The 144,179-nt window shown below is 44.8% G+C and overlaps 1 protein-coding gene across 1 annotated transcript; it reads right to left on the bottom strand.

The window, feature by feature from the left end:
- Positions 1-41,833: 41,833 nt before the first annotated feature.
- EXD2 (exonuclease 3'-5' domain containing 2) lies at positions 41,834-124,077 on the bottom strand. The gene is made up of 9 exons (XM_069208971.1): positions 123,906-124,077; positions 108,119-108,449; positions 100,611-100,867; positions 92,959-93,085; positions 87,743-88,059; positions 73,654-73,760; positions 65,443-65,578; positions 63,566-63,922; positions 41,834-44,554 (listed from the first exon to the last, which is right to left on the bottom strand). Exons 2-9 carry the CDS (start codon positions 108,431-108,433, stop codon positions 44,338-44,340), a joined length of 1,833 nt encoding a protein of 610 aa, XP_069065072.1. The 5' UTR covers positions 108,434-108,449; positions 123,906-124,077; the 3' UTR covers positions 41,834-44,337.
- Between the last annotated feature and the right edge of the window lie 20,102 nt (positions 124,078-144,179).

Below are 144,179 nucleotides of genomic sequence, written 5' to 3'. Positions count from 1 at the left end.
TCACAGGAATCACCCTTCACTCTCCCTGCTCACCCTGTACTCCCAAGGGCACTGCACTCACCCGGCACTCACAGGGATCACCCTTCACTCTCCCCGCTTACCCTGTACTCTCAAGGAGACTGCACTCACCCGTCACTCACAGAGATCACCCTTCACTCTCACCCCTTACCCTGTACTCCCAAGGGCACTGCACTCACCCGTCACTCACAGGGATCACCCTTCACTCTCACCGCTTACCCTGTACTCTCAAGGGCACTGCACTTACCCGTCACTCACAGGGATGACCCTTCACTCTCACCGCTTACACTCACAGAGATCACCCTTCACTCTCACCGCTTACCCTGTACTCTCAAGGGCACTGCACTCACCCGTCACTCACAGAGATCACCCTTCACTCTCACCACTCACGCTGCACACACAAGGGCACTGCACTCACCCGTCACTCACAGGGATCGCCCTTCACTCTCCCAGCTTACCCTGTACTCTCAAGGGCACTGCACTCACCCGTCACTCACAGGGATCACCCATCACTCTCCCCGCTTACCCTGTACTCTCAAGGGCACTGCACTCACACGTCACTCACAGGGCTCACCCTTCACTCTCACCGCTTACCCTGTACTCTCAAAGGCACTGCACTCACCCGTCACTCATACGGATCACCCTTCACTCTCACCGCTTACCCTGTACTCCCAAGGGCACTGCACTCACCCGTCACTCATAGGGATCACCCTTCACTCTCACCGCTTACCCTGTACTCCCAAGGGCACTGCACTCACCCGTCACTCATAGTTATCAACCTTCACTCTCACCGCTTACACTCACAGGGATCATCCTTCACTCTCCCCGCTTACCCTGTACTCTCAAGGGCACTGCACTCACCCGTCACTCATAGGGATCACCCTTCACTCTCACCGCTTACCCTGTACTCTCAAGGGCACTGCACTCACCTGTCACTCATAGGGATCAACCTTCACTCTCACCGCTTACACTTACAGGGATCATCCTTCACTCTCCCCGCTTACCCTGTACTCTCAAGGGCACTGCACTCACCCGTCACTCACAGGGATCACCCTTCACTCTCACCACTTACACTCACAGAGATCACCCTTCACTCTCACCGCTTACCCTGTACTCTCAAGGGCACTGCACTCACCTGTCACTCACAGAGATCACCCTTCACGCTGCACTCACAAGGGCACTGCACTCACCCGTCACTCACAGGGATCACCCTTCACTCTCCCCGCTTACCCTGTACTCTCAAGGGCACTGCACTCACCTGTCACTCACAGGGATCATCCTTCACTCTCACTGCTCATGCTGCACTCACAAGGGCACTGCACTCACCCGTCACTCACAGAGATCACCCTTCACTCTCACCGCTCATGCTGCACTCACAAGGGCACTGCACTCACCCTTCACTCACAGAGATCACCCTTCACTCCCACCACTCACGTTGCACTCACAAGGGCACTGCACTCACCCGTCACTCACAGGGATCACCCTTCACTCTCCCCGCTTACCCTGTACTCTCAAGGACACTACACTCACCTGTCACTCACAGGGATCGCCCTTCACTCTCACTGCTCATGCTTCCCTCACACACACACACACTCTTCACATGATCACACACCTTACCCTGCACTCGAAGGGGCATGTGGCTTACACTACTCACCCTGCACTCACAAGTGCACTGCACTCACCCCCTCACTCATACAGCTCACCTTTCTCACCGCTCACTCACAAGGGCACTGCACTAGCCCCCTCACTCACACAGCTCACCTTTCACTCTCACCTTGCACTCACAAGGGCACTGCATTCACCCGTCACTCACACAGCTCACCTTTCACTCTCACCTTACACTCACAAGGGCACTTCACTCACACCTCTCACCCTACACTCACAAGGGCACTGCACTCACTCATCACTCACGCAGCTCACCCTTCACTGTCACTGCTCACCCTGCACTCACATGGGCACAATGGTCAGTTGGAGTTCACAAGGACACATAGTTCACCCTGCACTCATACCGCTCACACTGTAAATTGTACCTCTCACACCTTGCACTCAAACTCAAATGGGCACATCGCTTACCCTGTCTTCACATCACTCACCTTGCAGTTATTCCTCTCACCTGCCCTCACAGGAGCACACTGGTCACACAGCTCACCTTGCACTCACTCCTCTCAACCTGCACTCACTCCTCTCAACCTGCACTCGTGAAACTTAACCTGAACTCACATAGAGCCACCTCTCACTCAGCACTCATGCAACTCAACCTGCGCTAACATAGGCCCATCTCTCAGTCTACATTCATGCAACTCAACCTGCACTCACATGGGCCCCCCTCTCACTCTGCATTCATGCAACCCAACCTGCACTCAAATGAGCCCACCTCTCACTCTGCACTCATGCAACTCAACCTGCACTAACATAGTCCCATCTCTCAGTCTACATTAATGCAACTCAACCTGCACTCACAAGGGCCCACCTCTCAGTCTGCACTCGTGCAACTCAACCTGCACTAACATAGGCCCACCTCTCACTCTGCACTCGTGCAACTCAACCTGCACCAACATAGGCCCATCTCTCACTCTGCATTCGTGCAACTCAAGCTGCACTCACATGGGCCCACCTCTCACTCTGCATTCGTGCAACTCAACCTACACTCATATAGGCCCACCTTTCACTCTGCAATCATGCAACTCAACATGCACTCACATGGGCCCACCTCTCACTCTTCACTCATGAAACTCAACCTGCACTCACATGGGTCCACCACTCTCTCTGCACTTGTGAAACTCAACCTGCACTAACATTGGCCCATCTCTCACTCTGCATTCATGCAACTCAAACTGCACTCACAAGGGCCCACCTCTCACTCTGCATTCATGCAACTCAACCTGCGCTAACATAGGCCCATCTCTCAGTCTACATTCATGCAACTCAACCTGCACTCACAAGGGCCCACCTCTCAGTCTGCACTCGTGCAACTCAACCTGCAATAACAGAGGCCCCCTCTCACTCTGCACTCGTGCAGCTCAACCTGCACCAACATAGGCCCATCTCTCACTCTGCATTCGTGCAACTCAACCTGAACTCACATAGGCCCACTTCTCACTCTGCACTCGTGCAACTCAACCTACACTCACATAGGCCCATCTCTCAGTCTGCATTCATGCAACTCAACCTGAACTCACATGGGCCCACCTCTCACTCTGCACTCATGCAACTCAACCTGCACTAACATAGGCCCATCTCTCACTCTGCATTCATGCAACTCAACCTACACTCGTATGGGCCCACCTCTCACTCTGCATTCATGCAACTCAACATGCACTCACATGGGCCCACCTCTCACTCTGCACTCATGAATCTCAACCTGCACTCACATGGGTCCACCTCTCACTCTGCACTCGTGAAACTCAACCTGCACTAACATTGGCCCATCTCTCACTCTGCATTCGTGCAACTCAACCTGCACTCACATGGGCCCACCTCTCACTCTGCACTCGTGCAACTCAACCTGCACTAACATTGGCCCATCTCTCACTCTGCATTCGTGCAACTCAACCTGCACTCACAAGGACCCACATCTCACTCTGCATTCATGCAACTCAACCTGCGCTAACATAGGCCCATCTCTCAGTCTACATTCATGCAACTCAACCTGCACTCACAAGGGCCCACCTCTCAGTCTGCACTCGTGCAACTCAACCTGCAATAACAGAGGCCCCCCTCTCACTCTGCACTCGTGCAACTCAACCTGCACCAACATAGGCCCATCTTTCACTCTGCATTCGTGCAACTCAACCTGCACTCACATAGGCCCACTTCTCACTCTGCACTCGTGCAACTCAACCTACACTCACATAGGCCCATCTCTCAGTCTGCATTCGTGCAACTCAACCTGCACTCACATGGGCCCACCTCTCACTCTGCACTCATGCAACTCAACCTGCACTAACATGGGCCCATCTCTCACTCTACATTCGTGCAACTCAACCTACACTCATATGGGCCCACCTCTCACTCTGCATTCATGCAACTCAACATGCACTCACATGGGCCCACCTCTCACTCTGCACTCATGCAACTCAACCTTCCCTCACATGGGTCCACCTCTCACTCTGCACTCGTGAAACTCAACCTGCACTCACATGGGCCCACCTCTCACTCTGCATTCGTGCAACTCAACCTACACCCATATAGGCCCACCTCTCACTCTGCAATCATGCAACTCAACATGCACTCACATGGGCCCACCTCTCACTCTGCACTCATGAAACTCAACCTGCACTCACATGGGTCCACCTCTCTCTCTGCACTCGTGAAACTCAACCTGCACTCACATAGGTCCACCTCTCACTCTGCACTCATTAAACTCAACCTGCACTAACATTGGCCCATCTCTCACTCTGCATTCGTGCAACTCAACCTGCACTCACAAGGACCCACATCTCACTGCATTCATGCAACTCAACCTGCGCTAACATAGGCCCATCTCTCAGTCTACATTCATGCAACTCAACCTGCACTCACAAGGGCCCACCTCTCAGTCTGCACTCGTGCAACTCAACCTGCAATAACAGAGGCCCCCCTCTCACTCTGCACTCGTGCAACTCAACCTGCACCAACATAGGCCCATCTCTCACTCTGCATTTGTGCAATTCAACCTGCACTCACATAGGCCCACTTCTCACTCTGCACTCGTGCAAATCAACCTACACTCACATAGGCCCATCTCTCAGTCTGCATTCGTGCAACTCAACCTGCACTCACATGGGCCCACCTCTCACTCTGCACTCTTGCAACTCAACCTGCACTAACATAGGCCCATCGCTCAGTCTGCGTTCGTGCAACTCAACCTGCACTCACATGGACCCACCTCTCACTCTGCACTCGTGCAACTCAACCTACACTCACACTGGCCCATCTCTCAGTCTGTATTTGTGCAACGCAACCTGCACTCACATGGGCCCAACTCTCACTCTGCACTTGTGCAACTCAACCTGCACTCACATGGGCCCATCTCTCAGTCTGCATTTGTGCAACTCAACCTACACTCACATGGGCCCACCTCTCACTCTGCACTCATGAAACTCAACCTGCACTCACATGAGTCCAACTCTCACTCTGCATTCATGCAACTCAACATGCACTCACATGGTCCCACCTCTCACTCTGCACTCATTAAACTCAACCTGCACTCACATGGGTCCACCTCTCACTCTGCACTCATGAAACTCAACCTGCACTCACATGGGTCCACCTCACACTCTGCATTCATGCAACTCAACATGCACTCACATGGGCCCACCTCTCACTCTGCACTCATTAAACTCAACCTGCACTCACATGGGTCCACCTCTCACTCTACATTTATGCAAATCAACATGCACTCACATGGGCCCACCTCTACTCTGCACTCATGAAACTCAACCTGCACTCACATGGGTCCACCTCTCACTCTGCATTTATGCAACTCAACATGCACTCACATGGGATCACCTCTCTCTCTGCACTCATGCAACTCAACCTGCACTCACATGGGCCCACCTCTCAATCTGCACTTGTTCAACCCAACCTGCACTCACATGGGTCCACCTCACACTCTGCACTCATGAAACTCAACATGCACTCACATAGGCCCATCTCTCACTCTCATTTATGCAACTCAACATGCACTCACATGGGCCCACCTCTCACTCTGCACTCATGAAACTCATCATGCACTCACATAGGCCCATCTCTCACTCTCATTTATGCAACTCAACATGCACTAGCATGGGCCCACCTCTCACTCTGCACTCATGAAACTCAACCTGCACTCACATGGGTCCACATCTCACTCTGCACTCGTGCAACTCAACCTGCACTCACATGGGTCCACCTCTCACTCTGCATTTATGCAACTCAACCTGCACTCATGCAACTCAACCTACACTCACATGGATCCACCTCTCACTCTGCATTCATGCAACTCAACCTACACTCATATAGGCCCACCTCTCACTCTGCAATCATGCAACTCAACATGCACTCACATGGGCCCACCTCTCACTCTGCACTCATGAAACTCAACCTGCACTCACATGGGTCCACCTCTCTCTCTGCACTCGTGAAACTCAACCTGCACTCACATAGGTCCACCTCTCACTCTGCACTCATTAAACTCAACCTGCACTAACATTGGCCCATCTCTCACTCTGCATTCGTGCAACTCAACCTGCACTCACAAGGACCCACATCTCACTGCATTCATGCAACTCAACCTGCGCTAACATAGGCCCATCTCTCAGTCTACATTCATGCAACTCAACCTGCACTCACAAGGGCCCACCTCTCAGTCTGCACTTGTGCAACTCAACCTGCAATAACAGAGGCCCCCCTCTCACTCTGCACTCGTGCAACTCAACCTGCACCAACATAGGCCCATCTCTCACTCTCCATTTGTGCAATTCAACCTGCACTCACATAGGCCCACTTCTCACTCTGCACTCGTGCAAATCAACCTACACTCACATAGGCCCATCTCTCAGTCTGCATTCGTGCAACTCAACCTGCACTCACATGGGCCCACCTCTCACTCTGCACTCTTGCAACTCAACCTGCACTAACATAGGCCCATCGCTCAGTCTGCGTTCGTGCAACTCAACCTGCACTCACATGGGCCCACCTCTCACTCTGCACTCGTGCAACTCAACCTACACTCACACTGGCCCATCTCTCAGTCTGCATTTGTGCAACTCAACCTACACTCACATGGGCCCACCTCTCACTCTGCACTCATGAAACTCAACCTACACACACATGAGTCCAACTCTCACTCTGCATTCATGCAACTCAACATGCACTCACATGGTCCCACCTCTCACTCTGCACTCATTAAACTCAACCTGCACTCACATGGGTCCACCTCTCACTCTGCACTCATGAAACTCAACCTGCACTCACATGGGTCCACCTCTCACTCTGCATTCATGCAACTCAACATGCACTCACATGGTCCCACCTCTCACTCTGCACTCATTAAACTCAACCTGCACTCACATGGGTCCACCTCTCACTCTGCACTCATGAAACTCAACCTGCACTCACATGGGTCCACCTCTCACTCTGCATTCATGCAACTCAACATGCACTCACATGGGCCCACCTCTCACTCTGCACTCATTAAACTCAACCTGCACTCACATGGGTCCACCTCTCACTCTGCATTTATGCAACTCAACATGCACTCACATGGGATCACCTCTCTCTCTGCACTCATGCAACTCAACCTGCACTCACATGGGCCCACCTCTCAATCTGCACTTGTTCAACCCAACCTGCACTCACATGGGTCCACCTCACACTCTGCACTCATGAAACTCAACATGCACTCACATAGGCCCATCTCTCACTCTCATTTATGCAAATCAACATGCACTCACATGGGCCCACCTCTCACTCTGCACTCATGAAACTCATCATGCACTCACATAGGCCCATCTCTCACTCTCATTTATGCAACTCAACATGCACTCGCATGGGCCCACCTCTCACTCTGCACTCATGAAACTCAACCTGCACTCACATGGGTCCACATCTCACTCTGCACTCGTGCAACTCAACCTGCACTCACATTGGTCCACCTCTCACTCTGCATTTATGCAACTCAACCTGCACTCATGCAACTCAACCTACACTCACATGGATCCACCTCTCACTCTGCACTCATGAAACTCAACCTGCACTCACATAGGTCCACCTCTCACTCTGCATTCATGAAACTCAACCTGCACTCACATGGGTCCACCTCTCACTCTGCACTCGTGCAACTCAAGCTACACTCACATGGGTCCACCTCTCACTCTGCATTCACGCAACTCAACCTACACTCACATGGGCCCACCTCTAACTCTGCACTCGTGCAACTCAACCTGCACTAACATAGGCCCACCTCTCACTTTGCACTTGTGCAACTCAACCTGCACTAAAAGAGGCCCACCTCTCACTCTGCATTCGTGAAACTCAACCTGCACTCACATGGGTCTACCTCTCACTCTGCACTCATACAACTCAACCTGCACTAACATTGGCCCCCCTCTCACTCTGCATTTATGCAACTCAACATACATTCACATGTGCCCAACTCTCACTCTGCACTCATGCAACTCAACCTGCACTCACATGGGATCACCTGTCACTCTGCATTTGTGGAACTCAACATACATTCACATGTGCCCAACTCTCACTCTGCACTCATGCTACTCAACCTGCACTCACATGGGCCCCCCTCTCACTCTGCATTTATGCAACTCAACATACATTCACATGTGCCCAACTCTCACTCTGCACTCATGCAACTCAACCTGCACTAACATTGGCCCAACTCTCACTCTGCACTCATGCAACTCAACCTGCACTCACATGGGATCACCTGTCACTCTGCATTTGTGGAACTCAACCTTTGTTCACATGGGCTCACTCTGCACTCACACCTCTCACTACTCACCATTACCCAGCACTTACATGGGCCCACCTCTCACTTTACACTTGTGCAACTCAACCTGCGCTCACACAGGCCCACCTCTCACTCTGCACTCATGAAACTCAACCTGCACTCACATGGGTACACCTCTCACTCTGCACTCGTGCAATTCAACCTGCACACACATGGGCCCACCTCTCACTCTGCACTCGTGCAATTCAACCTGCACTAACATTGGCCCATCCCTCAGTCTGCATTCATGCAACTCAACCTGCACTAACATAGGCCCATCTCTCAGTCTGCATTCATGCAACCCAACCTGCACACACATGGGCCCACCTCTCACTCTGCACTCATGCAACTCAACCTGCACACACATGGGCCCACCTCTCACTCTGCACTCATGCAACTCAACCTGCACACACACAGGCCCACCTCTCACTCTGCACTCATGCAACTCAAACAGCACTCACATGGGTCTACCTCTCACTCTGCACTCGTGCAATTCAACCTGCACTAACATTGGCCCATCCCTCAGTCTGCACTCATGCAACTCAACCTGCACACACACGGGCCCACCTCTCACTCTGCACTCATGCAACTCAAACAGCACTCACATGGGTCTACCTCTCACTCTGCACTCGTGCAATTCAACCTGCACTAACATAGGCCCATCTCTCAGTCTGCATTCATGCAACCCAACCTGCACTCACATGGGATCACCTGTCACTCTGCATTTGTGGAACTCAACCTTTGTTCACATGGGCTCACTCTGCACTCACACCTCTCACTACTCACCATTACCCAGCACTTACATGGGCCCACCTCTCACTCTGCACTCATGAAACTCAACCTGCACTCACATGGGTACACCTCTCACTCTGCACTCGTGCAATTCAACCTGCACTAACATTGGCCCATCCCTCAGTCTGCATTCATGCAACTCAACCTGCACTAACATAGGCCCACCTCTCACTCTGCATTCATGCAACTCAACATGCACACACATGGGCCCACCTCTCACTCTGCACTCATGCAACTCAACCTGCACTAACATAGGCCCACCTCTCACTCTGCATTCATGCAACTCAACATGCACACACATGGGCCCACCTCTCACTCTGCACTCATGAAACTCAACCTGCACTCACATGGGTCCACCTCTCACTCTGCACTCGTGAAACTCAACCTGCACTAACATAGGCCCATCTCTCAGTCTGCATTCATGCAACTCAACCTGCACTAACATAGGCCCATCTCTCACTCTGCATTCATGCAACTCAACCTACACTCGTATGGGCCCACCTCTCACTCTGCATTCATGCAACTCAACCTACACTCGTATGGGCCCACCTCTCACTCTGCATTCATGCAACTCAACCTGCACTCACATAGGCCCATCTCTCACTCTGCACTCGTGCAACTCAACCTGCACACACACGGGCCCACCTCTCACTCTGCACTCATGCAACTCAACCTGCACTCACATAGGCCCATCTCTCACTCTGCATTCATGCAACCCAACCTGCACACACATGGGCCCACCTCTCACTCTGCATTCATGCAACCCAACCTGCACACACATGGGCCCAGCTCTCACTCTGAATTCATGCACATGGCACACCTTTCATTCTGCACTCACACTTCTCACTACTCATTATCGCGCAGCACTTTCATGAGCGTTCTGCTTACACCGAACACACAAAATTAGTAAATACTTGTGAACATGTGCATATTTCTACAAAACTACAAATACCTGCTCTTTCCATATAATTAGATGCCTAGTCAGTTCCATCAGGAACTACGAAGCCGGTGCAAGAGGGGAAAGTGGACGAAAACTTTGGGATGGTGCTCGAAGGAAGCTCAGGCTGAGACTTTGGGATATGGTTCATGATTGGGAATAGGTCTGAGGGTGTGGGGATGAGCTGGAAGGGAGTGGTGAAGAGGAAGAGAAAGCAGGCAAGTGCGTTAGAAGAGAGAAGTAAGTGAAACTACTAAGGGTGAAGCAATGCAACTGAAGCTGTGGGCTGGTGTGGTGATTGATTTGGGACTACAGGCTAAGGGTGCAATGTGGGTGGGGAAGCAGGCACAAGGTTCAGAGGAACCTTTTAACCCTGTGCCTTGCCCTACACTAAGGCCTGCTGTTTCTGCTGCTACGGCAGCCAAGTCGTAGCTTAGGGCCCTATTAGCCTACATGGAGGTAGTGCTCTGCAGAGGGTGGTACATAATCAATCGCGGCTGGCAACTGGGCAAAGTGGGGGGGGGAATAAAACAAAAATAAGAAAAAATATATTTTTTAAAAACGTACCTGAACCTCACTGCCGCTCTCCGCTGCACTTCAGGCACAGGCTCCCAGCCTGCCCTGTGGCCAATCATGACGCTGCTCACAGCAGAGTTATGATTGGCTGTAACGCCCTGGCTGTGCACTCCAATGCAGACTAGGAGCCTGGGCCTGCTCACTCCAACTCGGCAACACAGCGCCGGGTTGAAGGGAGCCCTGTGCGCATGTGTGTTTGGCCAGCCCGAGAATGCCAGCCAAACATACATGCGCACTGAGGGGAGTGTTCTGTGCACTCCCCTCAGTGCTCGTCACCCCCACCCCTTTAAAAATAAAACGATAAGAAACATAGTTTATTATCGTTTTATTTTTAAAGGTTTGCAGCTCCTGCTGCTGGTGGGGGGGCGACGCTCCTGTACATAATGGACAACAGGCTGGGGATGTGTGCCAACTTGTGCTGGGCACTGGGACTCATGACCCAGCAAAATATTTCAGCTTTGGGGCTAGGGCTTGAGAAAGTCCACCACAGCCTAGGCTCGGCACACAGGTGCTCAGCAGTGTGCGGGATCAGAGGACGGGTGGGGTTTGCGGGTGTTGCCATGACACTGGCCTAAGAGTTCCTGAGGGCCATTACTGTGGTGGGTATTCATGTTTTCAGGAAGCTCCATTGTTTTAGGTGGCCTTAGTCAGGGCCACTGGAATTGTCTGATTGTACGGCTGCATAACTATTTCCCACATTTCCCACGTTTGCCACATAATCCATCATCTGCTGAATAATCTGCAGCTTTTAACAAAAAAATTGCTTCTAGCTCAGACGGTTCAAGAGTTACTAAAAGCACAGTGACAAGTGTAGCCGTGCAGTAGAAGGCCATTTGCAAAGGGTTACTGGTCACCTTTCTGTTACTTATTGCTATGTGTGGGTGCAGTCCCAAATATTTGGAATGAGGTCCAACCAATTCCCAGTGTTAACAAGGGTAAAAGTGACAAAATAATTAAGTAATATCACAAAATGTGCTGCATTATGCCACATAATTTGCCTTTTCTTGCTGCATAATGTAGTCAATACTGACACATTATTTGGCCGTCCCCTGCAGCATAATTCTAGTGACACTGGCCTTTGCGTACTGGAGGTAATTTCAGACATATGTGGTGATCCCATAGCAAAGTTAGAACAAAAGGCGGTCTCCGCCTGACACACCATGAAAGTACTGGGATAATTCATGAGAGTCCTTTCAAGGTCTGTGGCTTTTTAGCAAATTTATGTGAAAAAAACATGCTTTGAAGTGCACAGCCTGATTCCATATTTTTTATAAAACTATTTTAGAGATTTCATGTCTGTCTCACCCTGGACCACATTACATATTTGTTCTGACACAATCGACTAGAATTACAGAAATCCCACATATTCTCCATCAGGGCTACAAATACGATCATCATTTTATGTCTCCCTCTGCCCCGTGACTGCATCATCCAGTGACCTGTGCCTGTGTTCCTCTAATATCAGTGTAACTCCCCAGTATTGGGCCCAATCATTCTAGATTTTTTGTTTCTATGGGCACCTTCTTGCCTAGTAAATAGGTTTATCCAAACCTGTACACTTATCTAGATCTTTTTTCCAACCCCCTACAGAGAGAGCGTCTGCGTTCTTCCACTGTCAAGACATGTTCATCTTCGCAACAAGAAACCCCAACCACAAGTACCATTTTATATCTGTTCAAGAACAATTCTATGCTTACACGAAGGATGGTCATTTTGGGGTCAGTGAGCAAAACCCGTGATCCGATATTTAACAAATAAATTCTGGGAGAAATCTCAGGGGGGCCTTTACTCCTCCCAAAACCTTCTGGAAGAAGTCTGTTTATTGGTTTTGCTTGCTGGAATTCAGGGGATGTATGAGAGAGAGCAATGTCACAATACCTCAGCCGGTCATGCAGCTGCTGGCTTATGGAGCAATATTTATAAATACATTAGCATAACATAGTAGAAGAGCCCTCCCCTTACAAACTAACTGATCAATCTCTTTTTGTTAGGTGAGGGAACATACCTCAGGAGCCAACAGGAGAGCAGCAAGCACTATTTTGTGGTGGCAGCAGACAACTTCTGCCCAATTGAATGCTGTACTCAAAGTAACCAATATGTGGGTGGAGCCAAGGCCCCTCTCTCAGTTGTGCCTCTACACCTCTGTTGATCACATGGTCTGGCACCAACTGGGCTGTGAAGCCTGATTTAAAAAGTAAATCTCCAAATCTCAGAAGTTCCAAAACACATCCGTTAAGTAAGGTGCTTTAAAAAGCCCATCACAACAATATACAAGTACTTTAAATCTTCCAGGCTAACACATAGAGTTCTGTTATGTGTTGAGGTGTACTGGTGACTATCTAGGAGCACAAAAATGAATTTTATTCAAAATCACTTTGTTTCTATTACTTTCCTTTAATTCCTTTAGTGCCAATAATCTTGCACAATTCCTACCTGCAGAAAATGTCCCCTGATGTCCCATTGAAATCTAAGTATTTAGTGAATGACAGTGACGTTTTAGTAGAGAACATGTTTCTGCAACGTTATATTTTTCCTAAATAAATATGGCTTCTTTTGTGGTCTGTTCATTCCTTATATGTTTAGTCAACCCTAGTAAATGTGATATTCACGGATACTAAAAAAATTATTTTTATGTTTGAATTTATAACCATTAGTCTAAATATATATTATTTCCGATCATTGCCCACGTCTACACAGAGCACGCCTCCAGGGACCCAGCACTGTTCACCCTTTAAATGGTTAGCAGCAAGGATGTTTCATTTTCTTTTATTCTGAAGACAATCCCAGAGTAGGTAGTTGATGAGAGCCAGGAGACCTGATGCTTCAGGGAGACCTGCCCTATAACCTTGGAGAGCGCATCTGTGTCCTGAAGGGCCGTCCATTAGCCTGGAGAGTAGACCATGGTCAAGAGACCTGAACATGAATCAGGAGATCTGAACAGGGAGAGCTGATAAGGGGCCTCGAAATCACAAGCAACAGAAGAGTGCACAGGAACAAGAGTCATCCGACCAGAGCACCTGAAGTGGTACATCCTGGGACACCCTGATGCCTTGGCATGACCGCAGAAAGCTTCATCACTAGCTCTTGCTGTATGCGTGGCACTTCTGCGTCACGCCCAACCCTCTCTGGACAGTTTCAGACCCCCCTTCCCCTCTCCACTTCTCAGTTACAATTCTAGCAGCACAGCTCACTGGAAAATAAAACATGAACATAACCAATTACCTTTTACTTGTGACCACAAAAGACTGCACCAAGGCTGTTAAAGCTTGTAGGCCAGCATGATCTCTGCCAAACCCAGGTCCAGCGCATATATTCAGGAACATCCTCATGGATAAATAGCTTTGCAGCTATTCCAGTCAGAGCAATCGACAACTCCTTGAAGAAAGGTATCTTCCCAAAAGAACACCGTGGCCCATATTTATACCTTTTTAGCACCGCATTTGCGTCATTTATTTTTTTACGCAAAAGCGGCGCAAACTTACAAAATAAAATTTTATTTTTTAAGTTTGAGCCGCTTTTGCGTCAAAAAGCGGCGCAAATGCGGCGCAAAAAAAGTATAAATATGGGCCCAAATGTCTTAAATAAACCATCCTTAAAACAAACAGGCCTTGAACCATAGGCACATTCTAACGTTTGGCCGCTAACCAATGGTTTCGAGGCAAAACGATTGATTCCTCATTTATCTAAGAAAATAACTTTCTCACAGCATACCAAACAGATTCCGGTACAGCTGCGGCGCTGACCCCGCACCGGTTTCTACACGAGGGGCCATATGTACGAACACTTTTTCCCATAGACACAGAATGGGTAAAAACCTTTGCTACATCTGGCCCTAGATAATTTAAAAACTAACATGGACTTAAATGGAGTAACCACATGCCTGTCACGTGAAGTCTTGCATTCGGTTCTTTTAAACATTACCAACATCTGGGAGACTTGGAATTGGAAAAAATCTTTCTACAAAAAGATCTTTACAACATTCTAGGCCAGCTTCTCTGCTGATAATATCCCACACAAAGATATGTCAAAGCAAGTATTTTTTGCTGGTTCCTTAATGGCAGCCTGGCGCATTCCTGTCTGCATACGGCTCAACTATGCTAAAAATAAAGGATATGGGATATGTATATTGTGGAGTAGTGACAATAACTATTTCATTTTCTTTTAGTGTAGCACAGTTGTGCAGCAGTGCGACCACAGGCAGCAATATAATACCAACTATTGGCCCACATGCAGTCTTAGGAGGCGGGAACGGTGTTTCAGATATTGGGCCTGTGAGCTGCCAGTCACACAGCCTCAGCCTATCGTGGTAACACACTAAGCCTATTATTTGAACACCTCCACGTTAAGGCTGCCTCAAACAAGAATATTTTTCAGTGGCACTGTGGGTAGACTAAAATTGTGCCTTTAGTCAACAATGGGTCAGAAGCGTTTTCCTTGGCTTGCGCCTATATTTATTTCACAAGCAAATTGTCCTGCCACAGACTTAATCAGCTAATTGTCAAAAAGGGCTGTTCTTGAAGTAACTTTGCGAAAACTCATCGAATGTTTTTAGATTACAAAATATAAAAGCGTTTTTTAAGTTGTCAGTGCAGTCAATATACTTTTGAAAAATCACTGCCAATAGCCTACGAACAATCTCAAATCTATCAGGTTTGTCCAAGATGTTTGTTTTCACTTCTTTTTTTAAAAATTGGTTATGAGGATAGCTTCGCCCCATTGCTTGAAAAGCTTGCCTCATTGGTTGAAGTCTGTAACGTCCCTGGGACTGAGCGCGGGCACCCAGTACGGCGTGATGAGATTTGAAGAATGCATTTCTTTATCGCTTGCTGCCACCGCGTGGTACACTTCAGCACTGCGTGTCTGCTGCCTCTGCTCTCTTGTTTCAGTTTTTACCTACGCGCCACTAAAAACAAGCATTGGCAAATCCAGTAAGTCTCTCCTTTGAGTCCAACAGGCTTTGCCTATTGTGTTTTGTTTATGCCGATGATGTACAGCATGAAGAAATGACGTATGCGAGATGGGTTGGTAAATAAAAAGAAAAATGAAAACGAAGTGCTTCAAAAGCGCCTTTATGCATAAGGTGAAAGAGCCAGCAGCAATGTGCTGCAAACCCCCCCCCCCCCCCCCAAAAAAAAGGTAAAATTTAAAGAAATGGGACTTGGGGTGGAAAGAGTGGCACCAGAGCAGCGGGTTAGGGTACCGGGTGGGGGGAGGGTAGGGAAAAGAAGCACTTGAGGAAGGGAGGTACAAGGAGGGCATGGGAGAGAACACATGGGCGAGAGCAACAGGGCCTGGAGAGAAGCGCTCAAGGGAGAAAAGCACAAGGACACGAGCACAGCGGCGGCCCCTCCGTTAAGGCGGAGGAGCGTCGCCCCACTGCTTTGAGCAGTGCAGGAAAAGGAAAATGATAATAACGCAATGTTATTTTATTTTTCATCAAGAGACAGGTTAGGGAGGGACGGGGCTGGGTGTGTCACAGGGAAGAGAAGTATGTGCACAATAAGTGAGCATCACCTTGTTAGGCCGGTCAAGCAGACATGCGCACTTAGCATTTCTCCATCCGGCTGCATTACACAGCAGGGAGGACAATCTGCGCAGGCTCCCACTCCCTGTCTGAGCGCCAAACCAGGCCGGTCACACCAATCATGGTGCTGCTATCATGCTGGTAACAGCAGCATTGGGATTGGCATAGGGGAGTCTGGGAACCTGTGTGCTACCGGAAGTCAGGAAGAAGACAGAGACGAAAAAGGTAAGTGTTTTTTTTATTTTATTTTTTTCATCCCAAACCGCCCTGCCACCCCCATTCAGTAGCAGCCGCCACTACAAGAACATGCAGGGGAGAGCATGAGGGTGGAGAATAAACAAAGGAGACAGCTAGAAAACACATGCACTCACATGGAGTGCTTATTCAAAAAGGAAACATGGACAAGAGCATGCAGTAGAGAGCATAGGGTGGAGAAGCACACAAGATGAGGGAGGGATGAGGGAGGCAGCTAGAGAAAAAACATGCACTCTCATGGAGTGCTTCAGCAAAAAGTAGTTCCCTAAAGGTGAGCAGTGAAAAGACACAAGTATGCGGCTATGCTCCAGCAAGCCTCTGGCAAGGAGGAAGACATGATGGACAAGTCAAGCCATTGAATAAGAAGCAAGCAAATATGAGTGACAATAAAGCCAACCAATTCTAAGCACTGGGCGGGCTGCAAGCCCACTCCACTGTGAGTCTAATTAAGCTGATAATTGGTGTTTTGCTATCAGGCAGCTTGTGATATCTTGTAAGCTCCCCTTAAAAGAAAACCCAAAGAAAAATAGAAGCACAATAGTACAAGAATTTATAGCATAAGAAATGCAGTTATAAGACTCTTGTTATATTTCGTGTTTTACAGATTCCACAGGTGTTTATGTGTAGACGAGGTGCTATTCTGCATCCTTAAACAAGGCTGCCGTGGGACAGGATCCGAGGCTATGAGCTGCATGCACCCAAGGGAACAGGCATGAAAAGCTCCCAAGTTTGGAAAATTCTTAGAAGTAAAAGAAAATTAACATAGCTGATGGCATAGCAGGAAGTGATGTCCCATAAAAATTAACCCCGATAATAGCAAGAGAAGTGACGTGAGTGAAGTTATCTAAATATTTAAAATAAATAAAGCAACACAAAAAGTAGTTTCATGGCTTATAGAAGAAATGAAGCAGCACTTTGAGGTGTCCTAGGCGGCTCCTCCCATCAACTGAAGGGGTGTGGAGTGCTGCTTCCTCTGTGGTGGGGGGAGGGGTTGTTTCCTGAAGTGCCTGCACTGCTCACAGAACCACAATGAAACTAGTTATATTTAGAGTCCAAGACTTAGCCCTTTTCACCAAATTTGACCTTTAGACTTGTGTGAGTGAGTTTTTCACCACCACCAGCAACAGACCCCTCACCGCAGATTGAACAAGATCTCCAAGGACAAACTTATCTCCGCCCACGCCCCACCACCCAATACCAGCGACCCCAACACCGCCGCCCTCAACCTCAAACAATGGCTCGACGACTGTGCCAACACCCTCGCTCCACTTAGGAAATCTACCAACTCCCTGGTTCACCGCCGACCTTCAGACCTCCAAGCGGGAATGCCGAAAAGCCGAGAAGATCTGGCACCAAGAACAAACAGAGAGCAACCACACCGTCCTCAAGACTGCCATCCGCAAGCATCACCAGCTCATCCGGACCACCAAAAGATCATTCTACAAAGAACGAATTGACAACAACGCACACAACAGCAAGGAGCTCTTCTGCATCATCAAGGAACTCATCAACCCCAAGTCCTGCTCAGCCGACACCCCCCCGCTCGCAAGACCTCTGTGACTCCCTCGCCACCTTTTTTCACCGCAAGATCACGGACCTCCATGGCAGTTTCGCCCCGCCGATCCCCACGACCACCACTGCCAATGCAGACCCCAACGCACCCATTCGTACCAACCTCCTGAGTGCCTGGACCCCCATCAACGACGAGGAAACCACCAAGACCATGAGCACCATCCACTCCGGGTCACCCCCGACCCCTGCCCTCACCATGTCTTCAACAAAGACAGCCAAATCCTTGCTCCCCAGCTCCGTACCATCATCAATAGCTCCTTCGAAACCGCCACCTTCCCGGAGATCTGGAAACACGCCGAAGTCAATGCCCTGCTCGAAAAACACAAGGCCGACCCCAAAGACCTCAAGAATTACCGACCCATCTCCCTACTCCACTTCTCAGCGAAGGTCATCGAGAAGTTACTCTACAGCCAACTATCTCGCTTCCTGGAGGACAACAGCCTACTCAACATCTCCCAATCCGGCTTCCACAAGAACCACAGCACCGAGACCTACCAACGACATCAGGAGCAGGCTCGACAAAGGTGAAACCGTGGCCCTCATCCTCCTTGACCTTTCTGCAGCCTTCGACACTGTCTGTCACCACACACTTCACACATGCCTCCACGATGCCGGAATCTGCCACAAAGCCCTGGACTGGATCGCATCCTTCATCTCCGACAGAACTCAGAGAGTCCACCTCCCTCCGTTCTTGTCAAAAGCCACCAAGACCATCTGCTGAGGTCCCCAGGGATCCTCTCTCAGCCCCACCCTTTTCAATGTCTACAGGGCGCCACTCGCCAACATCGTCCGATCCCACGGCCTTAACATCGTCTCCTACGCGGACGACACACAACTGATCCTCTCACTCACAAAGGACCCCACCACCGCCAAGACCAACCTTCAAGCCATCGCCAACTGGACGGAGGCAAGCCGCCTCAAACTGAACTCGGATAAGACCGAGATCATCATCTTCAGCTCCAACAAATCAGCATGGGACGACTCCTGGTGGCCTGCCACTCTAGGAGCCGCTCCAACTCCCACCACCCACACACGCAAACTCAGCTTCATACTGGACTCATCGCTCACTATGACCTAGCAAGTTAACGCCATCTCATCCTCATGTTTTAACACCATCTGCATGCTTTGCAAGATCTTCAGATGGATCCCCATCGAAACCAGAAGAACGGTCACCCACGCCCTTGTTAGCAGTAGACTGGACTACGGCAACGCACTCTACACGGGAACATCGACCAAACTCCAGAGAAAATTTCAGCGCATTCAGAACGCCTCAGCACGACTCATCCTTAACCTCCCTCGAACACATTTTAGCCCACCTCAGAGACCTCTACTGGCTCCCCGTCAACAAAAGGATCATCTTCAAACTCCTGATCCACGCTCACAAGGCTCTCCACGACACCGGCCCTGCCTACCTCAACAGGCACCTCAACTTCCATGTCCCGACACGCCAGCTCCGCTCCGCCAACCTTGCCCTCGCCATCGTCCCCCGCGTCCACCGTACCACAGCCGGCGGCAGATCCTTCTCCCTCGCCGCCAAGACCTGGAACTCCCTCCCCATCAACCTATGTCTGATCCAGTACCTTCTGACCTTCAGGAAGCATCTCAAGACCTGGCTTTTCGAGGAGTAGCAACACCCCCCAGTGCCTTGAGACCCTACCGGGTGAGTAGCACGCATAAAAAATAACTGATTGATTGATTGAAAGATCTTACGATGCAGGGGCTCTGATTAGATACACACTCTATTAAGCACACCATCTTTGTTGGACATGTTCTAGTTTCACCGTTGGACCTGTCCTCGTCCACTCCAGAAATGAACCAACACAGTGAGGTATCAGGATTTAGCACAAATTACAAAATCAGAGGCCATGGAAATCACCATCTCTCTTGGTGCACTCAACCACTTTGAGTTTGGCTACTACTTCAATAAAATATCAAGACATAAATGCCCCCCTCAGTAGTAAGGATTTTGAAGCAATTTATCTACCACTGCTGAATGTAATCAAGACACTTAGAGTGGTGCCATCCCATGCGTCTCTGGCGACCAGGGCAAACAGCTTCAACCAAATTGTCCACCCTGCCAAAGATCGTGTTTCTCTTCAAAGTCTTACCAATCCAAATCCCTTGGCCATTTACAAAAGACTTGTCTTGAATTTGAAGGGGGGTGGTGAGGATGGGATTCAGGCAGGCCCTCCTTTCCCCAAAACAAGGCAGGCTGGACATCCTTGGTTTGATTTCCTAGTAGAGAGAGACTCAGATATTGTACATGGGGAATTGGTCGAGGGCAGAAACTGAGAAACAGTGCTGTTTCCTAGGTCGAGCGAAAAAAACCCGATGGATTTAGGACCAGATCCGAGACTAGGGGTGAATGTTTGACATTGTTCAGCATTCCGCCCATCATCTGTTCTTTTTGCATTTGTCGCCCTAAGTTGGAAGGGTGTGCCCAGACGTGGGTCCCGTGCTCACTGTGCCACTGGAATCAAGCTAGCCTGGCTGATGAGTGGTGATACCCTGAAACCGGTCCCAGGATGCTTGTTTCCGGTCCAGGAAGGAATTGGTCTGGCAGTTCAGGCTGGACTGTTCCCATCGGAAAAATTTGTCAAGACTCATTTGCATATGGCTGAGTCCCACATGGAATGGCATAGCCAGCAAAAAAAATAAAGGATTTAGGCCCAGATCTCGGACTCGGGTGAATATTTGACATTGTTCAGCATTCCAACCATGATCTGTTCTTTTTGCTGTTTACTAAGTCACCAACTCACAGGGCAGTCCCTGGGGATACTCCACTGGATCATGGAAGGCTATGGGGCCTAAACAATCGGGTTTGGGGGTCCACTCTGCTAGGGGCAACATTTAAGGTGGGCCATGATGAAGAGTAAGAAGGGGCGAACAAGTTCTGCGGCCACACTCATCCTCCTCTTCGGGAACTTGGACTTCCAACCAGGACTAGCTAAGATGCTTTTAGAAACTGGAATAACAAATGCATGAAGTTGGGAAGCCTTATTTAGCAAAGGCATTAAATATTTTTAGCAAATTAGACAGGATTTCAACCCGGAAGAATAAGATAGGTTGTACTATATACAGTTATACCACTGGGCTCTACATCGTACAATCAGACCCGGCGCGTCAGTGAACTCGCTTTCTTAGAGAAGTTCCCACAAACAGCTGACTCAGATAAACATCTGACATTGAGAATATACCAGGTATAAGTCAGTTGAGACCTTACCGAAATGGAGCTTTCAGAGCTTATGGAAGAAGAAATTGCACACCTCAATTTGAGTGATGATTGGACTGATGTTATGCCATTCTTTTAGGAGAGCTACAAGCATTGAATGGGTCAACACCAGATTGGAAGTACCATATGGATGGCACGAGACAACAGTAAGATTTCACATCTTTGATAAGAGGCAGCCCAACCCCATTGGAGGGAGTGTGGAGAATACAGCCCCTGGTCATGTATATTATGGACTGTCCTAAAATCTGCAGCTTCTGAATTGAAGGGACAGGCATGGGAAATCAATTGGGGTATGTCTAGGGGGCTTCTAAGAATGTAGTCATACTACTCCTGCTGTGAGCCATACAAACACGCCTAGATGGATGATGAGGCAGGCAGCTCCCCAGAAGTGTACGATTCATTGCACAGACTATGGCAAATTACGGTTGATGGACAAAAGTTTGCACAGTGTAGCGGGAACAGGTTCGGAACTATTTACCAAATGAGGCCAGATCGCTTACATGCTCCAGGACGTTGAGAGACCCTCAGATTCTACAACAGGAATTGGCACAATACAACAACTATTGCAACAAGCAGGGGCCTCAATAACTGAACTGAAGAAATGTGCATTTGATCGTGGTTATGACCTATGTACATTCCGATTACTGAGTAATGTGTCACTCAGGGCCACAACTGCAAGGTGACTCCATTGCCTTCCCTGGTGTGAGGTCACAGAGCCAAAATAGTGAGCATACATTAATACTACCTAGAATGGGGAGATGGGTGGGGTGGTAAGGAATTTGCATTAGATAGAGTACACACCAGAAGCATTGGTAGAAATCTGCAGATAAAATATACTCCAGAAACACTGGTAGAAATCTGCAGACAGACAGAGTACACACCAGAAACATTGGTAGGAAACCTGCAAGTAGATAGAGTGTAGACACTGTAATGGTCGGCTACTTGTGCACAAGAACACAAAGTAGGACCAATGCTTAACAGACCTCCAACAGGCCAATACGCTCCACACAAATCAATCAATCAATCAATATATATATATATATATATATATATCTCTCTCTCTCTCTCTCTCTCTCTCTCTCTCTCTCTCTCTCTCTCTCTCTCTCTCTCTCTCTCTCTCTCTCTCTCTCTCTCTCTCTCTCTCTCTCTCTCTCTCTCTCTCTCTCTCTCTCTCTCTGCTTCAGCTTCAGCTTCAGCTTCAGCTTCAGCTTCAGCTAAGCCACTGAAACATAAAGACCCCTAAAAGTTACAGGCTACGAAACATCAAACCCAGCGCCTTGAGACACTACGGGTGATTAGCCACGCTTTAGAAATTACTGATTGATTGAAACCCCCAACATGAGGTAATGACTGTGAACTGAAGATTTAGGTTGCTTTCTCTCAGCGCAGGGGCTGAACATTAGAAGGACGATGGATGGATCAGGCAGTTAAAAAAAAATGTTATTCCCGATGACCATCGTGGTGCTGCTGCCATGACCTAGAAATTCAAACCATGGACATGGCATTCAGTAGATAATAAAATTTGGCAGAGGCAAGGTACCTTCATATTCCGAAGTATGGAAGATTTGGAAAATAAACCAACAAATGCTGCATAATCCAAGTATCGTCCCCCACCAGAGATGAAATGCACGGTCGTGAAACAAGCATCCACAGAATGAAATACGTCCAGCTGCAGCATAAGCTCCCCCGTAAGGCCTTATAGAAGGGTAGGCTCCTCTACCGAGGGACTAAACACAGGCGCATCAACTCTCCTGGGAACTGTATATCATACAGTGCTTAATTTGAGCCCGTGGTTTCCGGTGCTTGACACCGGCACTTAATTGTCAACACCACGGCTTGTAACAACCTGCCACATGGTGGCGCTGTCTGTATAATTCATAGATGAGCACAACAACAGTTGTTTATTAATTCAATATACATTAAATATGACTACTGACTGCTGCCAAAGCCATTCTCATAGCTTCGGCTGCCTGAAATAGTCCGACTTGTCACACTTGTAGGAGTGTGATATTTAGTAGTTGTGTTGGTAACGCCATTGGCAGTGCTGGGAGGGGCAATGTGTGGTGCAAACTGCAGTGGCCTCCTGACCATGGCTCTGATATATATTTTTTTTTACAAATTAAGCACTGACATCATGCGGCCAAAAGAGAGAAAGGAAAGAATGTGGGACCCACAGTGGGGAAACTTCCATGCACTCTTATCATGAACACAATCACCATTCTGACCATTCCCCAAGAAGACATTCAGAGACATTGGGGTTGATGATAGCAATTGCCGCTTCAGATCACAGTGCTCTACAAAAGCACCACATCCTACTGCAGTGAGGAGGTAAGGGGCAGAAGCAGCTACTTATCACAAAGGAAGTTTTAGTGGTGCTTCTAAGGTTGCATTCCTGTAATCTTTCCAAGTCCCCAAGGTCTTCAATGGGGCATATTCATCACAGATGGTTGGTCCTCCAGACAGACATTGGCAAATCCTTTGGCAGCTCTCTCCACAGCTTCAGAAGTCTACTCTTTAAAGAGGTGGTAGTGTCATGCACTGGGCGCTGTGAAGGTCTATCAAGTTTACCACCTCGATGGGATGAGGAAAGGGAAATACCTCCCAATAGCCTTCATAATATACATGTGAAAGGTGTCAGATGTCTCCTTAGGAGACGGCCTACTAGAAGGAAAAAGCCATTAAGGGCAGAAAATAAAACCTCCTTAGCAATCTTGCTATTTCTTGAGTGAAGATGATGAATTAATGCTGGTGCTCCACGCAAGCAGTAGAACACATCTCCAGGACACCACACCCATGGAAATGCTGTTGCAGTCTGAGCTGCAAAGGGGAGATGCCAGAGCCTCTGCTCAGCATGGGAATCAAAGATGCGTTGCCTCACCACGCACCAAGCACTTTAACCAGGAACACTCTGCCTTCTCATAACTGGATGCTTCTACCTCTAGTAAGTTCCTGCCAGAAATGTTGTCTGCACCATTCCACTTTATGCCACTCCACGCCACTCCATTCTACTCTGCACCACTCCACTCTGTGCCACTCCACGCCACTCCATTCTACTCTGCACCACTCCACTCTGTGCCACTCCACACCACTCCATTCTACTCTGCACCACTCCAATCTGTGCCACTCCATTCTACTCTGCACCACTCCACTCTGTGCCACTCCACACCACTCCATGCTACTCTGCACCACTCCACTCTGTGCCACTCCACACCACTCCATTCTACTCTGCACCAATCCACTCTGTGCCTCTCCACACCACTCCATTCTACTCTGCACCACTCCACTCTATGCCACTCCAATCTATGCCACTCCATTCTACTCTGCACCACTCCACTCTGGCCACTCCAATCTATGCCACTCCATTCTACTCTGCACCACTCCACTCTGTGCCACTCCACGCCACTCCATTCTACTCTGCACCACTCCACTCTGTGCCACTCCAATCTATGCCACTCCATTCTACTCTGCACCACTCCACTCTGTGCCACTCCACACCACTCCATTCTACTCTGCACCACTCCACTCTGTGCCACTCCAATCTATGCCACTCCACTCCATTCTACTCTGCACCACTCCACTCTGTGCCACTCCACGCCACTCCATTCTACTCTGCACCACTCCACTCTGTGCCACTCCACACCACTCCATTCTACTCTGCACCGCTCCACTCTGTGCCAATCCACACCACTCCATTATACTCTGCACCGCGCCACTCTATGCCACTCCAATCTATGCCACTCCATTCTACTCCGCACCACTCCACTCTGTGCCATTCCACGCCACTCCCTTCTACTCTGCACCACTCCACTCTGTGCCACTCCACACCACTCCATTCTACTCTGCACCACTCCACTCTGTGCCACTCCACACCACTCCATTCTACTCTGCACCACTCCACTCTATGCCACTCCAATCTATGCCACTCCATTCTACTCTGCACCACTCCACTCTGTGCCACTCCACGCCACTCCATTCTACTCTGCACCACTCCACTCTGTGCCACTCCACACCACTCCTTTCTACTCTGCACCACTCCAATCTATGCCACTCCATTCTACTCTGCACCACTCCACTCTGTGCCACTCCACGCCACTCCATTCTGCACTGCACCACTCCACTCTGTGCCACTCCACACCACTCCATTCTACTCTGCAAAACTCCACTCTATGCCATTCCAATCTATGCCACTCCATTCTACTCTGCACCACTCCACTCTGTGCCACTCCACACCACTCCATTCTACTCTGCACCACTCCACTCTGTGCCACTCCACTCTGTGCCACTCCAATCTATGCCACTCCATTCTACTCTGCACCACTCCACTCTGTGCCACGCCACTCCATTCTACTCTGCACCACTCCACTCTGTGCCACTCCACACCACTCCATTCTAATCTGCACCGCTCCACTCTGTGCCACTCCACACCACTCCATTCTACTCTGCACCACTCCACTCTATGCCACTCCATTCTACTCTGCACCACTCCACTCTGTGCCACTCCACGCCACTCCATTCTACTCTGCACCACTCCACTCTATGCCACTCCAAACTATGCCACTCCATTCTACTCTGCACCACTCCAATCTATGCTACTCCATTCTATTCTGCACCACTCCACTCCTCTTTACACCGCTCTACTGTACTCTGCACAAGTCCACTTTATGTCACTGTACCCTGCGCCACTCCCAGGGCCGGACTGGCTGTACTGCGCATTGGGCATTTCCCCAGGAGACTTGAAGGGTGGGGCCGCTTTTGTTTTCTGGGGGATCGGTTTTGTAGCCGTGCAGCAGTTCTAAAAGCCTAACAGAGTTCCTTGCATATCCAACAGTTTTCAGGCAACAATAAAAGTGCCAAAATACCTCTGGTGATAAATGTACCTGGTGGAGAGAGATCAGGGTTTTGTCTAGTGGCAGTTTTGGCTCATCTAAGGTAGCACAGAGGGTTAATATGCCTGCTGCAATGGACGTGTACCATGCAGATCGCAGAACAGTATTTTGTGTGCACAGCTCAGTGGGATACTGCTCGTCAGAGACACTTTTGTTACTGTGCAGTTCATAAGTTACAATCATAATCTAGCAGTGAGCTATGAAGCATCATTAAAGACCAGCATGCTAACTGCATAGTACAGGTTAGAAACATATATTTTTTTCAGAGTATTTCATTATCCTGATGTTGCTAAAAAAAACAAAAAGGGTATGTTTGAGTAGAAGTAAATACGTTCTGAATCCTGAGTTTGTGCTTCTCCAGACCGAGCACTCTTAAAAATTGACTACCAGTATGGATGACATGAATCCTACACATTTAGTCCCCTTTGTCTTATTTCCTATACACTGATTTGCAGATGTATGATTTGTTGTCTCTATAGTTGTGGGTGACGTATAGTGCTTCAACACCCTGCACTGGTATGAGAGGTGCAATAAAACAAATTCAATACATGTGAGAGAGGGGCTATGGAGAGACGAGGGGCACTGTTGGATGGTGATTGTAAGGGAGTCCTTGAAGAGCCCCAATAAAGATTGTTGAATCCTGGTGCACTGTAAGAACAGCATTTATTATGCTTTAAACGCTAATACAATTGATTATATAATGAAAAATGTGTTGCAGAAAACACCATTTTGCCCACATTTTCTTGGGGGTGGAAGGGGACACTCCCACACCCTCCTTGTAGTGGTCAGGCTCGCTCGCTGCACCGACTATACATCGTATGGGGACTGGTCTGAAAATATTTGCCAGGGCTGCTTTGGGTTCCCAGTCCGGCACTGGCCACTCCGTTCTACTCTGCACCAATCTTTTCTATGACACTCTACTCTATACCGTTGTACTCTATGACACTGTACTCTACGCGACACTTCTGTACGATGCACCACTGCACACTATGCCACTCCACTCTGCGCAACTCCACTCTTTGATTCCACTCTACTCTATGCCAGTGCGCTCTGTGCTACTCTACTCTGCAACACCATACTCTGCCACTACACTACACCACTGCATACTTTGCCACTCTACTCTGCACCAATCTATTTTATGCCACTGCACTCTAGGCCATTGCACTCTACATCACTCTACTTTATCCCCCTGCACTCTACACCACTGCAATCTTCGTTACTCTACTCTGCACCACTCTACACCTCTCAACTCTACGCTAATGTACTCTACACCACTATTCTTTTCTACTCTTCATCACTCTACTCAATGTCACTGCACTCTACACCAGTGCACTGTACAACTCTACTCTGCACCACTCTGCTCTGTCACTGAACTCTATGCCATTCTAATCTACTTTTGAACTACTGCACTCTACACCACTGTAGCCTACACAACTCTTCTCCAGTCTGCACCCTACAGCACTCTATTCAGCACCACTCTACTCTATGCCACTGTACCCTATACCACTGCACCTTACTCTGCACCACTCTACACCACTGTACTCTACACCTCTTGACTCTACACTAATGCACTCTACACCACTGTAATATACTCCTTTCTACTCTTCATCACTTTACTCAACATCACTGCACTCTACTCTACTCTGAACTACTCTATGCCAGTGCACCGTATGAGACTCTACTCTGCACCACTCTGCTCTATGTCACTGCACTCTATGCCATTCTAATCTACTTTTAACTACTGCACTCTACACCACTGTAGCCTATCTCTTCTCCACTCTGCACCACTCCACTCTGCATCACTCTACTCGTGTGCATCACTTTACTCTATGCCTCTACACCACTCTAAGTCACTACATCCTACAGCACTCTATTCTGCACCACTCTACTCTACGCCACTGCACCCTACACCACTGCAACCTACTTTGCACCATTCTACATTACTGCATTCTACGCCATCTCACGCTAGTCCACTCCACAGTATCTATGCCACTCGACTCCACAGTTCCACTTCACTGTATGCCACGCCATACAGTGTCACTCTGATCTATGCCACTGTATTCTACAGCACTCTGACCTACTCTAATCCACTCTACTCTATGCCATGCTACTCCACTATGCTGCACTCCACTCTGCCACTCTTTTCTTAGCCACACTGCTGTACTCCACTCTACTCTACCCCACCTTACTCTATGCCACTTCATGCCACTCTGCTCTATGCCACTAGTCTTCCTTACTCCTCTCTATATCACTCTATTCTATGCCACTCCGCTTTATGCCACTCCATTCCACTCTACGCCACTCCACTCTACACCACTGCAAGCAATGACACTATGCCACTCTACTCCACTCCAGACCACTGTACGCCACTCCACTCTACACCACTGAACGCAATGACACTATGCCACTCTCCTCCACTTCACTCCATGCCATTCTACTCCACACCACTTCAGAACACTGTACACCATGCAAATCCACTGTAACCTACTCAACTCCGCTCTACTGTACAACATGGCTAAAAGACATTGTCCAAGTCAATAGCTCTCGCAGTGGTGTAACATAAGCCCCGGTGGCGCAGGGGGCCCAAGCTCCAGGAGGCCCCCTTAGCAAAATTGGTAGGTGGTGGGCTGGGAGGCGGGCCTTGTTGTACTTTGCAGGAGGGCCCTCTTGAAGTTTCATTGCGCCACTGAGCTCCCATATAGGCGAAACAGATTGGCTTTGCCAATGCTTTTTCTCTCGAGGCTTGTCCTCACATCTTTCACTTTACAAACCCCAAACATACACGGCAACACACCCACTGCTGTGCAGACACTGCATTTTCTTTTAGTTTTGCCTTATCAATATTTTGACATTTGTGTATCTCCTTCACACCCATTTGCACAGAACCACACCTGGAATACTTGACCACTGCTCTCTGCAGAGGCGTCAAGAATTACATGACTCTTTTGAGCATCTTTCTGACCCACTGACAGGCACCGTGAGAAACTAGCACTGCCTTCAGCCTCAACTCCAGAGCTCTCAATTGGGGCCCATTATAAACACCTGGCGGCGACTCAGTTCATATTATGAAGTGAACAGGGCTAATACACTAGATGAAATAAAACAGAGACACAATATTCTGGAAATAACTAAAACTCAGGGTAATGCAAGATGAAGTAAAACGTGAAATATAAACTAGAATTAAATCAGTGGCATGGATTAACTTCACGTTTTTCATATTCCTTGCTCAGAAATCGACCAATGTTTTTAAATGAAGTTAAGGCCATAAATATAGGGCCCCAGAGGGACCACTTTCAATGTCTGTTTTAATTACTTCTGGGTCTGAGATCCATAGGGATCCGGCCCACGTAAACCCCTGGGTAGCAGGTTGTATGGATTATTATAGCAAAAAATCTGCAGTTTCTGCTGCCTATTACAGCAGGTGTTTCCCCCACTGCCTGTATTCGCCTTCTTGTTACAGGTCCCTGGCCATCTCTCACTTGTTAGAAGGAAAGATTCAGGAAGCCCGTGTCCCGGCGCTTTGGGCATCACTGTGTGATTTAAAGATGTCTTGTGATAGGATGTCGCTAGGAAACAACAATTTTCATTACCACTCGTGAAGACCGCAGGGACCACGGCGGTAGTGAGGGGACCGGTTGCCAGGTTACGACCCATTGCTGAACCAACGCCCCATCGGGGAGAGGTAACCACAGACTAGCAGAGGAAGAAATAAAACTACTGAAAACCTTCCAAATGCTAAGGCCTTGGGGTGTGGGGGGAGGGGAACGGGTTCTGAGGGCTCCATGGCTCCAGCACCAATCAACGTCGAGAAACGCTTCTCATCTGGCAAAATGGCGATCCAGGGAGAAAGCAACGTGACCAAAGAAAATAATAGTTCTCTAATGTATTTAGTCTGGGATCCTGCACCCCATGCCGCACACAGAAAACAGAGCAGACTAGAATACTGCTTCTCATAGCGCACTCACGAAACGGAGCAGACTGGGATCCCAAATACCATGCCGCACACAGGAATCGGGGCAGACTAGGATACTGCTCCCATGGAGCACACAGGAAACAGAGAAGACTGGGATACTGCATCCCATGGAGCACACAGGAAACAGAGAAGACTGGGATACTGCATCCCATGGAGCACACAGGAAACAGAGAAGACTGGGATACTGCATCCCATGGAGCACACAGGAAACAGAGCAGACTGGGATACTGCATCTCATAGCGCACACAGGAAACAGAGCAGACTAGGATACTGCTTCTCATAGCGCACACAGGAAACAGAGCAGACTGGGATCCCAAATACCATGCCGCACACAGGAATCGGGGCAGACTAGGATACTGCTCCCATGGAGCACACAGGAAACAGAGAAGACTGGGATACTGCATCCCATGGAGCACACAGGAAACAGAGAAGACTGGGATACTGCATCCCATGGAGCACACAGGAAACAGAGCAGACTGGGATACTGCATCCCATGGCGCGCACAGGAAACAGAGCAGACTAGGATACTGCTTCTCATAGCGCACACAGGAAACAGAGCAGACTGGGATCCCGAATCCCATGGCGCACACAGGAACCGGGGCAGACTAGGATACTGCTTCTCATAGCGCACACAGGAAACAGAGCAGACTGGGATCCCGAATCCCATGGCGCACACAGGAACCGGGGCAGACTAGGATACTGCTCCCATGCCGCACACAGGAAACGGAGCACTCTAGGCTACTGCATCTGATGGCGCACACAGGAAACAGGGCAGACTAGGATACTGCATCTCATGGCGCACACAGGAAACAGGACAGAGTAGGATACTGCATCCCATGCCGCACACAGAAAACAGAGCAGACTAGGATACTGCATCCCATGGAGCACACAGGAACCAGAGCAGACTAGGATACTGAATCTCATGCGCACACAGGAAACAGAGCAGACTAGTATACTGCATCTCATGCGCACACAGGAAACGGAGCAGACTAGATACCTCATCCCATGCCGCACACAGGAAACAGAGCAGACTGGAAACTGCATCCCATGCCACACACAGGAAATGAAGCAGACTAGGATACAGCATCCCATGGCACACACAGGAACCAGAGCAGACTAGGATACTGCATCTCATGGCGCACACAGGAAACAGAGCAGACTAGGATACTGCATCTCATGGCGCACACAGGAAACAGAGCAGACTAGGATACTGCATCTCATGGCGCACACAGGAAACGGAGCAGACTAGGATACTGCATCCCATGCGCACACAGGAACCACAGCAGACTTGGATACTGTATCCCATGGCGCACACAGGAAACAGAGCAGATTAAGATACTGCATCTCATGGCAAACACAGGAAAGAGAGCATTTAGGTCTGACCAACCTTATATACTGTAAAAATAGTACAACTGGATATATAAATGTTCCGGGGTCTCTAACATCAAGGGAGCTTTACTATCACAGGCAACAGGGAGCCAAGGGCCAGGAGGCATCACAGTCTCCATTTGACGCCAAGCAGCATCTCGGCCAATCATGGCAGGCGATCTTGTGTCATTCCCTTCGCAGACCTTTCTAGACATCTTCATACATTTCCATACTCAAATTAAGAGCAATGAAAAGCACTTGCTAAATAGAATGATATTTTACCAACATGTAAGGCTAGCTTCAGCATTGGCATCTTTTATAGGGCCAGATGCTATCCGAATAGTCTCCCACGTTTGTATGGGAATCCCACAGTAAAATAAACGTGTAACATTTTATGTCCTTAAATAGAAAGCACCACAAAGAAGGTATTTTTTAAAGTTAGTTCAGCTCAGTTCTAGCCACACCTCCGTGACCCTCGTTGACACCGCCCTCTAGCATTTCTCTTCTGCAGATTCTGCAGCATGTACTACCAAACAGTTTGGGATGTTTTGCATTCATCCTTTGTCATTGAATGGCAGCATGATGGAACCTTAAGAAGCCATGCAACTAATAGTGGAGGCCAAGAATAATACATTTGGATTTATAGAAGATACCAATGCTAGGGAGCTACTATTACAGGTAAGGACCATTCTTCTCCAGCACTGGATCTTTCATAGAATCAGATCTTCGCTGAATGGCACACCAAGCAGCAAGTACCCAAGAAGTGGTTTTCCCTCTGCGATGTCAACCTTCATGTCAGGAGAGCTTGCAGGAGGTCCAGGATGACCTCCAGATGGCCACCTAACAGATGTTGATCATGAGTGTTAGCCGTGAATGCCGCTGTCAAAACCCTCCTTCTTTTTGACTGGGCCAACCGCCTTAAAGGCAGCTGTCTGCCTGCCTTCTGATAGGACAACTTTTTATAGAATGCTAATCCTCAGTTTGGCCCTGTTGGGTCTATTCAAAGACCACGAACAGTTGAGACATAGACGGTATCATCTTTCTATTTTTGTAGTAATAGCAGAGCACACTAGTCACAACCAGCATGTGCAGCACTTGGTCAGTCTTAGATTTTGTGACTTGAAAAACACCAGCAAGGACAACGCCTGTTTGAGCTGGAACTCGGATACCACCACTAGCATGAACCTCTGGAACATCCAGAGGGCAATTCCTCCAGGATGAATCTTGATTTAGTGTTCCTTAGAAGAGAACACCTGAATCTCCCCTACCCATCAGGGTGAGATGAAAGCCACCAGGAAGGCTATCGTCCAAGTGCGGAAGTTAAAAGGGTTTTGACATAAGGCAGCGTGTATCCCATGGAGTTCTCAGATCGGCACTGGTCTCTTGACCAGTGGCAATGTGCAGCAAACCTGGCCTCTTCCTGTACGACGATATCACTGCAATGTTGAACACTTGTTCTAGGCGCAACTGGGCTAGGCTTAGTACAATTAATTTAGTATGCCTCACTCAACACCAGAAGTATGTAGTTTTGTACACAGAATCCTTTCTACTTTAGGTGGTAAGTGGCACTGGTAGACGCCATCCATGAGCTGGGCAGCAACCTATTGGAAGTAGCCGAAATGTCTTAGTCTAGGACCGTGGGCTCTATACCTACAGGATGAGAAAGACATTGCTGAGGTAGAGGAACGCCTCTTCGCCAGCAGCTGGAAGTGATGGCATGCTTACATTTTAATTATATTTTATTTATTTTATTCTATTTTATTTTAATCTTTATTTACATAGCACATTCAAAACCGACAAGCGATAAGAGCTTTTTTACATAAAACTTTGCCTTTGCAAGATTGAAAATACATCAGCTGCAAAAAGGGTGGGCTAATGGAACAAATTCTTGGACTGACAGAGACACACAAATCATAACAGAACTTGTAACATAGTAGTGACATAGAGAATATGGGATATTATTGAGCTTGTCAGCGCACAGGTCCCAGTAAAAGGTGTCCTGGTACTATGTACTGATACATATCCAAGTTTATTTGAACAAATTGTTTCAGCAGTTTCCTAAAAGCCAGCTGGTTGTTAGTCACAATTAAATGGACATGGAAAATGTTCCCACATTTGTGATGCTACATAAGAAAAGGTGCAGTCTCCTTGTCCCACCCTCTTCATTTAAGGAGTGTTTAGAGGCCATGCGGACGAAGTAGTGAATTTCAAGATGAAACATGGGACAGAATTAGATCTTTAACAAAGTTAGGACAAGGACAATAGATTGCACTATGGCAAATCCCGTTAACTTTGATTCTTCTCTCAATTTATTATCGGTTAGATCTTCCGAGATCAATGTCCTTTAATGCAAGTTCAGCAAAACTCTTATAACAATATTTGGAATTATCGGCAATTTATAAATGGCATACTTTAGCAGGGCTAAATACAAGGACTAAATACAAGGAATTACAATAATCCAACCACAAGCCAACACTGGCCTGTATGACTGCAAATCTATGTTCAAGAGGCAACAAGGCACTTACCTTTCTCAGTTGCCTCAGATGAAGCAATGTTACAGTTTCCACTGAACAATAAAAAAAATTGTCAAATATAAACCCAAGATTGTGGACAGTATTTACTGGTGTTGGGCAGGTCCTTAAAGATGTGGTCATCACTGTGTTGTTCAGACTGATGTGGTTCTCCCAAATCTGTCTCAGAGGTTAATTATAGGCAGTTCCTTCTCCTCCAAGTAGCAATCTGGGCCATACAGTTAGTAAATACAATCTGCACTAGATGTGCATTGACATCCATTCAGTTAATGAGTTGTGTGTCACCAGCATCCATCATTACATCCAGATTGACAAGGCGGATGAGCAGTGCAACATCTACTTTCAATAATGTGGGGCCCAGGGGTGACCACAAAGAAACCCCCACACTCTAGTTTAGCTTCTTTGGACATAAAACAAAGGTAGAGAAACTCCTTGACAGCAGTTGGACAGAAAGGACTTCAGCCGCTGTAGCACCTTGCCTTTCCTGCCAATTTATTTTTGTTCTGTAATGAGAACAGAAAGGCATACCATGTCAAAAGTGGTGGACAGATTTATGAATATTTTGGCTGCTCTTCATCCTTTATCCTGGCTCATCTGCAGTTTGTTCTTCTCAGCTAAGCGAGCATCCTCAGTTCTGCTATAGGCCTAAAAGCTTGCAGGATAGTCGCCTAACCTTCTATCGTCCATAGTGAACTGGGACAGTTGAAAGATTTACAATCTTCGCTGCAACTTTCGACTAAACTGTAGTTGTGAGACAGACTGGAAATTGATGTGTACCATTGGATCTGCAAAATATTTCTTTAATATTGATCTGACTATAGCTCTTTTCCAGTCCAAAGTTACTGTTTCTGTTTGGGAGGAACAATTAATAATGTCGGTCAAGTTAGAAACTATAGTTTCATGACCAGATGAAACAAATTGGCAGGACACAGATCTTGAGGTGATCCAGATTCACCTTCATGGATATCTTATGTACTTCCTTTACTCAAAACAGAGAAAACTATAGGAGATATTGAATATCACTGCTCACATATTTACAGGAAGTCGGAGTACTTACATCTTCCTGTGTGTCAGTAGAACTTGAAAAGATTAATACATTAATTTAATCTTATCAAAATAGTAAGTGAATAAGGCATCACATAACTCAACCGAGTGGTCTATTCGAGAAGAGCAGCAGGTGGACTGGCTAATTCATCTGCAATTTTTTTAATGTCTCGCCATATATAGCTCACCATTTGGATCCTGGCTGCAAAAAAGCTGCTTCTCTTTTTTTGAAGACCTTTTTATATTTCTTTAAGGCATAAACAAATGTACTGTTTTCTTGACTCTAGTAGTTTTTGCAGAATTCCCTTTCATGGGTGTTAAGCTCCTGTCTTATGGAGTCATACTACCTCAGCGCAGAGGGACTTTTCCAATAGGACCTGCCTATTTTTACAAGTGCAACTAAATGTATGCGTATTTTCAACACACAGATTAGTGATTTTTACTCTAAGTTGACATCTTCAACAATGTAAAGTCTTGAAAATTTGTCTAGTTTGCAATTTGTATGTTGTAATGATATTTGTGTATTGACCACTGACTCCAGGTTGCACTTAGCCTAGCAGCACACCATCACATTAGTGACCACCACCTTCATTTTTCCTATTGACTTTATTTTAACATTAGCCACTGCCACGTTAAAAGCTGCAAGTATTTTTCCACGTTATACAATGTGCTCATGTTTTTTTATTCTGCGTGTTTGCATGTTTCTTTCTCACCAAGGGCTTAGGCTGATAAGAATGTACTAGGACGGTAGAGAACGGTTTTGTTTTGATAGAGGGCACACCTTGGGATTTTGGCCAATTCCCGACGTGTTCTTTTCAAAGATGACCTAAAGTAACCAGCATTTTTTTAATAATAAACTTATGCAGTGGGAGGGATTCTTTAGAATTATCCTCTCTTGTATAAGAGGCTGAGACCAGATGGACCGTGGAGTGACTCAGATCTCAGACATGCTCAGGACGCTGAGGTGTGTCATCCTTCCCGTGAGGATAATTGATCTATCTCTTCGCAATCGATTCTGGGATCTGGCAATCTGATGCTGATTAGGAGGGAGATGAAGCAGATTTGCCCTTGCCTCATGGTGATGCATTTTTTGATTCATTATTTGCTTTGCATTGTTTTATAGATACATATATTTGCTGTGTATATTGCAGTGGAGAATCATTTGTACATGTTTTCATTTAATTGCTGTGACCATTTTTAAACGTGTACTTTCAGCATGCTAATCTCCTTTACGAACCTTGCGAAGTGAATTAATAAATGTCTTCTTTAGACTACGAAGCACATTTCAGAGTTTTTTTGTCAGTGCATGAGTGTTTCAGCTCTGTCATTAGTGAAGCATTTTTTTTTTCCTCAATTATCCTAGACAACATTCAATATGAAGTATTTATATCATGCTTTTTGAAGTTGGTGGTCTATTTTGAGATACAGAACTTAGCTGGAATCAGATAATAACATGACCAGGTTCATGACATCACGTTTTGAATTTGTACAGGATTGCAATTTGAAAAAATCAAGTAAAATGCCCTGCACTATGCACAAGTTGTTTAATCAGTTGTTTCAGCCCAAAACACTGTTAGGGGGATCTCGAAGTTCAGTGCTTCAGTTGAATGTATTAAATCAACTCAAACATTGAAATCACCGAGCACAAGCAAGATAGTGGCTTTGAGAGCTTGTGAAGTTACCAATTGACTAAATTTTGAAGTAAAATATTTTGCTTGGGCTGGTGGTTAGTCCACGAGTATTCAAGTGGTTGATTTCATAGCTGACAATGTCATGTTTACAGCTAATAGGTCTGCTGATTTTATAGGCTCAAAGCTAACAGCAGGTAATTTACTATGTTGTTTGTAGACAATTAAAACATGTCCTTCTTGTTAACTCTTTCTGAGTAATAAATGTTAAGTCGTTCCAGAATTTCTTCTGATAAAACCAGAAATAATAATCATGTTTCGGGGTAAATTATACCTCTTATAATCAATAATAAGTTCACTTATCTCAATATCGGTCTCGAAAGCGATCCAGGATCAATTTAATGGAGGTCATAGTTAAGGTCTTGCTCAACAATATGAAGGCTTTCATTAGCATTCCGCCATCGTTAATCAGTTACTCATAATTTAGGGGTGAAACTAGCATGGGCTGCCGCTGGTTTAAATATACCTTTATCAATCTTCAACAGATCTTCTTTTGTACATGTTCTTTTCCCAGATTCTAACAAAATTTGTCCAGGGGAAACTGGCCACAGTCACATTCTGGTTGCATGTGGGCTTGCCTTTGGTGCGGCCACTGCACAGACTTGCAGCAAATGGCTTTAGGTAGCTCCCCACTAAACTGCGCATGCTCAGTGTGCTGTATCAAAACTAGGTCCCAAAGTGGCACCCAAAGCTGTACTTTCTAATAGCCCTCGCTGTTGGAGACGATTCAGAGAGTAATAGCCCCACTGTAGCTAGAAATGTTCACAACAATTCTCCACTAAATTGCCAGTGCAAATGAAAGTGCTGTTCAGGTCATCATGTGACAGTTGAATTAATATTCAGTAATCTGATTTCTGAACCCGATGTGGAAATTTATTTAGTCATAACGTGGAAAATTAAGTTAACAAGTAACTAGGGACTCATGAATCACTTAAAAAGAGGCATCTTGAGTGGTTTCCTTAAAGTCTGGAGAGGGGATAGTACTTGTAGGCTGGCTGGAAGCGAATTCCATATTCTTACTCAGAATCCTGAAAAGGACTTCTTGATGGCTAAGATTGTCTTGAATTTTGGTTCTCCCAAAAGTAACACATCTTCACTTCTCAAACCTCTGGATCCTCATGGGATGGTTAACAGTTTGGCAAAGTATTGTGGGTAATTGTCTGTGGACAATCTGAGTGGAAACTAGCTCAGTATCCACGAAAGAGTCTAACCCACTGGCCGCCTGTGAATCTATATAAAAGCTGTCATCATCATAGTGTGTGGGTAACCCATCACCGTCCTCTCCAAAGGTTGACTGACTATAGTCAGACTCCGGAATTGAAAAGTTGTTGGATCACTGAGAAGCAGCTCTGCAGAAGGGGCAATGTCCTGTCGGAATTAGATTGTACAGGGACCAGGTGTGTCAGGCAGATTTAGGACACAACCTCAGTTGAGGCCAAGATGAGTTTGGCTCGAAGTTGGACACAGCCATTGGAACAACATGATCCTCAGATGCCAGTGGCGTCGGATCCAGGGTCAATGACAAGACGACCGGCATGAATATTGGAGCCGGTGTACGAGTCAGTACAGAACCTGCGACGGGTTCAAGAGACACAGGCGATGCCAAGGACAGATCCACAGACTGTAACCCAACTGGAGGCTTCGCTGGATATTTGGGGACCAAATGCACGCCAGAGGGAACCAAAAGGGTACCGAAGATGCACAACATAGCCTCTTCAAAGGCCTCCATCTGCTGCAGTATTCGCGATGGCCCTGGAAGCTTAATGTGCATCAGTACCAGTTGTGGCATTTTCTCCTTGATGGGGGACTAGGAATGAGAGAGAGAGACACCCTGGCATTCTTAAGACTTCCCAGGCAGAGTGGTGGGTCTGTGATTCCCGCTTACCTTTTTGTGCTCCCGCTTTAACTTACTCTTACCAGAAGACTTGGACTGCTAAGAGGACATGTTGCGGAAACAGCCTCGAGAGCAGGAGCAAGTCTACACAGTTGAGTTCAAGTAGGACTTGGATGACTACTGACAGTGCTCTGCTAAGTACAGCTTTCCTTCACACAGCTGGAACGCCTTTTATATCCTAATGGCACTCTCGTCACACAACCTAAACACCAAAGACATAAATCATGCAAATCTGTCACAGACACTTGCTTATGACAGTCCCAAGGTACAAACCCTGTGGTTTTAGGTGGGGACATGTTCCCTTGCACACTTGGTTTTGAGAAAATCTATAGAAAAAGCCTGTCAAATGATGACACAAAAGAGTGTGCGAGCTCTGGATCCACGTACATGGAGCGAAAAGATAGAACTGACCCTAACGAGCAGGGGTGGTGCTTATATGCAGCTCCTTCGTCACTTCCGGGGCAGGACAAAGTCAACACAGAGCCTAAATGGTGTGTATTCGTTGAACAATCTTTTTCCCGTCTGGGGTTAGGTTCCTATTGGCATGATCCTATTTCTATTCCTAAAAATGCTGCACAGCTGTTAAAGGATGCTTATTGGCATAATGTTCAGGTTGGGCAATTTGCTGGTTCGATCCCATTGTCCATGTCCGACAATTTTTTACTTGTCAAATGCCATTACAAATTTGAGCCCTTTTTGGATGCAACGTTATCTCCATTTGCTCGTGCCCTCTTTATTAGGTTTAGGATTGGGTCCCTCCATCTGTGCTGCCTTACATACAAATGGTCCAGTTCAACTAATAGATCTAAAGGTTGCCCGATGGGTTGTAAAGATGCAGAAACTGTTTCACACGTTTTTTTCCACTGCCAAGCATATCACAAACAAAGAGCACTTTGGCTTATCCCGCTTCTTAAACAATTAGGAGCTAGATACTGTCTCCATGCTGAGAGAATTTTAAAAAGCGACTCGTCCGTCAAGATAGCTCTACCAGTGGCAAGTTTCCTCGAGTCTATCTGGAGGTTGAGATTAGCAAGTTTAAGGGATAAAAGGGTGTAGTTACTGTTTAGTCCTATTTATGTATATTTTTCCAATTTGGATGTATGATTGTAGCTTTTCTCTGTACAGGACATGGATTTTGGCTTGATTCCTTATGGATTATTTATAGACCTATGGAACTGTTCCCTTATTTTATGAGAATTTTTAAATGAAAATCAGGGAAAGGGGAAAATTCTTATATTATTATGATATCCGAGTTCAGCAATTTCAAGGAGCAAGAGTGGGGAACTAATTTTTACATTTTTAGACTTATCTATTTATATTTATCAAATTGGATGTGTGATTGCTCCACAGTATACAGATATTGGTGTATTATATTTTTAACTAGTGCTGATCCATGGAACTATTTTCATTTTTGAGTATTGCCTTTTACTATATTAAGTGACGTTTATCTGACTGCTTATTTCTTGTTTGTTTTTTTAACAACCTGTCTTGCCCCTTTTTTAACTGTACTTTTACCTATGTTTTTATTACCTTCGTGTTTTTAGAAGTCCTTTCTTTCTTTGTTGTGTATTGTACTTTAATGGTTTGTTTTTACTCACCGAAATAAAGTTAAATGATGATGAACACAGAGCCATATGGCACCACCTACAGGTACACAGGAGCAATGCTGTTTAAATCTTCTGGATCCAGTATAGTACCTGGATATATTCTAAAAGTGAGGAATTTGCAGTGAGAAGTATCCATCAGAACAAGCCTCTATGATGTAGGCATGGCCAGATGCACAAAGGTTAAGGAGACCGGAAAGCGTAGTAGGGTACATGCAGGGGTAGAGCACTGTAAGGTTACAGGGATCGGGGGCAAGAGTAAAAGGAAAAAAAAACAGGGGAAGAACCAATGAAGATGTAATAGGTGAAGAGAATAAAGGGCTGAGGACTCCCTCAAGACAAAGAGACAGGTGTATAATTTTTCCAAAAAGCGATTACCTATTTGCGATTATCGCAAATCGCAATTATGTAATCGCTATTTGAATGTATAAAACTCCAGGAGTTTCATTTAGCGATTCCCAACGGCTCGCAAATGGACCTACCTCATTAACATTCATGAGGTAGGTCGCAATTTGTGACCCCATTGTGAATGTCGATAATGACAGGGATGGTGGCCTTCTGGACTCAGCAGACCACAATGTCTGTGATTGCTTAAAAATAAAGCAATTTTTTTTTTTTTTTTTTTTTAAATGCAGCCCGTTTTCCTTAAAGGAAAACGGGATGCCTAAAAAAAAAAAAAGAAAAATTACAAGTTTTCTTTTCATTTTTTAAGAGTAGGCAGTGGTCCCTTGGGGACCCCTTCCCATTTGGAAATGGGTTACCACCTTCTTGGAGTAAGTAGTAAAATGCACATGTTTTACGACTGCATTTCAGTCACAAAACATTGCTACATAGCGCTGCGATTTGGTATTGTGGCACGCCCCTTCCTAATACTGAATCAGTATGTAGTCGCAATTCCAATTTGGGATTCAGTAACAAGTTACTGAATCGCAAATTGGAATTCATACATACCAAAATGCATTTCTGTGATCGCAAACGGCCCGATTGCAAAAAATACATGATACATCTGGCCCGAAGTGTGGTACAAAGGGAAAGGAGGGTTTGTTGTCCGTCTAAAAGGATGATGCTGGAAAAAAACAGCCTGCAGCAAATGTCACCATGAAGGGCATTCACCAGGATCGAATCAACATTGCTGAAATGGTATAACTAGGAAAACCTTCTGCAGAATCACGTGCACCTTCAAGGGAACATATCTGCAACACCCTTACAAGAGGTTTACGGGTAAGTCACTCCACAGGGTTTTCTAAGGTGAATTGCAACCCTTGACCCCTTTCCATTATTTCCCAATGATCTCTCCCATCATCCTTCCCAGGGAATTTACAAAGCAGAGTGCGTGCTACATAAAGTCCCCAGGAAAAAACATAAATCACCAAGAAACGAACTGAGAAGGCATATACACATGGCCTAAAAGTCTCATTAACCCATCTTCAACTCTCCTCTCTTAAACACAGTAAAGGTCCTGTGTCCATGTACAGAACACAAAACGATTTTATTCAGACAGATGTAACCATCACGACAGACTTATCAAATGAGCTTAGTATTTTTGTGAACTAGAAAAAAAAGGAAAGGGAACCACTTGACTTTTTAAAGTAAGGATTTGATTATGTTTTGTAATTACAGAGGTATCCGTACATCTGAATTGCTTTTTGGTGCAGGTTAAAGAGTTGATAAGCACACAGATCTTTTTTTAGCAGGTTAATTTAGCCGAGATACAACTGTTGTAGGTATTTTACGTATATGTCAATACGCGTTCAAGAATCAATAGCACATCCTGTCCCCAAGCAGGCTATTGCCAGGAACACAGTCGGGAATAGATTTCAATCATACAGCGGCCAATGAGGTTTCCAAAGCAAAGCTCTCTTAGAAAAGATGTTTCCAAAAGCACTTGACTGCAGGTGACATCCTCCATGTCCAATGCACCGAAGCCAAAGCCTCAATCAATAAGCAGCAGTATATTTAAGGGCTGGGGAAGGGGTGTGAGGAGGGGAGGGTGTTTCATTCAATACTTGAATAAATGCACTTTGTGCAAATGTTATTAAAACGTAGAAGCAAAGCAGAAGCTCATGAGCACCATAGTCAGGCCAACGTTTCTCACAGTATAACTTTGATCTTTTTATGCTTTTATCAAAGAGAAACAAAATTTCCTGGTGGAAAGAGTGTAATTAAAAAATTACAAATTAAAAATAAGTTACAACCAGAATTGCTGAGGTAATGTGGGAGCAAACCCCTTTCTGGGTAGGGGGTGATCACATGCACTCCCTTTCCCAAGTCTCACTGTTCTTCCTCAGAAATTCGCAAGAGGAATCCAGTGAAGCAATGGAAACCACTTTGGGCCAATACTATCAAACGTATGACTCATACAAGGGAAGTAGTTGATAAACTACCTAATACGATGAGTCAAGACAAGCTTGTCTGTTAGTGGCTGTTAGAAGGGCTAACACTGGGATGGAGTCATTCTCTAGAATGCCAGTCAAACACTCCTGAACCTGAAACAAACATATCCTGTAACAGATAAAGTTGCCCATCTAAATAAAACTAAATAAAACTGGAAGTTAAACATTCTTTAGCCTGTAGAGCTAAATGTCCATCTCACTCCTCCATCCACCCCTGTCTAAAGTTAATGGACTCCCTCCTCCCCTTGCACATGCCAACAAAGAAATAAAACATATTGTGAACCCTGATTTGCTTTGATTTTCATACAAAACGTACTGTGTGCCAATTACCCCCTCTCCAAACAGTTTTTACTCACTCTATACTATAACTTTAGCTTATACTCTGGCTTACTGTTTCTCTTACCTCCAATAATTTAATTCTAAACAAGATCTTTACTACCTTATTATATTCAAAGGGATCAAGAAAAAAAGGTTTTACATGTAAAACCCAACAATGGCTCTCGTTCATACCCATTACTGGGATTGGCACATTCGTTTTAACCCTGCTCGAAGTGGGATTATGTGTGGATTCATTGCTCAGCACACAAACCTCTTGATTGGGGGATCCACCTAAGAAAGACTTAGACCTTGCAAGAATAAGTTGATATGCCCACTCCTGGAAACGCCAATCTCTGGCACTGCTACTGGGTGTCCGCGAAGGCCGACTTGTGAACAGGGAATCTAGTGCCATCCACGAGAAAAACAGTAAACAAGAACCTAAGCAGTTCTCCTTCACAGCCTGCGACGTAAGCTGTCATGGTTGACCAGCTCAGCTCAAGTAGAGGAATTTGGAAAATGCTTGACATTTAAAGCCAGGTGGTTTCGAGGGCATCATGAAGCATTTTACAGCCAATACTGACTTGTTCAAAGATAAAGCAATATATATATTTTTTTTTAAGTAAGAGAGTTGTTCTACCTCATCTGAGCCAGGCGGATGCCTGGTGCCTTCTCAAACTCCAAGAGGCATTTAGTATCCCTGTTGGGCTCTCAGCCATCATGAACACTGGTTGGAACAAGGAGCCATTGCTCTTGGATAGTCAGTGGATAAAGCATCCACCGGTATCCCAAGGATGAACTTCTAATACAATGCTCCAACCCAGGACTAACAAGGCTACATAAACAGTTGAACCTGCAACTCTTATTTCCAAACGGATCAGAATTTCATGTTTGGAGAAAAACAAAAAAGAAATCAAAACATCCAACCTCCCCCATCCCTCCCCATGGTATCAAGTCTGCAATCTGAAGTGGCTTCTGTAAAGGCACAGATCCAAATTACATGATAGTCTGTGAAAAGCAAGATCATGAGACTCATCTTGTACAGTGGAACATAAATAATGAAAAAACAATGTCCAACTTCATACTTTTACATAAAAACGACCCACGGGTGTGGATTCAGCAGTCTCCTGACTGCGCAAATCACACTGCTGATGAGTTCTGTAAAATCTTTAGCACCGTTCTTGTGCCTTCTAATAGTGCCAGTAGCCAGGCACTCAACGAGAGCGCAACATCCCTTCCATGGCGAGTTCGTTGTACCGCTGGGACTTTCACGACAGTTCGATCCTTAAACTGTTTCCAAACTTTCGCATCAGTTTCTGGTGGTTGTGGTCCACTGACCACTGCTGGGGTAGGTGCTTGGGTTGCATTGAGTCCAAGAAGTGCTGGCGCCAGCGCGTCTCCAGCTCCATGAGGCCGGGCAGGGCACCCTTGGCACAGCACTGCACCACTTTAAGTCCATGGGGCACATAGCTTTCATTGCAGATTCTGCAAAAGAGGAATGGAGCACCATTATTAACACAAGTGCCAATGTATGTTACATTCTATTATAAATAGAAATAAAAGCCTAATGACTAGGTGACTAGGAAAGCATAATATGCAATTACTCATCTTGGGAAGAGACAAAAATGGATGTTAATAGCCAAGGACACCCTCAATGGATTCAAATGATAGGAGCCACAAATCGCAAGGGGAGGGGCAGGGAAAAAAAAAAAAAAAGAACTTACCTACTGCCACCATCGCCCGCTTCAATCTTCTTCCCTCGATGGTGTTGGAGTCCCAGCAGTCCCTGGGACACACCAGCACAGGCTCCCCAGCAATCCTGGCACAGCTCTCATACTATACCGAACATGAGAGCAGCACCAGGATTGGTCTGACTCTCAGACAGTGCCCTGTGGTCTGTGCAGTTTCTCCAACCTGGCTGTAACACAGCTGGGTTGGAGAAGCTTAAGTGCGCATGTCAGTTTGGCCGGCCTACGGTGACCGGCCAAACTGACATGCTCACTTAGTGCACATTGACTCAACTCTCTCTCTTCCCCCCTCCCATGGACCAGACCCGCCCCTCCCTGCACCTGAGCCCACAGCTGAAAAATAAAACAATATTAACATATCGTTTTATTTCTCAGCTGCTGGCTCAACCAGTGGGGCGACGGTCCTTCGCCACTGCAAAGGAGCCGCCCCAGGGAAGAGGCCTTGGCCAAGTTCCTTTATGCTTGGCCACAGCACTGACAAAGGTGAAGGCTGCAGATTGGGACTGGCCCAGGCTCTATAAAAGGTAGAAAAGAGCTAGTTGGGTGATCCATTAATGTGCATAATCACAAGATGAGCTGTCATCAGAAGCAACTGTAGAAATAGGGGCAAGATGGCTGTGCCTAAATGCAGAGCAAAGCAAGAAGTTCGAAAAGGGGAGTTCTCAAACTGAGAAAACAAAATTGACCCAAAATTTGAATTTTACAATACAATATATTACCCAAAAGATCAGAAGATTTATAGGCAGTTCTGAAAAGGCTTTTATGAACTACTCCAGTACTGTCATTGTGTGCCAATCACCCATTGCCCCCTGGTAGGAAGCTGTCCCTCTATGTAGTGTGCGGAGCAAGGCACACTGTGCACAGGGTCCAGGCAACCACACAATGGTTTACAAGGGTAAAAGCTAGACCACCTAATGCTCTAATTTTTATGGCAGCTTGGTTGAGCAGTCAGGCCAATCTTGGAGAAGTGCAAAGCGTTTGTTTTACTCACAGTATCATTCTTGCAACTCACACACTCAAAGGAATAACTTGAGATCAATTTATAATACTTCAGATTTTTATAGAAATTTTAAGACCAAGATCAAAACTGGTTAAGTACCTTTCAAGATAAGAATTTTTTTAATTTATTAAAATAGCCTTTTTGTGCGTAATTACGCACCATAGGAATCAATGGCGGATCACCTTTAAAAATACATATAAAATCAGGCAGAGCAGTTACCAAGTTCTCCTTTTGCAGGTTGGTCAAGGTCGTCGATGGCCACTCTGGGTCTGCTGCAGAAGTTCGGGTGGTTCCTGGTTCCAGCGGGAGCAGCGGGAGATGGTCTCTGGAACTGTTCTTTGACCACTGCAGGGGACCACTTGGAAAAGGTCTGCACAGTGGATTTTAAAGATGGATCTTAGGGGTCCCCTTGGAGTGTCAAGGTCGCAAGGGGCGCGGGACCCTTAGCACACAGCTGATTCTTCGATGCAAGCTACAGGGCGGCCAGGTGCAGAGCGAGTTGGTGATCCAACAGCTGTGTGTAGAGGAGCCCTCAGGAGCAGGAGGTAGAACAGTTAAAGGTTCGTTTGCAGGACAACGGGGGCACTCTGGCAGGAGGTCCAGGCTGTTTCTGAAGTCCCTCGACTGGGGCTTCCTCCTGGTCTTTTTACAGTCCCAGGTGGGCTGTTTTTCTTGATGTCCAAAGTCAAGTGACCAATACCCACAGTATTGGTATGGGTCAGCTGATAGAGGGCACAGTGCCACTAAACTTGGCACACTGCCAGAGGTTGTCATCCAGGTCATTGGTGTGAAGTCTGGTCCGGTTGCAGCGTCCAGTCCAGGAGTTAGCATCTGGTCAGTGAAGTGGACCTCACTAGCTTGTTGGTTCCTTGTGGATTTAGAGTGGTACCACCACTCTGGAGTGAGTTCTCTGGAAATTCCTAAAGCCTGGAGGACCTTGTTTTTTTTGTTGTTTTTTTAAAGAGTTTTTCCAGTTGTCCAGCAGCTCCTCAGCAGAGATTGTCGGGCCCTGGGCGCAGCAGGCAGGGATTGGCGTCTTTTCTTGGTGCAGCAGATCCACAGTTCTCGCGCTTTGGATCTTCTTGGTGCTGGTCTTCTTCTGCCTGTCGAATCTGATTTCTTGTTCTATGGATGCCAACTGAATACTGTATTTAGTGGACGTTTTAGAGTGAACCTGGTAGTGACCAATGGGTCATCTATCTTAGGGTGGCTACACCAAGTGACCACTTCCTGTGGGCAGAGGTCACCTTCGTACAACTGATTGACTATTTTCTTTCCATCCAAGATGGAAAGAAATGAAATGGAGAGTCCACCTCACATGCAACACCTTAGGGGTGGTGCATGCTAGGTAGGGCCACTCCTCTTGTCCTTTGAATTTTCCGCCATTGCTCCCGTCAAAAGTGGAGGTCTGCAATGGGGGCGGCCATCTGCTGCTAGCAGCAGGCCTGGAGGTTTAGTTTTAAAGGCGGTAAGCCCTTTGGAGCTCGCCAACAAGCCAGTGCACATTCCTGAGGGAGGGGCTGTTAGCACCTCTACCAAGGAAGGGCTTTGTTCTGCATCCCACAGAGAAGGATCTCTCACCCCAGGGGTGAAGATTTGTGTCTGGTGGTGGCAGGCTGGTCAGGTCCAGTCAGCAACCATGCCAGGGTAGTTAGCGTTTGCAGGGGGCACCTCTAAGTTGACCCCCCTTGGTACATTTGGTAATAAATCCAATACTGGTACCAGTTTGGATTTATCATTTTGAGTTGTTTGATACCAAACAACCTAGGGTTCAGAGTGGCCATCATGTAGCTGTGAAACTCGTATTGACCAGCGTCCTGCACATGTATTAAGATGGCTGCTCTGTTCACTTACAATATCACAGGTCTGACAAGGACACAGGGGGGGCACATTGCTCATGCAGCTATACCCTCACATACAGTATAGTGCACCCTGCCTTAGGGCTGGAAGGCCTACCAGAGGGGTGTCTTACCCACAGTGCATGCAGTATATAGTGGACAGGGTACACAGGTAGTGTGCCATGTCGATTTTGTGTTTTAGATTTGCGCCAGAGCACTGAGCCTACAATGGTAGGACTGGTTGCATCTGGATGCATGGACCTAGAGGGTGGCACAATCAGTGCTGCTGCCCTCAGGGGCCTACCCTTAGTACCCCATATCCTAGGTATCTAGGTACCCTTTACTAGGGACTTATAGTGGCAGTTAAAGGTTGTGACAAGGTGTCTGTCAGCTGTATGAGGTAACATGGAATGTCGAATGTAGACTATAGAATTTGCTTCAAAGAATAAGGCAGTTGTTGCCAACTCTCGGTTGGATGAGGTGCTCGAATAAAGGACTGCGCCATTGCACACGTCTTGTGTTGTTTGAGGATTAAAGCACATGTTACATTGGCGACGAACGGGAAGAAAAGTGAGCACCTCAACAACAAAGGAGATACTTAACGATTTGTGTGAGTTATCACAGTGACTCAGATATCTCAGCGACGACAGATCTCCACTCGACGAGTTGGAGATGATATGTTTTAGCATTGGAGGCCTGCTATTTTGAGTTCCTGGGAGCGAGCACCGAGTTGGTGAGACTGTCCAATGTAATTTTTGGCCATGTGAGGTGTGTAAAGCATTTACAGATCATGCAGGCTGTTGACATTTTAAATGCCCTATTTGCTGTAGAACAAGGCTGTATGTTTAAAACAAGGTCTAATTGCTGTAAAAAATAGAGTGTGTGTGTGTGATGACGTATGGTAGCCATCTTAAGGGAAAATACCTTTGTGAAAACAAGCTCCACTCACTATAAAAAAAAAGCCTAATTGTTTGCGTGACAACACACAGCAGCCATCTTCGAGGATTGGGGTATTTCCCATTTGTTATTGAATAAAACAGACTTAAACATTGATGGAAGTAGTAAAGGAGTGCCGATTAACATTATTCTCGGTGATTGGCACACCATGTTAAGAAAGTGCCTATTGCTGTCGGTGATTGGCCCAACTCATATCTATTATAGTCTTGGTGAATGCGACACCATGTTAAGAAAGTGCAGTGCTGGTTAACATCAACCTCAGTGATTGGCACACAGTATTGATAAAGTGCCTATTACTGTTGTGGATTGGCACATTTTATATCTGCATAGATTCTAAGAGCAAGAACAGACCTGAGGTGTCGGTGACAGCCACACCCATGTGTTAAACTCAATTTAAAGAGTAGCAGTCTGATTGAAATCAGCAGTCTGTATGTGCTTGTAACGGTGAGAAGCACACCACATTAACACAAAACACTGGCTTGATTAGATGAGAAACAGAGTAGTACATATTGGATTTGGCCACGTGAAAGGCACATCTCATAATAAGTCGGGCCTACACACTGAATGTACATGGCATACAGTAGTGATAATTTCACCTTGTGATAATTTCTGGTGGAGTATAAGAAGAAACACAGACATATAGTTACAATTTATTAGTTACTGTTCCATTTTTAAATTTGAAAATGAAGAATGTAACACCACCCCCGTTTTTTCTAAGCAGCCTCAGAGAACCAGCAATTAAATGGAGCAAAGAGAAAAAAAAGTTGGCCACTATGCTAGAGTGTGTGGGATAAATTTAAGTGCAGAAATAAAATACTCGTGCTTATGCATTGCTTAGGAGAAGAGGATCAAGAAGTTTTTGAAAATATACCGGAATTGAGTATGGGAGAACAAAGAGAGTTAAATGAATTTGAAACATGTGTTGTCAAGCTCGATCAGCATTAACTTCCTTGAGTAAGTACTATAATGGAACACCATCACTTTGGGTTAAGAGAACAGGGTAGTGAAGAGTCAGTGGGAGACTACATCACAAGCAGGCAAAAATTGGCAACACATCACTGCACATCGTATGACACCTCATACCAGTACCAAGAAATCTCCCTTTGACTTATTCAAAGGAAGATCGCCTAATACAATTCTATGTCCAAGTTGGATGAATTGAGATAATGGGATAAAATATAATGGAGTTGATAAATGGAAAGATCATGAAGTGAGGATACAAAAGAAAAACAAGGAGCATTATGATGAAAGGAAAAGAGTAAAACAAAGTAAAACAAAAGTGGGAGACTGGGTTAAAATAAAAGCTCTGCTAGGTTGTGCGACGTGGTCAAAATATACTAAACCCACTTAAGTATCAAAATGCTTTAAAAATGCAGTTAAAGTACAAGATGGAAGAATATGGAGTAACAATGGTGTGGTGGTATTAAAGCCTGGAAAAGAAGAAGGTAAAAACATGTTCAATCATAATCAACATGGAGCAAGTGAAAGATAAATATGTAAAGAATCTCTCAATGATGATCGATCGAACAGATGCAAAAGAAGTGTTTGTAAACGCACCAGTCCAGTATATTTGAAAGACTATATGAAATAAGACTTTTGACCCTACAATTTCTTGTGTGAATGAGATGAATGACTAAAATGCTGTAATGGGTAAAATTCTAGGCAAAACACTGTTGTATGTTTGTTTGCTTTATAATAGATATTTGTTTGAGCTTCTGTTATTTAGATGGTAGAAATGTTTCATTAAAGGAAGGAGAAGTGTGACAGTGATTACAGCTGACGAGGTGTCGGTCAGCTGTATGCGCCAATGTAGAATCTAGAGTATAGAATTTGCTTCAAAGAATAAGGCACTTGTTGCCAGCTCTCAGTTGGATGAGGTGCTCTAATAAAGGACTGCACCACTGCCCACATCTCGTGTCATTTGAGAATTAAAGCACATGTATTGGTAAGCAGGGGTCCTGGGCACTAACAACTCCTAGGCTACATCACATACCAGACAAAAAGTGGGGGCTAACCATGCCAAAAAGAGGCCTTTTCTCACAGCTCCAAGAAACCTTTGAAAACGAAGGACAACCGGGCATTTTTCATTGCAACTTTCATAAGCAAAAATGCTAAGTCACAAGTTGTCCAAGCAGCTCGAGCAAAATAGACACAGAATTTGTTACAGCAGCTAATCTTTCAGGATGCATCTTCCATTATTTCTCAGGGATGTGGAATTCCTATGCCCGACGCCCGGGACATCTTGTTTGGGGTCAAGGGCAACAAGTTTTTATGTTTACTTTGTCCTTGGGACAAGTAGGCCCAACCCTCTGCAGCACAAACCCTTTGGCTGCTTGTTTACAGAGAGTGGAACTCTCTGCAGTTGAGGTAATGTGTTTCCAAAAGATAATGCTGTTCGGACTTGTATTTATGGTTCATTATTTGAAAGCCTTCATTATTAGGGTGAGTGCTGTAAATAAATGTACTAAGGTCACACTTCACTACTGACGTTGGTTCCAGTACAAAAAAAGAAAAACGTGTATACACATGTTTGAAAAGTTTAGGCTATGAGGCTAAGTATAATGCTCCCAGAATGCTCTCTGATTAGATGCAAATGAAGTGTCATTTAGTAAAATGTGTTGATGCATGCTAGTATTTCTCAAAAATATTTCTAATGGAAAATCAGTGTAACCATTTTCAACACAAATATGAAAATAAACAAACACTGACAAAGCCAACTGATCTGACATATTTTTATAAGTCTTTTAGTTTCATCAATGCGTGTCTTGTTTTGACATGGCTTTTGTAACACTTTATTGTTGTGGGAGCTACCAGGCCCTCAACATTGTAACAAACACTGGCAAAAAAAAAAAAAAAGTTTTTGAACTCTAAAAGCACACGTTGCCACCAGTGGCATAACAAAGGCCCCGCAGCCGCCCTCCAGGGGGCCCCTTCAGCACAGCACCTGCCCTGAGTGAGTCTGGAGAGGGGGCTCCTCCATGTTCTTTGCAAAGGGGCACCCTCCAGTTTCGTTACGTCACTGATTGCCACTGTAGTTCCTGACACTGAACAAAACTACTTTGTGTGCCAATATGCTCCCTGTGGAAGAGCAGAATGCGATCACTCACAGTAAAGCCAGCCGAAAGAGAGAGAAATAGAAGTTTAATAAAGACAAAATGTCTTTGTTAACACCAGACCTAATTAGGGACCAAGACCCACATGTAGGTAGCTTTTTGTATGTCGCAAACAGCGACTTTCGCTGTATGCGACGTGCACAAAGCACATTGCGATGCACAAACCCAGTTTTGCGATTCAGTAACCTGGTTACCGAATCGCAAAACGGGTTTGCGACTCGCAATTAGGAAGGGGTGTTCCCTTCCTAATTGCGACTCGCAGTGCAATGTAGGATTGTTTTGTGACCGCGAACGCGGGCGCAAACCAATCGCAGTTTGCACCCATTTCAAATGGGTGCTAACACTTTCGCAAAAGGGAAGGGGTCCCCATGGGACCCCTTCCCCATTGTGAATGTCACTGTAAACATTTTTTCAAAGCAGGCAGTGGTCCTGTGGACCACTGCCTGCTCTGAAAAAATGAAGCGAAAACGTTTCATTTTTCGTTTTTGTAATGCATCTCGTTTTCCTTTAAGGAAAACAGGCTGCATTACAAAAAAAAAAAAGAACTGCTTTATTGAAAAGCAGTCACAGACATGGTGGTCTGCTGTCTCCAGCAGGCCACCATCCCTGTGTGGGCCACTATTCGCAAGGGGGTCGCAAATTGCGACCCACCTCATGATTATTCATTAGGTGGGCATTTGCGAAGCCCTTGCGAATCACAGGTGGTGTCAGGGACACCATCCTACATTCGGATTTGCGACTCGCAAATTGCGAGTCGCTCTGACTCGCAATTTGCGGGTCGCAAATCTGAACCTACCTACATGTGGCCCCAAATTCTTAAAGAAAGTCACAAAAGTGCACCCCTGGTATATGTCGTACCCCTATAAAATATTTGTGAACTGTATTTTAGCATGGGTAAATACGAGAGAAGCTGGTGAAAATCTTTAAAACATGCAGGTTAGTAGGTTTCCAGACTCAAAGGTATTCCAGCCCTGGAACTATTGCTTACTGCTTCCTCCAGCCCCAGTATGCAGATCTGCAGAAAGGTGGCAAAATAAGGAAATTGCTACAGTAGGGATTGAAACGGCAAGTATTCAAGCCCTACTATGGTAGTAGCCCTGGCATAATCAGAGAGGCTATTATCAGAGCTCTTACATAATGAGATTGCTGCCATAATTTGTCGCCACACTACATGGCACCAAAGGGACAAGTAGATCTTTTTACAGGACAAGTAGATTGAGAAGCAACCTGTCCCCTGGACAAGTAGATATTTTAATAAATTCCACACCCCTGATTTCTATCTTGCATTCCCTTTCATTATTTTCAACATGCCCCTGTAAATAGATCTGATAATGGGACCTAAAATGTAGCCACAATGCACGGTAGTGGAATTTTCTTGTTAAACAGACCTCGCAGTCTCAGGTCGTAGGCAAAAGAGGTACCATTCAAGTAAGAGAAATTTTACAAGGTCAGCCAGCACCAATACCATACAGGAGACAGACATCTTATATGTTCAGGCAGGAGGCATATCCCTAAGATACATCATGTTACAGACTTCAGTCTCAATCAAGAGTACTGATGATATAGCCTTAAAACGTTAACTGGCAAGAGGATGCAATTGTAAGTACCAAGTGAATTTTGAAGAAACAGCCATAATAGCAAATGTCCTATGGCACCAAGAAAATATCACCATTTCTCTCTAATGTCAGCACTAAATATTTACGGACTCATTTTGTCCCCCATCTACGGCTTGTAGTTTTCTGAAAATGTGGTTTGTTTGTCCTCCAACACCAGTTTTTCCTTTTTTTTTTTTCCTCTCTTTTTTCCCCCACGGTAGGCCCTACCACTACGCAGCTTCCGAAACACCTACCACAGCCTTAGGCTCAGCCTTAAAAGCATAAACATGAATAACCAATACAGGAAATACACAAGCACTAGTCCACTCTGATCACCTCATCTGGGTCAGGTATAGCATTATGGAGCAAAATATTTCTCCCATAATTCAAAGTGGATGATTTGCTGCAGGGCACGGGTCCTTCCACCCTGCTGCAAGACCCATGTATCAGAAGAAAAATAGTAATTCTTTTTAATTTTTAGAAAGGTGGTGGCACACAGTAGGAAATTCAAAGTCTATGCTTTAATTGACCATAAGAGATCAAATAGGCAATATGATTTTAGTTACCATTTCCGTTCTCGTACTTCAGGAACATAGAATATTGTGAGCCTGAATCAGCGTACGATAGCTAATAAGTTATTCACACTGATGACTAAAGAACAACACACCTCTTAAACCTACCCAAGACATCTGCCAATGCAGGACTTCAAAAGGAGCTTACAATTTACCCCGGGGGAGAAGGGCAGGACTGATACAGTTTCCTGCCATGGCATTTTCTAGTGAATGGATCTATTCCAGACTCTTGACCTAATTGAGATCTCAGCGGATGGTTTACTCCGTCACAACGGTGCTGGATAGCCCGCAGGCCAAAATATAAATCCCATTATTTCCTAGGAGATTTATATTTTGGCAGACGGGATATCCATCACCATTGTGATGGAGGAACCCATCCGTCGACATCTAGATCAGGCCCTCTATCTCCAGAATCATTTTCCTCTTCCCAATGGGGCAGCCTGAGAGAAGTAAAGCACAAAATTAAAATACAAAATACACAAAAGTGAAATTGTCTGAGATGGGCAGCGGTGGCTGCTGAGCTACAAAGCTGTTCTCATAATGGAACTAAATAACATCCTAGTAGAAGTGGGAATGTATGCTGTGCGAAATATTTGAGAAATGGGCTTATAACACCAAATAATGATGCCATGTCAAGTGTCCTATTAGGAAAAAGAAACCCAAGCTTAGTCCACTTGCACATCAGAGCCAGCCTGCAAGACAAAAAGGAAGATAGTGATGTTGGTTGTGCTAAAAGCATTCCTGCCAGCCAGACAATACAGGAATAGGAGTTACTAATGCTACCCGAATCTTGCTCTTCCAGTAAGTGAAGCCAATAAGAAACAAACAGTTTTATAACCTGGTCTACAGGAAGATTTGGGCTAGCGAGCTCAAGGCCCCTTTATGTATTGTTAGGGACAGAAAACTGAACATTTAAACACGACTTTGTAAGCGGAGCATGAGTGATGGGGCACAGCGACTGATTAGTCAGATACAGTGAGATATCACCTCCAGTGGTAAACTCTCTGCCAGTTTTCTTGCATGCTATTTTGATTGCAAAATACTAGCCTTCTTCCATTAAAATATATAAAAAACACTTACCTCTACTGATTATATTCTTTATGCTCCACTATGCTATTACTCTATACAGGACTTGCAATTTTCTTATTCTACTTTCCACCGCTGGAACAGTCTGCCCTTTCATACTCGGTCCTACTCGGACTTTGTCTATTTTAAAAATTACTTAAGACATGGCTCTTCTGAAACCTTGTTTCCTAATTATGCTCTCAATCACCGAGATACACCTTTGGGGGTGATTGTTTTTTTTGCACTATAACGAATGTAATAAAAAAAAAAAAAATCACAACACATACATATAATTACTACACCTTAACACACTTATGGCTTGATTTAGAATTTGGTGGATGGTACTCCATTTGTCAGGACATAACCTCTGCCACTCTGACGAACTACCATTTGCCAAATTTAGAGAGGACCACAGCCCAGCGGTCATCTCTGTATGTTGAAAGGAACTGCCATGAGAGCAGTTCCTTTCAAAATACAAAAAGTCATTTTTTTTTAACAGTAGTTTATCAAACTTTCAACACCTTTTGTTTTTCAAAAACAAACTCTTGAAGTGGAGTTTGGTTTTAAAAACAAAAAAAATGACCCCTACACCATAGGAGTTTTTTTTTCCTGGATGCTGGGTCATTATTGTTTTCTAGGTCCCTCACCACCAGGTTTATCCTGGTGACAACAAAGAGAACAAGCATTTGCAATGCAATAGGTCTCGCATTTGCTTGAGTTAGAGCTACTTGCATTGTAAATGCATACCTGGACTTTTCTTGCCACTAATTGGTCAACCCTGCCGCATAATGTGGACATCTCTGCCACATAATTCCAGTGGCCCTGCATAGAACTAAATAACTTCCATTTATCTTCTTCCTCTATCTGCAGGAAAAAATGAAAATATTGCTATTATTTATTATATTTTTTTATATTATTATTTTTGGGGTTCTCTCCAACCTAGTGTGGGGACCCAAAGATGACCTAGACAGAAAGAGCATATCGTACGGTGAGTTATGGGCCAAAAATGTTTTTTAAAAGGAATGCCCCACAAAGCATTATAGAGCGAGTTTCAGAGTGCAGCGAATATTGTAGTACCTTTACTGTAATGCTCAGAACAGCCGCTAGAGGGCACCACTATAAAAATAACATTTGTAAGAAACATGGTCATGTAACCATATAGTCAGCGCCTACAAAGCATAACCACATGAAAACAGAATGTCAGAACGTAATGCAGTGTAATCATATATTTAGCCCCTAAAGGGCGTAGTGCATTACACATTTGCAAGCCTACTAGAATAATATTACAAACAAGGCCCTTAAAACTCAAACTACTCCCAGCTGTAAAACAAAAGGTCCAGCCATGAAAGAGCTTAAAAAAAAAACCACTGACCGGTGGGAGGGGATATTAATTTGCAGCCCCTCTCCCCCCCCAACCTAGTGTGGGGACCCAGAGATGCCCATGACAGATAGAGAGCGTAGTGTTGAACATTTTGATGATGGTCCCATTGTCCTATGGGAAGGTTTCCAAGAGAAGCAAATATTGCAGTATCTGGATTGTAACGCTCAAAACAGCCCCTAGAATACACCATAATAAAAATAGCATTTGTAAGAAACATGGTCATGTAACCATATAATCAGCTCCTACAGGGCCTAACCACATGAAAACAGAATGGCAGAAAGTAATGCTGTATAACCTTATATGTAGCCCCTAGAAGGCGTAGTGCCTTACACATTTTCAGGCCTACTGCAATACTATTACAAACAAGGCCCTTAAAACACAAACTACTCCCAGCTGTGAAACATAAGTTCCAGCCACGAAAGAGCTTAAAAAGACATTGAATTGTGGGAGAGGTTACTATTTTGGGCACCCTCCTAACCAAGTGCGGGGACCCAGAATTGACGTACACAGAAAGAGTGTGCCGTGCTGAATAGTTTGGTGGCTGTCCCATTCTAGTAGGTCCACCACAGGCTGAGTTATGGGCAAAAATGTTTTTAAAAAGAAATGCCCCGCAAAGCATTATGGGGCGAGATTCCCAAGTCCTGTGAATATTGTAGTATCAGCTCTCCCGCTGTCCCAGGGGAGCTGCTTTGAGGATTTTTGTGTTTTTTCCTGCGTTAAATGCTCTGGTTTGTATATTTCTCAACTGCTAAAACTTGTTAAGTGGTACTCATGTAAAGTGCTCCTCAGATCGAGGTCGCTCTATATGAAACTTCATGTCCTCATGTAAAGCGCTTCCCCAATCGATATTGCACTATATGAAGCTTTGAAAAAAATGATTATATAAAATAAAAAGAGTCCACCTCCGGCTTCCAGCCTTTGTGTGCAGACACCACAAAGAAACAGCGGTATGCCAAAAACAAGGAAGAGGAAGAAACAGCAAACGGCCACACAGCGTTAAGAGGCACAGGAAAAAAAGTCATGCGCCACACTAAGGTACATGGCCGAACAAACAATAATTCATGCAACAGAGTCAGTCTCCAAGGCGGTAACAAAGCAGCCTCAAGGCGGGACACACGTAAAGCATTTACCTACGAAATCAAGGGAACTTTGAAAGACAGGCCAAGGAACGAATGGAAGAGATGGGCGTGTTGCAAGCCTACAAATGTGGATTACAACATGTCGAGAGACAGAGCTTGCGTGCTGCCTAGGCTCAACCTAAAAAAAAGGACATCAGACCTTTCCACCCCTCCTCCCCCACCAAAATTGGATGGGTGGTGTTATGCCCTTCCACCGGCGACGGCCCCTACTCTGTCAGGCCACCACAGGAACCATTCTGTCAACAGAGCCAGCAGGTGGCCTTTCAACTGAAAGCTTACATCCACCAGCATCTACATGAGACAAGTGGATTGAGAGGTTGGCGGAGAGCATAGAGTACCCAGTCAGCCAAACTTTAAATCAGTTCCTTATGCCTCCTATCACTATGCTATTTCGCGCACCTCTCTCTGTTATATACTGTGACTGTTTGGAAAACAGCTATACTAAGTATTCTTTTAGCATGGTCTATGGCACCATTATATAAAAAAAATGTTAAAAATAAATAAATACATGTGTGTGGGAAACTGGCCTGGCATGTGGGGAGCACCTATGGTGTTATCACCTTATACCAGGTCCAGGTATCCCCTTATTAGTGAGGCGTAGTCAGTGTCTAGGAAGCCAGGCTCTCTAAAGGCAGCTGTGGATGAGCAGCCAACACTTATCTAGGAGACATGTAAAGCTTATGCAATACCACTGTAGTCACAGCACTCCCACACACGAAAGAACCACACAGTGTTACAAAAATAAGGGTACTTTATTTTAGGGACACAAATACTAAAATACTATATAGACAATACCCCAACTGGAGGTAAGTAAACACTATTATATGTACATTAGAAGCCAGGAATGAGCATAAAATGCAATAGAAAACAGTGAAAGCAATAGTAAGTACTGAAGGCCCTGTAAGTGGGGGGGGTGGGGAACCAAACCATATACTAAGTGGAATGTGAAAGTCGGCCCCCACCCAAAGAAGTGGAATCGGTAGAGGGGAGCTGGAGGAACTAGGAACCACAAAAGGTAAGTACTAGAGTGCCCCCAGAGAGCAGGAGAGGAGTGTTAAGTACCTGGTTTTCCCTAAACCCACCAAAATAACTTCAGAAGAGGATAATGCAAGACCAAGACAAGATTGCAAGAAACCAAAGGTGGATCCTGAAAGAGGAAGACCTGTAAAGGAAGGGGACCTAGTTCAGTTCACGTTGGAGTGTCCCGTCATGGCAGGAGCCACTACCCACCAGTCTGTGGATACATGATCTGGTCAACGGTGAAATTAAGACTGTCAGCAATGCAGCACTGGAGCAGCTGGAGAGTTCCTGAGTGACGCAGTCGACGTCCCACGCCGGATGAAGAATTGCAGTCGATCTGTGGTGTGGAAAAATGACCAACAAGCCTTGGCAAAGGCAAATGTGGAGAATGAAGAAAAGTGGAGCTGCCGTGGACCAGCAAGGTCCTGGGAGACCCAACCCATGGAAGGGAGTCCTGAGTGACCCTCAGCGACCAGGACAGTCGGACGAAGAGGAGGCAGCCCCCACAGGCTTCAAGCACAGGAGTCGCGGTGAGGCCCACGCAGCACACTTGGAAAGAAGTCCCACGTTGCCGGAGAAGCACGCAGAGGACTGTGCGTCACAGGGAAGAGTGCTGGGGGCTGGGGCTACACGAAGCCTGAAGATCCCTTGGAGGAGATGCCAACAAGCCTTGGTAGCTGCAAGAGATGCGGTGCACACAGGTATTGTCCTGCGTGGAGAGGCAAAGACCTACTGTCTCCAAAGTTGGACAACTGGCAAAAAGGACCAAAGGGACCACTCTAAACCACCACCCGTGATGCAGGATTCTCACACCTCAGGATGAGATAAGATCCATGCAGCCGGCCGTTGTAGCAGTTGGTGCCTGCGGATGCAGGGGAGTGACTCCTTCACTCCAAGGGAGATTCCTTCTTGCTGCAGACTGAAGACTTGCTGCCCTCAAAGGATGCACAGCCGGGGAACTGTTGCAGCAGCTGGAAGGAGCCAGAGAAACAACGTTGCAGGACAAACTCGTCACAGGAGATGCAGATTGTAGGTTCCTGTGAAGTCCAGTTGCGGTTCCAGTTGAAGTAAACATTGCAGAGGAGTCCTGCCGGAATCTTGCACGTCAAATCTGAGGATCCACCCAAGAGGGAGACCTTAAATAGCCTTGGAAGGGTGATTGGTCACCAAGCAAGGTGACAAACTATCAGGAGGGGGCTGTGACATCACCTGCCTGGCCTGGCCACTCAGATGCTTCCAGAGGCCTCTGCCCACCTTGGTTTCAAGATGGCAGAATCAAGTGGCCACCTGGAGGAGTTCTGGGCACCACCCCTGAGGTAGTGATGGACAGGGGAGTGGTTACTCCCCTTTCCATTGTCCAGTTTTGCACCAGAGCAGGAACTGGAGGTCCCTGAACTGGTGCAGACTGGTTTATGCAAAGAGGGCACCAAATGTGCCCTTCAAAGCATATCGGTGGCTTGGGAAGGCTACCCCTCCCAAGCCATGTAACAACTATTTCCAAAGGGAGAGGTTGTTGCCTCCCTCTCCCAAAGGAAATCCTTTGTTCCGCCTTCCTGGGCTTGAGCTGGTCAAGTGGCAGGAGGGAGAAAACCTGTCTGTAGGATGGCAGCAGCGCAGGATGCCAGGGAAAACCCTGCAAACTGGTATAAGTAATGCTGGGGGTCCTCTAAGAAGCCCCGAGTGCATGGAATCATACAACCAATACTGGCAACAGTACTGGGGTATGATTCAGACATGTTTAATACCAAACATGCCCAGGTTCAGAGTTACCATTATGTAGTTGGACACAGGTAGTGACCTATGTCTGGTAGACGTGTAAAATGGCGTCCCCGCACTCACAAAGTCCAGGAAAAGAGAGCTGGAGTTCGTGGGGGCACCTCTGCTCACGCAGAGGTGCCCTCACACACAGGTACCTGCACCCTGCCCTCTGGGCTAGGAGGGCCTACCATACGGGGTGACTTACAGTGACCTGGTGCAGTGACCTGAAGTGAAAGGGTGCATGTACCTTTTCCTGCCGGCTGCAATGGCAGGTCTGCAGACACATTTTACATGAGCTCCCATGGGTGGCACAATACATGCTGCAGCCCATGAGGAACCCCTGGTGCCCCAATGTCCTGGGTACCATATACTAGGGACTTATAAGGGGGCACCAGTATGCCGAATGTGGGGTGTGTGTGGTCCAAGCAACCAAATTTAAAGGGAGAGAGCACAGTCACTGGGGTCCTGGTTAGCAGGATCCCAGTGCACACAGTCAAAACATACTGCAACAGGCAAAAAGTAGGGGTAACCATGCCAAAAAGAGGGTGCTTTCCTACAATATGCAGGGATGTGGAATTCCTATCGCCCGACGCCCGGGACATCTTGTTTGGGGTCAAGGGTCAAGTTTTTATGTTTACTTTGTCCTTGGGACAAGTAGGCCCAACCCTCTGCAGCACAAACCCTTTGGCTGCTTGTTTACAGAGAGTGGAACTCTCTGCAGTTGAGGTAATGTGTTTCCAAAAGATAATGCTGTTTGGACTTGTATTTATGGTTCATTATTTGAAAGCCTTCATTATTAGGGTGAGTGCTGTAAATAAATGTATTAAGGTCACACTTCACTACTGACGTTGGTTCCAGTACAAAAAAAGAAAAACGTGTATACACATGTTTGAAAAGTTTAGGCTATGAGGCTAAGTATAATGCTCCCAGAATGCTCTCTGATTAGATGCAAATGAAGTGTCATTTAGTAAAATGTGTTGATGCATGCTAGTATTTCTCAAAAATATTTCTAATGGAAAATCAGTGTAACCATTTTCAACACAAATATGAAAATAAACAAACACTGACAAAGCCAACTGATCTGACATATTTTTATAAGTCTTTTAGTTTCATCAATGCGTGTCTTGTTATGACATGGCTTTTGTAACACTTTATTGTTGTGGGAGCTACCAGGCCCTCAACATTGTAACAAACACTGGCAAAAAAAAAAAAAAAAGTTTTTGAACTCTAAAAGCACACGTTGCCACCAGTGGCATAACAAAGGCCCCGCAGCCGCCCTCCAGGGGGCCCCTTCAGCACAGCACCTGCCCTGAGTGAGTCTGGAGAGGGGGCTCCTCCATGTTCTTTGCAAAGGGGCACCCTCCAGTTTCGTTACGTCACTGATTGCCACTGTAGTTCCTGACACTGAACAAAACTACTTTGTGTGCCAATATGCTCCCTGTGGAAGAGCAGAATGCGATCACTCACAGTAAAGCCAGCCGAAAGAGAGAGAAATAGAAGTTTAATAAAAACAAAATGTCTTTGTTAACACCAGACCTAATTAGGGACCAAGACCCACATGTAGGTAGCTTTTTGCATGTCGCAAACAGCGACTTTCGCTGTATGCGACGTGCACAAAGCACATTGCGATGCACAAACCCAGTTTTGCGATTCAGTAACCTGGTTACCGAATCGCAAAACGGGTTTGCGACTCGCAATTAGGAAGGGGTGTTCCCTTCCTAATTGCGACTCGCAGTGCAATGTAGGATTGTTTTGTGACCGCGAACGCGGGCGCAAACTAATCGCAGTTTGCACCCATTTCAAATGGGTGCTAACACTTTCGCAAAAGGGAAGGGGTCCCCATGGGACCCCTTCCCCATTGTGAATGTCACTGTAAACATTTTTTCAGAGCAGGCAGTGGTCCTGTGGACCACTGCCTGCTCTGAAAAAATGAAGCGAAAACATTTAATTTTTCGTTTTTGTAATGCATCTCGTTTTCCTTTAAGGAAAACGGGCTGCATTACAAAAAAAAAAGAACTGCTTTATTGAAAAGCAGTCACAGACATGGTGGTCTGCTGTCTCCAGCAGGCCACCATCCCTGTGAGGGCCACTATTCGCAAGGGGGTCGCAAATTGCGACCCACCTCATGATTATTCATTAGGTGGGCATTTGCGAAGCCCTTGCGAATCACAGATGGTGTCAGGGACACTATCCTACATTCGGATTTGCAACTCGCAAATTGCGAGTCGCTCTGACTCGCAAATTGCGAGTCGCTCTGACTCGCAATTTGCGGGTCGCAAATCTGAACCTACCTACATGTGGCCCCAAATTCTTAAAGAAAGTCACAAAAGTGCACCCATGGTATATGTCGTACCCCTATAAAATATTTGTGAACTGTATTTTAGCATGGGTAAATACGAGAGAAGCTGGTGAAAATCTTTAAAACATGCAGGTTAGTAGGTTTCCAGACTCAAAGGCATTCCAGCCCTGGAACTATTGCTTACTGCTTCCTCCAGCCCCAGTATGCAGATCTGCAGAAAGGTGGCAAAATAAGGAAATTGCTACAGTAGGGATTGAAACGGCAAGTATTCAAGCCCTACTATGGTAGTAGCCCTGGCATAATCAGAGAGGCTATTATCAGAGCTCTTACATAATGAGATTGCTGCCATAATTTGTCGCCACACTACATGGCACCAAAGGGACAAGTAGATCTTTTTGCAGGACAAGTAGATTTGAGAAGCAACCTGTCCCCTGGACAAGTAGATATTTTAATAAATTCCACACCCCTGAATATGGCTCTACACTTGTCTATCAGGGATAGCAACACTCTGGCTAAATCTGTACGCTCAGGGTCTCAAAACTGCTTTTTATAACTTGACTTCAGTCTTAATTCAGAGAGGGGGCTGTCTCTAGGATTACTTCACAACATCATTAACTGATGGGGAAGACTGCACCTTAAGGAGATAATTAAACAAGAGATTTACTTAAATAAGCAAGGGGCAGAATAAAACATGTACAGTATTGATTTCCTAAAATATAGAAAGTTGCAGATTACAAAACATGAAAGGTGACACAGCTGAAAAAAAAAAAAAAATTGGATATTAGGAGACAGGCAATTTCATGGACTGTCTTTCCAGGTAGCATCAGAGACCAGCAAGGGGGACTCCCTGCAAACACAAACCACTTCCTATACCGAGCACAATCATAGGGTAATTATGGTCTTCAAACCAGCCTGCAGGGGAGAGTATAGGTGAAACTGCACAATAAATATGGTGTTTTTATGACTTTTCCCTTCTCATAACATTGTCACAGTCCCTATTAAGTAGCATACCGTGTTTCCAAGGTAGCTGCCTCCTGCAGCATCTCTGTCGTCACATCCTCTGTTTTGTAAAACTCCTTGATCCCTGCTAGCAGCTCCTCTTTCCTCTGCTCGGGCAGGCCCTCAGCATGCAGCAGGGCCCTTGCCCCCGAGCGCACCTGCCGGCGTGCCACATCCTCAAAAAGGCGAACGCCTTCCTCGCAACCAATGGGAGCATTAAATTCCTTGGCCAACCGCTGCTTTAGGATATTGTCATAGTAGTTAGAAACAGCGTGGCACGCAGTACACAGTAGCAGGACATCATGGGAATTGTGGTCCTTCATCTGGATGGGGAAGTGCTTCCTGTACTCATGGGGGACAATATTTTTCCTGTAAAATAAAAAAAAAACACTTTAGTGATGTTCCTACACATGGGTTCACCTGAACACCACTGATTAATGTGAATCCTTCAAACAGGTTGCTACCTCACTTTACGTCGTCAGGACACACCACCAGGACACCTGGGGCTTCCACTTCTGGGCAATCGCAGACACACAAATGTAAGGTATTATGTATGGGATTGTCAAGCACACCAGGTGCATCAAAAGTGTCTGCTTTAAATGTGTAGGGACCCTTGCATCATATGGGATATGAGTGAACAAAAAGCTTGTTAGGGCAGATGGAAAACAAGCATTTCCAATGCAGTGGGTCTTGCGTTTGCTCGAGTTAAGAGCTATTAGCGTTGTAAATTCCTAACTGGACTTTTCTTGCCACATAATTTGAAAATGAAAAATAAAACAGCTGACATAAGCGAGCCGATTCAAAGTGCCACGGCCGCCATGAGCATGAGTGCGAACGAGAGACACAAAAGGAAAAAGAAGTTCACTCACAGTCAAACGTATACGCAAACGTGCAATTACCCATGTAACAGGGTGGGTGTCCAAGGCGGTAGCAAAACCGCCCCAAGGAGTGACAAACGTAAAGCATTTACAAATTATAACAACAGATTTTTGAAAGGCAAGACCATGAACAAGTGATGTGATGGGCGTGCGGTGGACGTGGTTAAAAGCCCACAGATTACAACAGGTGAAAGCGCTTGTGCACTCGACCTAATTAAAAGGTGGTCCAAATTAGTAACAAGGCGTAAATAAGCTACCCTGGCATGAAACTAAAAGGGGAGAGTCATGTCCCTTCGCACCAATGGCTTGTGTTTTCAGTCTGGGCTAGAAACTCAACACAGATGCCTGTACGGTTGCTGTGGGCCGTTTAGAGCACTATGGGTATCTAGTACAGTGGGTGTTTTCCCACTTGAGGTTAAGGTTTGAAATAGTCCGGTACATGCAGTATGCAGAAGCATATATTTAATTATAAAAAAAATGTGTTTTACAATAGATAGATCTTCTGGAATAGTCCTCGGTCTCTTTAATGACACACAAGGGCCATAACTTGGCTAAGCATGTTCTTGGGGGTCAAAGCTCACCATGAACTCAAGGGCAGGAATTGAATAAAATGGAATCACTTAAAGAGCAGAAATTGTACAGAAACATGAACCGCCTTCACTGTTGTCATTGTCTATGAAGATGCCAATGCCCAAACTGGCAGGAATGGTCACAAAATTTGAACAGGCAAGAAAATAATTTGAGTCAAAGGCACATTTGAAGGCAAAAGGACACCAGAGGGAGGTCAGTGTTGGATTGTCATGCGTTCACCCTTTAGATCACAATCCATACTCAAAACCCCCAAAAAATCACCCCAGTGCTTTTGAAATCTGGAAGACGAAGGGGACTCCGAACAGCTAGGTCTTTATTTCATTGTATTCAATCGTGACATGGTTATACGTCTTAACTATCTAGAAATGCTGGCCATAGCTCCGCTCCCACTGACAGACCCCCCTCACCGTATGCACCTACCGGATGTAGGACTCTCTCTTGCCGCACACCACGCAGAGGTTCTCCTTGACCGTCAGGTAATAGTCTACCTGGGACTCTGGGCGCCCAGAGGGCTCGAAGCGCAGTTTCACGATGAACGGCTCGCTACTGATCAGCTCTGTGGGGTGAAAATGGAGAGAGAAATCATGGGTCGTTTGACCATTCACAGCTTGGCTCTTTCCCTAGGATTTTCCAATTCCCAATATATGGAACAGGGTCAAAAGTTGTAAGGAATTAAATTTTAAAAAATCATCACTATGAAAACAAAGTGATATTGAAAACTGGATTAAGTTTCTGAGGAAATGTCCCACAATTTAGTGGGCACGAGGAGCACTCTGGGAAGAGTATGAAACAGATTTAAAGAGAAGCAGGTGCACACCACTGAGAGCAGATTGAAGGGGAGACCGCAAGCATAAGATAACCACCAGAAAAGCACCAATCAAAGACAGAACAAGGAGAATGAGCCAGATGACACTTGAGAGAGCTAACGGACAGGCCACAGACAACTCAGAGCCTGACCTGACGGATCGAAATGGGAGGCCACTGGGTTGCTAAATAGCAAAGAGAGGTTGCAGAGAGACAGGGACACACTGGGGGGGCTGCAGGAAGGGGCAAAGTCAAGGAATTCCTGGGATGCTAAAGGCATATGTGGGGCTGCAGAGATAAAAGAGGGTGATGAACAACACAAAGATGCTGCAGGAGTTCAAAGAGGCACAAAGAGCAACACCAGAGGAAGAAAAGGAGAGGAGAGAAGATGGGGGCCGGAGGGGGCAGAGAGGTGATAGGGAGGCAGGGGAAACAGGTGATGTAGCAAGTCAGAGTGTAGGAACCTGGCCTTTTATGTGTCAATACTGTGTAAAGGGTCCAGGGGTTCCCCAATGAGAGGACAGGGCTTGCTATGCAATCCCAAAGTGCTTATTTGGAGGTAGTGTGGTCGAGCTGCCTTAGGCTTAACACAGAGGAGTCCAAGACATCCACAAATACACACAATAGTCAATAAACGAGACACTCAACTCAAAAAGGGGATCCACATCAACTTCTAAAAATTGCAAGTATTTTTTATGTAGGTTTAGGCAACAGAGAAAAGTCTTTCAGGTAAGTATGTTTTTAAACAGGAATTATTTTCCTTTTAAAAAGTGGACACAGTGCAATTTCTGAGTTCTGCAATGTTATCGTATTGGAGGGAAAAAAAGTCCTGCAAACAGGCAGAGTACAGCAACTTACAAGACCAATCCCCAGGAGTTAAAGTGAGTAGTGGGCAAGATCCAAGGCAGCACCAGTAGTACATCACTAGCAGCACGGGCGGCTGTATGCAGGGAGCAAAACAGCACCAAGTGCCCCATGCGTTTCAATGGAGATCAGTGACTGTGAAAAGAGGCTGCTGGCTCTGGCCAGGAAGCCAGTCAGGTTGAACCAACAGCAGGGCTCAGGTCTCACGATGACTGGGCACAGGTAGGCACCTTTGGTCCTCTTCTCCACGGCTCAGGAGCGATGGGGTGCAGAGGTGTCTTTAAGTGTCAGGTTTTCCTTATCGGATTGGTCGTGTTAGGGGAGGCTGCGTTTAGAGGCTGCAGGCGTCGTCGGGGATTCACTATGGTCTCAGACTCTGGAGAGCTGGGCAACCTTGTTGGCACCACTGGTCCACCTCAACTCGGTCAGAGACGGCAGGTGCAGTGGTGACTTCAGGTGTCAGGCTTTGGCAGTTCCTGAGGCTTCAGAGTTCCTTCTTTGGAGTTTGTTGGAGAACAGGCCTGCAGTTCACAAAACAGGCCTCCTAAATACTGAATTTAGGGGTGCTAGAGGTGTGTGGGGTAGTAGCCAATAGAGCATGGACCCTTGGGGTTACTACATCCCTATATTACCAATTCCTATTGGAAGTGGACCTAACTCTGTCGCAGAAATCCTAGGTATGCCGTCTTTGGTTACCTCTGAAAAATCCTGTTCACTTCGGCTTAACCCACCTTATGGGTGGTACTTGCCCTAGGGGGGCACGCCTGCATGACTAGCTCATTTTCCCACCTGTCCAGGTGCCAAGCTCTGCACAATTGGGTTGGCTTCCTCTTCTGTCAGGGGGACCCTAGATTGGCATTTCAAAGGCGGCAACTCTTTGAGGCTTGCTGACTTAGGAAGACTAACCAGCAGGTCATCCTGAGGGAGGGGGTGTTACACCCTCTTCCTGGACAGGCTTGTGTTCTGGGCCTCCCGATAGCAGAAGGCTGGCTGAAACCAGTCAGCAAGCACACCAGAGGCTGGTATGTTCCCAGGGGCACTTCTAAGTTGCCCTCTGGGAGCATGTATTGATAAATCCATCAGTGGAATCAGTTTGGGCTTATTAATACGAGATGTTTGATACCAAACATACCTATCTTCAGTGAAGCAATCATGTAGCTGGGGAACTCTTATTGACCAGTGTCCAGCACATGCATCTAAAATGGCTTCACTGTTCACTTACTATGTCTAAGAATTGACAAAGACATAGCAGGGGCATATCTGCTCTTGCAGATATGCCCTCACATGTAATATAATGCACCATGACTTGGGGCTGTCAGGCCTGCTGGGGGAGGAGGGGGTGATTTACATATATTGCATGCAGTGTTAGGGGATATGGCACACAGGGATGTGTGTCATGTTAGGTCTGCACCAAGACACGCAGCCTGCAATGGCAGCCTGTCATGTGCTTAGTGAGGGGTCCCTTAGGTTGGCTCAATTCGTGCTGCAGCCCTTATGGTTCCTCTTTAGTACCCCAGGCCCTAGGTACCAGGGATACAATTTACTAGGGACTTAGAGGGCTGTAAAGGACAGGCAAGGCAGGCACACAGAGACACCGCAGACAGGCAGGGAGCACACCCAAACCATATGCCCACTCAACCGACATCATACACCAACACACCTACCATACATATGCCCACACAATTAACTACAAAATATCACAAAACACCCACAATCACATAAAAAAAAACACCAGTATCACACATACACTCACCTACTTAATTTATGCACACCGCCACCATAACAAGTCAATACACTCACCACTATACAAACATCAACACCACCACACCAATCTTTGTAAGTCCACAAAAGCTACATCATAGGCTAGCACACACACACAGACTTGTGCCAGAAAACCCACTGTCACACGTCAACCCACATAATGGCATACGTCAACACATCCACCACCATCTGTTCACACAAGCATCAAAGACCAACACATCCACCATCAGGTGTCATCACAAGACGTCTACAATATAGGTTCACACTCCCACCTCATATCAAACAACTCCCATCATTGGCCGCTACACACGCCACCATACATCACATGACAACTTATTAACCATTGCACATTCATCCAGCATACAGCATGTGGCAACGCCCCCATCACCATACCCCAACACACCAACTTTCATAAGCTAATGAAGTCAGTGTGGTATGTCACACACACTGTCAAACGCCAAAACACCCACCATCAGACATCAATATAATCAACACAGTTCCACACACCCACCATCATAGGACCACAGAACCACCATCAGATGCAAAATATCTGCTAGCATCCAGACCCAACAGACTCATAGTCCACATTTCACAATCATCATTCAAAACAGTCCTCCTACCCATCACCACTCAAGCAAGCTTAGCAGTAACATATAGAATAGGGCATAGATTGAACACCATTCTTCCAAAGTTATACCAGGCATATGGTGAATAAATGTGTATGCCACTGAATAGTAGGAATCGCCCTAAAGATTGGACTTTTTTTGATGAAATAACATTTTGGCAAGAACAATGTGTTGTATGCTGACAACCAGTGGTCTAATTTAAACAGTATTCTAAGAGGCTGACGATGATGCATGTAAAGAAGCTGTTAATATCATTAATTGCAATTACTCTTGGCTCGAAGTGCAGTAGCTTCTCTTGTATGCGTAGCTCAGAACCAGACGAGGAAGCCTGAATTCAGAACACACACACAACGGAAAAAGGACCACATCGAATGACATCTGCTACTTGGCAGGTAAAAGGAATGTTTCAAGCCAAGTAGTTTGTTTGTGCTGATCAATAATATTGGCTAGCGACCGAGGTGGGTGGTTTTAATAAAGCAGAAAAGTGCATCTAGCATAATAATTTAAAGAGACACATACTTGATCTACTGACACCAAATTACATTTTTATTGTATTTTCCATATTTGCTTTGGCCTCCACTGAAGCTGAATCCAATAAACCATGCAGATGGTGGTGACGATATTATTCAACCCAAGCACCTCAAGTGGAAAAAGAAGAACTACTGGGCTATTTTAACACAAGAGAAACACTTGTAATCATTAAAGACGTTTAAAGAAGATGGTTAATACAAGAAATTAAAAGAATACCCAGAAAGAAGGAGGCCTCACAGAGAAACTACTGCTTCACTGCCCGATGAATAGCACTTGGGGATAAATGAACAAAATCCCTAGACCCAGTGAACATCCAAGACAATAAAGGCTAAGAAACCAAATTCAAGGGTGGTGGGGTCACCAATTGACCTGGACTTGCTGCCTGGAAAAAGCAATGGGTTCATTCTCCTCAGACTAGAACTCTTAATGAATTTTGCAGAAGTTTGAGAGAAAAGTGTGAGAAGGTCTAACAGTCCCTTGGTACCAGATTAAAGCACTCAGACAGTTGTTACAGCAGATACTTCATGGTTAACTCAGAGCAGTGCTTAATTTGAGCCGGTGCCTTCCGGTGCTCGGCACCAGCACTTGATTGTCAACACCGGCACTTATGACACTGCCTCATGGTGGCACTGTCTGTGTAATTTAAAGATAACAGCACAACAGCTTTCTTAATAATTAAAAAATAACAAACATGTCACTCAAGCCATTCTTATAGCTCTGGGGGCTCAAGCAGTCTGAATTGTCGCGGTGTGCCGGTTAGTAGTTGTGTAGGTACCATCATTGGCACCGCTGGCAGTGGTGGGCGGTGCAAGCTGCGATGGCTTCCGCACTTATTTTTTAATGTATTTTTTAATTATTATTATTGGGTTGTTTTTTTGGTACAAATCAAGCACTGACTCAGAGGGATACCAGCACACTGTCAGATGCAAACTTACTTAAGGTAGCCAGAGGTACGGAAAATCAACGTCGTCAATCAAGTTTGCCAACTTCTGCAGGTGGCATGGCGTTGCATACTGATGAACCACAGAGTAAGACAACAGTCCACAGATATGTTCACAGCAACCCGGTACCCCAAAAGAATTCCAGACAAGAAAAAAAAAAACAGGTGAGTGCTATACCTGGAGGCAACCACCATGTCTCCATAACCACGAAGCAGTAAGAGGATGGGAAGGGAGGGAACAAGCTATTAATGGGATTAGATTCAACAACCACCCAGTGAGTGATTTAGGCAATCAGTCTCTGAAACTTTTTTGAGGAAAGAGTCGGATTCCTGTGCCCTGACGAGAAACAAGGGTAGAAAGAATGGAGGTACGGTATCAGAATATTGCACCAAAATATTCCTGAAAAAAATACTGGGTCTTAAACATTGTTTACATAAATATAGCCAAAGTGGAGGTAATAGAAAATCTATATTTTTTTAAACTTTATTTAAGCAGCGATATTTCTGTCGCATAATATTTTTGCTAATGATATTCGAACACAAAACTAAATGGGAGGTGCCCAACGTAGGAGGGTCCTATAAGAGATGGAACCTGAGGAGCTGCTGAGATACTCACAAGGTTCTTCTTTTATTCTTTTACACAGGCAACTGTGGCTGTTCAGTGACCTGGGAAGAAAGAAGTGGAGGAGGAGGAGAAGGAGGCTGTGGGATATTCATAGGGTCCTGAATTTTCTCAAAAGGGATGGAAGGAAACCCCTAGAGAAGAACTGTGGGCCTATACGTATCCCCCTCTTCTCCGTGTACATTTTTCTGAAGACTCAAACGAACGTAAGAATTTAGAGAGTGAGAATAACTACCGCACTATCTAGAGAACTACGTGATGCTAAACTGCACATATGCTACAATGAGAGATGAATACAATTATAAGCAGTGCTTTAAATGGGCCGGTACTGTCCGGTACTGAGTACCGGCACTTTTTTATTTTGAGAGGGAGAGTACCGGCACATCTCAAGAAAAACGTAATACTTTTAATTGGAGAGTACCGGCACTTCTCAGAAACCAGCAGGTACTCTGATAGAGAGTACCTGCACTTCTATTTTTTCATTTAAAGCACTGATTATAAGTACAAACCCAACAACCCCTCCTTTGCAGTCACCAACCAAAAGTGTTGCAAGAGGCAATAGAAACGGTGCGTGGGAAATGTCCAAGAGTTAACAGCAGGGGTATCCAATCTAGGTCTAGGAGGGCCAGAGCCAACCACACTCTCAGGAAATGCAAAAGGGATCACTCTATATGTCCTCAAATAACATGAAACTTACATAATAATTTGTTAACCAGAAAATCTGATATGGGTCCAGCCCTTTTGGACCAACACTGGAAAAGCCCTATTTACAGATTAAACTTGGTTCATGAACATTAAAGTAATACCAGCTGAAGAAAGCTGATTAAGAAAGCCCACCCTTACATGGAGTACTGGGTCAGGCCGGACGCATCCAGGAGGACGCCCCTGTCCTTGGCACCGGTACGGCTTTCGAAAGTGTTGAATGGCCCTACTTGTTTGAGGTTTCGAAGTGACTGGGGTTCAGACCTAGGTATTTAGCACGGATACTGCTCCTTTACACCTCTCCTCTGGCTCAGGTGGTGGTGAATGGTGAGACGTCCTGGGTATTCGACCTCCAGCGTGGCACCCGCCTGGGGCGTCTGTTTTCCCCCTTACTTTTTCCTCACAATCTAAATCCGAATGGATCTGCTGGTCCGCGGTCTATGGTAGACTGAGCACTGGGAGGACCGAATATCACTTTACACTGACAATATCTTGTTATATAGAGCAAACCCACTCCCTACCCTAGAAAGGATTATGCACATTTTGGCCCAGTTTGGACGATACTCTGGTTATACCACAAACTGGGCAAAGTCCATGATCTACGCACTTAACGCAGTGTGCCAGGTTTGCCTCGAGGTGTGAGGCTCAACAGGCAATGATGGTTTCCGCTATCTGGGAATTCACTTGACCACTGACCGCGCCTAATTCTTTTTCCGTAATTTACTTACTCTCCTAACATGGTTGACAAACAATGTCCACCACTGGAAAGTTGCTGGGCAGGATGACACTCTTGAAGATGACTGCCCTGCTTTCTCTACACCCTGCATAATACACCCTTCCTACTCCCGATGACTTACTTCAAACGACTGACACCAAACTTAGAACCCTACTCTGGGATGGTGTGCCAGCGAGAACTGCAGTCGCTAAATTGACTAGGGTATGGTACGACGGGGACAATGCCACGCCTGATATCCATAAATATTACTGGGCAGCGCAACTCACGACCATCAATTCTTGGGTCCACTCTCCTCCAGACGAGCCAGCCCATTGCACGGACAGACATCTCATGCAGTCAGGAGGATATCTCAGAGCCCTCTATGCTAACCGTAGGCACACCACCCTCAGCGGCCTGCCGGGGGGTTGGGATGGAAGGGGAAGATAATGCAGGCTTTCCCCCCTCTGAGATACAGGAAACTCTGTGTGCTGTGGGAACAACGTGGATTTGCCAAATGGACCTTATTGGCTTCTCCAAGGTGGGGGATCTTTGGTCACAGAGGCAGGTTCTTTCAGTCGCTGATGTACCAATGGAATTTAGCCTAGGGCCCACTGAATACTACCATTACCTCCAAGTGTGAAACATACTTCAGACAGCACTTTTGAATCCTCAACCCTAGAGAAAAGGCTACTGGAGGAACATATGCACCAGAAAGCGACATCCCTCCCATATTAGAAATTAGTCAACAACTCACCAGACACACTGCAAACTTTAAGAGTGCATTGGGAGCGTGATATGATGAAAAATTGAAGATGAGTGGCTCGAGGACCTGGCTTCCCCGAGGTAAGTGGCAATAAAAAAAATAAAACATGATCTTCACGAGTTCATCTTTAACCCTGAAACTTGGACTTGAGTCTACACCCCAGAAAACTAATTTACCCTGACTCGTGCACCGTTTTCTGGGTTTTACCAATTGTATTCTAGGGCATAAGTACACATTCACGCTGTCTTGGACAGCCATCTCCACTCAATGGAACGAAAAATCAAGGCAAGCCTAGGCTCTTACCTCCAATGCCTTTGTCCACGTACCACTGGGCTTTCTTGCGATCGCAAGTACACAAGGGCTCCCCATCCGGAGCATGCAGGAAACAGTTGTCATACAAGGGGGCTTTCCTATGGGAGATAATGCAGCATCAGATTCAGGTCAGAAGGTCATATAATCAGAAGTATTGTGTCAAAATACATACAAAAATAATGATGACATTGAAAAAAAGCAGGGTGCACAGCCAGGTGGGGTGCACGGCAGAGGGACCCAAAGGGACACAGAGAGAAAGGGACGTTCGAGCAACCCAATCCTGAATTAGGAGAGAGGTTGGATGGAATCTGTGTCCATGGCTACATGAGCCCTGCACTGGGTACAACCGCGTGTGGTGTGCACTACAGACCATACATGTATCTATAGGGTACACACTAGTTTATGTTTAGTAGGTGCTTTGGTGTATTCAGTCTTTTTAACTGACAGGGTAGGCCCTGGTACAAACTAAACAACTTGTGCCACCTTTTCCGTTACCTGGTTTGCCAGACAGCAGTTTAGTCGAGGGTTGCAAACTGAACCTGGGGGCTTCAGAGACAGACTGCCTCAGACCACAGACTGGCCATGGACCATCAATCTGGAAACAGGACTGCAGCATGTAGGAGACTGGCAACAGGCCAATGAAGATTAAAGGTAGACCGTGTGAAATCCCAAATGGAAGAATCCCTGCTCTATCCAGTCTTTGGCATGGAGAGACAATCCAGGGCACAGGTGTACAAACAGAGTTTGTTAGCACTTCCAGGCTGAACGAGTGTTGTCTGAAGAGATCCTTGCTGACGAGTCCTGGCAGCCCTGCAGGTCGCAGCTCAGCAAGGCTCTTGTGGCCACAGCGCTAAGGTCACACCAAACCACAGTGCAGACTTTAAGAGGACTTCTTCCATGACCAAGAGCCCTAGCTAAAGTAAAACCAAGCCACTACTTCAGCATAAATGTCTGCCAACAGGCCATTCCACAGCCTCCAGGGGAAACAAGGTGAACAATTCAATTGAGGTGTGTGCGTACTTCAGATGAGAGGATCACAGAGGTAAAAATAATTGTTAAAATGGATGTTTTGTGTTCACCATTACCCTTACTTAAACTTTTATTTTAGAACCTTTAACACAAACATTCACTCCTAATCACTGGTATTACTTCCATACTGAAAAGCATATCTAATTCTCTCCATCTTTTAGAATGAAAATGTCACTTACCCAGTGTACATCTGTTCGTGGCATCAGTCGCAGTAGATTCGCATGTTTTGCAATAGCTCGCCATCTGGTGTTGGGCCGGAGTGTTACAAGTTATTTTTCTTCGAAGAAGTCTTTCGAGTCACGGGACCGAGTGACTCCTCCTTTTGTCTCCATTGCGCATGGGCGTCGACTCCATCTTCGATTGTTTTTCCCCGCAGAGGGTGAGGTAGGAGTTGAATTGTAGTAATAGTGCCCATGCAATGGAGTGACTAAGTATGCACCTATTTAAGGTTGAGATGATACATATACAAATAATTGAAGGTAACTTCCAAACTGCTACAGGCTCCCGGGGAGGCGGGTGGGCACATGCGAATCTACTGCGACTGGTGCCACGAACAGATGTACACTGGGTAAGTGACATTTTCAGTTCGATGGCATCTGTCGCTGTAGATACGCATGTTTTGCATAGACTAGTAAGCAGTTATCTCCCCAAAAGCGGTGGATCAGCCTGTAGGAGTGGAAGTAGTCTGAAATAATGTTCTTAATACGGCTTGACCTACTGTGGCTTGTTGTGCGGATAACACGTCTACACAGTAGTGCTTGGTGAATGTGTGAGGCGTAGACCATGTGGCTGCCATACATATTTCTTGCATTGGGATGTTTCCTAGAAAGGCCTTGGTAGCACCTTTCTTTCTGGTTGAGTGTGCCCTTGGTGTAATGGGCAGCTGTCGTTTAGCTTTAAGGTAGCAGATTTGGATGCATTTAACTATCCATCTGGCTATACCTTGTTTTGATATTGGGTTTCCTGCATGAGGTTTTTGAAATGCAATAAATAGTTGTTTAGTCTTTCTGATGTTCTTTGTTCTGTCAATGTAATACATCAATGCTCTTTTGACATCTAATGTATGTAGTGCCCTTTCAGCTACGGTATCTGGCTGTGGAAAGAACACTGGAAGTTCCACTGTTTGATTTAGATGGAACGGTGAAATAACCTTTGGCAAAAATTTAGGATTGGTCCTTAGGACGACCTTATTCTTGTGTAGTTGTATAAAAGGTTCCTGTATTGTAAACGCCTGAATCTCGCTTACTCTTCTTAGGGAAGTAATGGCGATGAGAAATGCCACCTTCCAGGTTAGGAACTGTATTTCGCAGGAGTGCATGGGTTCAAAAGGTGGACCCATAAGTCTAGTTAGGACAACATTTAGGTTCCATGAAGGAACAGGTGGTGTTCTTGGTGGTATAATTCTCCTAAGGCCCTCCATAAATGCTTTAATGACTGGTATCTTATATAGGGAAGTTGAATAGGTAGTCTGCAGGTATGCAGATATTGCTGCAAGGTGTATTTTAATGGAAGAGAAAGCCAGGTTAGATTTTTGTAAGTGAAGCAAGTAGCCCACTACATGTTCTGGAGTTGTGTGTAATGGATGTATTTGATTAATATGGCAGTAGCAAACAAACCTCTTCCATTTACTTGCATAGCAGTGCCTGGTGGATGGCCTTCTGGCTTGTTTTATGACCTCCATACATTCTTGGGTAAGTTGTAAGTGCCCGAATTCTAGGATTTCAGGAGCCAGATTGCTAGATTCAGCGATGCTGGATCTGGGTGTCTGATCTTTTGGTTGTGTTGTGTCAACAGATCTGGCCTGTTGGGCAATTTGATGCAGGGTACTACTGATAGGTCTAGCAGCGTTGTGTACCAGGGTTGTCTTGCCCAAGTTGGTGCTACTAATATGAGTTTGAGTTTGTTTTGACTGAGTTTGTTTACCAGGTAAGGAAGGAGAGGGAGAGGAGGAAAAGCGTAAGCAAATATCCCTGACCAGTTCATCCATAGGGCATTGCCTTGGGACTGTTTGTGTGGGTATCTGGATGCGAAGTTTTGGCATTTTGCGTTCTCCTTTGTCGCAAACATGTCTATCTGAGGTGTTCCCCAGAGTTTGAAATAAGTGTCCAGAATTTGGGGGTGAATTTCCCATTCGTGGACCTGTTGGTGATCTCGAGAGGGATTGTCTGCGAGTTGATTTTGGATCCCTGGTATAAATTGTGCTATTAGGCGAATTTGGTTGTGAATTGCCCAACGCCAAATCTTTTGTGCTAGCAGGCTTAACTGCGTGGAGTGCGTCCCCCCTTGCTTGTTTAGATAATACATTGTTGTCATGTTGTCTGTTTTGACGAGAATGTATTTGTGAACTATTATTGGTTGGAAAGCTTTTAGTGCTTGAAAAACTGCTAGAAGTTCTAGGTGATTTATATGCAGTTTTGTTTGATGTACGTTCCATTGTCCTTGTATGCTGTGTTGATCGAGGTGTGCTCCCCACCCTGTCATGGAAGCATCTGTTGTTATTACGTATTGTGGCACTGGGTCTTGGAAAGGCCGCCCTTTGTTTAAATTTATGTTGTTCCACCACAGAAGCGAGAGGTAAGTTTGGCGGTCTATTAACACCAGATCTAGAAGGTGACCCTGTGCTTGTGACCATTGTGATGCTAGGCACTGTTGTAAGGGCCTCATGTGCAGTCTTACGTTTGGGACAATGGCTATGCATGAAGACATCATGCCTAGGAGTTCTAATACCATCTTTGCTTGTATCCTTTGTGTTGGATACATGCGTTGTATGATGGTGTTGAAATTTTGAATTCTTTGTGGACTTGGAGTGGCTACTCCTTTTGATGTGTCTATTATGGCTCCAAGGTATTGTTGTACCTTGCACGGCAGAATTTTGGATTTTGTGAAGTTGACGGTGAACCCTAGTTTGAAGAGGGTTTGTATGATATGATTTGTGTGATTTGAGCACTGTATTAACGAATGGGCCTTGATTAGCCAGTCGTCTAGATATGGGAACACATGTATTTGCTGCCTTCTTATGTGTGCAGCGACTACCGCTAGACATTTGGTAAAGACTCTTGGTGCGGTTGTTAATCCGAAAGGCAGTACCTTGAATTGGTAATGTATTCCCTTGAATACAAACCTTAGGTATTTCCTGTGCGATGGGTGTATTGGTATATGGAAATAAGCATCCTTGAGGTCTAAAGTTGCCATGTAGTCGTGTAGTTTTAGCAATAGCAATACTTCTTGTAGTGTGACCATGTGAAAGTGGTCTGATTTGATGAAAGTGTTCACTACTCTGAGGTCTAGGATTGGTCTCAGCGTTTTGTCCTTCTTTGGTATCAGAAAGTACAGTGAGTAAACTCCTGTGTTTATTTGTGTGTTTGGCACTAATTCGATTGCATTCTTTTGCAATAGTGCCTGCACTTCTATATCCAGGAGATTGGAATGATGTGTTGTCAAATTTTGTGCTCTTGGTGGTATGTTTGGAGGGAATTGTAGAAATTCTATGCAATAACCATGTTGGATAATTGCTAGAACCCAAGTGTCTGTAGTGATTTCCTCCCATGCTTTGTAATAATGACTTATTCTTCCCCCCACTGGTGTTGTGTGGAGGGGGTGAGTGACATGTGAGTCACTGTTTAGTAGTAGGGGTTTTGGGGCTCTGAAATCTTCCTCTATTCCTAGGGAATTGCCCTCCTCTATATTGTCCCCGAAAACCTCCTCTATACTGTCCCTGGTAACTGGACGGTGTTGCTTGTGAGGTGCTGGCTTGTGTGCTCTGACCCCGAAACCCCCCTCGAAAGGGTGTTTTACGGAATGTGCTGTAATTCCCTCTGCTCTGCGGGGAGTAGAGTGCGCCCATGGCTTTGGCAGTGTCCGTATCTTTTTTGAGTTTCTCAATCGCTGTGTCCACTTCTGGACCGAACAGTTCTTTTTCGTTAAAAGGCATATTGAGAACTGCTTGTTGAATCTCTGGTTTAAATCCAGATGTTCGGAGCCATGCATGCCTTCTGATAGTTACAGATGTATTAATTGTCCGTGCAGCTGTATCTGCAGCGTCCATGGAGGAGCGGATCTGGTTGTTGGAAATGGTCTGTCCCTCCTCAACCACTTGTTTTGCCCTATTTTGTAAGTCCTTGGGCAGATGTTCAATGAGATGTTGCATCTCGTCCCAGTGGGCTCTGTCATAGCGCGCAAGTAGTGCCTGGGAGTTCGCGATGCGCCACTGGTTTGCAGCTTGTGCTGCGACTCTCTTACCAGCTGCATCGAACTTGCGGCTTTCTTTATCTGGGGGTGGTGCATCTCCAGATGTGTGGGAGTTGGCCCTTTTCCTAGCTGCTCCTACAACGACAGAGTCTGGTGGCAGCTGTGTAGTGATGAAAACCGGGTCTGTAGGAGGCGCCTTATACTTTTTTTCCACCCTTGGTGTGATTGCCCTACTTTTGACCGGCTCCTTAAAGATTTCTTTTGCGTGCCGGAGCATACCAGGGAGCATAGGCAGGCTTTGGTATGAGCTGTGGGTGGAGGAGAGTGTGTTGAATAAAAAATCATCCTCGACCTGTTCTGAGTGGAGGCTTACGTTGTGAAATTGTGCTGCTCTAGCCACCACTTGAGAATACGCGGTGCTGTCCTCTGGTGGAGATGGCTTCGTAGGGTATGCCTCCGGACTGTTATCTGACACTGGGGCGTCGTATAGGTCCCATGCGTCTTGATCTTGGTCACCCTGGCTTATGGTGGTGTGAGCTGGGGAGTGTGATGGGGTTTGTGCTGGTGAGACGTTAATCACGGGCGGAGGAGAGGGTGGTGGGGTAACTCTTTTGACCACTTTTGGTTGTGGTGTCTGTTCAGTTTGGAACTCCAACCTTCTCTTTCTTCTAATAGGGGGAAGGGTGCTTATTTTTCCTGTCCCCTGCTGTATGAAAATACGCTTTTGCGTATGGTCCACATCAGTTGATTGTAACTCTTCCTCAAACCTATGCTTTTGCATTTGGGAGGTTAGCGAGTGCTCTTCTGTATAAGAGCCTGAAGCTGGGTCGGTTGCAGTTTGTTTCGGGACCGAAACCCTGTCTGCGTCCTTTTCGGCTCCGAGGTGACTTTTTTCATTTTCGGGGCCGAAACCTGTCGGCGCCGATCTTCTTCGGGGCCGCTGTCTCGGCGTCGAGCCGTGTCCACACCGGCATCTCGGTGTCGAGGCTTGTCTCCAGCACTTTCTCGGTCCCGAGAAGGCTGCGTGCCGGTGTCTCGACCGGAGTCGGACGATCTCGGCACTGTTTGGGCCTTTTTCGGTGCCGACGGTCGGTCACCGAATTTATGGGTCGAGCCATGGCCTGATGGCAGTGGCGTCCCCTGGGCCTTGTAAATGTTCTTTTGAGTGGTTTTCGACGTCCTACTCACGGTTTGTGTATCGTCGAATCCTTCGGAGTCCGATTCTTGGATCGAAAAGGATCCCTCCTCTTCTTGTTCCTCGAACTCCCGGTGGGCTGTCGGCGCGGACGCCATCTGAAGTCTTCTGGCTCGACGGTCTCGGAGTGTTTTTCGAGACCGGAACGCACGACAGGCCTCGCAAGTGTCTTCGCTGTGCTCAGGTGACAGGCACAGGTTGCAGACCAAGTGTTGGTCTGTATAGGGGTATTTATTGTGGCATTTGGGACAGAAACGGAACGGGGTCCGTTCCATCGGCGTTCTTCAGCACGCGGTCGGGCCGACCAGGCCCCGACGGGGGATCGAAAAACTACCCCGAAGGGCACCGGAGCTCTTCGATCTTCGATGCGGTGTTGAATCTAACTACGCCGATCCCGAACGCAACAATACCGACGAAAATCTTCCGAAATTAGCTATCTTTCCGTTCCGAAACTCGGAGCGACAGGAACACGTCCGAACCCGATGGCGGAAAAAAAACAATCGAAGATGGAGTCGACGCCCATGCGCAATGGAGACAAAAGGAGGAGTCACTCGGTCCCGTGACTCGAAAGACTTCTTCGAAGAAAAACAACTTGTAACACTCCGGCCCAACACCAGATGGCGAGCTATTGCAAAACATGCGTATCTACAGCGACAGATGCCATCGAACATACAATTACAGCAGGAGAGGTGGGACTCCAGAATATGTTAGGAATTGCCCTGCTTTCAGTAAAGCTGCATAGATGAGTGGCTTGCCATTCTTGTATCATATAACCTCTAGGGAACTCACATGGCACCCTGATAAATCCTGGAGGTCCAAAAGAGTGATAAAAAAAGACTAGCTAGGTTTCAAAGCTGGGCCAAAGTAAGTCTGTCACTCACATTAGTCACTAGACATTGGCTACATCAGTGGTTCTTTTGACTTCTGTGGACCTCCACTTAATTGTCACTGGAACCCGGGGACCCCCACTGAATTACTATTACAATCTGGGTACCACCAATAAGTCATTACTGAAAGCTGGGGATGGCAGCCTAAGCATTTGATGATCTGGACTGCGAAACAAAGCAAATACACAAAAAAATACAGAAACAAGCACTCATTAAACAAATAATGAAATATTTAATTCACAAATATATTAAACAAATCTTATTTTAATGGGAAGATTGGAGCTTTCCTAAAATCAATTTAGGCCATTCATTGTCCATACTATAATCTGTCTGATGCACTTACACTGCTCTCACGAATCAGTCTGAGGATATTAACTTAATGTTTGTCCTGCAATTTCTTATTCCTAACATTTACAGAACGTTTTAAAATGTTCTACTTTAGATTTAGCTTCTTTATAAATATACACACTTTAATAATCTGTTAATATTATTTGAATTTCTTTGCAGTCATGTACCCTTGAGTAGGCTTTAGGCACCTCAATGGGTCCCTGGACCACAGGTTGAGAACCACAGGGCTACATCCTCAGTGCATGAATCTCAGCATAATTTGCCTGTACTCTTTTCTCTATAACCTCCACACCCCAATTAACTTGGATCTTAAAACACAAGTTCAACTGTAAACTGATGGTTGACACATGGATATGTGGCTGATATAAACTGATGCCGAGGATTAACAGTGATTTTGTTTATCCCAGCCCCTGTACACTATTTATGGAACTTTGTGTAGCAGATTACTTGTGGAGGATTAACTCCTTAGATGCAAAGGACAAGATCGTTCGCACTACCCCCAAAATGTGGAGGACTTGAACATCTTGTCCTCCAAGGGGCACTTTAGGGAACCTCTGGTACTTGCACCAGAGGCGTCCCCATCAAGAATTGGGGGCCAACATGGAACCACTTCAGCATCACGGCCCACCACTATGAATGATGGGACACCATTAACAAGTGAGCATTGCTCTGTGTGACTGGTGGGAATAGCCCCCCCCCAACCCCCTACCCTGGCACAGGTCCCCTGACCTGGGAGAGACTTCCCATTCCTGCAGTGCCTCTCCCAAAAAAAGATCCTGCTTGGCGGGGTCACGATCCCTAATCAGGAATCCCCATAAGACACCACAGAAGCCTTTGTTTGGAGGAGGTGGGGGGGGGGGCAGTGGAACCATCATCACCCCCTACACCAGCCCCAGGAATGAAAACTATTCAGCAGACATATTACAGCTAGCCCTCTTCATCCATTTGTCTACCGTTGTGTGATAAACATTTGTTTTCAGCACACTACAGCATGTAGCAATGGGTCAGTCCACTCCAGCCACAGACTAATGTAATTGTAAGGGTCGACGTTCTGCTCTTTCACAAGGATCACATCCATACACAAAACAGTTCACTTCGCTGCCAGAGACTACTATAGCAATACTTGTTTTTTGAGACTCAATATTTTTCATTGGGTGGGGTGGGCGACCGGGCCACGGATATGGGAAACAGCCAGGTTCCAGATGGTCATGAGCAGAGATCCCTTCTTTAATCTACAGTATATGTTGAGGTGCTATGACAATTCTGCAGGATTGCCATGGAAACATGGAGACCATGATAGCATATTCAAAATTCGTCCTGTTTACCACGTTTCTAGAAGTTTACACTCTAGGTCGACAAGTCGTCAATCCTATACAATGGGCAACTATGTTCATGCAGTACACTCCAAGCAAAAGAGTTAGCTACATCATCAGGTTGTACATTTTGTGCAAAAACACTACTGGTTATGTACACAGTCTAAGACTGCATGCTGCAAAAGGCTCCAGTATAAATCCTGCAGAATTAGTCAACAGATTTTATGGGACCGTGCATTATCACTCCTTCATAAAGGTAATAACCTTTATGTGGACAATTCTATAAAGAAGTACAGCAAGCAGTATAACGCTGGCACTGTGGCTTAAGGTAAAATTCAAAGTGCCCACAAGGGATTCCCTCAGCAGCTTGTCTGTAAGAAGCTCCAAAAAAGGCAGAGCGTGGTGAAATTCTCATGCAGGCCGGAAGTACATGTGCTCACTGCAAGAAATGATGAGAGCACTTCTCCAGTTATGGTTTGGGGTCGGTTTGCAGAAATGCACAAGCCTAAAACTATACTTAAATTACAACAAGTACATGGGCGGAGTGCATAAAAATGATGAGCTATTTTAATCATACAATGCAGTTCGTAAAAACCTGTGCATGGCAGAAGTTGGCTATCCATCTGATCCAGCTAGCAAAAGAAAGTTCTTGTCTGCTGTCTGCTGTTGAAGACTGATGTCCTTCCTCGAATTTGAGTTGGCCGATATTGATAACTGAATTACTGTAGAAGCATAAGCCTCTATTTCATCTGTTGTGGAAGATGTTGCAAGGCTGCAGGACCAGCACTCGTCCATCTGCATTCATGCGACAGAAAAAGTATCAACCATATCGCTGATGCAGTCTGGGCACTCATGAAGGAAAGGGTCTGGAGAGTTGCTACTACTGTCCCCTAGTGCCCACCTCAGGAAGGCCTGTGTTCCAAAGTCTATTTAATGTATACAACACGGATGTGGAGTTCTGGGAAACTGACTGAAGTTTAACAGTCTATTTAAAGCATGTAACTTTAAATGGCTGTGCACTGATATCCACCTTCCATGGCCCATTACTTGATTAGATGTGCAGCCTCTCAAATCATACCTTCGAATTTGGAACATCTTTCTAATAGTTCTCAACCAAAGAAGTATCAAAATCCAAGACTGATGTTGTTCCTTAATTAGATTTGAACCACTGTGCTGTTACCGACTCCAGTAAACAAGTGCAAACTGGCCATAATTGTGGGCTACCTGCCACCTTCATTCTATGTCAAACATGGCGGATGTTCATTCTGCAATACTACAAGTGCATGACTGTCAATGCACTGCATATAAGGGGGAATGTGATATCTATCAAGTTCCGATAGAGTACTCTGTCAGCAAAATACTAAGCTTTTGAGTGAACTTCGAAGTATGCCAGACGATTTTCTTACCCCAGTTTTCAAACGTAGTTCTCATACTTTCTGACGTATGTATCAATAACACATCCTGAGATACCTCCACAATGAACTACCACACACTAGAAGGAGTTAAGAGTTAGCACTGCAGGGGCATGAAAGGAGAGTCATCCTGAGCCTTAACCGGCTACCATGGGGAGGCGTTAGTAAAGGTTCACCTGGAAATGTGTCAGAATTCTGAGTGATAAAAAGACATGAAGAGAAAGTTAAAGCTTAGCCTAGATTTGTTTGCATAAGTAACTTGTATATATAGATGGTCAAGTTAGTAGCGAGCCACAAATCGCTGCACCCACCTCTACTCCCACAGGTCACAGTTGTGCTCTGCTTGCTACCAGCACTAGGATCCTTTGCAAAGACAACAATAAGATGTGAATTATAGATTTCTAAAACACTTTGCAATAAAGGTTGCTAAGGGCAAAGTGCCCACCTAAATTTCCAATAAAATGATTTAGCAAACTGTAACTCAAAATAATAGAGATACGTTTTTAACATGGGGATGAGTTTATTTACTATTGAATCCTCTGTGGATCTGCACTGGATGGTTTCCAACAGTCCATTCATTGCCGCCATCTCCCAATGCTTTTTCTTAATTCTCAGACCAAGGGAGCTGTTATAATGTCAGTGGTGTTCCAATAATTCATACATAATATGTTGCAAAAGATGATTATTTACAAATAGCAATACAGGCTTTTTCTTACTACTGGTCAGACTAGCTTGTAAAGTTAATCTATAATGCCCTAGAATTATGTTGGACCAGAGTCTAAGTCAATACATAAGCAGGTATGTTTTTCTACGTGGCTGATATTGCTATTTCCTATATCAATGGTCAGTAGACTAGAGGAGCATAGAGAGGTTGCTCAATGGCATACCAAATAGCTTTTTTAAATAAAACTTTTTTCGCTAACTCCATCTTTCTCTATTTTGGCTGCCCTCCATATTTCCAACTCCAACAGAGCTGCTGCCTGTGCCTGAGATTTATAAACTTTCAGTGCGAACTAAATGCCATGACGGTTCATCTTCCTTGTAAGCCCCAACATTGCCTTTGCTTTGTGTGGTACTGGGGTCCTCAGAATCTAGTTAGGCCAGATCCTCTTAGAAGCCAGTCTAATCCTCAAGTAATGCAACTTATAAACTAGATCCTCTAACAAAAAACAAGCATTTGCAATGCAATGGGTCATGTGTTTCCTCAAGTTAGAGCTATTAGCCTTGTAAATTCCTAACAGGACTTTTCTTGCCACATAAATTGAAAAAGAAAAGTAAAACACTTGACATAAGCAAGGCAATTCAAATCGCCATGGCAGCCATGAGCGAGAAGGAGAGATACAAAAGGAAAAAGAAGTTTGCTCACAGTCAAACGTATCGGTATTCGTGCAATTATCGATGTAACAGGGTCAGTCTGCAAGGCGTTAACAAAACCTCCCCAAGGAGGGATAAACATAAAGCATTTACCAATGACGATAAAGGATTTTGGAAAGGCAAGCCCATGAACCAGTGATAGTGATGGGCGTGTGGTGGGCGTGGTTAAAAGTCCACAGAGATTACAACACGTGAGAGCGCTTGCGCTGGACCTTATTATATTTAAAACATGGGGGGGGGGGGGGGGGAGTTAAAAATCAAAAGCTTAGATTTTCCCCAAATTAACTTAAAGTCCTCTAGCCAGACAAAAATCCGAAAATCTATTCAGACTAATTATCAGAATAATAACTGGTAAACGATGCTATAAACAGACATGTAACCACAGATACATAATTAGCATCTGGTGAAACCTTGCAGAGTGCGAGTTACATTGGCGTACCACTCTACACCTGATACACACAAGTTTGAAGAGTGAAATTATGTGCATGTCCTGAATGAAAACAACATCCATATTACCTACACAAATTCCATTAAGAATAATAAAAGTACCATCAACATAAAACACGATTTGGAATGAAAAGGCCATTGAGGAAACATCAAAACCTTCTGTGGGACATAGAGGGGAATGAGCCTTACATCCTGACACACTATTGTGAGGGAATATTGTAGTTTAGAAACCGAGTATAATGCAGTAACAACACCACTGTTGGAAATTTGTGTTGCAAGATGCACCATTATGCAGAGATTCTCCAGAGATGAGTAAACGCCTGCTTATCTTTGAAGGAAAGTGTGTAAATTCTGTTTGCCTTTGCAGGAATTTGGTAAAATGCTGATACTGTAACGAATCACGTCCAGCTATGCGTGCAGTAAATTTCTGCTAGAGCCCATAGGCTAGATTTTGCTTTTACCTTTTCCTGAAAATTTATGATTTGGCATCTGGCCAAATGTTAAATTCTGATTGGTTCTTAATCGCAACACAAAATCAGCCATTTTTGAACAAGGACATACAGAAATCTTAGATCATAAAACAGGAGTTAAACAGTTTATAGTTGGCTGAAATAAGGTGTTGTGATTGAAGGAGACTGAAGCTGGGGAGTAACCTTGTGTGTGTTTTTTCCTAATCCCCGGCCCCTTAGATATTTATAGTTCATACTAGAGGTACCAGTTCTTCACTGTGGAGCACTGGCAAACGGAAAAATCAAGAGCATCTCACATCCAATGTTTGAAAACTCAATTTCTTCTCTGTACTCCTGCACTCCCAAACCTGACTGAGCAATTTACCTACTGTGGTTTGAATCACAAAAGTCAGCAGGTGTCCATACTGGCCACCATGTCTTGACTTTGCACTCAAAACTAAACCTGAGGAGCCACATCACTGAAGCTATGACTAACTCCATAACCTTAAATGGTTAACCTCATATCCTCTCTCGCCTGACTCTTCGAGCTAGCAAATGAATCTAGGCTAATCTCCAAACTGATCTATGGCTTTGCCTCCCACGCCAGTAGTTTCACAAACACTAAGAAAAGTGTGCGTCTTTTCACTGATCAATTTCTAGACTTTATTTTCTGGTATGCCCATCTACATTAGACTAGAACCATATACAATTCCTTAAGTAAAATAATTCCAGCCACAGCACCCACATGGGAAACACTAAACATGGAACTGTTCAGAGTACTTGCTTCTCTTACAAAAAGATAAGGCTGCCAGTTAAATTCGGCAGACCACGGAACTGCTTTATGAGGCAGAAGCAGCAGAGATGCAGTTAGGTGAAGGGTCAGCGTGGGTCTGTAGCAAAGGGTAAGGAGAGGAGTGTGGCTGCTTACACCAACCGGAGAGTGTTCATTCATCTCCATAGTGCATACGATCCTTAGTCAAAATGGAGTTTATGGGTGGGTGCTTTCCAGCTGTGTCCTCTCTGCTCCATCCTGTTCTGGTATTCTCTTTTAGGCAAATGATGTGTCCCATTTGGTAATGGGTAATGTGTTGCAGGGGACCTGGTTTAAAAGTAAATGCTATCTCTGTTATACAGCATCTAAGACCTAAAGAAATAATTTCAACACATATGTATGCCTTAATTCTGTGATCAAACTCAGCATAAAGGACTGCGTGTGATGGGTTGATTGACAACTGTGTGAAAAATCACGCGTAATGTAACAGACAATCACACTGAAATGACTAACCTCAAATTGACAAAAGGCCACTCCAGAGGAGAAATAGTTAGCATTTACTAGTGTAAACATATAGAAGGAAACCACACCAGTAGGAATTTCTGAGAACAAAGGCACAGTACTACATGGCGAGACCCATGGATTCAGACAGATTACAATGATTACCTGGCTGAGTAGCCCACTCCCAGTGGTTTTCGCTTCAGTTTCCTTGGGTCCTTGCTTTGTTGTCCCACTGCGGCCTGGCTGCTTGCCCCGCACTTTTTAGACCTCCCTTTTTGTTGCTGATCCGTCTCAACATTGGGGTCTTTAGTAGGTCCGCGACCTTTGAAAGGCACATCCACCAAGCCTTGACACTTCTGCAACAACTTGGCCCTGGAGAAGGGTGATTCTTTGACTTCAGGGGATGCTGACATAGGCAAAGGTGCCAGCAGGTGGAGGAACAGGGCCAGGGAGATCTGAGCATCTTTGGCAGCATAAGACATCTGCAAAGAAGGGCACAGTTCAGTATAACATTGTTGGAAAAACAGGCTGTATCGCCGCCATTGAGTCCCCGTCAGCATCGTGAATAGCAAGTCTTCCGCCGGAGAAGCAAACCTATATACCAAGGAACCTCAGACTTCATATCACTCTGGTAAATTTAATACACACATCCGTTTGCAAGCTATAAACATACAAATTGGTACTTATCGAAACACAAACATATGGGCATCAGAGATACAGAATTCCACTACATCACTACCTCAGGTTACTCTGACGTAACTTCCCCTTTAACTACCCGAGGAACACTACAGTGAAAACTTAAAATCACTCGTCTCAGTTATGTCAAATCAATCTGCCAGAAACATATCAAATCTCCACTCTTAGGGTAATCCAGAATACACAGTCAAGCAGATCACTGGAAAGGCACCCATGGAACTGATCATTCAGATCTCAGATTAACTACACAGACCTCATATCAAACTAAACCTCTTCAAGACCCTCTGATGAAGCCACAATCATCTCCAAAGTTATCCTTGATTACTTTGGGCTGCCCTTCTACTGTGTGCATCTACACAATAGTGATAGAGCACTATATTATTGTCACGTATGAACCATCAGGCAAACTCTGCTCAGTATAAGTCAGAGGCACAGGGTAAGCTGCTTATTTATTTTGTCCAGCTTCTTTCTTCTATCATGGAATTGTTTAGTGGAATAGAGTACCAACACCTCTTCAGCGTTACGCAGTCTGTATCAGATTTAGCTTTTAGATTTAGAATAATTAAGGCTATCAAAGGGGTGGTGGTGGAAGACTGGCCTTGGTGTTACTCAAAGGCAAAGTGAAAATGTGGGCACGTAAGAATTTGTTTTATAGCTTCAACCCTTCTTTAACGTTAGCAGACAGTCAGTGACATACCATGATCAAGAGGTACTCATTCAGAATGTTTAGAGGGGGCCTCTCTATATCACCATTCACCATATGAAGGCCACAAACTTGGGCCTGGGAAGATTCTCCACACCGCAGATTCTTCAAAGGCCTACATTTTACCTCTGGATGGAGGAACTGCACGAGTGTTTGATCCTTTAGAACAAGTTCTAAACCAGGCTTTTATTTTCTCTTTACACTTAGGCATGCACAAATGCAAGTAAGGTAGGTGCTTGTCAAACCGCTGCTTGGCTTCATTTAAGGGGGCAAGGTCTTTGAAACATACCTCACAAAGTGCCAGCCTTTATACGCAATGATATTCCTAACATACAGTTTTATCTGGCATTACCCAAGTTGTCTTTCATACAGATGGTCATTATTAGGTGGGGAGGTTTTCATTTATTTACCTCTTAATGAGAGCACTGGCTTGTTTGCAGAATCCACTTCACAGCATTAGTGAGCTACAAAAGATGTTAAATAATTAGGAAAAGTTAATTTAATCTCCTAAGGTCTGAGCAGCAGAGAGGGTTGGGATGCATTGATCTCTGGAATGGACAGGATGTGTCTCATAAGAGTTGGGTGGCCCCAATGGTGTTGGGAACGAGAACACACATAGGGCCTGATTACAACTTTGGAGGAGGGTGTTAATCCGTCCCAAATGTGACGGATATACCACCCGCCGTATTATGCGTCCATTATACCCTATGGAACTCGTAATATGGTGGGCAGGATATCTGTCACATTTGGGACGGATTAACACCCTCCTCCAAAGTTGTAATCAGGCCCATAGTATTTAGTTGTAGGGGTTTTCATGTTTGCTAGTTTCATGAACTCCTTGAGAATCCCCTAACTCTTGTTCTTTCTCTCCCTTGCTCTCATTGAGGAACCTCTTTGGGAAAAGTGGTTGCATTGGGACCTTGACACTTCACAGAAGACTAATGTGCTGCCTATCTGCAGTAAACACTGTACTGCTTATATTTCTAATAGCAGCTCAGCATACTGCACTGGATGTTATATTTGTGTTCATATTTACAGGCTTCTTCTGGCTTGTCGTGACATCAGTGTTACTTTGTGTCCCGTCCCTCCATTCGCTTGATTTTCCCCGATCCTACACACTGGTACCTGTTGATCACTCAGGTAGTTTGCAGGGAGATTTTGTGTGGACTGTGCCATTTAGAGCAGTCACACCCATTCAGTCCTTGCCTTCGTTATGCTGTTTTGTGGAAACAACCACAAGAAGAAGTCTTAGGAATTCAAGCCCTAATTTCAAATCTAAGTGCTACAGCATCTGTGTAGTGGATAGTCATGTTCAGGCCTCGAAAAATCATAAAAATGTGACTAGACCTGCAGGTTGATTAGCTTGAATAACCTACTTGACCTAACTGTAATGTACTTGACCCAGAAACACATCTCAAATTGTGTGATCCTAGGAAAATATTGTATTTTACAGTCGCCTTTTTCTTCATTCATACATGAGTGCACCTTCAAAATATGCAAGTTCAGCATTTCGGCTTTAAAAAAAATCCTCTTGTTTGATTAAATACGCTAAACGTTTGCTCCATGTATAATAAATCTAGCACACATATAGGGTACACATGATCCATGCATGACTTGCCTCTTAGTTTACTAATAGCTTTGCCATCAGGGCAGGAGTGTTTCTCAGTTTATGTTTAAACACTCACTTTTAAAAAATATATTACTAAAGCATGATGTGGTAGCGCACTGTCATTTATAGACAGTAAATTTCCAAGAAATGTCCAAAAACCTTCCCACTAACTTGCAGCTTCACTGATAAAATTATATAGTGTATTAACAATAATCTGTGAAAATTGGTTTTCAGAAAACATTTATCATTTGCACATCACCAAGTAAAGTGTTCTTTTTTTCCATCCTATTAAAATATTTTTTTACCATCACACACAAGTACAAAAAAATGGTCTTTAACAGCTACTGAAATTTATTTTGAAATGTTTGCAAAGTTGAATTAGTTATATAAATGTTGTGTGTTACGAAAAAACTGAAACCAAAAGCCTTTAATTTCTCATAGGTCACACAGTTCACCTTACAAAATCCTGGAACTCTGCAGTCACAAGGAAAAGTATTTGCATTGCAAGAACACAAATTGACTTTTTACCTGTGTCTCTGAACACAGAGCAAATGTGACAAGAATAAGATTTAAAGGCATCTTAATTGCCAATTCAGTTTCTGACTGAACAGAACACTTGTTCTTTGCCACTGACCAGAAGGGGAGAGAAGGATCTAAAAATAGCCAGACCTCATAAAATAAAACTCGCCACTCGAGTAGATTTTGAGAGCCCTGAATGTTGTTTAGCAGTTCCTGTTGAATCCCATAAGCTCTTTAAGAGGGTCATGTTTTTTGGTCAGGCAGACACCTGGGACACAACCCTTCTCCGTGGTCATGAATCTGGGGCTTCCTTGAAGGAAATGATTAATGCACTTTAATCCACTGAAGAAAAGAGTGTCATAATGAGAAGGCAGAAGCCAGATACCCCAGATTCTTGTCACTCTGCTACAATGTGTTTCTAACACATCCGTGTGACGTGAACACCACCTACTTTTGCTTAAGCCCTTTTCCTGGCTCCCAATGTTAAGGATGCAAAATGTCCCAAGGATTGGCGTGACCCCATAATACGCATATAGCACAGACAGGGGTGGGCTTTTTCTCTTGAGGTTGTCTGTTCTGAATCTGATCTGCTCCTAACCCTCAACAGTCTCTATGTGTTTTAGAGTCCATTGATTGGTTACACTGTCCTTAGTGAATGATCAAGTAATCATTAAAATGTGTCTTTCCTTCTTCCACAATATTAACTGTGGAAGGGCTGGACTGAATAGTGAAAGATGGGCAAAACAGTTCTATTCCAAAGAATCCTCTTCTGTATATAATCTGACGGTGGTGTTGTTCCGGCTTCAGGTGACAGTCACATACCTTTGTGCAGCTCCCATCGATAGCAATCAACATGTTTGACAAAGGAAGAAAAAATGCTACCTATTAAGCATGGCTACAACCTGTTGCAGCCATTAGGTGCCATACTGTGACCAAGCGCAAACACTGGGTTTCAATCTGAGCAGCCATCAAGATCAAGTACAATAGCATAATGATCAGGTTGCAGCACCTGAATCTGGTACAACAAGCTTGTTTTAAGATCGTGCCAGTGTGCTCAGAGTGGCTGGCCTTCTACAATGCCCTGGGGAAGAAGGCTGGCTCATCATGTCCCAGCCAAGTATGCCTACACATCAAATGAGGGGTAGTATGCACCTTCTCCTATCTATGCAGCCACACTTTGAGATTTGGGTACAGGCCACCTACATTAAGGCCTTGCCTTATGGCACCAACCCAATCACAAACAACACAGCTCCAACATGAACTTTCCTTTTAAGCGCACTGGAATGCAAAATACATTGGATTTTGAAAGTAAACTTGGTTCCAATAAACTGAACTCATGTAAGAACTAGGAGGATCTCCCTGAGCAGGCATGTGCCCGCCCATCCACGCAGCCATCGATAAGAAGGAAAGCTAAGGGGAACAGGAATACCCCTGAGCAGGCCCTATTTACCTCCATCCCACCACAAACACACAATTTGGGACACATGTGGCGAACTGATTACTGAGCGGTATGACTGCAAATAAGTCCAGGACTGGAAAACGAAAGCAGCCCTGGCATACTTACTGAAACCAGCCCCATTCCCGTCCTCTCCTTGCTCCAATTCTCTCTTCCCACCCATCCATCCATCCATCCATTCTCTGTCCCTCCTCAATTTCTATCCTCTCTGACAACTCACTCTCACACCATCCCTCTCTTTTCCTCCTTCTCTCTCTGCTTTGAAGTTCCTCATGTCTGCTACAGTTAATCTCCAGCAGCAGCCCAGAGCATACCAAATAGGCCTCCAATGATTCCAACCCACTGGGGAAATGCAATAGGAATAAAAAGGCCATTCTGGCCTGGTTGAAAATACTTACTTGCTCCCTGGTTAACTCTTCTGCCTCCCAGTCACTACATCGAAGCCAGATGGACTTGTCAAGGGTATAGTTCAGGATACTCTCCGACAGTGACTTCAGGCTGAGTCCATTTTGAAACATGTCCTTCCTTCGAAAAAAAAAACAAAGTTAACTATGTCCATCGCAAGGCATCAAATAAAATGGAAAGCAGTAAAGAAATGTAACCTTTTACAAACTTTTGAGGTGTTTTAGAAGAATAACAAAATGTGTTGTACATGACCAGCTTGGTCAGAACAATATCTTCATGCCATGGTTTAAAGAATTCTCAGTATGATCACTTCTTTTCAGGTCAGTGTGTACAAGATACACAATTAGGAAAAAATACATCAGAATTGCATGACATTAGGGATCACCTAAAATTTAGAGTGGCACAAATAACTCCCATTACTAAACTCAAACTCTTCAGCAGATTTTTTAAAATGCACACCTTTCTTTCATATGCTTTCTTGAAAGGTCCCCAGTGTGAAAACTGCAATTCTAGTCAAAATAAACTCTTTTGATAGATCAAACCCCCCTTTTAAATACTACGTAACCCATATGTAGGCCTTGGAACCCACAAGGTAGGGTGCATGGTATCTAAAAATAGAACATGTAGAAATTCAATGTTAACATGTCATTACAGAGACTAGCACCTAAAAGCTACCTTTCATGGTGGTGCGCCTAGCTGTCCTACGTAGAAAAGCAGAGCACAGACTAACATTTCTAATACCATAGCCCGTGTATAAGGAGCTAGAAAAATAATTAAACAAATATTTGGAATCATTATTAAAAAAACAATTCAATAATGCAGTCATAAATATTATGGAAAGGTGAATTTTAGAAAGTTACAGTTTCCCTGCCTGAAGCCCCGCAAGGCTAATTGGCATTTGCTCTCCAACTTCTCCCAGCCAGGGCTTAGCATTAGAATATGTGTGGAAAAAGGAGTGAAATGCTTCTCCGGAGCTACACAATAGGTCACAGTGATGACAGGTTCACCTGAATGGGCAACGATGAGTTATTTAAGCTCAGTACAACAGTGGGGGCTATAAGCATCCTTTGTGTAAATGCAGTGTCAAATCCTCCAGCAGTGTCAAATCTTGCTTGGAGGGTCTGCTCGCATTACATATAATACTTGTGGCACACTCGGTTGAAAGAAAACAAGTTGCCATAACAATTCTTGTGTATACCCGGTCTGGTTGCTGGAAAACCCTGGCTTTGTCCTATCAAACATCTGTCTGTGGATTATATATACACACAATATCTGGGCCACACTTGAAAGGAAGGAAACGAAAAGCAAGACAATTCTTATGTATCCACTGTGAGGTTGCTGGACAACCCTGCGTTAGTCCTACAAGACTTCTGTCTCTTTGTTTGCTGGGGGTACGGTGGCTGCTTCAAACTGGAGTTTGGTAGTAGATCCAGGAGAACACTAGGATTGCCATAGCACACTCCCCAGACACACACCCAGCCCTCAGAGACCAAGTTGAGTGTGGCTGAAGACTTTACCCACTCTCGACGTTTTCAAGATGGTGAGAGTTTGGTTTGGGAACTTTTACTCCATTCGTTAGGGCATGCCCAGGTGTCACTCCCATCCCACCCACTAGCTCTACATGTGGCATCTCCAGGCACCCTCGAGAACACTGCTGGACCTAAGGAAGAACAGAAGAGTGGACCTGCTGTCTGTGACCTGAGAGGAGCATAGAAGGACTGGACCTGCTCCCGGACAAAGAGGTAGGCTTGAAGGTTCTTACTGACCTGTTCAAGCTATAGGGATACAATAAGCTACAAGATGCATTTCCTGTGACTGCCCTGCTGACCAGTGCCATCTATTAGCCTCTGCCTGACATCCTGTGACTCTCCAAGTGCCTCCCTGAGGTCCTGGGGGGCTTTAGACGTGTACCCCTGTAGTGGATTGAGGCGTGGAGGACTAAGCCAGAAGGTAAAACATCTGATAAACCTGTTTGATGTATTTGACCCCTTCTTAGGCAGCCTCAAACTGTGCCAACGTCCCAGTCTGCCTCAAACACCAACTAGCATTGGCTCTTTGTGCTTATTGGCACTATTCCTAATTAAAATGCCAAAAGAAAAATCATGTCTCCAGTTCACCTTATTGGATTGTTGTCATTTTGTTTATTAAATTGTACTCCATTTTTCTAATTTGGTTTGGGATTTTTATTGTTTTGCATTTTGACTTTACTACTGCTTTGGTACTGCATAAATACTTTACACATTACCTCTCAGTTAAGCCTATCTGCTCGAAGTCATAGCTTAGGGGTTGAGCACAGGTTAATTTATTGACATTGAGGGTTCACCCTTACAAAGGTTGCAATTATTCCTTGAGGTGGGTAGTCACCTACCCCAAATAAAATCCAATTTCTTTTAGTAACCAATTGATAACAACCTCACTTAGGTAATGTGTAAAGTGCATACAAAATTCCCCCAAGAAACAACAACACGTACAGCATACACCAGACACACCATTTTATGCATCCAACACAGCACAGATATTTCTTTCAGTGGACTCCTAACATTACAAATCAACCATAAATGTCAAACAAACACGTGCAAAACAACACATTAGACAGACCTCTTCCCCATACATCCAATACAGTTTCCATACCCAATATAGCTGGCGCTAAAAGGATTTTCAACTGAACCAAGGAAGACATTTTACACAAAACGACAAACAAAACACATGACAAAGAACAACTTCAAACACATGAACGCAGCTTAGATAGGGTATATACTTGGTGGCTACACCACATCACATCACCAGCAATGCCAAGTTCAGACTATTGCTAACCAATGGGCAGCTAGCATATTACTGCTCTTAGATCTGCAAAACCAACTGGTACAGCTGTTGGGCCACAGTTCTTTCAAACGCCAATAGTGTACATGCAAGTGTTTTCAAATCACCTTCAAACTATCCAACAGCACAATAGGTGGCCCTGTACATACCAATCAATGAATTAACCTCGTGCCAAGCACATCATGCCACACAACCCTGTGCAAAGACAAAAATCCCATCATGAAGGTTTTCATACTGTATTCTGCTAAGAAAACCCTGGAAAGGCATCTAGAAAGGTATTGATGCCCTTCTAATCAAACACCACCACACAGCCACAGTGGTTAGCCTTACTGCAAGCAGCATCCCATCACCTTTTGTGCGTTTAATATTTTGGTTTCAGCCACACAAAGATCTTTCTACTGAGCATATTAGTTTTTTATACCAACTTTGGTTTTCCAAACAACTGATAAAAATGATCTCAGCACAAATCATGGAAAACTCATACATTCAACGCAAGGCCTCAATATCAAAATATCGACCAGACTTTAAAATATGGGCATGTACAATATTATTAATGTAATTATAGATAGATGAGTTCAGGTTTACTCTTCTCATTCCACTTTTACTGACCTTAACACTATTGTTGCAGGCTGATATTTTGCAGAAGATATTAAAGTACCACAATAATTATAGGCACTCAAGGCCCTCCCTGCACGTGGGAGATAAAAACTTGAGAAGTATAAGAAACCAATGACCACTGAGTATTCCTAGTTAAGTAAAAAGCTGGGGAAGTTGTCGGACCTCTAGACAGAATTAACTGGGAAGGCCTTGTTGCCCAGGATGTGGTAGAACTATTCACGCTAAAGGGGAAATCCTTGAGGAAATAGAAAGGACAAGGAAACAGTTGTGATTCCAAGTGAATGAGGTGGTGGAAGGGATACATATCGGTTACTCATAAAAAAAGACTTCACTATTTGGGGATAAAGCTGGGAAGTTGCGAGCATGGTTGTATAGTGGAGCAAAGCTTTAGAACAGGGAAAGTCATAAGGTACTGAGAAAAATCACTAAATACTGGGTGTGAAAGCTTATAGTAAAAGCTCAAACTAACTAGAACATTCTTTACCAAAATGAAGCCAGGTGAAATACAGCTGCAAAACACGTTTGCATCGCCCTATGTCCCTGGTTAAACCTGTCCTGGCAGCTCATGCCTCTTTTGGGCAAGTAACAGGCCTGTGATTGGTCTACTTGTGTTTCAAGTGCACTCTTTGTTTCGAGAATCGTTGTGACCACCATAATGGCAAAACAACTAGAAACTAAAGTATGTCTTTCTTAGCTACATACACCAATGAAAGATTCTGGTTTGTTTATGACCAGACTAGTAAGCGAGGGAATTTGGTCCACTGAATGGGACTATATACAAACTTCTATTAAGAAAAAAGTGGTTATAATGGATACATTCTTTTTATTCCAATAGTGAAAAAGTAAAAATACATACTGTTTCATTGTTGTGCTTAAAAAAAGTAAAAGAGTGGCAGAGGCGGGGACTAGTGCCAGATTTACAGAGTTGGGGGAAAGGCTGGAAACTAACTAAACGTTAGAGTAAAACTAGGGTCGACTTTTGAGTTGTGTGTGGTGAAAATGTATGGTATTTATTTGTTGGCAGGATTACTGTTGAAGTGGTAAGGGTGTGTGAAAAGTAGTTTCTCCAAAGCTCAATCTGTTATAAAGATTCTTCAAAGAGTGTTCTCCAAAAGTATTTCTTTACTGTGGTATTATCTGTAATCTTATTACACCTTAATCTTATGACACCTTCCTGTACAAAAACAATCCATGGAGCCTCGTTGTATGTATGCTGCAAAATGCAACACACATGCCTGCTCTGGGGAAGCATAATGTTTTGCCGCTGCCCCAGGCTTACATGACTTTGTAAATCTGGGGCAGCATCAAAATCCATTGGTGAGACGTGGGAACACCCAGAGCAACGCCCATGGAACACCCCGAGCAACGCCCATGGAACTCCTCCTCGACGCAGAGTAAGGCAAAGACTAAAAAAAGAGATATGTGGCGGAGCAGGCCTCTTGTAAATAACACCCTAAGTTTACTGTCTCACTTTGACTCACTCAGTCTCACTAATTCATGAAGACCCACTCTTTCTCACTCAGTCCTACTCATTCTGCATTACTCAGTCTTACTGTGTGTCTCACACACAGTAACATTCAGATACAATCAGTCATTCTCCCCCACTCACATTCATTCTCACATATACTCGTCCTTATTGTCATTCAATCTCTCTGACTCCTTCACTGACTCTCTCACTTTAACTCACGCACATACTTACACGAACATGCTCACAGTGCTGGAATTTCACCAGCTCTGAACAGTATCTCTGATGCCCGGCGCAGGCACCTTCATGCACCTGTGTCATCAATCACACAATGTTACTAGCTGCCTCTGTTTGTTACTGGACCCGAAGCAGGCCTGCATTTTATTTTTTTAATACCAAGCGAATAATTTTTCACTCTTAATACAATAAAAATGGACCACAAAACAAGAAGTATGTAGGGTAGCTGAGGAGCCCATAGAGGAGAGCCGCCAGTGATCCAGGCCACCCATCCATCAAACCAATACATCCCCTCAATCATTGATCCTTTCATTTACCCACGCCTCCTTTAATCCATCCATTCATTCATCCAGCCTTTCAATCATCCATCATTTGGCTCATTCATCCACCCTTTCGCTCCATCTAGACATCCTTTCATTCCATCCATTCATCCATCCTCCCTTTGGCTCATCCATCTATCCACCCTTTCACTCAGCCATCCACCTTTTGTCCCATTCATCCAGTCATACATTCCTCTGTTTACTCTTTCACTCAGCCATCCATTCTTTCACTCTCATCCATCTATTCACACATCCATCAATTCATCCTTTCACTCATCCAGCCATCCTTTCATCCAGACATCCATCCACCATGTCTTCCACTCATCCATCTTTACATACAACCATTCAGTCATCCATCCTTTCGCTTATCTATCCATATTTTCACTCCATCCATTCATTTATCCTTTTCCACTTCCACTCATCCATCCACTCATTCTTCCAATCCACCCTCTCATCATCCATCCATCCTCCCTTTCACTCATACACCATCTCTCCGTTTCACTTTTCCATTCTTAGACACTCCTTTCATGCATTCATCCATGCATCTCTCAATCATCATTTCATCCATGCGTCCATCAACCCACCCATCCTTCCTTTCACTCACTCACCATCCCGAGTTAATTATGAGCCTTTGTTTGCTGATCTGCGGACAGAAGAGGCCCATCAAGAACCCCACCCTGTCCCAGCTGCTAAAGCAGGGAATGGAGTGGGGTGGAGGGGAGGGGAGAGACGACGCCCCCAGTGCAGAAGCCTAACTGCATACTTATCCCTTAGTCCACTAGTGCAACTGTGGTCCAGAACTGGTCCCTTCCTTCTCTTGGGCCTCTTCGGAGTCAAGATAAGGAGCACTCCCTCATGCTCAGCTCCATAACGTTTTTTCAAAGTGAAACCAACTGCAGTACCAAACGTGTTAGTGCCAGGAGAGCAGCCCCCCTGCACCTTTCTGTGATAATCAACAAATTGTTGCCACCCACGCCCTCCGTGTCCTCATCGGCCTGCCCCAACCCCAGTCATTGAAGTGAAAGAAGCTTAGCCACCTCCTCCATGGGCCACTGTTTATGCGCCCCAACAGCACTTGCTTTCTAATTCAGCACTTCCTCGCCTAGGATGTCGCTGCTGTAACATGTGCCTGCAGGTTGATGAAAACCTCGCCCGGCTCGCACTTGCGCAGTAGGGCATTTGCAAAGTTCAATAAAGTTCACCAAAGAGATTCAGCACATTTGCCTCGGAGCAGTGATTTATTTTCAGCGGCTCTGTGTTTTTCCCTGTTCTTGCCTCTCCCTGGCGTGTGACAGGGCAACGCCCCTTGTGCCCATGAACACCTGTCGCCCCTGATGTTAAGTAATATAACAGGCTACCCTAGAGAGTGATTGGCCTACATGGAAATCAGGCTAGCCATCCGTCCTGTAGCTCCAGAGGGACAATAGGAAGCAAGAAGAGTTGTCACCCATCAGATAGCTTCTGATGCTGTGGGTGCTCTCTCTCATGGCAATGTATCACAAGTGATCTGTCGCCTCTTTATCCTGCCTTCTTTTACCCCAAAAAAGCAAAGAGTGTAGCAGTGGTATAGGGGAGAGATGTACTCTCCCAACCAAAAAAAAACAGAAGAAAGGGTAAGGGCTGCAATAATAATCCAGGCCACAGAAGCAAAACTTGGTTTATTTCCTGATGGAAGCTGGCCTTTTTTACCTCCACAGGAGTTCCATCCATCCCCTCCGCCAAAAACCATGTCCACTTGTCAGCTGTCAGTCCTAGAAAAATAGGAGTTTTACAGGAATGGCAACAGAGGATTAAAAGAAAAGTGAAAAAAAAAATCAGGAGCACTAAAACACTGGTGTACTGGGTGCGCCTTTGAGATCCCCACAATAAACAATAAAAAAGCTGGAATCACTCTTAAAACATGTCCGATTTTGCCCAAGCCCTTTAATCATTACTGAGTCACTGCCTTATTGTGAAAGCTCCTGTTTTTCTTAAAACCTAGCCTGTCTGTATATGTTAGTATATATCGAACAATATGCTGATCTAATCATCCCACCACGGTCCAACAGATCAATTTACCGCTGGTCACAGTTCCAAATTCAGTCAAATTGATTCCACTGTGTTCGATCAGATCAATGAAAAGTTGAAAACAGTTTCCCCGACTTTCATTTGGTGACTGTTTCTATAGATGGATACAAACACGAACCTGTGCCTCATGGCCAGATACCGAAGGTCCACTGTTCCGTTGACTGAGAGGCCGTAGTCTTGTAGCAGTTTACACCCGTCCTCACGACATCCAACTCCAACTTTCAAAATGCTGCCATCTGCCAAAAGGTTCAGTAACGTTTTTGGGATAGGTGTGGCACTGGAGGTCAACTGGGGCAAGCGAACAAGGACACAGCGCCCACTATGGGAGGCCAACTGGAGTAGCGAGACAGGGCTTGATCTTCCTTCAGTGGACACCTGCAAGCAAAGCATAGATTAATACAGGTCTTAAACAGGGGTTATCTTTTGGCTCCAATTTATCATCAAGTGAAACAGGGAACATTTTATTCAATCGCAAGTGCAGAGTATCACAAAACCTCGAAACACTTAGTTCAACACAACATTAGTTAGCAATATAATCTTTAGTTAATTAGAATATGACTTAAATCTGTAGCAGTGCCATGGTGGATCAGCTACAGCTTCCAGAGAATTACTGTGGGAAGAACTCTCAGCTTAAAGTTTCTTTAAAACTTTGCCAACATTAGAATTTCATATTAACTTTCAAATTATGTTGGCAAATGGACTGTTCAGAAGTCTCTGCTGCATTCCTCCACACTGGCGCATTGCAGTCATCCAGCCTAAACAATCCCCATACAACATGTTACCATTGCTTCCTCTTTGCCATTCAATACGTTTGTCATCCAATTATCATTTATCATTCCACTTCCAAGGACTCCTGCCCTAGGAACGTAAATTACAATAAGGCAAGAGAGGTGCTTAAGTGCCAGGGTCCACCATGACTGTCAAATATCAGCCCAACCTCGCCAAGGTCTCAGACACAATAAGCATTTTTATCATTGTGTCCACATTTTATCCACAGTGATGGGTGGTGGAGCGCCCATGCAGAAGTGGGATGCCAGTGAGAGGAAGTACAAGTCCCTTCCAAAATACAATCCTAAATTCTACAGCTTGCAAACTGATCTCTATACAGCAAATTCATTACCTAGTTGAACAGCACAGCTAATAAATTTAGAATACATACCTGACATTGCTTATTGAAAAAACCCGGGCAGCTCAAACTGATTGGCTACCGATGAAAGAACTGTGAGGCTTTTGAGTCCATTAATTTCCCTCAGAAGTGGTACTCTCAGGCCTCCCACTCTGTCAGACGGCTATGGATTTGCCTGACCACCCGCTCCCCCAGGTGGAGTATCAACAAATGCCCCTGGCCTCTCTCATATACAAATCATCAGGGCAAGCTGTAGCACAAAGAACTAAGAGCACTTCTCCTTCAACCTTTCAGAGATCACCATTCAGCAGTTATATCAGTTCAATGAGCTAAACCAGAAACGTATTTTAGGTTAATTACAATCTGGGGAAGCATCTCTCATTGCGTAAACTACGATGTGACTACCCTTATGTTTCCGATCTCTTATTTCTCTCTAATTTGGGTCTTTTTTTCCCTTTAAATCCCAGTTCCTTCCCAGGCTCACGACTAGAGATCTAATATCCCTTTCCTATTTAAGCTAGTGATTTTCTTTTAAACCTTTTAACTTTTCAGGTTCACCCTTCACTCACAGATGGGATCCTCCTACGTTAGACCAGATGGCCTCACCAACATCCGATCCATCACTAACCCAACTTTCAAAGGCAAGATCATTGCCCAAGCACTGGCAAATCCAATACACCTTGTATTTTGGAAAATATTAGCATCGGCAATGCAGTCTGCCAATGAGGTGCAGCACAGGCCTAAACAAGGAAGAAAGAAAAAGGTGGGTACATGTGTGGTCATGGCTGCAGCATGATATGGGTGCTGTTTTCTTTTTGTTATGGTGGTGGACCTGATTTTGATTGGTAGATGAAAAAAATAAAAAAATAAAAAGATTTTTCAACTTTCAAAATTAAAATAAAAAAAGGACAGGACTGAAGTTGCAAGGGAGGAGAAGGTGGACAGAGCAGCTCAGAGGAGGAAGGGAATAGTAGCACATGAAGGAGGGCAACAAGGGGCAGGGGAGAAGCGCACAAGGGAGACAGCACAATGGAGCAGCACATGAGCAAGAGAGTAGAGAGGGTATTTGGCAGAGAGAAAAAAGAGAGAGACAGAGTGAAAACAGGTGCACTCGCATGGAGTGCTTAACCAAAAAGAAAAAAGTAGTTCTTAAAAGTGAGCAGTGGATGTATATAGGTTAAGTAATCAAAACAATAGTAAGGAGGCTATCATAAAAGGGATGAACAAAAACAAGAAGAGCAAGCCATTGAAAAAGTAAGCAAACAAGAGTGACAATAACGCCAGCCAATGGCTTGTAAGACCACTATAAGTTCACAATAGTTCTTTCCTAACCAAACAGTTTGCACTCTCTGGCAGGCAAGACTTAAAAAAAACAAAAAAAACAGTCTATGCTCAATTCCAAAATCACATCAATGCTAACTATTTCCTGCATGACTACCAATCTGACTTCAGAATATACTGCTGCAAGGAGACAGCTACCTCACATATTATAGACTATGGCCACCTGACCACAGGTGAAGATGACCTTTGACTGTTAATATTGCTGCATCTCTCAACTGCTTTCACACAACCATTCAACCTTGTTCACAGCCTGAAGTCTCAAATGGGAGTCACTGGCACTATCCTTCACTGGTTCACCTCCTGCCTCTCCAAATGATACCAGTTTGGTCACATGGCACCAATAACCTGTGGAGTTACTCACGGTTCCATACTGTCTTCTGTCATCCTTAACCTCTACATGGAGCTTCTCGAGGCTCTACTCTTCAGATTACAGCCTCAAGATGCAACATTATTCCAACAATACAAAACTCTGCCTGAAAGTCCCCTCGGCTCAAGACATGCAACGTCTCAAATACTACCTGCACTTTATCCAGAACTGCATAACCAGTATCTACCTAAAGCTCAATCCCACCAAGACAGGATCCCTGTTATTCCCCAAGAACAACAAGCAAGAAATGGTACAAACTGGCTCAAAGACCTGAAACTTTCAACACTAACATTCACTGAATGCCAAGTCATTTGGAATGACTCTGGACACCAGCCTCCTTCTCAAAGGACGCAGTGTCAAAAAAAAAAAAGAAGAAAAAAAAAAAAACACACACAAGACAACCTGCTACCAGCTCTCTCTTCTTAAAAAAATAAAATCATTTGCTAGAGACAGATTTCAGAACTTCAGTTCAGGCCCACTACTCTTGCAGCAGGATGGTGATAATGCCCTGCTCTATGGTCTCCCAGACTCCACAATGACACCCCATAAGGGCATTTTACAGGCTGCAGCATGTCGCATCCAGGGCCAGAAGAAAAAGGATCACATCACCCCCATGCTGACGGAACTCCAATGGCTCCACATGCCTGCCCACACCATCTTCAAAACTAGCTGAATCCTGTACAAAATCATCATCACCATCACCCCAGTTTATCTCGAGTAAAAGTTCAGTCTGTGGTGTTTCTCAGCACACCGGCAACTTCAGAGCTGGGGGAACCAGGTTCGAATCTCGGCTCAATACCATGTGATTCTGGCCAAATCACTTAATCTCCCTGAGCCCACAATTCAGCGCCTTGAAACCCTCATGGGTGATTTGCCGCGCTTTCCAAATCCTGGATTCGATTTTTTTTTTTTATTTAGGCCACAATCAGACTGAAGTCTGATAGGTGTATAAAAGAAAAACAAGGGAGCATCTATGTACCCAGGATCTGGAACAACATCCCTATGTTCTTAAGACTCGACCCAACGCTGCTTCACTTTAACAAAGGGATGAAGACTCACCACTTCAAAGAACACTACATCACAATGCAGTAACTATTCTATCACTCATTAACTTCATGCTTAACTTTGACTCTGCAAAGTACTCTTCTTCCTTTTTTACTAGATGTGCACTACACACACACGCACACACCGAGCATGTTACAGATCCATTATCATTCAATCAGTGTGCATGGAATAGGTGGAGAAAACTGAAACCTGACTCGAGAGAGCAGCAGGTTATTTTGGTAGCCGTAGTTCAATCTTTGCTTCCAAGGCCCGTCCCCAGTGCTTAAGCCATATAAAGCTTACAGCCTCTTAGCCCTTTATGCACCTATATTCAGCAGAGGCCTACAGGTTTCAGAGATGTTATCCCTGGTTTGGGACGAAGTATGGAGTGCATCTGCACTGGGGGATATCATGCAGCTTCTTCACCCAACAAAGTGGTTAAACAGCCAAAAGAAAACAAAACGGACATGTATGAGAGCTGTTAATGGTAGTTGGATGCAGTTTAACCAGTGATCTAGCAATCGTGGAGGCCTTTGAGGACTATCAACAAGAATTCTATCAATCTAAAACAGGAAACTGTTTATTAGAGTTAATACAATTTACCCTAAATTGCCCCACAATAAATATGAGATCACAGGCAAAAACTGGAGGATAACATTACTTAGGATAAGCTTGAAATGGCAAAGACAGTTAAAAGTGGCAAAATCCCTGGCCTCAAAGTACCCCAGATGGATTAAAAAAAATTGAATAATTAAGCCACTACATGACACGTTTCAAGAGGGTGCTTTCAGCAGACTGAGGAAATGCCACATTAGCACCTCATTATACAAAGGTGATATTTTATTATATATCGCCCACCCAGATAACCTTCTGGCCAGGCTAAAACAACTTTTCGAAATCAGGAATAATCACAAGAAATCACTAATATTCCAAAAGGGAGGAAGGATACCAGAGAACAATCCCCCTATGTCTCTTAAAGGTAAAATATAACCTTTTCAAATACATGGGCTAATTGACAAGAATGGAGGTATACACATTAAAGAGACAACTTGGACCCCTTATTAAAGAAGTTGGAAAGTGCTGGCTGAACCTCTTATGGTCACCGATGGTAAGGTTAGTAATATACAAAATTACTGCATTACCCATGTCTACATACATATTACAGAATACTCCACATCAGATTCACCAAAGTTTTTATCAAAGAAGAGTTGACCAAATAATTGAAACGAATACTCGGAGGCCTAATACCACACATTGTACTGAGAATACTACGATGATCAAAACTGGATTGTGGCATGGCACCCTCCAACACCAGTAGCACTAGAAAGCTTCTCAACTTGGGATTAGCTATGGGCATTGCTAGCACCAGAGGAACCTGCACTCAAAGTGGACCTTCAGACATTGGACCAGAAAAACTACATGCATGCGATATAGAGGGGACGCCTATCACACAATACCTCTTTCCCACTACAGGTATTTTAACTACAACATGGAACAAACTGAACAAAGAAAAATGGAAGGGTAAATAGATTAACTCCCAGAACTCCACCTTGGGTAGGCACATGACTGAAAATAACAGTACATCAGGCATTCTAGAAATGGCATGTCATAGACATTTCAACACTAAAAGAGGTTTGGGATGCCAATGGAATGGTTTCCTTCACTCACTTGCAAACTGAATATGCGATGAATATGTCAGACATTAAATACCGACAGCTAAACACGCACTAATGATCACAATCAGGCCAGACATAGAAACTATGGAAGACTGCCCATTAGATAGACAGCTCTCAAAGGTCTGGTGAAAGGAAAAGCCATTTCTCTTACATCTACTACACTCATGATAAAAAATACAAATAAAGAACTGACCGCTCCTGGTGGAAGATGGCAACAGGATCGAGAGAAAATAGAACACTATATGAAGAAAGAAGCCATTAGGTGCCTTAGAGAAATCTTAATTAAAACAAGATTTACACTGATTCAACTAAAGTACTGCACAGAATGTATTATAACACAACATACCTATATAGATTTGGGATGATCAAAGATGACAAATGTCTCCACAAATATGGACAAAGGGAACCTATATACACTAATTCCTGGAGTGTGTCAAGGTCAGGTATAACAGTAATCTAAGTTCTGCACTCCTGAGCAGATGGGAAGACTTAGATATAAAAAATTATCAATTGAGATTTCCAATTGTTAACCAAAAAAAAGCAGGGAAACGGGAAAGTACTTCCAAAAACACTGGAATAAGAAAGATATGGACTAGTGTACGGCTACTGAAAAGGTAATCTATGAGAAAGAGGCTGTTTAATGAAAAAAAACAAAAATATGGGCAAGCTGGGAAATAAATATATATGGAAACTAGACATTTTTCATACACCCTCCACATGCCCTCCTCCACCAGCTTTCACCTTAAAAGAGAATCACACAAACACATGCACGGCCAGCCTCTAGAGACCTCAGTAACACACTGGAAGTGCACAGCTCATTGGAAGGTACATAGGAGATATGGAGATACTACTCTTATAAGGAATATTTATGATGTTAATGAGAACGTGGTACATAGAATGCCAGTCTTGTCATAATGTTAATATTAAGTTGCAAAATGCTAATAAATTCTTTTTTGAAGATATGCAATAAACTGAAGTTAGCAGAAAGATAGCTTTTAACTTAACGGATGAGCTGGTTGGCAAATATTGATAAGGGTTAGCTACTTTATATTATTTCAATATAAACATAACATTTGCATAACTATCTCACATGGGGAACACAGACTATTGTGACATTCTTCTCCTTTATGAGAATACACAGGAAGATTATTTGGGAGAGAGGAACGAAGCAAATTAAAGTGTTAAAAGCAAGTAAAACCTGAGGTAAAGTAGTAGAGTAAATGAAAAAGATGATGCCTAGTTGCAAGTGAAATGTGCAACTATACTGCCACAAATAATAGGCAATGCAGCTAAAAGAAGACCTCCTACCGGAGGTAGGGACACAGATGTCCACCTGTGCTTCGTCCTAAATTGAATGCAATTTATCTGGCAAGAAGACTTCCCAGGCACAAATCCAAGACAAATTCCGCTGGGCTAGAAAACAGTGGCGAACCCACTGAAAGGGAGTACATTTGCTATACAGAATAAAATGCTAGTAAAGGGATTCAGACAGACTTTCCCAGCCAAAGGCATGTTTGTACTATATAGTACAGAGGCATACAATACACATTTGAGAGCTGCTTCCACGGCATACCCAAAATACACTTACATTTAATTAACTTATTTGTAGCTCACTTTGGATAGTTAATGGTTATTTCAAAATCCAGCAAGGTTCTAACACTGAACACTACTAATCACGAAATCCACTTTCTACACGTCATCTACAATTAATGTTGAGATGATGTCCTCTAAATGTGACCAAAATAAGATTCACTGGCATTCAATTAAAATTATTTTTTGAAGGGGCAAGGGGTGGAGGCACTGGATTTCTGACCATGAGACCTTGGATCCCTAAAGGCACTCTCTTTGAGGAGAGGTAACATAATAATTGCGTTATCAGAATTTATCCCCATCACACTACCTCCTTTGCAGCAGCAATTTTACTACTAGTTCTGCTACCATATGCAGACTAGGGCTCCCTTCTGCAGTTTTGTTCAACTTTACAACCAGCTTGTTCTGTGTGAATATGAAAACTACAAAAATAAAGACTAGTCAACCAGCAGACTTGCAAATCTGCATACAGTCCAACTTACCCACTCACAGTCCATTCCAAGGACAGCGACCTCCTCCAGTTCCTTCTGCAGAAAAGGCCAAACCTGCTCCCATTGTTCCTCCTGAGAAACGATGACTGGCTGAAAACGGAGTATCGTCTCCAGTGAAGGAACTGCAGAGAGGTCGTCTGCTGCAAGCTGTTTCCTGTCGTGTGGCCTTCGAACAGTGACCTGATGGTTAGTATTGTGGCTAATCCGCTCTTTTCGGCGCTTGGCTACCTTCCACAAGACAACGCAACCGACAGCAACTCCAACCAAAGTAGCAGCCGTCAATGTAACTGTTGCTTGCTTGGGCATTTCCTTAACACGCTACCTAAATACCGGAGAAAGATATTTGAAATTATGCAAAGTTAGACCTATTGCACTTTAATAACAACTAATGTTATTTTATTGTAATTACTTGATATCAATATGCCACAAGCGTGCTTGGAAAAGTAAGCGCCAAAGCCCAATCCCCTAACGTGTCCATACAACCCCTACAGGATCTCCAAGTTTAGGCTTCCTTAATTGTAACCAATGCTTCCCCCTTTCCTACCCCAGATATTTTCAAGTTAAATGTTTGTCACTTTTTTCGTCTGTGCCACTATTACCGCAAAGGCAATTATCACACTAAGGACCTTTTCTGTGCAAAAATACGTCTTCCATGCACACTTCTGAAGCATTTCCTGTGAACATGCGTCTCATTACTATATCACTCCTACTACCTTCTACTGAGTAGCGAGCCTGTTGTAATGTTTATAACAATTCAGAACATGGATCTTGATTAAAATGTCATCCTTGTGCTGTTAACTTTCTCTTAAGCCTCAAAATTCATTAATACCCATACCCAAACACATTTCTTTAAGGTTAGTCGATTTGTGGGAGGTCTGATCAAGGTCTAAGTGTGAGGAATTCCAGGCTTAAGAATGCCACATGTTGGCTTGCCTGTAGAGAGCTCACCGGAAGTCAACAAAATCTTCCCTACCTGGGTACTTTGAACCACAAACTCACCATCAAACACAATCTTGTCAGAATTTCAAGAGCAATGATTTCCTCCTTGCTGTTGGTAAGGAAGCTCGTAAGGAATACTGTTACAAAATGCTAGAACTACAATGTGCTAAGTTCAGGTTCTACCCACCCCTGCAGCTTCACGCTTGCATCCTCAAACTAAATTTCCTCATTTTGTTAGGTCATCATTTGCATCGCCTGCTTTTTCTGAGTAGAGACAACTGAGACACACAAAATCTACCATCACAACATTCATAATCAACAATACCTCGAAGATCAGGAAGGTGAATGCTTCGCTTAAAAAAAACTATTCCTCATTATACTGCTGACAAACTGTATTTGGAGGGACTTTATTTAAGCAAAATCAGATATAAGTTTGCAAATCAATTCACACCAACTGGTATATTTCAACTCTCCTTGGTTGAGCAAAAGTAGACTTCCTAAGAAATAGTGTCTCCAATTTAGAATGCTGCTTCTCCAAAGAAGTCTGATGTTTTCGACTTCAAAGTACCTCTACAACTATACAATTTTCATCAAATGCAATTCTTTCATTGGCTGTAAAGCGAGGCCACAATAGCTGGGTTGCAACTTACTGAAACAACACTGAAGTGATGTAATCTATATATATGTAGACAATGCCTGAGGTTACAACTTTTGCCTAAAGATTACCCAAAAATGAGGAGATCATTTGAATTTTTCCACATCAAACCTGCACGTTTGTCAAACGCATCTTCTAGAACACTTGTTTATTTTAGGATTATTGAACAGTGAATTAAAATAAGGATGTGATTGCATGCTGTAACCCAAATGCTGTAAAATCAATTTTACACTGTGCCGTAGTCCAACTTTAAATCAGACAGATACATTCATGATTTGTTTTGGACTACGGTGTTCCATAACAGCAAAGTACCTTGCATAGCAAATATATTGTTTAAAAAAGCGAGGAACACTAGAATGCCCCACTCCTTTAGTATATTATGGGTCCTAAATTGAATTGTCACCCAGTCCTCCTTCTCATGTCATTTGCAAACGTAGCCACATCTTATAACAAAACACACAAGAGTCAATAGGTCCCTTTATTAATATCTGATCAAGATCTTACCATCAACTGATTCAATTACTTTTTTGCAAAATCACTAAAAGCAACCCCTCAACTCTAAAGAGTCTCATGAATCCAATTTTGCTATGAGTGAAGTCTCTGCTGAGGGAGAGTGCTTGCATCAGGATTCTGAGAAATTTATCAATGGCATTAATGTTTCCACAGTTTTCAAACATGTTTCAAAACTGACTTATCAAATCATATTGTAGTCAGCACTACAAATGGAGCAAAGAAGGCTTCATTGTCAAGAATTTGGAATATATTGCTTATTGACAAACCGTCCCACAATTTGTTTTCAGCTTTAAGAAAGACAACATGCAAAACACCCTACCCAGGAGGATCTTGAAGATTTAATCGCCCAGATTATATTTTTAATTTCTCAATTTTGAGCTTCAAATCAACCTGACCTTTAATAACATAACACATACTGGATAATTCCTTTGTATATTACTTAAGTAAAATATATGCGCGCTACTATTTCTGTCATCTTTAAAATTATGTCAAATTTTATAATCTTTTTCTGCTGCTGTTATAGCATCCTAGCTCCATTCATTTTCTGAATTAATTGTGAGTAGAGCTAAAAGATTTCAAAATAGCTAAACGATTTCAGTTAAGCAACATAATTTACATGTTATTCAATCACTAAATAAACATTAAATGATTTTACTATTGTATTTGCCTTCCACATCTTTGAACTTGTAACACTCACAACTTTCATAAACAACTGTACCAGTTCATTCATTTTAGGGACCAGATCTGTTTTTCAGTAAATATTTTGTTAGCTTAGCTACCCTAATTACAATGAAGTTGAGTAGTTTGTCAAATTATGATGATTCCAATAAGCTTTTTTTGTTTTGCAATTCCCAGCAAAAGTAATTAAAAAATTAATTATAAAAAGAGAGCTTTAGTGTAATATTTTCCCTTCAAACAGGGAATTTGGCTAGGCAGGGGAACTAACCAATCGTATGGCAAATTCAAGATGAAAGATGTATGATCTTTGCTGGTTGTTTCTCTGATTTATCATCACTAGTGTCCCAATACAACAGTCCACTCTCTTGTCCTCCCTACAACATATCATGCTAACAATGCTTATCCTTTATTTAAATCTTTATTTATCAGCAAAATTTAGTTGTCATCTAAATACATAACATTGTTTTGTTTTCGGTTACTTAGTGTCATTCAAGCACAAAAAGTATTCTCCACCCATCGCAGCTCCCCTCCCCCGAACAATGTGTCCTGGGCGTTGGACTATAAGAATTCCAAACCCCTGATATGTTCTTGAATCTCCCACTCAATCCATGGCAATGCCACTAAACACTGGTTTCAACTGAATGTTGCAGTGGTGCCTACAATAGTCTAAAAAAAATTTAAGCCCACATTGTAAACCACTATTTCACCACTCAGTGGAGTGACAATTGGGATATCTTGCCCGTGCATTTCATTTTGCAAGGCCCAGGCCGAATTGCCTCCCCATCATGTCTAACCATACATCAGCCAAGGAATGATAATTCCTTCCTGACTATCTCTCCAAATCCCTATATGCCGTTCCTCAGTATGCCCAACAGACCGCTAAACCCATATCCTTCATAATCTGATTCCAATTTAACAATTTTTCCAGCACATCCATCCTTTTGCACAGAGCTGTAAGGACTTTGTACTCCCCGGTTACATAAACACAGCTAATTTATGCCTTAAAGGCCTTCCAGACTATCATGGTATCGTCTATTGAGGGCTCATTTTTCTCAGAGTAGAACTCTATATGATATTTACCCATTTGCAGAACACACCGTCAAACTGAGCCTCGTTTTAGGATCTCCAATACAGCTGTCCATGGTATCCACAGCCTAGCCGCAAATCTAGTACAATCAAGTTGTGGTCCAAAAACGTTCTGGGAAGTGTATGCACATATAGTGTAGTGTGGCTCAAGTTAGGCAACAAGAAGCCCTCCCCAACGGACAAAGACTGGCTCAACAGCTTAGTGTTCTGCGACATAACCAGTGAACTGGATGCCTCCCTACAGACGCCCACCTTCAGGCCGAAATACATATGACAGTCACTGCATATTTAACTGCTGACAGTGGATGACACGTCTCAGGACTCCTGACCACGAACACTATAAAACCCTAAACTCTATCCCGGTCCACTTCACCTCCTTCTCTAAACTTTGCTGCCCGCCCTCGAGCCACCTGTGGCCATATTACCGCTAGCGAATCACCTACAATGGATGTAGCCTCCTGCCCTTAAAGGTACTGTTGACGTTGACCACTACTCATCACATAGTAGATTTGCTATGCTCATCCCTCCGACTGTCTTCCCAATATTATCTTCAAATCTCTATCTCTTCCCTGCAAACATCAGCGTGGCCTGGTGCTCATAAGCCATTTCCACAGAAACTCACCAGTTGTGGCCACAATGATTAGTTACCAATCGCCCTACAGTAGGGATCTCTCTGGTGTGAGGAGGAGGCCCTTGCAATTCACTCAGTCCACCTCCCCCGTTGAAGCCACTCATTTAGCAAAGGAGGCTGGCCCGTTTATCAGCAATCTTCGGTCATTCCCGTTTATCAGCAATCTTCGGTCATTCACTCTTAGTCCTATCGTAACAGCTCAGTACCCAGTCTGGGTTCTGCACTGCTCTTCCACTGCAATACCCCATGTTTTCACAGTTGTGTGATACAGCTTCCACATGACGAGGCTACATCCACAAGGGTCCCATTTCCCGGCCTACACAAAGGCCTGTGCTGTTGTATTTTGGCCCTCCTGAGGTGACATCAAGCCCCACCTGCTATTCTCCCAGAATCAATGTGAATCAATGTCAGCGTACAACACTCTGCCCCCGTCCGGCACTGGCCCACCATTAGATACCAAGAAGACCCCACTCCCGCCCACAGAGACTAGCCAACATGCAGGATCAGCTTCAGATTTGCCATAACAATGGAGAGCCTCCACTGGCACATAACAGCACTTCCGCTGACTGCAGGATTATAAAATGAGGGTAGCTGGTGTCTAAGTGGGGCTACCCTTCAAGGTGTTGTAGGACTGTGGCATTTCCCTCAGCTGTGCTGCACAACCTTTAAAAGCAAAAAAAACACTTTCTTGGCCGAGGGCTCTCTAGTGTTCCCCATGTTTATCCTTCATGGTTCTTCTCTGCAGATGGAGGGTACAGCAAGTCCTTAGATTGCCCCAGAGTGGATTAAACACAGGAGTGTACGTCACTTGTAGGCAGCACACATGGTGCCAAAGGCCTCAACTATTGGACAGAACAATGACATTGTGCATCCAGTGACTCGGAAGAACACCGTTATCTGAAGAAGAAAGTGGAAATGGAAAAGCAAAGCTATATGAGAGAGCAAACTAGAAAGCCGATATCTTTAGGGGGGGGGGGGGGGGAAATCAGCTTTGATTGAGGAAGGGTGTCCTCTCCAATTTAGGAAATGTAGGACCTGGGGTCCTCTCCAATTTAGGAAGTGTGGGACCTCAGTTGTGCAATGAATGAATTTGAATCACCTAAAACTAAATGGCAACAAACTGAGTTTCTTTTGGCAAACATTCTTTGAGCTGGGGATCTCACTAGTGGCCAGAAGTATGGGGGCAAAGTTCAGTACTAAACACGCTGTAAAGAGTCTGGCAGTCTGGGTCGATAATAAACTCAAATTAAAGCTGTTACTTCCTGCTGCTTTGGTTTGATCAAAAGCTTGAAGAAAATCCTCTGGAAATGTCCCCTTCGATTCAGAGGACGATGTTTCAAGCTCTGAACATTTCATGCTTACACTATTGTAACATGCGCATGCTCCGAAAGATCTTTCGTTGAATCCCCACCGAAACCAGGAAAACGGTCACCCAGGCGCTCGTCACCAGCCGACTGGACTACGGGAACGCCCTCTACGCAGGAACCACAGCCAAGCTTCAGAAAGGACTCCAGTGCATACAGAACGCCTCCGCACGACTCGTCTTGGACATCCCCCGCCACGCCCACATCTCCGCCCACCTGAGAGACCTGCACTGGCTCCCCGTCAACAAGAGAATCACGTTCAGACTCCTCACCCACACACACAAGGCTCTCCACGACCTGGGCCCCAAGTACCTCAACAACCGCCTCACCTTCTACACGCCCACCCGCCAGCTGCGATCGACCAGCCTCGCCCTCGCCGCCGTACCATGCATTCGCAGAACCACCGCCGGAGGAAGATCCTTCTCCTACCTGGCGGCCAAGACATGGAACTCCCTCCCCATCCACCTACGGCAGACCCAGGACCATCTCTCCTTCAGGAAGCAACTCAAGACCTGGCTTTTCGAGCAGTAATGGACCCCCACCCCCCCACCCCCCCACCCAGCGCCTTGAGACCATTGCGGGTGAGTAGCGCGCTATACAAATTGTTGATTGATTGATTGAACATCCCACATCTTGGTACTACCAAGTATGATAGGAATAGATTGCAAATTATCCAAAATACCGCTGTGAGGCTTCTATGCCTTCTGCCTAGATTTTATGTGGTTGCCACTAAGCTACAGGCACTGCACTAGGTCCCTCTGGAGAAACACATTCAATTTTTGAGTGTTACTTACCGCGCTCTGAATAATTCCAGTCCTCCTATTCTCAATTCTCTCCTACAGCCCAACTACCTGGCCAAGAACATCAGGGACCTAAAGAAGGTTATTGATCCTGGCGGTCACACCAGGATATGTTCCTGGATGTGACAGGGCTGTTGACTAAAATTTTGGTCATGGCAGAGGATGCAAAAGCATCAGGGGCATTCATTTCTCTAGAAGTGCTTTCTGGCTGGGCCCAGTGTGCCTTTATTTACATGGGCAATCAATCAATCAATCAATCATAAAATTTATAAAGCGCGCTATGTACCCGTCAGGGTTTCGAGGAGCAGGGGGGGGGGGAGGGGAGCGCAGCTGATTTAGTGGTCGAAGAGCCAGGTCTTGAGAAGCCTTCTGAATGCGAGGAGGTCCTGGGTCTGGCGGAGAGATGTGGGGAGAGAGTTCCAGGTCTTGGCGGCGAGGAAGGAGAAGGATCTGCCGCCGGATGTCTTGCGCTGGATTCGGGGTACGATGGCGAGGGCGAGGTTGGCGGATCGGAGTTGACGCGTTGGAGTGTAGAAGTGAAGTCTGGTGTTGAGGTAGGAGGGTCCGGTGTTGTGAAGTGCCTTGTGAGCGTGGGTCAGGAGTTTAAAGGTGATCCTCTTGTCTACCGGGAGCCAGTGGAGTTCCTTTAGGTGAGGGGAGATGTGACTTCGGCGGGGTATGTTGAGGATCAGTCGGGCGGAGGCATTTTGGATACGTTGGAGTCGTTTGATGTCTTTGGTTGGGATGCCTGTGTAGAGTGCGTTGCCGTAGTCAAGTCTGCTGCTGACGAGGGCCTGGGTCACCGTCTTTCTGGTTTCTGTTGGAATCCACTTGAAAATTCTGCGGAGCATTCGAAGGGTGTTGAAACAGGAGGAGGAGACGGCGCTGACCTGTTTGGACATGGTGAGGGCGGAGTCCAGGATGAAGCCGAGGTTTCTTGCGTGGCTGGCAGGGGTGGGTGGGGGTCCGAGGACGGAGGGCCACCATGAGTCGTTCAAGGCCGAGGGAGTGCGTCCGAGGATGAGGACTTCCGTCTTGTCGGAGTTGAGTTTCAGGCGACTGCTGTTCATCCAATCGGCGATGGATTTTAGTCCCTCGTGGAGGTTTGTTTTGGCGGTGAGCGGGTCTTTGGTCAGGGAGAGGACGAGCTGGGTATCGTCGGCGTAGGAGATGATGCTGAGATGATGTTGGCGGGCCAGTTGAGCGAGGGGGGCCATGTAGACGTTGAACAACGTAGGGCTGAGGGAGGATCCTTGGGGGACGCCGCAGATGAGGTTGGTGGCTTTGGAGCGGAAAGGGGAGAGACGGACTCTCTGCGTTCTGTCGGAGAGGAAGGATGAGATCCAGTGGAGGGCTTTGTCTTGGATGCCGGCTTCCTGGAGGCGGGTCAGTAGGGTGCGGTGGCAGACGGTGTCAAAGGCGGCTGATAGGTCGAGGAGGATGAGGGCTGAGGTTTCGCCGTTGTCCATTTGATGTCTGATGTCATCTGTGGCGGCGAGGAGGGCAGTCTCAGTGCTGTGGTTTCGTCTGAATCCGGATTGTGAGGGGTCCAGGATGGAATTGTCTTCGAGGAAGTGGATGAGCTGAGTGTTGACGATCTTCTCGATGACTTTCGCTGGAAAAGGGAGGAGAGAGATCGGACGGAAGTTTTTGAGGTCGTTGGGGTCAGCCTTGGGTTTTTTGAGGAGGGGTTGGATTTCTGCGTGTTTCCAGCTGTCCGGGAAGGTGGCAGAAGTGAAGGAGAGGTTGATGATCTTGCGGAGTTCGGGGGCGATGGTGGCGTTGGCTGAGTTGAAAACATGATGGGGGCAGGGGTCCGTGGAGGAGCCTGAGTGGATGGTGTTCATGGTTGTTATGGTTTCTGCCTCGTCCACGTGGGTCCAGGCGGTGAGGCGGCAGTCGCGGGAGGAGACGTCGGGGGTGGGGTCTGGCGGTGGACCGGTGTTGAAGCTGTCGTGGATGGTAGTGATTTTCTGGTGGAAGAAGGTGGAGAGGTCGTCGCAGAGTTTCTGGGAGGGCGGGATGTCGTTGGAGTTGGCTTTCGGATTGGAGAGTTCCTTCACGATGCCGAAGAGTTCTTTGCAGTCGTGGGCGTTGTTGTTGATGCGTTCGGTGAAGTGGGCGCGCTTGGCGGTGCGGATCCGTTGGTGGTGTTCGCGGTTGGCGTTTTTGAGGGCGGCAAGGTTGTCGGGTGTGCGTTCTTGGATCCATTTCTTTTTGAGCTTCTGGCAGTTGCTTTTGGAGGTGGTGAGATCGTCTGTGAACCAGGCTGTTTTTTTCTTTCCTTGGATGGTGGTGGGTTTCTTGAGCGGGCAAGGGTGTTGGCGCAGTCGAGGATCCATTGATGGAGGTTGATGGCGGCTGTGCTCGGGTCGATTGCGTCGGGTGGAAGGTTGTTGATGAGGGTGCTGGTCAGTTGTTCTTGGGTGACTTTGCCCCAGCGGCGGTGGGGAGGTAGCTGGATGCGGTGTTGCTCTGTGGTTTTCTTATAGGTGAAATGGACACAGTGATGGTCGGTCCAGTGGAGTTCGGAGGTGTGGCTGAAGGAAATGTGGTTGCTTGAGGTGAAGAGGGGGTCAAGGGTGTGTCCGGCGATGTCCGGCAATGCCAACTGCACCATCTCTAACATAGAATAGGCATAGAATATTCCTGATTAAGAAATACCTCAAACTGGGCGACCTGGTGACTTCAGAAGCCAAGCAAGTGGCATAGGGCAGGCTCTTCGGGAAATCTTTGGCCAAAGAACGCAAAAGATTTTTCAACTTTCAGTTCCCTGAAAAAATCCCAATCGTCTTTCAAACATATCTTCAACCATCGGGTTTTCACCAGGGCTGGCCACGGCAGGGGGCACACGTCCAGCCGTTCCCAATTCCACGCAGACGTTTCAATGGCAGGACTCCTCCTGCTTCGGGGGTTTCTACCAAACTAGAGGATATCCCAGACACAGGCAATCTCGCAGCAGTTCCAGGAGAGGGGGTCCTTCCAACAAGGCACACAGAGTCTAACCCTCATTTACCACAGCCGTTTGGGGGGGGGGGGGGGGGGGGGGGAGAAGAGGTCGCTAGGCACATTTAGTTGACAATTGGAGAAATGTTAAAGCTGATCCTTGGGTGCTCCAAACCATTCAGGGTTTCCACATGGAGTTCTATTAGACTCCTTTTCAGCCTGTCCCTCCTCGCCCCCTCTGCTTCTCAGACTGCGAAGCCGCCCTTATTCAGGAAGAGATCCAGGAACTTCTTTCCAAAGGGGCCATTCTCCCAATCTACCCTACGCCCTTTGGGGTTCCTCAGCAATCAGTTTCTGGTGGAGAAACAGAATAGGGGCCAGTGCCCGGTAATCAATCTCCAGGAATTCAATGACTAGCTGGTCTGTCGCCATTTCAAGATAGAAGGCACCCATCTTCAGTATTATCTCCTGAGGTCCAATGACTAGCTGGTACGTTTGGATCTCAAGGATACTTACCTGATGATCCCTGTCTTCCCACAACATCGTCGGTTCCTCAAGTTACAATGGCAAGACCAGACCTTTGAGTTCAGATCCCTTCCCTTCTGCCTCTCCTCGGTCCCTTTGTGTTTCACCAAGGTCCTCAAACCTGTGGTCGAGCACCTGAGGGTCTCTGGGATACGCATGATAGTGTATCTGGACAACATGCTCCTAATGAACCAGTGCCTTCAAGCGTCATCTGGGAAAAACAGTGGATATTCTCCAATCCCTGGGGTTTGTTTTCAACTGTAAAAAATCCACCCTGGTCCCTGCTCAAACTCTTACCTCCCTCGGCTTCGTGATCAACTCGGTGGATAGTACTCAGAGTCTGTCATCCAGGAAGATGCCAAACTACAGCACAAGGTGCGCAGGACCCTATTCAGGTCATCCAACGGGCGCGACATTTTCAGTTCCCAACCAGATCTTGTGATCAAATCCGACGCCAGAGGCACTGGTTGGGGTGCGCATTGTGGGGAATTCACCACCGTTGGTGGGTGGTCTGCCACAGAACAGTCCCTGCATATCAACTATCTGGAACTAATCATGAGTTCCTTTGCAGTGAAATGTTGTGTTCTCCTACAATGGACAATGAAGCGGCAGTCTGTTACATCAAACATCTGGGGGGGCACTCAATCCAGTGCCCTTTCAGACCTGGCCAAGAACTTTTGGGGGTACAGCCTCAAGCATCAGGTTTATGTGATGGCAACACATCTTCAGGGAACAGCCTACCAAGTTGCGGACTGGCAATCACGACATCTCAAGGACACAAGCCTATGGAAATTGCGTCTGGCCATGTTCTGAATCCTCTCAGGCCTGTGTGGTCTGTTCACAATAAACCTTTCTGCGTCCCGTCAAACCACTAACTCCCTTGGTATGTCAGTTGAAGACCAGATCCCGGTGCAGTGGCAACCAAAGTCTTCCTTCAGGACTGGCCAGTTGAGAAAGGCTATGCCTTCCCTCCTTTTGCGATGATAATGAAACTAGTTGCACAAACCCACAGGCAGTCGGCGGATGTGGTGATAGTGACACTGATGTGGAACTTTCTTGGGATTTTCCAATTCGTCTACCTCTAGATCCAGCTATCTTCAGTGATCCCTCAGGGAACCGCCATCATCTAGTGATGAATGAAACCATCCAGCTCACGGCGTGAATGTATACAGGTCTCAATGGCAAGTGCCAAGTCCCAGGACTTTCGAAAAGAACTGTGAACCTCCTCTCTAGGGCGGACAGTACAGTCAAACAATACTGGTCAATTTGATCCTGATGGTTGGATTGGTGCCAGGATCGGAACCTGAATCCCATAGGGACAGATGCTGTCAATATCCTAAATTTTTTGGCCTCATTAGCTTCGGACGATATGGCCTAAAGATCAGTCAATATCTTTAGGTCTGCGATTTCTGAGGGTCATGCCCATGCGGGACACCTTTCAGTCAGGGAAAATCCTCTGGTCCGTAAACTGCTCAGAGGCATCCATTTGTCTCTTCCTCCAGAGCTGAGGTACTCGGTGCTTTGCGGTGTCAATAATGTCTTAAACCTTTTTATCTCCTGGCCTACTAATACACACCTCTTCCGCAAACAACTGTCGGGCAAGTCGGCCACCCTCCTCTGTATGACCTCTTGCAGATGTCCACGCCCTAAATATCACAGGAAGGACTTTTATCCCAGATGGAGTCACTTTTCACTTCTCATGGCGAACAAAAAAACGTTCGCCTGATTTCATACCTAGCTCTTGCAGGTTCCCCAAAACTGTGTGTGGTGCACTCTATTAAGGTGTATAGGGCCATAGCTGAGGAGCTCTGTCTCCTTGGGGAAAGGCAAATGCTCATCGTGCTTCGAAAACACTATAAGGTGGTCTCTTCCCCGACCATTGCACAAAGGGTTCGATGGACCATGCAGGAAGCAGGCATCAGCACAAAGATGTTTGGAGCACATTCTGCCAGAAGAGCTACGGCATTGAAGGCCTTTGCTCTAGGAGCTCACATGGAGGAAATTTTGAACGCGGCGGAGTGGTATTTGGATTCAACCTTCAAGAGGTTTTACTTCAAACCAATCCCCTCCATTGCGGCTCTTGTGGTGGATAAGCTTTAAACTAGCATGATCTTCACTTACGGGTCCTGACATAGAATGAAAAATGTCATAACAAATATAATGGAAAGTTTCAATTCTATTAAGGACACTGAGGAGAGGATTAGCGCACCTGATGTTTTTCTTTCGCATTTCTGCCCATCCGAGAACAGTGGATCTGTTTAATTGGTGTAAGTAATTTATTCATGAGTATAGTGTTCACAATGTTTAAGATGTAATTTATCGCTGGGAAACATAAGTCCTTTTCATTTGCCTTGTAGTAGTGTCACTTGTATTCTTTCCTGTGGAGGTGCATGTGGACTAAAACTTGATACGTTGATTACTACAGGATCTGAGTCTTCTAAACAGGAGTAAGATCTTCCACTACCTGCTTTTGTTGCAGGAAGAGAGCAGATAAAGGCAGATCCTGGTGCCCCTTTGGCTGATGAACTTTTCTTTTCATTTTCCCTGGGTTTATGGGAAATTAAGTTTGTTATGTTTTGAAATGGCTGCTGTTTGTAATAAACGAAAAAAAGAAGAAGAGCATAATCTTTGCCTCCGTGTCCTTAATGGAACTGAAACTTTCTGTTACGTCAGGAAATTTTTCATTCTCTCCTCTCTGATCTCCCTGAAGGCCAACTGGCAACCCTGAGAGCAGTGCATCATGCAGATGCCTGCTTCATCATCACCCCATCCTTCGTACCATATAATGGCTCCACTTCGAAGCAAGAGGCCATTTTAAGAGAGCATGCATCACATATAAAGCTCTTTACAACACTACAACCTCCTACCTTGCTGAAAAAATGAAAGTCTCGGACACTCAACAGGGATCAAGGAATGCTGAATCACTTATGTAACATTTGACATTCAAGCAAGAACACTAGATGCCTTCTCTGGCAGTGCAACAAGGATCTGGAACTCCCGCCCTCCAGCTAAACACATCCTCCAACCTTGCCATCTTTAACAAGCTTTGGCAAAGCTAATAGGTCATGCCTTTGGGATCTACTGGTTTTGCCAACAGTCAATAGCGCTGCTGTACAGAATCGACAATACTGTGCATTATGGCTAAATTAAATAAAAGGTGAAAAAAGCTGTTATGATGCAGTGGTCACAATATTTTGCATGCACACGCAACACAAATGCGCAGCTACAATATAAGGCAAGAATTTTTTTTTTATTGCTGCGCAATGGTAGGGAGACAATGCAGTGGGGGAAGAGAAGGGTGGGTAGGAGAAGCAAAAGGTGAGAGAAAGAGGGTGCAGGTTGTGGGAAGCAACATGGGGGTCAAGGGGGGAAGAAAAGGGGCTGAGGAGGAAAGAAGAACCAATCAGTGAGAAAGAAATGTAGAATGGTAGTTATGCGGACAACCAAGCAAAGAGGGGGTAAGCAACATGGAGGCGAGAAGAAGCAAAGTTCAAGTGCAACTTAGGGAAAGGTAATCACTCAAGGGAGAGAGATGGAAAACACAAGCACTATCATCTGGATCTCCTCCTTCCTCTCCGGCAGAACCCAGAGAGTCCGCCTTCCGCCCTACCTGTCCGAATCCTCTGAAATCGTCTGTGGCGTCCCTCAAGGATCCTCCCTCTGCCCAACCCTTTTCAACATTTACATGGCCCCCCTCGCCAGCATCGCACGATCCCACAACATCAATATAGTATCCTACGCAGACGACACCCAGCTAATCATCTCCCTCACGAAAGATCCCACAACAGCAAGATACAACCTACACAAGGGACTTCACGCTGTTGCCGACTGGATGAATTCAAGCCGCCTCAAGCTAAACACAGACAAAACAGAGGTTCTCATCCTCGGCAGCAACCTCTCCGCCTGGAACGACTCCTGGTGGCCTACATCCCTCGGAGCCGCCCCCACCACCCAAGTACAGAACATGGCCATCATCATTGACTCAGCACTCAGCTTGACTCAACAGGTCAATGAAGTCTCCTCTTCCTGCTACAACACCCTCTGCATGCTCTGCAAGACTTTCAAGTGGATTCCCGTCTAAACCAGAAAAACAGTCACCCACGCCCTAGTCAGCAGCCGACTGGACTTCGGAAACGCGCTCTATGCAGGAACCATGGCCAAACTACAAATGAAACTGCAACGCATCCAAAAACGCCTCTGCCCGACTCATCCTTGACGTCCCACGCCGCAACCACATCTCAGCCCATCTCAGAGAACTACACTGGCTACCCATATCGAAGAGGATCACATTCAAACTACTCACCCACGCACACAAAGCCCTCCACAACACAGGTCCGGCCTATCTCAACGACAGACTCACCTTCCACACCCCCGCCCGCCAGCTCCGCTCCGCCAGCCTCGCCTCCGTCCCCCGCATTCACCGCTCCACCACCGGAGGAAGATCCTTCTCCTACCTCGCCGCCAAGACCTGGAACTCCCTACTGCTCCAACTATGCCACACCCAAGACCTCCTGGCCTTCAGAAAACGCCTGAAGACATGGCTTTTCGACCATTAGCTCCTCCCCTACCCCCCACGCCTAACGTGTGAGTAGCGTGCTTTATAAATTGTTTGATTGATTGATCATGAAGTGCTTACACAAAAAAGTAGATCCCTGAAAGCGAGCATGAAAACTAGGCAACTGAACTCATTTTAAAGAGGCAATGTTCTATGGAAGAGACAATTATGTCTGATGGAAAAGCCATCAAATAAGAAGCAGGAAAATGAGAGTGATAGTAAAGCCAACCAATGATAAGCAATGTGCAATCTCCAAGCCACTGTATGTTCTTGGTAAACCCGCAATATGTTTTGCGAACACACAGGGAATGCGCACATGGACGTCATTTATGGGTCACCAGGAGTCACAGCTGCAACCCCTGGCTTTCTCGCTGCGACTCGTGGCACTGCCTTTGCGACCCCTGGCCTTAGACGTGGCACATTCTTTGCCAGGAGCCCAGGGGCAGCGCGTCCTTATGGACGTTGCTTGGGTTTTCATTTCCCTTGTTTTCTATTACACTAATGGTGAATGATACATTATTCACTATTAGTGTAATAAAAAATGTGAGTACAGTGAGCTGGAATATGACCCTCCTTGGTTGCTGAGGTAAGTAAAAAAAAACACTTTTAAATGTGTTGGGTGCATACTTGCGGGTGAGAGTGTGCTTACGTGAAAAGGTGTGTGTATATGTGTATGCAGGTGCGTGAAAGTAAGGATGAAACGGCGTGTGACGTCACTTCCGCTTCCCCAGGCGTTTTGTTGAATTGACGTCCACGCACGCTCAGTCCAGTAGCCTCGACCTAAAAAATAAGTCAAATCTTTTTGATGAAGCGATGTTTGCCTCTTAGCAGCCCCTTTGTTGACCTGTCATGTTTGCCCTGACGTGAGCTCTGGCTGTTCCTCTTTCAGTCCTCATGTGTTATTTATGATGATTTCGTTTCCTGTTCTCTTGTGAAGCGCTCTAATGCTCAAGCCCAAATTCGCGCAATACATAACACAAAAAGAAAAATAATTTATAGAGGTATAACAAACCCTGCAAGCGTGCACGTATCTTCATATATTAAGGGCTCACTACCCCTGACAAGGCGTATAATTATAGCTGTTACCTCTCCCCTCCTGCACCGTCGCTCCGAACGACTGTCTGTCCAAAAACGCCCAGCGCTGTTCGTTATTTAATGTTTAAAATCCGCTTTTGTTCCTTTCGCAAGGGGTCTTCGGTATCTTAAATACAGCAACCGCAGCCCCAGGGTAGCCCATGGCTCACAGCCAATCAGCTAGGAGGAGAGATAGTAAGCGGCTTGTGGAAAACGTGGTAGGCTAGATATGATTGGGGAAACTCTCGTCCTTGTGTTATTGGCTGGACTTAGTTCCTGACAGGTTTTGATTGGCTGTATGGGCTCCGAGGCGGGGCCGTTGGTTGAGCCTCGCAGAGGAAGCACGTGTCAGAGTTAAGAAGTGGTGCTCTTAGAGGCATGCAGGGCTGCAAAGTTAGAGGCAGTGCTGAGACTAGGGTCTTGACCGTCTCTAACAGAAAAGGCTGGACCGAAAAATGAAAATATTAGGTATATATAGTCATGCAACAATCATCAATGGAGCCAGAAAATTAGCACTTTGTTATAATAGGAAAACCTTTCGCTTCAGTAGATTATATTATATAATTATAGTGAGTGGCATTTAATAGCAGCTATAGCTTCTAAACATAAAGTGCATGCATTCTAGCAATGGAGTTTTGCAAGCAGGCAACTCAGGAACCCTTCACCATCTTCCTCAAGCTGCCCAGGGTTTCAGGCCAGTCCAGGACTGGGTGAGTACCGAGGGGATGGGTAAGTAGCTAGGTAGCCATTGTGTTGCTCTTTTTGCAGTAGTAGATGCACGTCGGCCACTAGGAGTTCAGGGCAGAGAGGGTATACATTTTCTTGTACCACTGGAATTTAGCTACATCCGACTCAAGAGTCCAATCCTGGTGACAAGCGGTCCTGGTTTGCTTGTGTTCTGGTTCAGAGAGGACCTGGCCTGGCACTACGGGCTGGACTGTTCCCATGAGGAGCAGTGTCAAGGATGATTTGCATATGGCTGGGTCCGTTGAGGTGGCATGGTGGGCAAAAGAATAATGGGTTGGAATGCTGCCAAGCCTTTGCCAGAGGTTAGACAAATTGCAAGCATTCTTCTCATCACCTTTTGTGTTAAGTGTAGAGTAGGTCAGGTATTTTAGCAATGGCTAATGACAAAAAAGTCTTGGAAGCGGTAGCAGCATTGTGGGAGGCCAGGAGGACTGATTTACTGAAGCCTAGTATCATGAGTCCCCAGGCTCCTGCATCTGCTTCGTAGGGCAGCAGGTGGAGTGGCTGCAAATGTGTTGGCATGCCTACTACCAAAAAGTAAGTTAAGATGGATGAAGGTAATCTAGGTCACTCAGGGAGCAGCCATTTGCAGGGGGAGGGGGCGATACCAGGAACAATGGGCCCTCACAGCACTCACATATCATGTGACCTAGGAGAGCGCTTATGCTAGCAGAGAGGTGCAAGATCAGTATTAATCAACGGCAGCAGGATCGCTCATCTTTTGAAGTGAAGGTTTGAGTGGCACGTAGGGGCAGGCAGGGGGCTTTGTGGTGCTATGCGATGGGGTTGACGCGGATATGACATCGGCATGTGAGTCCACCTTCCATGCCACTGACATTGAGAAAGTAAGCACCCAGCCTCTGAGTAAACAAATCCCAATGCAGACAACATCCAGCTCTAGTAAAAAATGTGCAATTTAATGTGTTAAGAATTTTCAATTCTATTAAGGACATGGAAGCAAGGATTATGCTTCTCTTTCTTTACTTAGCTTTCACAGCAGCCGATCAAAACATGTAAAACTTTAAACTTCATATCCTGTGAGCCCACAGTCTCTTCCAATCACAGGTGTCAATTCCCCTATAAATGTCGCTAACACCATAGTCTGTCCTCTTTCTTTGTAAACTATCACCAAGATTCTTGAGTCCAACATGAAACTGCACTGGAAACAAACAACTATTCCACTTGAATGACCTCCTTCAGATGAAAGAACTCCTTTCGCAACAATGACAGCTCAGCCACCAGAGCCTCAACATAACCTCTCATGTCGTTTTTGCATCGGTACCTGAAATAAAAGGACATCCAAATAATACCCATCTCATAGACATTTAATTTAATAAAGGGCGGGGAAAATGAGAATGCAATAACTTTTGACTATACATCATATACAAAATAACATATATGAAATGATTTACAAAAATAGAACACATGTCAAATGACCAATTCACATTGCTTGTTAATACATCTTCCAAGGGTGGGATAATCCTCACCTCCTTGTGCTTAATACAATTGAAAATTCTTAACGCATCAGCTTGAAAATGTTTTATTCTATCTCAGGGCCCAAGGCTTCGGATTATGCTAGTTTAAAGTTGATCCACCACCATATATGCCACATCCACAATAGGCTTATGATAAAATACCTTACAAGAGGAATCAGAAGACCAATCCGACGCAGCCATATTGTTCTCCAAACAAGAACCAACAAAAAGCTTTAGAGGCAAGAGCACCCCTGACAGAATGTACCCCAGAGGTGGAGACATCTACCCCTGCTTCCGCCAACAACCTTTTCATCCATCTGGTCAAAGTTGCTGATGCGACAGGACGGAACGGTTTATGTAAAGAAATAAGTAACTGACCTGTGGAATCCCTTCGCAATTCAGGAGTGCAATCCTCATATGCTTTAATACATTTACCCACACACAATTTTCTGGTGGTGAGGAAAGGCAGGGTAACTGATCTATTTTGACGCAGTTTTCATCCATCTGGAAATAGTAAAGGAAACCCAGAGCAGTAAATACTCTACCTGCTAAATCCAGGGCCCGTACATTTGAGACCTGTCTGCAAGAGACTAGACATAGCAGAATCGTCAAATTAGACAATTTGCCTACAGGATAGATCTTCGTTAGCTGGCCATGCTCTGAGAAAACATAAGATTATATCAACATCCCATAACAAACAATATTTTAGTTGTGGCGGTCGAGCCATTCTAATACCTCTAAGAACCTTACACACCAAAGGATGCTCCCCAACCGGTCTTTCAGCCAGATGCAGGTGCCCAGCAGATATAGTCGACCAGAAATTATTACTGTCCTATTTTCTAGATCCTGACTGGCCAATTCCAAGAGGAAATTCACAATCATATGTACACCTGCCCGCACGAAATCCATGTTCTGCTCATAACACCAACATGCCCATCGTCGTTAGGGTGCCTTATATCGTTTATGCGTAGAGGGGGCTTAAGACTGTGACAAGAAGAATAAAGCGTCTTGTGAAACTCCTGAAAGTCTCCATGTCATGAAGGACATTAGCTCTTGAGAAACGAGCAGGTGTAGAAGGCCCCGCGAGGAGATCCTGACAGGGAAGAATCCGTACTGTCATTGCACACAACATTGACATCACTACAGGGAACCAAGCCTGGGCTTTCCAAGAGGGGGTTACTACCACCCACTCTGCTTTCTGTCGACGTATCTGTGAGAATACCCTCTGGATCATCGAGAAAGGAGGAAGAGCATACAGAAAACCCATTGTCCAAGACTGAAGAAACGCATCTGATACGGCTGCCAGAGAATCCGGCCTCCAAGAGTAAAAGATTGGAAGGTGAGTATTCAGTCACAACGCAAAGAGGTCCATTGTTCCAACTGGGAATGTATTCCACTGTCACCGATATTTGGTGTTGGAAACAATAATGGCAAAAATCTTTAGCAATCTCCACCAGAAGATGGGATTTCGTCCCCCCAGGCAATTGATATAATGAACTGCTGACACATTGTCCATCTTCAACAGAATGCAACAACTTGTCTTGCAGAGAGAAAGAGTGCGAACCTCAAATGACCCCACCAAAAGTTCCAAACAGTTAATGTGGAGATGAAGTTCCTCCAGGGACCACCGGCTCCCATCTCCACCGAATCACACCTGGCCCCCCCCCAACCCCTTCAGCTGGCATTTGATTCTATTACCACTTCTGGAACCAACGCAAAGAGCGTTTTGCTGCTCTGTGCACTCATGTGCTCTAACCACTATCTCATTTCCATCCTGGCTTCCTCTTATACACTATTTTATATGAATAGGCCAAACCAATCTGAAGATGTAAAATATTTAATCTCTGAAGGGCTCAATAATGTAACAGAACCAGAAATATAGCTTTAATGGATGAAGCTAACAGGCCCACAAGGCGAGCCAGGGGCCTCAATGATATAGTTGGAGAGGCAAGCACATTCGTCAACTCTTTCTTGATTGACATCCTTTATTTCAGAGGCAAAAGGAGTTGTGCTCTAATCAAATCCACTTGAAACCCCAGAGAATCTTAATTCTTAGAAGGGACCAGAACTGACGTCTCTGCATTGAGAACAAAGCCCAGGTTCTGAAGACGATGGATCGTCCAATCGAGGTGAAGAACAACCGTGTCCCTGTCTTGTGCCATGATGAGAATGTCATCCAGATAAATAATCAAATGCATCCCTCGCTCTCAAAGATATTGAACCACCGGCCAAAGTAGCTTGGAGCTAAGGACAGGCCAAAGGACATTACAGTGAACTTGTACCATTAGTGTCGCCACCGAAACTGGAGAAACCTCCAATTGATCGGAATGATGGGAACCATCAAATAAGCATCCTTGAGGTCCAATCGGATCATCCAATCTCTTTCTTGTAACAGATCCAGAAGCAAATGTGTGCCCTCCATTTTGATCATACACAATCCAAGAGTTGAATTGTTTGAGATTTAAGACTAGCCGAAACCCTCTGTCCTTTTTCTGAGCCAGGAAAATCGTACTGAAGAAACTCTGGGAGTGAGGAGTAGTCTGTAAAATAGCCTTTTTTAAAAGAAGCACTTGAATTTCTTCATCTATGAAAGAGCTCTCTGTGTGGGGAAAAAAGAGGATTTGGATGTCCCTCTTGTTGGGAAGTGGATTAAAACTCCAACCTGAAACCCTGAACCGTCTGCAACACCCAAGGACCTTGAGTGATCATCTCCCAATTGTACAGAAACCACTGTACTCTTCCCCCCCCCACCATGGCGTCAGAGGCCGGAATAACACTCACCTGCATAAGAGGAATCAGCGACGTTGTTACCACTTCAGTATCTGCCTCTCTGAGCGCGGCTGCACCCTCCTCTGTTACAATAAGAGTAGAGCAATCTGGGATAGAATCTCTGCTTACCTGAAAGCAGAAGATGCCATAGTACCCCCACCTGAGGCTCTTGGGGCGAAGCCCCCATCGTTAGTCACCACATTGCTGGAGAAAGACTCCCTAGAAGGTCCCCAAACTCTTGACATTCAAAACGGACCAGGGGTTGTATGAAAGGCCTCAAAGCCCTAATTAGGGCTTGATTCATGGAATCATGCACTTGTTTATTCAGTGTCTCTACCAATCTCCCTTCCATTTGGTGCTCATATGGTACCTTTGTGTATTCCCTATATCCTTCCTCCTCATCAGCGTAGTATGCCATACTGCTTGGTCAATCAAGACCAGTGATGGGCTGGAAGAGATTAAATGGGGGAATAAGAGCCCTGAGCAGGTGTAAAAGAAATGTCTCACAGGACAGAAAAAGTGGTTGAAAACTGATTCAAAGACAGCCAAATAGTTGTGGAGGGAGCCACCTGCAAATTTCTCTAAGGCAGAGCCTTTAAATTTGTTTATTCGCCCCGTCAGGTGTTCACTGGGGACAAGGGGCATTTTAGATTGTGCTCGCGTTACAGAGCCGGTTGAGACTGAAGAAAAACGCACAAAACCAGATTTGCACGCATGAGAGAGCACAATCATAGAAAGAGGACAACGTCCTCACTCAGAACGTAGATCACTCTGATTCCTTGCTCTCCCTCCACGCTGGCCATACACAAAGGGCAGTGATAGCTAAACGCCATGTCATGCAGTAAATATACCACTGTTAAACCAATTCCAATGTGCACATAAATACACACAAAGCACATACAATCAATAAAACGAAACACTTAGCTCAGCTGCTGCAGCAGCAAAGAAAGAGGACAGACTATGGTGGTAGCGACATTTTTAGGGGAATTGACACATGTGATTGGAGGAAACTGTGGGCTCATGGGATATGCATTTTAAAGTTTGACATGTTTTGATTGGCTGCTTTGAAAGCTAAGTAAAGAAAGAGAAGCATAATCAAAAGCCTCGGGTCCTGGTATAGAATTTCAGGGAACACTGATAAAAAAATAGAGAAGAGTGGTGAGGGACAAAGTAAAGGGCAAAGAGTCAGTGAGGAACATGTTATCGCTTTTAATAAAAGGAGGCACAGTGCAGGAAAGCATTCACGGCCACATACCCCAGTGGGAGTCCATATGGCAGGGGATAGCCAGAATGTTACGGAGGGTGGAAAGTGGGTATGGATACTTCAGGACCAGATGATTGAGGAGAAGTGGAGCCAGATGTTAAAATGTAGCACTGGTGGCCAAGAGGGTTTGTGAGCTATAAGCATGCAAAAGCATGCAACGGAGGCAGCTGACATACTAGGAGAATCTAGTCTGGCTCAGTCACCCTGATTCGAAATGAAGGAGACATTCAGGTTCTGTTGGGACATCATAATTTTGCATGTAGCCTGGTGAAGGTGGTGCTGCCTCCCTGGTAGGATCAACAAAGTTGTCTGATAAGGCATGGTTGCTGGAGATAGTATACAGAGGTGTGGGTGATGGGGAAATGCCAGGTACAAGGGTATGGGGTATGGATGCATACAAGAAGGCAACTACATTGGATTATGATGAAACAGTTTTGGAGATGGATAAAGTGGAGGTAACAGGACAGGATGGGTGCTTTAGGGTCCTGCTGCCGAGAGAATCTCCATCCCTGACTGCCCACAAAAAATCATCCTGCTGTGCTGGGGTCTGAACCAACGTTACTTGCCACCTGCGGCTATTTGCAGACAAGTGGCCCCATCGTGTCAGCGCTCATGAGGCACATGGGAGGAAATGAATGTTGATTGCCCCTCTTTAAGAGTCTTCTGTGCAGACTCACAGGGCTCTGGAGCATGAGAGACAAAACTTTTACTTGGTCTGTGCCTCCTGGGACTTCTTGCAGCTGGGGCCCATCTGAAAATGGCAAGATGGCCGGTCTGTTTTTAGGGGCATCAGCAGCCAGAGAGGTAAAACATGGAAGATGGAAGAATAAGTCCTCATCTATCTTTAAACAATGCATAATAGAGATGCATAATATTGCGGAAAAGAGGAAATGTGAATGTTTTTGAATGGGACTTATGATGAAGATAGCAAAAGTATGGAGGGATAGCTTAGCGCAGTGGTTCTTCATCTTTTGACTTCTGTGGACCCCCACATAATCATTACTGGAACCCGAGTACCCACACTGCATCATTAATGGAAGCCATGGAACCCCCATTGAGTCATTAATGGAAGCAGGGAACCCCGACCTAAGCATTTTTGATTATTTAATCTACAAAACAGTACACACAAAATACAGAAACAAGTATTCATTGAACAAATAAACACACAATTAAATATTTTATTTAATTCACAAACAATTATAAAAAAAAATACAAACGTTAATAGGAAGGTTTGAGATTTTCTAAATCCAATTGAGGACACTCGTCATCCATACTATCTTCTGTTTGAAGCACTTGCACTGCTCGCACAAATCAATCTGGGGATACCAACTTACATTTTAGCCTCCAGTTTCAAATTCCCTCACATTTACCAAAAGTTTAACGATTTTCAGGTTTAAATTTTGCTGCTTTATTTATAAAGACTTTACTAATGTTGCAATATTATTTAATTTTCTAAGCAGTCAAAAAGCCCAAAATAGGCTTCGCTGACCCCTAGGGGCCCCCAAACCACAGATGAAGAACCACTGCTTAGACAACATAAGAACTCTGCATATCTGATTGTCTAGGCTGAGAAGGGAGCCTGATTCAATCTCAGAACCATTAAGAGCAAAGGGAATTTAATAGGAGGCTGACAGGCAATCAAAGGCGAAGTTTGAAGGGTTAAAACTTTACTAGAAGTAGCTGCAAAGTGGCTAAATTAGGAAAACCCAGCCACTATCTTAAATGTTGTAATTCACCTCCCTCTTGTCAATTATGTGGAATGTACAAGATTTGTATTATGCAGTTTTTGCAAGTGCAAGTTGTTATGAAATAAAAAAAATCATCAAATGGGCATCACTAGTTTGCAAAACGTTTGTGAACCGGCCAGTTTTAGAACTCTTCTTAATTGACAGCAATTGGGGGATTCCTTTTAAATAGAACTTTAATAAAAAAGAACCAAACCGTTTTCTATTTTGTTTATTTTTGTAATATAATCAATGGACCAGGAAGATACATTTACATGTATATCTTGGCCTCCTGTATTTTATGCTGAAATATCTATAGCTGATAGAGAACTTGGATGCCTAAGTGGGATCCTGGGATTGCCCCTTTATCCTTGTATAACAGCACATCTAGTCACACTCCATTGGCTCCCTGTTTGTAAGAATGTTATTTTAAAGTAGTATGCATTTGTCGCAGGGCTCTTACCAATTCTAGCTTTAATGCATGCCTGCTTTCTTCTTGCCCTCTGCCTCTTCTAACCTCTTGCTGTTCTCTTATAGAAGACAAGCTATGCTAGGGGAAGATCTTTTTCATTCATTTATCCATTCCTAGCAGCTAAACGACTGGCTAGCCTGTCTGGCAATTAGAGCTAATTCTGATCATCTTTCTTAAGAAGTGGCTCTTCTCTCATACTTTCTGATCATTCTCAGCCTGAACGACCCAGTTCATCCAAGAGGAGAGATACCCTCTTCAGGTCACTGACGCGCTTATAAAGTATAATTCATTTTTGTATTTAAAGCACTTCTAGCCCTCTATTGTAGTACAGATCAAGGGCCTTGTTTACAAACCATTTAGCAAAATCAGAACCTTTGCACCTGCAACATAGCTAATGAGTATGTACAAAAGACAGTATTGTGATTCAGTAACATGTTACCAAATTGCAAAATATTGCATACCGAACAGCACATTGAAGGAGAATGTTAATGCTGTCCCAATTTGTGATTCCATAAGGTATGTATCAATGGTTAGCAGCCAGAGTTGGGATCATAAACTGTAAATAGGTTACCAATAGCTGAAACAAGGTGGTAAGCCATTCCCTTTCTCGTTCTGAATGTTAATAAAAACATTTTATAGGATTAGGCGGTAGTCCATGGAAACACAGTTTACTCTTAAAAAAGATGGTGAAACTTTTATTTTTTTCTTTAATCACATTCTGTTTTTCTTTAAGGAAAATGGATTGCATTAAAAAATGTATATTGCATGGGCCATTTCTTCATTCTCTTTTCTTACTCTCATTTCATATCTTTTACCTGTTGGGAGCCAACACCTACAGCACTTAGGAACTCTTTACAAGTTTGGAGGTCTTCAGACCGCCAAACTCACAGTGGCGGTTGGACCGCCACACTCCTGGCAGTCCGACCGCCGGATTACGACCCCTGTGGTCGGACCGCCAGGAGACCACCTGCAGGATCACGGATCCTGATGGGGTGGCAGCGGTCGAAGTCGTGGTCAGCCATGGCGGTGCCATTGGCAGCACCACCGTGCTGAACACGACTTCACTTTCTGACAGCCTTTCCATGGCGGTTTTACTGCCATGGAAAGGCTGGCAGAAAGCCACTGCTAGGGCCCCCTGCCAGCACCCTTGGAATGCGTCGAGGCCAATGCAGCTGCACTGTTTCTGCCGGGCTGGCCGGTGGAAACGCCGTAATACGACATATCCGATGGTCAGCCCGGTGGACTGGGGATTGTAGCATGGCTAAACACCATTGGCAAAGCCAATAGGCCACAAAGGCAGGCATATTGGCTTGGCCAGTGCTTATTTACGGAGGTGTTGTTTTGTTTCATAGGAACTTCTTTATTCTAGTGCAATGACTTCAAAGTTGCACCATTTCTTTCTGCACTTGCAGAAATCTGGGTGAGATTACCAGATTGGCACTTCTTTCCTCAGGCTTCTTTTCCCCATCTTGGGATTCTCTCTCATATTCCTAAACAGTGGGTGCATGAAATTCAGTGGTGATCAGCTGAGAGGCTCAGCTTGCCTAGCATTGACCTTCTCCCTGAGGTTTTTAAACAGTAGGTGTGTAACCTGTGGTGATGATCAGGTGTTAGGCTCAACTTTTAAATGCATTCTTAAAATACAAATGTTTTCAAATTGAAAATAATGTTAACAGGACCCCATGCTGTTGTGGAAACCAATTTCTATACGTTTATCATAAAACATGATCCAATTAGCCAAATCAATTAATCATGAAATACATATGGCTAGCACTGTATTTTAAAAGAAAAAGTAGCCAGAGAATGGGTAATCATGGGACCCCCTCCGCATACCAGCATGTACAGAAGACAGTCGGAGAGATGCTTAATTTTTTGTGCTCACTGAGCAAGGGTCCCAGAAAACTGCTGATGTTTTAAAACATTTTTCATTGGTTGTTTACATTCACACAAATTTGGACATCTTGTGACCTTTTCCACTTTTTACAGACCTCTTTTTTATTGTTAAGGTATTTTCCACCTCATCTTTCCCCCCAGTCATTGAGCCTGTTTTTTGTACATACATTATTAATGCAATGTGAAAATGTTTAAGAAGGATTACCACAGTTTGTGTTTGTCTGATCTAGTTTCCAGACTCTCATAGATAAGTCTCATATATCAGGAGCAGTCCTGCAGGCGTTTGCTTGCCTTAGCTAGATCTGGAGAGTGGGGAATGCTCTGAAGCAGTCCCTACAGGATCCTCTTCTGCAGGGGGACCCACTTCTGCATCTGAATGTACTATGTGAGATACTGTGTGAGAGTTGACTTCCAAATCTCAACCTCACCACCTCTCTCATTGGTGTTTAACATTAAAAGTTCCCTCAACTTTGAGCAGTTCAGACCTACTCTTGTTGGACATTTCCATTTTTAATAGCCCCCAGATACATCTTGATGTTGAGGACCTCACTGAATCACTGTCAGTTATGGTTTCTCCTCTGTAGCCTGACATTCTCAGCTAGTACATCGAACCATCGGTTGTGGTAAAGTATCAACTATTTCTGTCTTCCTGACACACCAAGGTCTGGAACTAAGAAGTTTATACCTGTCTAAGCCTCACAGGATGACAACATGCCACTCACTCCACTGATCAGTTGTGCCGCCTCTGTAGCTCCTACATCACCACATTGGATTTTCCCCAGCCACCGAGGGAAGAACATCCCTCTATAAGAAACACATATACAAAGGCATAGATGGAATCCCTTTCAAGCATCACCCCAGGAGATTTAAGGAAAAATCACCAAGAGATAATCATCGCAGAAAGGAACTTTGTGGGGAAAAGCACCCGAAACATGCAGTCCTTTCTACTGAACTTTGTCCTAGGAAAGAATGTCCTTTGGAAAGAAATGCACAGTGAAGGGTCCTCCCCAATGTCTGAGGGATAAATCACAAAGGAGACGTATGTAGCCCCTGAACATAGACTCAGATTCTGATTGGTGGTCTCTGTTAGTTAATCAATCAATCAATCATTTGTAGAGCGCAGCACTATCACTATCTGGGCGCTAAGGTTCAAGTTCTCAATCGAAAAAAGCCAGGTCTTGAGTTTTTTCCTGAAGTCCGAATGAGAGTTTTTCCTGAAGTCCGCATCAGAGGTGGAGGGGACAGGTTATTCCAGGCCTTGGCAGCAATATAGGAAGAGGAACAGCCACTGCTGCGGCTGTGACGGATTTAGGGTGTGTGTGCAAGGGCTAGTGAGGAGGAGCGCAGGTTTCTGGCAGGTTGATGGATGTTCAGTCGGTGGCTGATGTAGGCCGGTCCTTGTACGTGAAAGGCCCTGTCGGCGTGCATCAGGACCTTGAACTGGCATCTCTTCTCGATGGAGAGCCCGTGGAGGTCTCTGATGTGGGGGTGATGTGGACATATTTTGAGGAGGTCCTGGTGAGCTGAGCTGTCATGTTCTGTATGGTCTGGAGTCTTGTTCTCAGCTCCACATCAACAAAACCATAATGCCTCCCAGAGAAGGAGCACATATGTATGAATTCCATGAGCAAGAAGTTCTACGTCAAGTCTTCTACCAATTTAATTTTTGAATTGGTAAGACTGTGCACTGTGGGACCCATTGGAACCATTTGCCAAATGTCTTTCTAGGGAATAAGGAGGATTTCAATAGACCATCAAGGAAGGCATAACCATTTCTGACAACATCATTTGTGTGGAAAAAGATATTTCTCACCAGGCCCACTTAGCTTATTGCCATAGTGAGTCCATGAGATGCTCCCCCTGATCGCTCCTGACATTTTATATTCTTTTGCCACAAAAAAGTCTGTAAGTATCATTTATTGGCACGTCTCTCTTGGAGCCCAACATAGATGATGAAGTACCAAAAATAGAAGACTGAAGTCTATGGATATCGAGAAGAATTGAGATCTCTCTAAAATGAAGTTCAAAGGTATGGCAAAGTTCAACACTTGAATCCTCCTACAACATGTTGGCTGAAAGATCTCCTTCAAAAACAAAGGCAGTGTCAATAACAAAAGTTTTCCCATTAGTGTCAGAATCCAGTTTGAGGCACAGTATACCAGCTGCCTTAAGCAGTGTAAGGCTATGTGTATTTTACCCCCAAATCCATCTTGACCATTGACTCAATTTCGTGCTTAGCTTCAGGTGCCATCACATTGGCAGCACAGGGTTTTTTCCACCCACAAAGAGCTTGTTTTCTCCATAGAACGTGTTCCTGCTTTTCTCACCAGAACAGGGTTACACTGTGCCGGAACATAATATGGGGGCTGTGGAGGGTAGACATGATAAGAGAGTCTCAGGCTGTGAATGTTTTCATCATGGAAAAGTACAGCTCCGTGTCTGGAATGCGCATTGGGGCAGGGCCCATTCCTCTGTGTGTTTTCGACACAGTCCGAGTACTGCCAGTGTTTGAATTTCATAAACCGAAGGAAGTGGGGTTAGTAGAATCTTCCTCTTGAGTTGTTTAAGGTAATTAGGTGGGGAAACTTGGCACCAGGGATGAGATTGGACGGACTGCTCAGGAATCCCATTTGAGGATGTTCTCCTGCCTCAGCTGTTCAGGTTCCTCAGCTTGGTGCTGGCAAGGATGATGAATTTAACCCCTATTGTGATACATTTTAATTCTTAATTATTTAGCTTAAATATATAGTGCAGTTACCAGACTGCATTGGCAGAGCACTCGGAGGAGAGCGAGACCATTAAATTCCGGTATTTGCTGACAAAGAAAAGAAACAATCCAGCTCTGCTCGCTTGAAATAAGACTGTTTCATGATTTATGGTGGTGTGAATGAATGGATACACTCTAAAGAAGGATACCGTCAAATCACAATGAAAACAACAGGAGAGTAAACCAAACAGTGGAGTGGAGTAACACAGCACTTGGAACTGATTCCAACATTAGGCGATGAAGTGAACATGATCAAAAAGTGACAGGTTGAAAATTATAAGAGAGCAATATGACTAGCAGGGAGGAGTTAAAATGACATTTGGAACTGGCTCCAGTGTGAGTAACGAAGCGGGTGCATCTTAAAAACGGCAAGCCTGCTAAGCTGGAAAAACATGAAAAAGAGATACAAGTCAAAATGTTGAAGAAATTTAACAGAGACAATGCAGATTACTCCATGGGGAGAATATACACATTTGCAAGACTCTTTGACTCTTTCTCTGCCAAACAACATATGGACAAGACAATTGAAAAAGATAAGACTGTGTCAAGTGCTGAAAGCTCAGATTTGAGTTCAGGGGATGAGTTCCCCTCAACAAAAGGTCCAGCATTGGATTTTTTAGGAGAGATGCGCCTCTACAACATGGAAACGAGACAGAGGGGAAGAGGCACACAAAACAAAATAAGCACAAGAGCACAAGGAGATCAAAGAGGAAAAGGCAAGAAAAGAGGAAGCAAACAATAGACATCAACAAGTTGGGACAGCAAGAGGACTTAGCTATAAATCTGTCCTCAAGATCATTAAAAGACAAACACGTTAAATTGTTAAATTAAGGGCTATGTTTTGCCCCATGGTTGAAATGGATCTTGCCACTGCTAGGATTGACTTATATACATTTCCTAGAAAGTTAAAATTAAAAAAATACTTTGCATAAAAAAATCAACAAAAGAAATTAGAACAAAATAGAAAAACACAAGAGGTGTCCCTCATAAATATCGGAGAGATGGAACAACTAAGAAGCCTCATGGAACTGGAAGGAGAATCCAAAGAGATTGTGGATGTGTTAAATGTACAAACTCTATCTGATCAAGAACTATGCCAAAACATTGGCATTCCAACAGATTGTACAGTCTCAAGTGGATGTAAACCTAAATCACAATCCTGTCCCTAACTTTCTACGGGGAATAAAGCAGACCTGTTCCAAGAAGCGATGGTAGAGGGATTGATGACAGCTGCCCTGGAGACAAATAAATACAAACAGGCTAATATGATGCAAAAAGATTGGAAAGCATTAAGAGGCCTGAAAAATAATGACACAATCATCAGTAAAGCATCAGATAAGGGTGGCAATATTGTGATTTTAGATTGTACTGAGTACATCAAGGAGGCAATGAGTCAACTTAATGATACAGAGAGTTACATCACGCTGAGTAAGAACCCTATGGCTGAAAGTATGGTGGAATTTCATAATAAATTAAAACGCTGGCAAGATGAAGGCCTCTTAGAAGAAGAGGAAGTGAGGTATTTGAAGATAGATCATCCCATCACTCCAACAATATATTTCTTGCTGAAAATACATAAGAACAAAACAAATCCACCAGGGCGGCCAATTGTAAGTTCCATAGGATCATTACTAGAACACACTTCAAGATCTTTTGACATATTTTTGTTCCCTTATGTTCCAAGTCTTCCCTCTTATCTGAGAGATTCCATGGACTTTCTCAATCGGATTAACAACATCCTATGGAAAAAGGAGTACATCATGGCAACAATCGATGTGATCTCCCTATATACCCCCATAAGAAATGAAGATGGCTTAGAGGCCTGCAGATGTTTTCTGAGAACCAGGTCTATTGGTTTGCTGAAGCACACGGAGATGATTTTGGAGATGCTGCAATATTGTCTAACTCATAACATCTTTCTCTTTGATGGGCAATATTTACAAAAGAGTGGAACAGCAATGGGTACTTTTTTTGCGCCAACGTATGCTAATTTAGTAATGGGATAGTGGGAAGCAGAACCATCTGGTGTGACAACAATGAAAAAAATCTAGAACGTAGTATTATGGGTTTGTTTTATCGATGACCTGTTACTGATCTGGGAAGGAGAGCAAGAAGCATTAGAGAAATTAATTTTCTCTTTTAATGACAACTGACAAACAGCTGAAATTCACATATGAAATCAGCACAATGAGTATTACCTAGCTTGACGTAAGTGTCTATGTAAAAGACAATATGATATGCACGCAGATTCATAGAAAGCCCACAAGTGTGAACAGTTTGATGCACGCTAATAGTGGTTACCCTCAAGCTCTCCAATGGAGCATACCGGATGGGGAATTCTTGCGGGTTAGGCGTAACTGTTCTGACAAATCTGCTTTTAAAAGACAATTGGAAGACAGAGGTTACCCAGATATGGTTCTGAAAGATGCAATGGTAGGGGCGTAAAAATGTAAATGGAATGAACTACTGATACCTAGGAAAAAGAACATCTTAGTCACATCTGAGAAGGAAAATATCAGCTATATCATGAAATTTGATACTGCTAGCCTTGAGGTTAAGAAAGTGCTGAAAAAGCATTGGAATGTATTGTGATTAGATGATACATTGGAAAGGATATTACCAGTTCACCCACAAATTACATTCAAGAAAGCACCCTCCCTAGGGGAGCATCTGTCCAAGAGTTACATGGCCCCCCAAAATAGACATATCTCGAATTGGTTAGAACAGAAAAGGATTGGATTTTGGAAATGTGGGAAATGTAAGGCATGTTCTATTGGAAAAAATACGTCCACATTCAAAATACACAATGGAAAAACAATGAAAATCAGAGAGAGAATTACCTAAGAGACAACATTTGTAATCTATGTTTTTGAATGTGGGTGTGGCAAGAAATGTGAGGGCAGTACTGTGAACAAGCTAAAACTTCACATACTCCAACATTTCAGAGCAATTATTAACAAGGAAATGACATACTCCATGGTGAAGCACATTTTGTGAACTACATAATGGAGAACATACAGGATTACAGTACTATGGGATACAATGCATCAATCATAATCCTAGAGGGGGAAATGAAGAACAATATCTGCAGAGAACTGAGTCAAGATGGATCATCTCAATGGGAACTGAGAGTCCTTTGGGGTTAAATGCAGATGCAGAATTACATGTTCATCTGTGACATTGGACTATGGAATGTCGTTCAGTCCTACTAGAATCAGAAAATGAATCTTACATGATTCTCAGTAATAGGAAACATGACAGAAAAAAAGATGGATAGATATTCCATCAGGGACGTCTTTTTCAGAATATGATAAGTGAGAGTTTAAGCACTTTATTAAAAAGAAGAGACATACTTGGGTATTTAAAAATGGGGCAGTTAAAAAATGAGAAATTATGACAATAGTTTTAATATAAGGCACGTGCACATATGGTACTTCACCTAAACGATTTTGAGTCTCCTTATAAAATCAACGGGAATAAAATACCCAACCTTTCCATCTGTAGACAGTGTGCTTTAATGGTTTGCACCTGCATTGGGCCATTGAAGTGCTATATTTTTTATATTACTCATTTTATATAATTGTTTTCATATAACAATATGCACCTGCACTTTAAGGAGGTACTCCACCATATCAAATCTATATGTACAATAACCTATAGCTTACCCCACTCGACAGACAGTGTGCTTCAATTGTTTGCACCTGCACTTAGTTGATTAGAGTATCAGGTTAGTAGAAGAATCTCTAGAATTTTAACATCCTTTACAGTACAATTATAGAATTTTGAAAAGACATTGAAATAAGTACACTGCTCATTATGGATTAATAGCTAACAATGTATTGATGGAATTAGTGGAAAAGAGATAATTAAGAGGTTCGGCACTTTATGACGCATCTGCACTTTAACTTATGGATTAGAAATAACATAGAGATAGGTTTGTGTTACCTTCTTAATCCCCAATAGGCCCTCCATGGAAATAGAGCAATGCGAATATATAGATTAGTGGTGTTGCAACAACACAGAAGGAACCCCAGTCTTAGTTTTTCCGTGAGAAAATGGGAGCGACAAAGAGATGATTGAATACACCATTACAAAGAAATTAGTAAATTGAATAATTCGTATATAGCAGTGAGGAAGAGGTAAAAGGGTACGTTAACATGTATATTAGAAAACTCATTTTTGTGTTTAATGTATGACACTTTAGATACTTAGACATGACTCCCATAAAGGTAACCAAAAACAACATTGGAAAACATGGACACGATGGTTAACGCTCTAGTGGTTGTGCAATATGTGTGAAAAGGGAGTGGTTTCTTTTGATGTAAAAAGGCACTCTAGCACAGTGAACTCTATGGCCCATGGCCAGTTGAAGGCTTTGGCCGAAACACGTCACCATTTTTCTTTACATGCACTGAGCACTTTGTGAATAAACGAAAATAATTTGGATTCCAGATCTGGTGGTGCTGCCATCTCCTTTTTGTTTGGGGCCCACAACAAGTTTGAAAGGGATAGAGGTCCCTGGAGGGAGAAAATGTGAGATATCTATATATATATATATATCACTGCATATATTCACTGCTGATGTATTGCACATTTTTTGCCTGTCATTGTTTAACTACTGTAAGTATTTGGCATATTCACATGTTTCACTGCATTTGAGTTAAATTCTTATTTTCATCTATTTGTGTGCTTTTATTTGATATCTGGGAAGTGCCTTAATAAATTAATTATTCAGACTAAGAGTGATGCATTCTTTGGCATTGTTTCTTCTTAGTTTAAAGCAGAGCAACACAAATTGGCGTCACTTGCAGGATTCAGAAATAAAAGATAAAAAAGTGAAAATGTCTGGCAAAAAATCAAAGGCAGTTTCCAAGATGCCCAATGAAATTCCTGTTTGGGAGAAAGCACTTTATGATGTGCTTGCAAATGAGTGGGCTTGCGCTGCTGTGTTGATTGAGAACTGGGACACATGTCTTAGAGATGCAGAACCAACAAAAGTATTACATTGTTTGTAAAAAGTGCCCATGGAGAAGGGACGGGAATTATCTATCTTAGGCAGAAGGGGCTGGATCCTTTTATCTGCTTATAGGAAAATGCATGAGAAATGTGTTGTGTTAGAACAAGAATGTCTGCAATTAGAGAGGCAGCTAGTGGAAGTCAAGAATACCACAACAATGTGTTCATGTCACAATAAATTACTGCAAGATAACGTTGATACTTACAAGACTGTTGCAGAGAAGGCTGCAGTGAATGTGGCTCAGTATAAATACAGAAATCTCAGGGGAAGAGTTAATACAAATAAAGTTCATTTAGCCATTGCTAAAGCAGGGCTTGTCTGGAATTCAAATGTTTGGGATGCTAATATTTGGGATTCCACTGACTTTTCTGATTCTGGTGAAGAGTCTTGTCAAAACAGTGGTGGTCAGGGCAAGGTAGACGAACAGAAAATGATTCATGCGCTGCCCATACACAGATGAAAGATACAACAGGGGGAGTAGTCATGGATTCTCTAGAGGAATTTACTCAACAGGAAATAAATTACATAATAGACAGATTTTGGCACAGATCTGGGGAAACACTGCCTACATGGATGGTGCGATTATTTGACACAGGAGCATCTGGAGTGATGCTAGATGTAGGAGATACCCCGAAGTTTGGCATACTTAGCACTGATCCCACTGTACAGGAGCAGTTTAGGGACTATCAGGGTAACCAACACATCACCCTACTGCAGTCAGCAGTCCTGGGATGTAATCTTAAGTATCCTACAGAGTCAGACTGGCCACAAAATGATAAGCCCTGGTATACTTTAAGAGATGCAATACAGAGAATTAAGGAAGAGGGTATGAAAACTGTCATTTTTCTGGGTGATGTTGGATGCACTACTATCTGTGTCAGTGCAAAACAAAATAATTTGCTTTGCTCCCCCATCCTACATACATGTTATATTACCATATTAATAAATCAGACAGGTAATCCTTTAAAGGATATACTGGAGGCTGTCCGTGAATTGGGAGAGCTGGGAGACTGGGTGAAACCTAAGAGAGCCTCGAGGTTTGAAGGCTGCACAGATAATAACAGAGTATCTAGGAGAGATATGTTTATGGCATTACTGAAGGATGGTGTCAACAAAGAACAGATAGTTGGGATAGATACCAAGAGTCTGTGGGAGATGTATTGGAAGCAAGGGACGGACATGAAGAAGGGGAGCAGAAAGGGGAATAAGCAGTTTAACTAACGCATGAATCAGGGCAAGTCACAGATGCAGGAGGAAGGAAAAGAGAGGGAGAAAAATGTTTCTCCGAGGGGGAAAGAGGAGGAAGATTTGAATACTGACTGGTTGATGGAGGAAAACAGAGAGGAGACAAATCTCCTCGCAAATATGGGAGCATATATGCAGCCTAGACTTGGGCAAAATTTGACAGGTTTAAAGCAGATTAGGAATTAGGCCAAACTCCGGTACAGGGATGGGCTCACAAAGATAACAGGCCCCATGCTGATTTAGAAATTTACTGGAAACATAAAAATGGTCAAAGGGTTCGGGTCTTGGTGGACACTGGAGTGGAGGCCTCTTTAATATATGTAACGCCGAAAAAGTTTGCAGGTCTGCTCTACACCATCACAGGGTTGGGTGAAAAGCAAACGACGCTGTGCAAACTAATGTTCAAATGAAAAAAGGGAGAAACCCAAAAAGAGAATAAACTGTTTTGATTGTGCCCCTCTTTGAGTATAGTCTTGGAATTACTTTATATTTGGAGGATGGGTGTTATCAATTTGGATCAAAGAGATACATTTCAGTGGCAGCAGTGAGGGTGGATCATCTGAGGATACCCCCAGTGAAGGTGCCCCCAGCAACCAAGGTGGTTCATTTGAAACAGTGCCAAATCCAGGGAGGGCATGAGGAGATAAATAAAACCATATAGAATTTGATAGAGGCAGGTGTGGTGGCCCCACTCACCATTGAGTGGTACAATCCTTTGTGGCCCATGCCCGAACCAGACGGGAACTATGGAATGATGATTGATTATCGAGAATTTACAAATATACTCTCCCTTTGACTGCTGCAGTCCTGACACCATCACCTTGATTGAAAGGATACAAAAACATAAAGGGACCTGGTATGCAACCTTTGTTATTGCTAATGTTTTCTTTTCCATACCATTGGCCCCCTAAGA

The sequence above is a fragment of the Pleurodeles waltl genome, chromosome 9 (assembly GCF_031143425.1).
Source record: "Pleurodeles waltl isolate 20211129_DDA chromosome 9, aPleWal1.hap1.20221129, whole genome shotgun sequence".
NCBI lineage: Eukaryota > Metazoa > Chordata > Amphibia > Caudata > Salamandridae > Pleurodeles > Pleurodeles waltl.
The sequence above is the reverse complement of the archived record's forward strand: the minus strand, read 5'-3'. Positions and strand labels throughout refer to the sequence as shown.

Excerpts from the sequence above, each read along its gene's own strand:
- EXD2 (XM_069208971.1), bottom strand. The coding sequence starts at position 108,433 with ATGCCCAAGCAAGCAACAGTTACATTGACGGCTGCTACTTTGGTTGGA. Across the intron at positions 93,086-100,610 it reads TATCTGGCCATGAGGCACAG|GAAGGACATGTTTCAAAATG; the intron begins GTTCGTGTTTGT and ends TTTTTTTCGAAG. Across the intron at positions 63,923-65,442 it reads AAGAGAGAGTCCTACATCCG|GAAAAATATTGTCCCCCATG; the intron begins GTAGGTGCATAC and ends TTTATTTTACAG.